General features: G+C 43.3%; 3 protein-coding genes and 1 pseudogene across 5 annotated transcripts; 3 read left to right on the top strand and 1 right to left on the bottom strand.

The window, feature by feature from the left end:
• Positions 1 to 3,373: 3,373 nt before the first annotated feature.
• On the top strand, positions 3,374 to 67,519 carry LOC115129676 (double-stranded RNA-specific editase 1-like). Its single transcript, XM_029660286.2, has 13 exons — positions 3,374 to 3,552; positions 14,941 to 15,027; positions 32,078 to 32,127; positions 44,398 to 44,424; positions 55,384 to 55,458; positions 57,454 to 58,427; positions 59,515 to 59,629; positions 59,932 to 60,100; positions 60,269 to 60,423; positions 60,505 to 60,673; positions 61,598 to 61,779; positions 63,072 to 63,250; positions 63,449 to 67,519. Exons 4-13 carry the CDS (start codon positions 44,415 to 44,417, stop codon positions 63,623 to 63,625), a joined length of 2,205 nt encoding a protein of 734 aa, XP_029516146.1. The 5' UTR covers positions 3,374 to 3,552; positions 14,941 to 15,027; positions 32,078 to 32,127; positions 44,398 to 44,414; the 3' UTR covers positions 63,626 to 67,519.
• Positions 67,520 to 72,653: 5,134 nt separating this feature from the next.
• LOC115129864 (centrosomal protein of 70 kDa-like) lies at positions 72,654 to 78,681 on the top strand (annotated as a pseudogene).
• LOC115129677 (septin-10-like) lies at positions 78,409 to 85,113 on the bottom strand. Of its 3 annotated transcripts, none has more exons than XM_029660290.2 (10): positions 85,096 to 85,113; positions 83,969 to 84,083; positions 83,528 to 83,723; positions 83,055 to 83,241; positions 82,192 to 82,353; positions 81,095 to 81,191; positions 80,801 to 80,969; positions 80,526 to 80,658; positions 80,065 to 80,249; positions 78,409 to 79,461 (listed from the first exon to the last, which is right to left on the bottom strand). In XM_029660290.2, exons 1-10 carry the CDS (start codon positions 85,096 to 85,098, stop codon positions 79,446 to 79,448), a joined length of 1,263 nt encoding a protein of 420 aa, XP_029516150.2. In that variant the 5' UTR covers positions 85,099 to 85,113; the 3' UTR covers positions 78,409 to 79,445. The 3 variants fall into 3 exon arrangements, with proteins under 3 accessions (XP_029516150.2, XP_029516147.2, XP_029516148.2); XM_029660287.2 differs by lacking the exon at positions 85,096 to 85,113 and adding an exon at positions 84,898 to 85,017; XM_029660288.2 differs by lacking the exon at positions 85,096 to 85,113 and adding an exon at positions 84,786 to 84,909.
• A 73-nt stretch (positions 85,114 to 85,186) lies between these two features.
• LOC115129967 (ankyrin repeat domain-containing protein SOWAHC-like) lies at positions 85,187 to 92,208 on the top strand. Its single transcript, XM_029660758.2, has one exon. The coding sequence runs from the start codon at positions 86,614 to 86,616 to the stop codon at positions 88,357 to 88,359; it is 1,746 nt and encodes a 581-aa protein (XP_029516618.1). The 5' UTR covers positions 85,187 to 86,613; the 3' UTR covers positions 88,360 to 92,208.
• Positions 92,209 to 105,633: the final 13,425 nt, after the last annotated feature.

The raw sequence follows: 105,633 nt of genomic DNA on the forward strand, positions 1-105,633 counted from the left end.
CGTTCTCCCTCCAGGCAGGTGAGGTGAGTCAGTGAATCTTAGACACACACACACTTATTCTGTAGTCTTTATTTATCTGCCCTTTATTTAGTGATTTAATGTAAATATTGAAACATGCAAATCGGCCTACTGCTTTTCGTAACAGGACTCACCGAGTACATTCACTGTTCAGTGCAGCGAAGACCTGTCTATAATGAATGACATAGCAGAGCTAGAAAAGTATCACATTTAAGGTATATTGTGATTGTGGCCTGATCATGTCACGTTTGTCGTATAGAGGAGACCAAGGTGCAGCATGGTAAGCGTACATCTTCTTTAATGAAAGAGAGAACACTGAACAAACTATACAAAACAACAAAACGAACCGTGAAGCTAATATGAAAAGTGCAGAACAAGCAACTAAACATAGAATAAGAACCCACAAACTACCCAAGGAATATGGCTACCTTAATATGGTCCCCAATCAGAGACAACTCTGATTGAGAACCAATCTAGGCAACCATAGACATAAACACCTAGACTACTAAAACCCCTAGACATACAAAAAACCCTAGACAATACAATAACTAAACAAACCACCCTCGTCACACCCTGACCTAACCAAAATAATAAAGAAAACAAAGATAACTAGGGTCAGGGTGTGACAGATGAACTCTATGCGAAGGAGATGTTTTGCTTGATGTAAATGGTGGTCACACCAGATACTGACTGGTTTTCTGATCCATGCCCCAACCTTTTTTTTTTTTAAAGATACACTACCGTTAAAAAGTTTGGGGTCACTTAGAAATGTCCTATTTTTCCATGAAAACATACATGAAATGAGTTGCAAAATTAATAGGAAATATAGTAAAGATGTTGACAAGGTTATAAATAAAGATTTTTAATTGAAATAATAGTGTCCTTCAAACTTAGCTTTCATCAAAGAATCCTCCATTTGCAGCCTTGCAGACCTTTGGCATTCTAGTTGTCAATTTGTTGAGGTAATCTGAAGAGATTTCACACCATGCGTCCTGAAGCACCACCCACAAGTTGGATTGGCTTGATGTGCACTCACGTACCATAAGGTCAAGCTGCTCCCACAACAGCTCAATAGGGTTGAGATCCGGTGACTGTGCTGGCCACTCCATTATAGACAGAATACCAGCTGACTGCTTCTTCCCTAAATATTTCTGCATAGTTTGGAGCTGTGCTTTGGGTCATTGTCCTGTTGTAGGAGGAAATTGGCTCCAATTAAGCGCCGTCCACATGGCGTTGCAAAATGGCCTTCTTCAAGATCCCTTTTACCCTGTTCAAATCTCCCACTTTACCACCACCAAAGCACCGTCCCAGACCATCACATTGCCTCCACCATGCTTGACAAATGGCATCAAGCCCTTTTCCAACATCTTTTCATTTTTTCTGCATCTCAAGAATGTTCTTCTTTGTAATCCGAACACCTCAAACTTAGATTTGTCTGTCCATAACACTTTTTTCCAATCTTCCTCTGTCCAGTGTCTGTGTTCTTTTGCCCATCTTAATCTTTTCTTTTAATTGGCCAGTCTGAGATATGGCTTTTTCTTTACAACTCTGCCTAGAAGACCAGCATCCCGGAGTCGCCTCTTCACAGTTGATGTTGAGACTGGTGTTTTGCTGGTACTTTTTAATGAAGCTGCCAGTTGAGGACTTGTGAGGCATCTGTTTCTCAGACTAGACACTCTACTTGTCCTCTTGCTCAGTTGTGCACCAGGGCCTCCCACTCCTCTTTCTAATCTGGTAGAAATAGCTGGTTAGAGCCAGTTTGCGCTGTCTGTGAAGGGAGTGGTACACAACGTTGTACGAGATCTTCAGTTTCTTGCCAATTTCTCACATTGTATAGCCTTAATTTTACAGAACAAGAATAGAATGACGAGTTTCAGATGAAAGTTCTTTGTTTCTGGCCATTTTGAGCCTGTAATCGAACCCACAAATGCTGATGCTCCAGATACTCAACTAGTCTAAAGAAGGCCGGTTTTATTGCTTCTTTAATCAGGACAACAGTTTTCAGCTGTGCTAACATAGTTGCAAAGGGTTTTCTAATGATCAATTAGCCTTTTAAAATGATAGACTCGGATTAGCTAACACAACGTGCCATTGGAACACAGGAGTGATGGTTGCTGATAATAGGCCTCTGTACGACCTATGTAGATATTCCATAAAATAAATCTGCTGTTTCCAGCTACAATAGTAATTTAAAGCATTAACAATGTCTACACTGTTTTTCTGATCAATTTTATGTTATTTTAATGGACAAAAAAGGGGTTTTCTTTCAAAAACAAGGACATTTCTAAGTGATCCTAAACTTTCTAATGATAGTGTATCTGTGTCCAACAGATGCATATCTGTATTCCCAGTCAAGTGAAATCCATAGATAAGATACATTTTTTATGACTGATTTCCTTTATATGAACTGTAACTCTGTAAAGTCTTTCAAATTGTTACCTCCGTATTTTTGTTCAGTATACAGTCATTTATGCCTGATCTCTTCAAAGATAGTCAATTATTATAAAGACGTGTAGTGTTTCACTTAAATTAAACTGAAATAAATTGAATGTCAAAAACTCTGTTTTATTCAGTGCCACTGTTTAGGAGACTATTGCTTCACAGTACTAAATGTTCCATTCATGAGTGGATGACAGACACAATATTTGGGAGATTATGAGGAGGGAAGGGAATTTTGCCATTTTGCGCATGTGCCTACATGACTGAGAGGATGCCTCACTTAAGAATGATGTTGAACCGTAATTAAGATGAACACAGCCATGGCAATGGAATAAATATTTGTGCCTTGGAAGTTCTTGACATTGAAGGACTTCATACAAAAATTCAGGACGTTGACTATTAACTATTTAACAGTCTGTTACCACTTTTTTTTCCAGACAGGGAATAATGGTCCCAATTAATGAAGCATTCATAAACCCTTTATAACCTTTTATGAGGCTCTTGGCAAATTGGCTCTGATAAACCATTTCATGCCTCAGAATATACATAGGTAATTGTCTATGCTCTTATGAATGCTTTATATATGATGACTTTGCTGATAAATTATTTGTAGTGCATAAAGCCTTTATCAATGATCTATACAGACATTTAATATCAGAATCATTTAAATAGTTACACGTTTGAAAACAGTCAGTGATGAGGATGATTGTGTCCAATCGCCGTGCAATTCACTTGTCAAAGTTCACCAATCTTGTCCAATTTATTCGTATCCACCTATTTTCTCTTATCCAATCCGGACACGCGTCGTCTGACTTGTGTCCAATAAGGAAGCAACAGCATCGCTCCAACATTTCCTTATCCAATGAAGTCGGTGCTTCTCTTAATTTTTATTTCTGGCTGCGTAGATTTTTTTTTTGCCTGCCAAGTTTCGTTGCGGTCCATCACCATTGTTGTGCTCAGTGGTATTCAGCGTAAGCGCGTCTGGACACACATCACCCGTCAAGTGTCTAGTGAGCAGGTTTTGACAGAGGACGAGGGACTGTAGATTGAGCAAGCTGTGTGAGGAACAATTCCTTTCTGGTTGCCCCAGAAACTGTAAGTACCGGCGTCTTATATGATGTATTGCATACGAGATCAGTCATGTTTTATTACATTATCCTACGTAGGCTATAGTTTACCGTCTACATGTCTGTTCAAATAGCCATTCTGGTGAATTGCAGTAGCCTAGGCTACACGCTTTGTTTATATTAATGTCCTTTAATAAATTGCATACCCCCAAAAAAAACCCGTGTGTATTTTGGATTTCACATCGCATGCAGTGTTAATTAAGATAGTTATTCCCATCACGACAGATAGCAACCCCTAGCATCACCATGGTGATCATTAGGCCTATATTCCTAATAAAATAACTGATATTAGGCCTATTAGAAACTTTCAGTCAAATCTCTGTGATCATGGGATGGTTTAATTTTATTTGAAAGGAACCTTGCGACACCTCTTCACCACATAACAGTTCTCTGATACCAGAAGAGGTCACAATTATTAGGCTAAATGGCAATTGCGTTTGTAGTTCGACTTTCCATAAGGGCAGGTGTGGACAAGGGCATACAAGTTGACATGTTCTTAAATAGGCCACAGTGCTGTATACATCCACGACTAGGACATTATGGCAATGTTACTGGGAGAAAAAATATTTTGTCACACATACACCAAATAGGTGCAGTGAAATGTGTTGTTTTACAGGTCAGTCATAGTAGTATGGCACCCCTGGAGCACATTATGTTGATGTGCCTTGCTCAAGGGCACACCGGCAGATGTTTCACCTTGTAGCAATGGGAATTCAAACCAGCGACCTTTCTGTTACTGGCCCAACACTCTCTAACTGCTAGGCTACAAGCCGCCCTGTAGCCTGAAAGCGATTGCTGTCCTTTAGAAAGAATCACTAAACATATGTCAAATGTGTTATTACTAATGTAGGCTATAGCATGTATAACTCTGCTGAATGCCTCTTCTCTTTGGTCCAGGAGTTTTTGTTGTTGATTCAAACACTTTTCTTGTCTGTTATTTAAACGTTTTTTGTTTTTTTCCCATTCCCTATTAAGTTCAATGTTTAGTATATTGAAATGAATCTATTACACTTTCTCCAATTTGCTTTCATCAAAAAACCTGATTGGCTCGTCTTGGGTCGGGTTTAAAGTAGGAAATGAAGACATTACATACGGTAAATAGTTTCATAACGCCACACTCCAAACAAAGCACCAGTGGACAAAAATGTGTGTGTTCTCAATCAGTCAACCTATTGGCCTTTTGATGGTTAGTGGTTAATGCCTAGGGCTCCAAACATCCTCAATTGACTTATTTGGTGTTTCAATGTGTTACCAAGGTCAGTGCTCTATGCAAACTTTGTGCGTTTTATAAACCTGGTTTGAGTCTCTGATTGTTGTTGTGTAGACTTGTTAGATAGCTTTTATTCTTGCTTTTGTTAAATTGCGTCTTTGATTCTTTATCGTTTCAGTAATGAGATGTATCTTTGTTTGTTTTACGTCCATAGACCTTTTATGAGGTTTTCACTTTGAGCGTAAATATGATCTTTTGATGAATAGAACTGAGATCACAGATCACTGGAAACAATGCCATCAAAGATGTTTGTGATAAAATATATTTTAAAAAAAATGTTAATTGATCAAATTTTTTAATTTATTCATCTTGGTTTATTGTAGATTGAAGTTGTATTTCATTTTATATATTTTCTTTTGATGGGGAGTAATGCTGAGACCAAGGTCTCTTTTACAGATGAGCCCTCTATACACATCAATATACACATCAATATACACATCCATATTAACATCAATGCACGAAAAGCAAAACACAAATCATAGAAAACAAACAAATTCTTAATTAAAAAGGCCCACAATCAGCCTTTTGAATTACACTAGAGGCACAAATTCATAACAATTTTGAGAGACTTGGAGATTTGAACGTTTGAATATATATATATATATATATATATTAGAGAATATAGACTACCTATTGTAGTTTGAAAACATGTTTTGAAAAGTGCTCAAGCTCTCCACCGATAGGCACAGACATGGCCAGCTAAAAGTCCCCTCCACCTACATTCGAGAGGCCTTTTCTATGATCCTATAAGCCCCTTCAAAGCAGACTAGTGGCAACAAATGAGTGATTTTAGAGGAGAAGGATTCTTTGGACAAGTAGGGATTAGGGGAGGGGAGAGTGTAGTCAGAACTAGAGGTTATGGATTTGAGGGGAACTTGTTGTGAAGCCTCTCCATCAGTTAATGTGTCTCTCTGACCTTTAACCTCCATAGTAAGCCATTTCTAGTCCTCATCATTATTATGAGACTATCCCCAATATGGGGACCTGCTACTGTGCTGTATAAAACCGTTTTATGGAACAGAAATGGAGGAGAAATGATTATTCACGTTGCTGGACAATTGTGCGATTGTTAGGGAGACAACGATACATTTGTCATGTATGGTGTTATTTGTTGACGCCCCGATAATGCAGAACACATGTAGGTATTTACAGCTTATAGACCCCGGCTTTTATACAGTAAATTCATTAAGTCTCCATTAGTGCTGGGAATACCCAGGGACCCCACGATACGATATTATCACGATATTCACAGTATGTGCCGATAAGATATGTATCGCAACTCTCACTATTCTCACAATTCTACGTGTTGTAATTTGATTGCGATTTGATGCTCCAAACATATTGCTCACCATAAGTCTGCTGCAGTGGGACAAGAGAGAGAGCCATGAGAAAATGTGTTTTGATCAGTCATGGAAATAAAAGTCCTGAAAACAAATGGGCTCTCTATTATGAAAGAAGAAGGGGAACAAGCTACGCTGGAGTTTTGGTGCAGGTGCAGCAAACTAGCGCAAAAAATGACATTAAGGTATTGTCAAAACGATAAGATACATCATCAAAAAGAATACCCCCCCCCCCACACACACACACACACATCACTAGTCCCCATTAACTGATTATAATCCACTGCAGCATTTGTAATTCTCTGGGCGTAATGTAGATTTCCTCTTTATGTCCTCGCATGATCTCCTCTCATGTCAAATGGATAAAGGCTGTGTTGTGTGCCGGCGAAAAAACACAACTACTGGTCAAATGGCTGAAGCATTGCGTGAGGACATGGAGTGATAACAGGGTGTGTTTTTCATGCGGTCCTTGGGACCATTTTGCTGAAGTCATTGATGTATTTGTAGCTGTCGAGAGTGAGGCGACTTGGGGCTTTTTTATTTAGGCAAGTCAGCTCATTGTAACCTTTCAACAGTCTTGCTGATTTGAGGGTGAGGCCAGGCATGGCAGACACACGTTAATGGACGGACACGCACTGGCACACGCGCACACACACACACACACACACACACACACACACACACACACACACAGCAGCGAGCAGTAAAATGTGATGAAGAAGAAAAGCCGTGTTGTTTTCCACCCTGTCACTCGTTGTGACATTTAAATGGCAGGAAATGATTTGTGAGAACAGAACAGTGAATCCTTTGTAATTCCTGATAAGAGCTGGGGTTTTGTGCGAAGGAAAATACTTGGATCCATTTTTTTGGGGGGGGGGGGGGGGGGGATCTAGGCCAAGGGCTACGACTATGAATTTCAACGTGGTCATGTTTCTCAGCATCAGGCCACAGTGTTGTAGGCTTCTTCCAATCATTTCTCATTGTGTTTTGGAGGGATTTAAGGCAACATTAACTCTTTCATTGTTGTACACTGTTAATAATTTAATATGTCATACTACTAGAATCAGGGTGACTTGTTTTCTCTCCATTTGATTGTAATTGGGGATTTGTGTTTGTGGGTGGGTGTGAGTTAGTGTTGGTGACAACAACAGATCTGTTGTAAAGGAATCAATTTAAGCCTCATGAAGATTAGTGTCGCTTGTTAGCATATTAGCCTGTCTGCCTTGTTTTACAGTCGTAATATTGTACAAATAGAGTTGCTTATCTGCAGAGCTGTACTGTGCGGTTCTACAGCATGGCTCACTGCCTCTTTCTATAACGAATCAAATGTCCCTCCCTCCATTATACCGTCTTGCCAATTCAATTTAAGGGCTTTATTGGCATGGGAAGCAAATGTCTTCATTGCCAAAGCAAGTGAAATAGATAATAAAACATTAACTGTAAACATTACACTTACAAATGTTCCAAAAGAATAAAGACGTTTCAAATGTCATATTATGTATACATACAGTTTGTAATGCAAATAGTTAAAGTACAAAAGGCTCTTCACTTGAGAGCCAGGTCTGCCTTCGGCAGCCTTTCTCAATAGCAAGGCTATGCTCGCTGAGTCTGGACATAGTCAAAGATTTCCTTAATTTTGGGTCAGTCACAGTGGTCAGGTATTCTGCCACAGTGTACTCTCTGTTTAGGGCCAAATAGCATTCTAGTTTGCTCTGGTTTTTTGTAAATTCTTTCCAATTTGTCAAGTAATTTTATTTTTGTTTTCTCATGATTGGGTTGGGTCTAAATGTGTTGCTGTCCTGGGGCTTTGTGGGGTCTATCTGTGTTTGTGAACAGAGCCCCAGGACCAGCTTGCTCAGGGGGCTCTTCTCCAGGTTAATTTCTCCATCTATCCCCCTCCCCCCTCTCTCTCTCCTTCTCTGTCTGTCTCTCACTACTCCCCCTCTCATCCTCTCTCTCTAGCTATCTATCCCCCCTCTCTCTCTCCTCCTCTGTCTGTCTCGCTCTACTCCCCCTCTCCTCCTCTCTCTCTAGCTATCTATCCCCCTCTCTCTCTCCTCCTCTGTCTGTCTCGCTCTACTCCCCCCTCCTCCTCTCTCTCTAGCTATCTATCCCCCTCTCTCTCTCCTCCTCTGTCTGTCTCTCACTACTCCCCCTCTCCTCCTCTCTCTCTAGCTATCTATCCCCCTCTCTCTCTCCTCCTCTGTCTGTCTCGCTCTACTCCAGCTCTCCTCCTCTCTCTCTAGCTATCTATCCCCCTCTCTCTCTCCTCCTCTGTCTGTCTCGCTCTACTCCCCTCTCCTCCTCTCTCTCTAGCTATCTATCCCCCCTCTCTCTCTCCTCCTCTGTCTGTCTCGCTCTACTCCTCCTCTCCTCCTCTCTCTCTAGCTATCTATCCCCCTCTCTCTCCTCCTCTGTCTGTCTCTCACTACTCCCCCTCTCCTCCTCTCTCTCTAGCTATCTATCCCCCTCTCTCTCTCCTCCTCTGTCTGTCTCGCTCTACTCCCCCTCTCCTCTCTCTCTCTAGCTATCTATCCCCCTCTCTCTCTCTCCTCCTCTGTCTGTCTCGCTCTACTCCCCCTCTCCTCCTCTCTCTCTAGCTATCTATCCCCCCTCTCTCTCTCCTCCTCTGTCTGTCTCGCTCTACTCCCCTCTCCTCCTCTCTCTCTAGCTATCTATCCCCCCTCTCTCTCCTCCTCTGTCTGTCTCTCACTACTCCCCTCTCCTCCTCTCTCTCTAGCTATCTATCCCCCCCTCTCCCTCTCCTCCTCTGTCTGTCTCGCTCTACTCCCCCTCTCCTCTCTCTCTCTAGCTATCTATCTCCCTCTCTCTCTCTCCTCCTCTGTCTGTCTCGCTCTACTCCCCCTCTCCTCCTCTCTCTCTAGCTATCTATCCCCCTCTCTCTCTCCTCCTCTGTCTGTCTCGCTCTACTCCCCCTCTCCTCCTCTCTCTCTAGCTATCTACCCCCTCTCCCCTCCCCCTCTCTCTCTCTCTCTCTCTCTCTCTCTCTCTCTCTCTCTCTCTCTCTCTCTCTCTCTCTCTCTCTCTCTCTCTCTAGCTAGCTATGTAGGGGCAGCAGGTAGCCTAGTGGTTAGAGTGTTGGGCCAGTAACACAAAATGTTGCTGGATCAAATCCCTGAGCTGATAAGGTAAAGAATATGTTGTTCTGCTCCTGAACAAGGTAGTTAACCCACTGGTCCCCAGTAGGCCGTCATTGTAAATAAGAATTTGTTCTATCCTAAATCTATCCTCTCTCTTTCTCTATCTCTCTATCTCTATCCTCCAAGCTCTCTCTCTTTATCTGTCCTCCTCTCCTTTTTCTCCGATAAACACCATCACTTGCCACTGCAAAGAGAGAATGCCATCACTTCACTTATTAAAAGTGATAGTGGCCACTTTGTTCTATTGCTATCTGTGGAATATCTATGATCGTATATGGCTGCCATGTTAACAGGTTATGAGAGGAAGGTACACCAACATTGATGGCTAAACGAATGGCAAATAAGATTTATTTGACAGATGCCCATTGTGTGACATTTTAGTAGAGTTTTTCTAAAATGACCAACTGGCTAGTCTAACAATGTATCATCAGTGCTGTGGACGGTGGACAGAGCTTGAGACGGGGTGATCATATAACCCTCTCAGGACAGGAGCAGTGTAGACCTCCCAACCTCTTGCCCTTCACCAGAAAGTTTCTCCCCACTGCAGCAAAGAAAAGAGCGGTGCTTTTGTCCCTTCCCAGCCCTTGGACTCTCAGCCTTGTCGTCAACATAACACAGCCTCTCACTATTATCCCTCCCTGAGCTTCTGTCCAGTGTCCTCTCTCACCTTTCTAGTTTAACTCAAGTCCCTCTTCACATACATGTAGGCCTAGCTAGGGGTTCTAGCTACGGGTACTAGCTACGGGTACTAGCTACGGGTACTAGCTACAGGTACTAGCTATGGGTACTAGCTACGGGTACTGGCTACGGGTACTAGCTACGGGTACTGGCTATGGGTACTGGCTATGGGTACTAGCTACGGGTACTAGCTACGGGTACTAGCTATGGGTACTAGCTATGGGTACTGGCTACTGGTACTAGCTACGGGTACTGGCTACGGGTACTGGCTACGGGTACTAGCTACGGGTACTGGCTATGGGTACTAGCTACAGGTACTAGCTATGGGTACTAGCTACAGGTACTAGCTATGGGTACTAGCTACGGGTACTGGCTACAGGTACTAGCTATGGGTACTAGCTACGGGTACTGGCTATGGGTACTAGCTATGGGTACTGGCTATGGGTACTAGCTACAGGTACTAGCTATGGGTACTAGCTACAGGTACTAGCTATGGGTACTAGCTATGGGTACTAGCTACGGGTACTAGCTATGGGTACTAGCTACAGGTACTAGCTATGGGTACTAGCTACGGGTACTAGCTATGGGTACTAGCTACAGGTACTAGCTATGGGTACTAGCTACGGGTGCTCAATGGGCAAAATGTTTCGAATTAAATGTTATTGGTCACGCACATATTTAGCAGATATTATTGCTGGTGTAGTGAAATGCTTCTTTTTTTTTCATACCGTCTAGATTACTGAAAGGCTAAATTAAACCAATATGCAAATATTCCTGTTTGTATTATTCAGTTTATATTCCAAACAAACTGCTTCACTATTCCGGTACCCTTGACTTCATTAACTTGCTAATAGGGAGCGAGGGCTCTTCTCTATTTGAGGCAATCACACAGAGGAACGACGCAGGCACAGAGCTACGGACTGACTGACTGACTGACTGACTGACTGACAGCTGAGTTGATCCAGTAATTCTCTGCCAGGCTACACAGCTCGTGGGTCATTTTAAAAAGACGTTGAATTTCAAGTAACCTTGAAAATATTCTACCAGAAATGACTGAAAAACACTTCGATCCACAAGGGCGATTTGATCGTTATGTGAGTGATCGTTATGTGAGTGATGATTATGTGAGTGATGATTATGTGAGTGATGATTATGTGAGTGATCGTTATGTGAGTGATGATTATGTGAGTGCCTGGTGAAAAAAAAGTTTAATAATAGAAGTCACTGTGTAGTACGTTGTTGTCCACTGTTCTCCTCTTGGTTGAAGACTGGAGTTACTGCCGACAGTCACCAGCTCGCTTGGGTTTCGGAGGCCTTTCTCCGAAGACCGGCTGTGGTCCCACTCTTCCCTCCCGCTCTCTCTCTCTCTCTCCATTCTGCCTTCATCTCTCTCCAACACTCGAATCAACCCGGGGAACAAAGGACCCTGGTTCATTACTAGACTCCTAAATGTTATCCTTGCCTGCTGGAGATGCTTGGCCCAGAGCCAAGAAACCACAGGATGCCTTTAATGCTGTTTCAATAGACAGAATCCCCCTGTACCTCTCATTTGACCACTGCGGTTATTACCAAACCAGCACCTGCTACAGACAACAAATAGCATGATGTCAGTACGTCGTCACAGTCGTTTAGTGGGCGAACATAAGGCTCGACGTTATTCCTTTCACGCCGTTGTCGTTTTTGTCTTGGGGGGGGGGGGGGGGGACTAATATGTTCCGTTTCGACATCATGCATGCATAATCTGACCACCTTCACGTAATGAGACAAGCAAATGAGTGTCCTGCGTCACCTCTTCCCTCCTCCCCACCTGTAACACGGAGCCGGTGCTGCTCACTTCCTGTCTGTCCCCCTGTGTTATTGTTCTAACACAGGGGTCGTGCCCGCGTCGGTAATATGGTGCTGTGGTCCGTTAATGATTCATAACCGGTCTCTTTAATAGAGATAGTGAACAGGCCGGAAGAGTGTGTGTGTGTGCGCGTGTGTGTGGCCAGGAGGCCAGGAGACACGGTGCTCTTAAAACAGATCCTCCACACACCGCTCAGATCAACACGGTGTGATTCCCTAGCATCTCAGCAGGTGTTTTCCTCACACTGTCTGTGTATGTGCGTGCATGCCATTGGGTTTGTTTGTGATGGGAGTGGGAATAAGAATAAACAATGGAAGACATGCATGTGCAAATTCCTGCTATCTGTATACTGTATATCATATGTGGTGTAAAGCCGTTAATAAATTATCCTCAGTATGGTCTCCCTATAATTCAGTCTCAGCATTCTGGTCTGGCCCCTCTCCCTCTCCCTCTCTCTGTCTCTCTCTCTCTTTCTTTTTCTATTTCTCGCTCTCTTTCTCTCTCTCTTTTTCTATTTCTCACTCTCTTTCTCTCTCCCTTCCTCTCTCTCCTGTCTCCATCCCTATCCTCTCTCTCTCTCTCTCTCTCTCTCTCTCTCTCTCTCTCTCTTTCTCTCTCCCTTCCTCTCTCTCTCCTGTCTCTCTCTCTCTCTCTACCTCTCCTTAGCGCTGACTGAGAAGATTAAGTATTATAGGCTAGCCCAGCCGGATCCTCTGTGACACGGGGAGAGCGATGGCCTCCTGTTCTGTACAGATCCCTCACAGCTGCCCCTGCACTTGTAGCCATTCAGCCTCAATGAATTATATATTATGTTGGGCTCGTATTAATAAGGCCTTTGAGTCTGTGGCAGGCAGCTTGTCTGGCCCCCCTGTTTCAAACAGACAGTGTATGGTATCAGAGGACATGTTGGTTGATGTTTCCCCATTACAGGGAGATGAATGGCTGATAAGACACCTCTGTCTACACTCTTTGAAAAAAGGGTTCCAAAAGGGTTCTTCGGCTGTCCCCGTAGGATAACCATTTTTGTTTCCAGGGAGAACCCTTTTTGGTTCCAGGTAGAACCCTTTTGGGTTCCACGTAGAACCCTCCGTTCAAAGGGTCCAACATGGAACCTAAAAGGGTTCTACCTGGAACCAAAAGAGTTCTTCAAAATGGTTCTCCTATGAGGTCAGCCGAAGAACCCTTTTAGGTTCCAGATAGCACCTTTTGTTCTAAGTGTGAACCTCTGAGACTGGTTCCGCTTGAGGTTTCTTCCTTCTAGGGAGTTCTTCCTTGCCTGCCGGTGTGCTAGTGCAGGGCTACATCCATCATGCTCAAATAGAGAGCGGTGCAGAGATGTAGGTCACTGTGACCAGGACTGTACCGTGGGACTGGTGCAGTGTCGTCACCGCTGCAGGTCAGGTGCAGTGCAGTGCAGAGCAGAGCCAGGTCAGGTTGAGTGCTCAGCTGGCGGTGCCGTTTCCTGGGAGGGAATCAGCCAGGATACCCCATACCTCCACCATATATCCACAGAGGGTGAATGACTGACACAGTAGCACTATCCGAAAAGTTAGGCAACACCCTCTCATTTGGCAACCGACGCAGTAGATATAATAAACAACAATCAACGGTTGGACAGCGAAGCTGCCGTCATCAGGGTTTCATCACGGTCACATTACCAGCCAGATATGTCTCTGATTGGGCTTGCTGCTCAACAAGGTAGAACGTCGGTCTTTTGTTTGCCGCTAGTCTGACCCGTCAGTGCTGTACCGGTGCCGGGCATCACGTCGGCAAAGAGAGTAGTAAGACCCATTGGACTTGGTGATTGTGTGTCTGTCTTTGTGGTTGCTGTTATGTCCATCAAATCCTAATCTGGTCCTGGAAGCCAGTTCCACTGCTTTTTTCCCATTCTTCCCCTCTAATCGGGGACTCATTTAGACCTGGGACACCAGGTTCAGTGCAATTTCATTATCAGGTAGAACAGAAAACCGCTTTTATTTGTCTCAAAAGGGTCCGCGTTGTCTTTTGAGGCAGGCGAGAATAAGCTACGAGGGAAGCATCATGTCTGATTCTCTGTAAAAACGCTCGTGGTTTCTTGCATCAAACAGCACAACAATATTTTCAGTCACTTCCTTGTCTGAAGGACAAGTGGATAAACAGGTTCATGTCAAGCCCTCCATGTTTTTTTCTTTTCTTCAAACGTCTCATGGAATGTAAGGCCTACATTGAACACCACACATTGGCTGCTACTGTAGGCTGAATGATAGAACAGCTATTTCCAAGTTATGGGAAGAATTGTCTCCATTGTTTTTGATGGTAGGCCACTCTGGTAGGCCTATATTAGGATCAGATAGCCACAGTAGCCAACTTGGCCACTGTCAAAACTGTGACTTAAAAGCGGGTATAGCCTCAGTGTTCACGGTAAGCACACACTGGAATTTGCACAGAATTTTCACAACGTTCAAGTTTGAGCTCAGTAGACCTGAAATATGCTCGGTGCTGAAGAAATTTAGAGGGAACATTGACATGAGAGTGTCAATCCTGTCTAAAGTGGTTATTTTAGTCCCACTCTGCAGACCTGCACTCTCCCTAGTCCCTCCCTTGAGGGGGATGTGAAGTGGCCAGCAGAGTTATCAGAGTATTAGCCTGGCACTATTCTCTCATTACCATGCCCTACTTTACCAATCTGTATTAAAACCCTCTTTGACAAACTGAGCTGAGTGAGCCTGGCCACCATGCTTAAGGGCATTACAGGCGACGGAGGTTCTACCCAGCAACCCCATTGTTCTCTGAGTTCTCATACAGATGTAGGATCTTAATTTGATCCCTCTTTTGTTGCTGAGAATTTTCCTGCAGCAGGAAATGCAAACTTGCCCTAACAATTTTTTTTATAAACCCCTACAATAAATGTCAATTTGCTATAATTCACATAATAATTCACATTTCCTGTTGCTGCAGGATTCGTTTCCCTTCTGTAGCAAACTGGCTCAAATTAAGATCCTACATTTGTATAGGTCCGAGGCTCTAGTTTAGCTGGCTACTAACGCCGTTAACTTAACATTGCTGTGTTGCTCTTTTACAGGGATGAACTGAACTGGCAGAACAGTGAGTAAACTGATTGATGACCCTTGACCCTGATCTACTTCCTGCTTGTCTTCTCCAATATACTGTGAGTAGCTAAGATATCATCTGTGGCTTTATGAAAGCTTTTCAGAACATAAAAATCTAATTCATAACCGACAGTTATTATCTCTGGTTCAGACTGTGAGAGTAAGATACTGCAGCAGTAAGATAGAACGGTGGTTGCTTGGAGCTGCTTAGTTCTAGTTAAATGTCTGTGGCAAATGCATACATTTCAGAATGGAGTTCTGTAATTCCATTGTAATTCAACACTCATTGAATAATTGTTGAGGATCTGTTGAATGAGATCGCTTTCCTGTGATGAAGTGAAGAAATCCCTGCTTTTTGGTTTATGAGAATGTGCCGTCACACAGGGGTTACTTTGGTGATGGATTATTTAGACAAATCCGTTGTTGTCTTTGCCCCCTTAGACATGGCACATTTGGAAGAGTCTAAATACCCTGTTTCTCAGTGTTTACACCTCTTAGTAAATCTTCGTGGGTGGCTCTGTACCCTCCTATAGCCGTTTATCTGGTACCACTGTGGTTCAGTACCAGGCTGAAGGCACCACGAGGGGCCCCACGCGTGACTAGGGTTCCTCTACTTAGACACAGGGTCCTTGAGGGCTACCAGTGGCCAGAGCAGCCTCGTATCCCGGTCCCCTTAGTCAGACCAGTGGGACTCAGATGAGAGGGGGAATAAGACACATGACGGGGTAGCGTGCAGCGCTGCTCTGCCCTGTTGGAGAATGCTAGACTCGCTGAGTCAAACCCCCCCGTGTCCCCCTGCCCTCGACCTCCCTGCCCCGATTTGGATGGCGCTGAGTCATTGCGCCGCACCCCTAGCCCTCTGGCGGGAGGAAGGGAAGGAGAAAGGGAGGGAGGGAAGGAGTTTTCGTGTGCGCTGTGTGGCGTTACTCAGTGGTGGCCTGGGTAGAGTCATTATTCTCCACCAACACGCTAACCTGACCGGTCACATTCTTCCGCTGGCTCTGTCCCCCAGCTGAAAACGTTGCAGTACAACAAAGGGACTTAAGCCTAATGACGCGGCTGTGAGTTATGAGTCCTCTGAATGTCATTTCGCGTAAAGCATCTAGTTAAAACTAATAACCGAATTCTATAGTGCAGTAATGTAACTGGAGTTGCTAAGACAGACTGTTTTACAAAAGTAGCAATTTGCTTACTGCACATTTCGGAGTCCCTGACAGTCATCCTCTAAGAGTGTTGATAGCCTTCTTTAACTGTATGAGGCTAGAAATCTGAGCAAGTCAGCAACCATCCATAGCAGGTTTTGCTTCACTGCACGTTTTTCTCCCTTCCTGGTGAGAATTGTGATGAGTGTGAAACACCTCGACAGCCTAAGTGCTGTGCTTAACTGCCTATGAAACGTATTTCATCTTCCGAGGTGTGGATTTTCATTTGAATTAGGTTACTGTCACAATAACTCAAGGCTATTGGGTGTAAGAACAGGAAGTGCCTCAGGCATCCTTGTGTCAAAGCCACTGATTGGCTGACCAATATGACTAATATAGGCCTACACAGTCATTAGTAATAAACTTCTCTGCTGTCTACAATCATTAGTTTATCCTTCTATTCAGGTTGGTTATTGAAAAAAAACTGCTAGCAGGAGCTCAACTGAGCGGTTGGCTTCAGATGCCATCACCCGCTAGTACTTAATGCTGATTGTTAAGGTCCTGACTCAATACAAGCTGTCCGGCGAGAATAGTACGGATGCTTCACAGTTTTATCTTCGTCACCATCACACATACAGTGGCAAGAAAAAGTATGTGACCCCTTTGGAATTACCTGGACTTCTGCATAAATTGGTCCTAAAATTTGATCTGATCTTCATCTAAGTCACAACAATAGACAAACACAGTCTGCTTGAACTGATAAGACACAATCAATTATACATTTTCACGTCTTTATTGAACACACCGTGTAAACATTCACAGTGCAGGGTGGGAAAAGTATGTGAACCCTTGGTTTTAACAACTTTGGCAGCAATAACCTCAACCAGCTCCCGGGTGGCGCAGTGGTTAAGGGCGCTGTACTGCAGCGCCAGCTGTGCCACCAGAGACTCTGGGTTCGCGCCCAGGCTCTGTCGTAACCGGCCGCGACCGGGAGGTCCGTGGGGCGACGCACAATTGGCCCAGCGTCGTTCGGGTTAGGGAGGGGTTTGGCCGGTAGGGATATCCTTGTCTCATCGCGCACCAGCGACTCCTGTGGCGGGCCGAGCGCAGTGCACGCTAACCAAGGTTGCCAGGTGTTTCTTCCGACACATTGGTGTAGCTGGCTTCCGGGTTGGATGCGCGCTGAGTTAAGTGTATCGGAGGACGCATGACTTTCAACCTTCGTCTCTCCCGAGCCCATACGGGAGTTGTAGCGATGAGACAAGATAGTAGCTACTAACAATTGAATACCACGAAATTGGGGAGAAAAAGGGTATAAAAAAATAATAACGTTAAAAAAAATAACCTCAACCAAATGTTTTCTGTAGTTGCGGATCAGACCTGGACAACGGTCAGGAGGAATTTTGGACCATTCCTCTTTACAAAACTGTTTCAGTTCAGCAATGTTCTTGGGATGTCTGGTGTGAACCGCTCTCTTGAGGTCATGTCACAGCATCTCAATCAGGTTGAGGTCAGGACTCTGACTGGGCCTGTCCAGAAGGCATATTTTCTTCTGTCTTTCTTTCTTTCTTTCTTTCTTCTTCCATTCTTTCTCCATTCTGTTGTTGATTCACTTCTGTGTTTTGGGTCGTTGTCCTGTTGCATCACCCAACTTACATTGTAGAATAATAGTGAAGACATCAAAACTATGAAATAACACATATGGAATCATGTAGTAACCAAAAAAGTGTTTATTTTTCTGAGAAATGAAGACTCTGCCATGCAAGAAATTGCCAAGAAACTGAAGATCTCGTACAACGCTGTGTACTACTCCCGTCACAGAACAGCTCAAACTGTCTCTAACCAGAATAGAAAGAGGAATGGGAGGCCCCGGTGCACAACTGAGCAAGAGGACAAGTACATTAGAGTGTCTAGTTTGAGAAACAGACGCCTCACAAGTCCCCAACTGGCATCTTCATTAAATAGTACCTGCAAAACACCAGTCTCAACGTCAGAAGACGTCGTCGTGAAGAGGCGACTCCGGGATGCTGGCCTTCTAGGCAGATTTGCAAAGAAAAACCCATATCTCAGACTGGCCAATAAAGAGAAAAGATTAGGACACTGAAGAACACAGACACAGGAAAGAGGAACTCTGTTTCAGAAGAAAGTTCTTTGTTTCTGGTCATTTTGAGCCTGTGATCGAACCCACAACTAGTCTAAAGAAGGCCAGTTTTATTGCTTCTTTAATCAGGACAACAGTTTTCAGCTGTGCTAACATAATTGCAAAGGGTTTTCTAATGATCAATTAGCCTTTTAAAATAATAAACTTGGATTAGCTAACATAACATTGGAACACAGGAGTGATGGTTGCTGATAATGCTGATAATGGGCCTCTGTTCGCCTATGTATATGTTCCATTAAAAAAATCTGCTGTTTCCAGCTCCAACAGTCCAACAGTCATTTACAACATGAACAATGTCTACACTGTATTTCTGATCAATTTGGTTATTCAAGGAAATCTCTAAGTGACCCCAAACGTTTGAACGGTAGTGTGCATATCTACATCAAATAGTTCCTCTCTTATTTCACTGGAGCCAGTACATCACTGGGGCTGAGCTCCCTGCCATCCAGGACATCTATATCAGGAAGGAAGGAAGGCCCAGAAAATGGTTAAAAACTCCAACCACCTAAGCCATAGACTATTCTCTCTGCTTCCGGTGCATCAAGTCTGACACCAACGGGCTCTTGAACAGCGTCTATCCCCAAGTAATAAGACTGATAAATAGCTAACAAAATAGCTCCACGTACCATCTGAGTAGACCATGTGTCTTTATTGACCGTTTATTTGTATTTTTGCACTGTTTCTATTAGAGGTCGACCGATTAATCGGAATGGCTGATTAATTAGGGCCGATTTCAAGTTTTCATAACAATCGGAAATCGTTATTTTTGGGTGCCGATTTTCCAATTTTTTAAAACATTTTAATTACATTTAGTTTTTATACTTTTATTTAACCAGGCAAGTCAGTTAAGAACACATTCTTATTTTCAATGACGGCCTAGGTGGGTTAACTGCCTCGTTCAGGGTCAGAACGATGATTAGCGTGCACTGCGCCCGGCCCACCACAGGAGTCGCTGGTGCGCGATGAGACAAGGATATCCCTACCGGCCAACCCCTCCCTAACCCGGACGACGCTAGGCCAATTGTGCGTCGCCCCACGGACCGCCCGGTCGCGGCCGGTTACGACAGAGCCTGGGCGCGAACCCAGAGTCTCTGGTGGCACAGCTGGCGCTGCAGTACAGCGCCCTTAACCACTGCGCCACCCGGGAGGCAACCTAAAACATCTTACCTGGGAATATTGAAGACTCATGTTAAAAGGAACCACCAGCTTTCATATGTTCTCTTGTTCTGAGCAAGGAACTGGAACGTTAGCTTTCTTACATAGCACTTATTGCACTTTTACTTTCTTCTCCAACACTTTGTTTTTGCATTATTTAAACCAAATTGAACATGTTTCATTATTTACTTGAGGTTACATTGATTTTATTGATGTATTATATTAAGTTAAAATAAGTGTTCATTCAGTATTGTTGTAATTGTCATTATTACAAATAAAACTTTTTTTTTTTTAAATGGCCGATTTAATCGGCATTGGCTTTTTTGGTCCTCCAATAATCGGTATCGGTATCAGTGTTGAAAAATCATAATCGGTCGACCTCTAGTCTCTATGCACACTCACAGGGCCCTACACGCTTACACATTCACTCACTCCATCACCTGCTCACTCACACGTAATATGCACATACATTTACACTGACTCTACACACAAGCACACCCACTAACATACAAGCTGTTGCTACTCTGTTTGTCTTATATCCTGTTACCTACTCACCTTACCCCTAACCGTATCTACTTCTATCGGTCCATTATCCCTACACATTGTAAATATGGTGTTGGAACCAACCCTGTATATATACTGAACAACAATATAAACATTTACATACATTTACATTTAAGTCATTTAGCAGACGCTCTTATCCAGAGCGACTTACAAATTGGTGCGTTCACCTTAAGACATCCAGTGGAACAGCCACTTTACAATAGTGCATCTAAATCTTTTAAGGGGGGGGTGAGAAGGATTACTTTATCCTATCCTAGGTATTCCTGAAAGAGGTGGGGTTTCAGGTGTCTCCGGAAGGTGGTGATTGACTCCGCTGTCCTGGCGTCGTGAGGGAGTTTGTTCCACCATTGGGGGGCCAGAGCAGCGAACAGTTTTGACTGGGCTGAGCGGGAACTGTACTTCCTCAGTGGTAGGGAGGCGAGCAGGCCAGAGGTGGATGAACGCAGTGCCCTTGTTTGGGTGTAGGGCCTGATCAGAGCCTGGAGGTACTGAGGTGCCGTTCCCCCTCACAGCTCCGTAGGCAAGCACCATGGTCTTGTAGCGGATGCAAGCTTCAACTGGAAGCCAGTGGAGAGAGCGGAGGAGCGGGGTGACGTGAGAGAACTTGGGAAGGTTGAACACCAGACGGGCTGCGGCGTTCTGGATGAGTTGTAGGGGTTTAATGGCACAGGCAGGGAGCCCAGCCAACAGCGAGTTGCAGTAATCCAGACGGGAGATGACAAGTGCCTGGATTAGGACCTGCGCTGCTTCCTGTGTGAGGCAGGGTCGTACTCTGCGGATGTTGTAGAGCATGAACCTACAAGAACGGGCCACCGCCTTGATGTTAGTTGAGAACGACAGGGTGTTGTCCAGGATCACGCCAAGGTTCTTAGCGCTCTGGGAGGAGGACACAATGGAGTTGTCAACCGTGATGGCGAGATCATGGAATGGGCAGTCCTTCCCCGGGAGGAAGAGCAGCTCCGTCTTGCCGAGGTTCAGCTTGAGGTGGTGATCCGTCATCCACACTGATATGTCTGCCAGACATGCAGAGATGCGATTCGCCACCTGGTCATCAGAAGGGGAAAGGAGAAGATTAATTGTGTGTCGTCTGCATAGCAATGATAGGAGAGACCATGTGAGGTTATGACAGAGCCAAGTGACTTGGTGTATAGCGAGAATAGGAGAGGGCCTAGAACAGAGCCCTGGGGGACGCCAGTGGTGAGAGCGCGTGGTGAGGAGACAGATTCTCGCCACGCCACCTGGTAGGAGCGACCTGTCAGGTAGGACGCAATCCAAGCGTGGGCCGCGCCGGAGATGCCCAACTCGGAGAGGGTGGAGAGGAGGATCTGATGGTTCACAGTATCGAAGGCAGCCGATAGGTCTAGAAGGATGAGAGCAGAGGAGAGAGAGTTAGCTTTAGCAGTGCGGAGGGCCTCCGTGATACAGAGAAGAGCAGTCTCAGTTGAATGACTAGTCTTGAAACCTGACTGATTTGGATCAAGAAGGTCATTCTGAGAGAGATAGCGGGAGAGCTGGCCAAGGACGGCACGTTCAAGAGTTTTGGAGAGAAAAGAAAGAAGGGATACTGGTCTGTAGTTGTTGACATCGGAGGGATCGAGTGTAGGTTTTTTCAGAAGAGGTGCAACCCTCGCTCTCTTGAAGACAGAAGGGACGTAGCCAGCGGTCAGGGATGAGTTGATGAGCGAGGTGAGGTAAGGGAGAAGGTCTCCGGAAATGGTCTGGAGAAGAGAGGAGGGAATAGGGTCAAGCGGGCAGGTTGTTGGGCGGCCGGCCGTCACAAGACGCAAGATTTCATCTGGAGAGAGAGGGGAGAAAGAGGTCAGAGCACAGGGTAGGGCAGTGTGAGCAGAACCAGCGGTGTCATTTGACTTAGCAAACGAGGATCGGATGTCGTCGACCTTCTTTTCAAAATGGTTGACGAAGTCATCTGCAGAGAGGGAGGAGGGGGAGGGGGAGGAGGATTCAGGAGGGAGGAGAAGGTGGCAAAGAGCTTCCTAGGGTTAGAGGCAGATGCTTGGAATTTAGAGTGGTAGAAAGTGGCTTTAGCAGCAGAGACAGAAGAGGAAAATGTAGAGAGGAGGGAGTGAAAGGATGCCAGGTCCGCAGGGAGGCGAGTTTTCCTCCATTTCCGCTCGGCTGCCCGGAGCCCTGTTCTGTGAGCTCGCAATGAGTCGTCGAGCCACGGAGCAGGAGGGGAGGACCGAGCCGGCCTGGAGGATAGGGGACATAGAGAATCAATGGATGCAGAAAGGGAGGAGAGGAGGGTTGAGGAGGCAGAATCAGGAGATAGGTTGGAGAAGGTTTGAGCAGAGGGAAGAGATGATAGGATGGAAGAGGAGAGAGTAGCGGGGGAGAGAGAGCGAAGATTGGGACGGCGCGATACCATCCGAGTAGGGGCAGTGTGGGAAGTGTTGGATGAGAGCAAGAGGGAAAAGGATACAAGGTAGTGGTCGGAGACTTGGAGGGGAGTTGCAGTGAGGTTAGTGGAAGAACAGCATCTAGTAAAGATGAGGTCGAGCGTATTGCCTGAAACGCAACTGCCAGATGGTGAAGCGTGATTCATCACTCCAGAGGACGCGTTTCCACTGCTCCAGAGTCCAATGGCGGCGAGCTTTACACCACTCCAGCCCGACGCTTGGCATTGCGCATGGTGATCTTAGGTTTTTGTGAGGCTGCTCGGCCACGGAAAGGCATTTCATTAAGCTCCTGACGAACAGTTCTTGTGCTTCTAGAGGCAGTTTGGAACTTGGGAATGTGAATGTTGCAACTGTCGCTCCTAGATATTTCCACTTCACTATAAAAACACTTACAGTTGACCGGGGCAGCTCTAGCAGGGCAGTAATTTGACGAACTGACTTGTTGGAAAAGTTGGCATTCTATGACGGTGCCACGTTGAAAGTCACTGAGCCATTCTACTGTCAATGTTTGTCTATGGAGATTGCATGGCTGTGTGCTCGATTTTATACACCTGCCAGCAACGGGTGTGGCTGAAATAGCCGAGTCCACTAATTTGAAAGGGTGTCCACATACTTTTGTATATTCAGTATGGTGTATTTCTCGTGTTTTTATTTATTTACATTTTCTTATAGTTATACTATTTGGATATTGAATACTGTACTGTTGGGCAGGGCTCGCAGGTTAGGCATTTTTACTGTACTTGTGCATGTGACAATAACACTTTTTTTTCAGCGTTTTATTTACTGCTCTCTGTCGGCTTTCATTTGTCCAGTGGCACGCTGGACTGGACATGGCTGGACTGCTTTGACAGAACAGATTGAATCCTCACAAACAAAACACCCTCTACCTCACTCTCCTGTCTCTCAGGGATTGACGGTGGTTCTGCTTCACTGCGCCACCTGAGGGGAGAGCCATTCTCTGTCTCGCTCCCCTCTCTCCCTGTCAGTGTGTCGGAGGCCTGTTTGTCTGCGTCCTCCATTGGCAAATGACTGCAGGCAATGTGGACTAGACAGGCCTGGGACTGGAGCTCTTCCGAGGGTGTGAGCCACTGCATCCCACTGCTGCCCTGTCGATCACGATCATCCGCCTCCAGCGTGTGTGTGCGCTTGCGTACGTGCATGTGTCCGTGCGAGCGCGCGCGTGCGTGAAATACAGTGCAGATGTGGGCCGTGGCAGCAGACAGGCAGACGACATAAATAGTAAATAGTGTCTGGAGCAGTACGTTAGCAGATGTTAGCCTCTTCTTCCAGCCTGAGCTGCTTCGTGTCGGGTGTGTATGTTGTCCAGACATCTCTCTGTCCGCCAGGGATTCTGCTGCTCCATTCACCACCCCTTTCTGATTTATAACACACCACACATGGTATCGGTTCAGCATGATTTTTTACACTCACTCTGCATGGTTTGTATATTTATTAAGTGCTATTTTCACAGCTGTAGGACATTTTGAACTTGGAGGTGTGGTGGTGTCACCCTGGGGTCTTTTCCTGATCTGCTTGGTAGCCAAATGTACTGCCTGCTTCTACAGGCATGTCCTTGAGAGAGTGTTTAGCAGCTTTTAAGTCTGTCCAGAAGAACAATGAATTCCGACCTGCTAGAAAAGCTAAATCAAAAAAGGGATAGGGTCTTTGGGGGCGGAAGGTAGCCTAGTGGTTAGAGCGATGGGCCAGTAACCGAAATGTTGCTGGATCGAATCCCCGAGCTGACAAGGTAAGAATCTGTCGTTCTGCCCCTGAACAGTTAACCCACTGTTCCCCCGGTAGGCCGTCATTGTAAATAAGAAATTGTTCTTAACTGACTTAGTTAAATAAAGGTTACATTTATGTTTTTTGGTCCAGGGCCATGTTTGCATGATTGCTTAACACTCCCAGCAATGGGAGCACATCCTTTTCTAGAATCTTATTCTATTGTAAGTTGCTTTTGGATAAAGAAAGTATCTGCCAGTGGCATACGTTTTTCAGAGTTAACGGCTCTGCTTGTCTCCTTAATTTGATCCCTCTTTTCAGGAAATGCACATTTGTAGTGTATTAAGAGTAAAAAAAAAAATAGAAGGCTTCTAAAGTTGGTAATTTCCCGCTTTGACATTTCAGATTTGATTTGCCCTTAACGAAAAATGTATCAACCCCTACAAAAAAATGTCAATTAACTATAATCCACATAATAATTCACGTTTCCTGTCGCTGCAGGATCATTCTCCCGCTGTAGCAAACTGGCTCAAATTAAGACCCTACATCTGTAGCAAGGCAGATTTCATGGCCTGGCTCTTCGTGGTCCCAAGACAGGGCGAAATCTCGCTTTGATTTCTCTGAGCTTTTCTCTTTACGGCCACTAAAGGTGAATGAGTCCCCAGAGTACGGTAGAGTTACATGGAGACCGGAACCGCTCGATGCGTTGTGTCTCTTAATGCATCAGAAACCATCTGTCTCAGTGGAAGCACTGTTGTTTGTATTGACAGAAGTGAGTCAAATGACTCCAAAGGGGCACTTTCCTTTTGGATTCTGGTTTTGAGAAGGAGCACAAGTCTGAAGGTATTTATAACGTGTAGGAGTGGTGACTTTTTAGATAACAATTAATAAGATTATCTGGACAGGGGAGACCTGACCTAGATCAGCTATACTCTTAGGCTGCGTTTACAAAGGCAGCCCAATTCAGATTTTTTTTTCTCCCCACTATCTGCTCTTTTCACCAATCACATGAGATCTTTTTCAGAGCTGATCTGATTGGTCAAAAGACCAATTAGTGAGAGAAAAAACATATCAGAATTGAGCTGCCTGTGTAAACGCAGCCTTAGACAGTGTCAATACAGACCAAGAACTCAGACCACCTCCCATAATACATGATGTTTGTCAGAAGATAGGTCAATAGGAGTCAGTACCTTGTCTCACAAAGTAGCCCTTTCCTACAGTCAAATGACCAAATCACCCTCTAGTGGCCTCATAGGTGGAATAGGTTATTCATATTTTTCATAATTTCATAAATAATAAAGAAAACAAAAGAAAAAGAAATGACGATGAAAATCTGATGTTTCTAATGTCAAACGGTTTTGTTATATTTCAGTCTTCTGTGATGTATATAAAGTGTAATATTGCAACGCAAACTCAAAATGTAATACAGTTCAACTCTATATCTGACATGGTACAGGCTTTTTACTCATACCCATGTCTGTGAGGTTTATACTTTTGTTTCAAAATATTTGTTCAAGAGTACCAAGAAACACTCTGTGTGACCCTGATTTAGCCCACTGCAGTAAAAGGTTAAAGGTGAAAAATCTCCACCACCTGTGAGGTGAAGAAGAATGTGTACTGTACTCCCTGCCCCTACAGGACTTGTTTTTTCCCCTGATGGTTAGTGAACTCAGGAAATAGACCTGGAATAACACAGAAAGGTGACATTAACATCATTTCAGAGGCCTGTCTGTGAGTTTTTTCTGGTGTTGTGTAAACAAGCTCTAGGAAGTTTAATAAACCATGCCTCAGTTCTTACGGTCATTATTCCGGCTATCACAGATTAGGAGTGATGGCTATTGGCTACACCTTTTTCCACATAATCATTTAAATATGAGCAACAAAGGATGTTAAAGTATTCTGATACAGTGGGGCAGGCATCCTCTCCTGGATCTCTCTATTATTTCTTCAAGGGCAAATGATTTATTTCTGTGTGGATTATTTTCTTTTTCCATCCCCCCACTGCAGGTGCTCATCCTTCATACAGGAGGCCCAGTAATATAATCCCCTGAATCTTAATCTCCTCTCTTGGAAATTATTTTTGGAAAACAGATTAAATGCAGAGAAACCAGGAGAAGCGCCATCTGGCCCCGTGGGCCCCACCCTGATAGGAACATGCTGATCTGTGCACCATAGAGATATAGTGTGCAGGGATGGCATCACCCTTACTGTGTTGCCTTGAATCGGTTATGTATGACCACTAAAGGGGTTACCATGGTTTTCACAGTAGTTTACAGGCAGCTCGGTGGCAAGTAGAATTCTGTATTTCATTTTACAGTACACCTACTGTAATATAAATACGGCATCAGAGCAAGTACTGTGTAATGACACAATACAATACCGTAAAATGTACTGTATTATACCGTAAAAAGTCAACGCTACCTTAATCAGAATGAATGGATGAGATTCATTGAGGGTTTGTATTTCACAATATTTGACTGTAATTACAAGCGGCTGGTGCAAGCAGGTTGGCTGCTAGGTAAAGTATTTACACATTACACCATATTAATGCATATTTGGTGGCACTTCTAGAGGCCTTAAGGCTTCCATCTTGGCAGCAACTACAGGGCAAAACAGAACAAAAGGACATGGGAAATTGCTCAACCATTTAAGGTTTAAGACTTGCTGCCACTCCATTCTGTCCCCTATACAAATTGGTGGGGCACTATAACCACATGAGTTAAATTGGTTACAGAATTCTCACTCACGGGTACAATAAATATAGCCTCTTACAAGGCACACCTCACAATATGTTAATAATGAGCCAGAAACAACAAACCATGCAAAAGGTTTTTGGGCTCTACAAAGATACGGTGCGAGACACTGTATTCTGTGGGGTTGATTACAGTGCCATTGGAGATACAGCAATTCTTTCCCCGCCTACAACCTTTTCCCACAATGCACCATAATTTACAGTATGCTGCAGCAAATCATTTTAGAGTATTTTACTGTTGACAATACTCAGAATGACTGTATAAATGACAGTTTTCCGTTACAGTGGATGAACAATCGATTAGGCATGTATCGTGTGTACAGTCGGATATGTATGTAGGCCTGTCCTATGATGATTACACCACACACAGTGGAAGTGTATTATCAATGGCAATATAATGGTGTTCTAGAAGCTTTAGAGTGTGGGGCCAGTAACCGAAAAGTCGCTGGTTTCAAATACCCGAGCCGAAAAATCTGTCGACGTGCCCTTGAACAAGGCACTGGGGGGCGCTGTACTACTATGGCTGACCCGGTGAAACAACACATTTCACTGCACCTATCCAGTGTGTGTGGCAATAAAACATAGAAATATTTTGGGTATGCAGAATATGTATTGCCATATATCTCCATCAGTACGCCATCGTCATTTCAAAGGGACGTTACCGGCGGTGTGAATAGATGAATAGGGATTTTACTCCGTAACATTCAGTCATGTACGTTCCACCGCTGAGAGCAGTAAAACTGGTTTGATGGTCACAAGGGAGTCATTCTCTGTAGAGACTGTCACCTCAGATATTTATTGGAGCCTGTGCATCAGCTCAGTATCGTAAACCCGATTGTTAAAGGTGCAATCTGTGATTGCTTGCATCAGTTATTTCACTATATTTTTTGAAGAATACACTTTTGAAGAATGTAACTTGTAAATTCCTCATAAGCTTAGTTCAGTTGTCTTACCCAATCAGAATCCAAAATAAAAGCTTGTTTTACTCCTTTGTTTGTAAACAATACAATAAAATAAAAAGTATTTAACTCAGCAAGTCAGTTAAGAGCAAATTCTTATTTACAATGACGGCCTACACCGGCCAAACCCAGACAACGCTGGTCCAATTGTGCGCCGCCCTATGGGACTCCCAATCACGGCCGGTTGTGATACAGCCTGGATTCGAACCAGGGTGTCTGTAGTGACGCCTCTAGCACTGAGATGCAGTGGCTTAGACCACTGCGCCACTGTATAGCCTTAAAACATAGTTTTAACCATCATATTAATCTCAGATGGGCAGTCCTTTCATCCATAGCTCTGTCTATGAATTTTAAAGGGGTAAAAATGAAAATAGCAATAAAAAATAGAAAATAGCAATCACGAGCCAAAAGTGGTCCCCGAAAATTGCGTACTACATCATATGTGTGCCACATCATCTCTCTCTCTCTCTCCTCATTGGAAAACGCTGGGCAGACCTCTTGCCAGCTGTTGCTTAAATGCGAGGGGCTGAACCTCATTGGATAAAACTCAAATTGCTAGAGGGCTTGCCAAGGTGGAGAGAAATGTAGGGAAAATGGCATGGCACAGCTTCAAGAAAACGGTCGCTAATTGAGGTACTACAGTACATATGCTCGTAGATTATGCATGTATGAACTACACATTGACACATCCAGCCCAAAGCGGGAGGTTGACAAAATGCTTTCTCAGTCGCTAAAGTACCAGAGAATGCCTTTAATGTTTCTCTCTGCTTGTAAATGAATCGTACATAGGCTACTGTATAAGTTTCACACAGCAATACTTAACAGTGAAAAAAACATCGCTCATCACAATGTAACGTCAACGTAACGTTAATGTGGCGTCAATGTAAGATTAATGTAACATGAATTCCATTAAGTGAAACTGTAATGAAATAGCCGTATATACACTAAAACCCACATGTTTAAAAGAGCCACCCCAGACTGCTCATCATCAGGACTGTCCGAAAGCAAAGCACTCTTGACAGTGAGTCAACATCACCGGTTCCTTACTCCACGCTCCCGTCTCACTACTGTACTACAGGAATTGGTTTTGATTTCCATACATGAATTGTGAGGATGGGCTTGCCCTGCTCATTCAAGAGGCATACAACTGGAAGAGTTTGGACAAGTGTACTGGCCCGGGAGGGAGGCGTACAGGCCAAGGGGTCGGAACAGACGAGTGAGGAAGTGAACTCCCCTCAGGAAGAAGGTGGGGGAAAATCCATGGGCTCATCGTCACACAATACAATATGCATGTGCGTTGTTAGCTGCAACCTTCTACCTGCCAAAATGGTATTCCTCCTCTCATTCACTCTCATTCTGCGGTCTGGTTGTGGACAAAGATAGATCTATCAGCCCTTTACGAGGGCCACCTTCAGAAAGAGACCCTCTCAAACAGACTTTGGGAATGTTTGGTTTCTCTGCATGGTTCAGTGAGGAGATATCCAGTCTTTTTTTAAATCGAGCTAGTGCAGGTGCTATTTGCATGTGGCTCCCACAAAATGGGCTCTAATGATTATTTTTTGTGTCATATTTCCTTGGCAATTAGAAGCACCATGGACTCTGTAAACTGTACCAATACTCTGTCGAACACACTGAGTTTTCAAACCTTTGTCACTTGTGACCACAGTCTCTCTATGCACAGGGAAATTACCCTAAACATCAGGCACCATAAAGCATCAAATGGAATCACTGGTGTACCAAATTACCATCAGCACATGTGGGTCTGCCTGAGTAACCTACCCCTGGAGCCCTCTGGGCTGTGTTCCAAATGGCACCCAATTCCCTATGTAGTGCACCACTTTTGACCAGAGCTACTGGCGTACCGGACACCCCCTGCAGCCCCTGCAAGGTGTGGGGGGGCCCGTGTGCCTGTCATCGATGTCTATTTTATTTTTTTATCCTCAAAAAAGTCATTCGTAAACCTTTTTAATTTCCATATGCGCTAGGAAACTTAAGCATTTGTTTCTTGGGCTTCAAGAATGTGCCTGATCAAAGTGCCTCAGGCCTTGAAATAGAAATAATTGATTGAAAGTAAAGGGATATCGGTGAACAAATGCCGTGGTAAAGGCTACGACGGTGCCAGTGGAATGAGTGGCGCTTACTCACGGGTTCAAAAGCACATGTCAGGCCGAGAGTTTCACACATTGTTCACATACTTTAACGTGTATTGTTTGCGTACTTTAACGTGTATTGTTCGCGTACTTTAACGTGTATTGTTCGCATACTTTAACGTGTATTGTTTGCGTACTTTCGCATACTTTAACGTGTATTGTTCGCGTACTTTAACGTGTATTGTTCGCATACTTTCGCGTACTTTAACGTGTATTGTTCGCGTACTTTAACGTGTATTGTTCGCGTACTTTAGCGTGTATTGTTCGCGTACTTTAACGTGTATTGTTTGCGTATTTTGGCATACTTTAACGTGTTGTTCGCGTACTTTAACGTGTATTGTTCGCGTACTTTAGCGTGTATTGTTAACGTGTATTGTTCGCGTACTTTAACGTGTATTGTTCACGTACTTTAACGTGTATTGTTCGCGTACTTTAACGTGTATTGTTCGCGTACTTTAGCGTGTATTGTTCACGTACTTTAACGTGTATTGTTCGCGTATTCTTTAACGTGTATTGTTCGCATACTTTAACGTGTATTGTTCGCGTACTTTAACCTTACGGGGGAGGGGGTCAAGAAACCTGTGTTACGCTAAAACTAGTGCACTGGGTAGGGAGTGAGATAGGTGACGTTTGAGACGCAGGCCCCCAGAGCCTCGGAGCAGGTCGGATGTTGAATAGGCTGATTACTCCCCTCTCCCCTGTCCCTAGTCCCTAGCATTTTGATGTGCAGGGGGAGAGAAATGATGCAGCTGACACCAGCAACTGATTAACCTGTCAAGATATTGATGAAACCTGCATGCAGATAGGATAGTGAAGGGGGGGAAAGAGCAGGCCGTTTGCTATAGAGTGCCTGTTCTTCATCACCACTTATCTGCAGATTACCTTCTGTGCAATGCATCCCAGAATGCTTCCATGGCTTTATAATGAATAACTGTTTTGAGGAATGACCTGGAGTGGTCTATGATGAAAATCGAGCCAAACAAGAGATTCGGAGCTGTTTAAGTAAAGCAATTAATACATGTTGGGGTTGAAAGGGCCAAGAGAACACGAGAGTGCGTCCTGCTTAAACATCTGAACCATGGCACAAACCATGATGCCGTAAATTAAGCTGCAGCTTTGGAATGGGGCATGCAGTAGACCTGTAAAGGAATGGAGGACCTCGTTAGCATTCTTCTGGAGCCGTGAATGCCTACAGCTGTCTGTCGAGGAAGTGGTGATGTGTCAAAGGAAGTGTTTCTCTGTGATGTCCAGCGGGCAGCATCTGTGCCCTTGAGTTAATTGCAGATGTTGTGAATAAGATGCGCGCGCTTGATTCGCAGGGCGTAACAAGAGCACACACTGCGTTCGACTTCTTCGCAGAACACGAGTGACGGTACCCCGTTACCAATGCGATGTTCAATTGTTCTCGTTTTCGGATGAATGTGGCCCGGCCCTGGCTCCCTGCACCTGCAACTGTTACTTTGACTTTGAGTTCTGTGGGCTGCCAGAGTAGGCTGTAACTGTGTTGATATTAGATAAGGGGAGAGTGTCATTCTGTCCAGTACTTAGTTCATTTCTGGCCTGTAGTTTCAGGTTGGGGTTAGAGGCAGCTCTGCTGTCAAGTCAGACCGGCCCCGTGGCACACTGACAAACCGAGCAGTGAGCGGGTTCCCATACACTCACCCTCCTAGTGCGTCCACTTCTGATCATCATCACACCCCTTCACGTGCACTCTGTTTGTTACCGTGTGTTCTCAACAGGATCGGCTAGCCACTGAAATGACCCTACTGTCGTGTGATCAGAGGTTGGGATCTAGCCCTAACTCTGCATTAACGGTGTGATTCAGCATCATACTGCAGCTGACCAAGGAGCACGATTAATGAATGTGCCCTGTGTGGCTTCCAGACACCACACCACTGCATTTCAATGTGATATACCAAAATGTCATAGAAAGCTCAAATGTGAGTAGTTCAAGAGTTCCATCTAGTGGGTGTTTGATGCTACTACATGATTGTCCACTTTTACCACAGCCAGAGGACTGCAAAGGCTTGGCAGTATGAACTGTACAGGTGGTTTTACTTACTGTTTTTATATATTTTTTTTTTCAGATCACTGGATCCACCAATTACACCCAGAGCCCTCAGCAGATATAAATCAGGTGGGTGACCCATTTTCTAATTTGATTGACTTTTCATTTTCAGGCCCAGGGCCGGCCCGCTCGTTAAGCAGGATTAGGCGACTGCCTGTGGCAGCTGTTGGAAGGATGCATCGTTGCTGCGCTCCGTCAACATTTCATCCAGAAAAACAATGGAACGTAAATCATGTATCAAGTGAAGCATATGGTAGAAAGAGTATGTGGCCTTTTCTGTAGCCTACAGGCTGGAGATAAAATGGATGACAATGTAATGAGACAGAAACGTTAACATCATGTAGGTTTCTCAGATCAAATTGCCGAACCTAAAATGGCACCCAAATCAAATAAAAAAATTACGCTGACATGTTAACAAACAGAATATCCTAAAAACAGGACAGGTCAAAGTGGAATGGACAATCAGGCTACTCACAACTGATGTCCAGGAGTTTGATCCCGTGGGCTAAATAGCCGTGATCAGGGGTTTCAAGTTTTTTTACAAACTGATCATAGCGAAAAAGAAAACACTGCTACATTTCCCGCTGTGTAAACACATTGCAAATATGTTCATGTAGCTGATGTTCAGAGCAAATAGCCAAATTGATTAAAGCCAAGACAACGGCCTGTTTTACAAACGGTGGGCCTACCACATAGATGGGCATTCCTAATATTCCACTGTGGCCAATATGGTAGACTACACGCTGTCTTTTACATGTTTTTTGTTGTGTTTTATAGAAGGTAGGCCTACCACATAGATGGGCATTCCTAAAATTCCATTTCAGGCGACACTAGTCTGTACCTCAGTAAACACGGACTGACACTGACGCCTTTTGGATGTCTTTTTTTGGTGCAGTCCAGATCAAATCTGAACCAATCATAAGACGTCTATTTGTCCGGTCTGGACCAGCCTTGATTTGGCTCAAGCATAGAAGTCTATAAATGACGTCTTTTCAACTTCATTCAGGACTGAAAAGGAACCTGGTTTCAATGCCCGGGAAAATATGTCTTTTCACCTTTCATTTAGAACCTAAATTGAACCTAACTTCAACGTTTGGAAAAATCCATCTTTTTTTAAAATGTCTTTTCAACGTAATTTTACTTACTTGGACTATTCTAGTAGTGGCTGCAGTTTTTTGTCATGCTAGGGTGGCAGAACGCCCAGGACCGTCCCTGCCTCAGGCCACACACCTGTTGTCATTTTCTCTATGGATTAACAAAATAGCAGGCGTTAAAAATATCTATAAATACAAAATGGATACTAAAAAAAGTATTTGTGTCCCGACTTTGGCATTGTATAGCCAACTTATATAGAGAAATGTTTTGTTTACAAGCAAATGTCATGTTAAGTGATACATACGTGCGCATGCTTGCATCAAAAAGCCCTGTAGCAGAATAGCTTATACGCTGATGTCCGGACATTGACAAAACTAAAGCAGTGAGTGAATGATTGCTTTGTAAACGCACAAGACTGATTAGCTATGCTCAACAAGTATGTTCTTCTTCTGGCTTTATCCATCTCTATTTGTGATATCTTTCCTTGGCTTGCTGGGTAATCAATCATCAGTTGTCATCTGCAATGTTGTGGAGGATAACCATCTTATTGAGTATTTGTTAACCCTTTAGACTTGTGTGGAATTGGCCTATATGGATAGGGATGAATTGAAATGTTTCTTACAGAAGAACTATGAAATGCATAAGCAAGCACACAGTAGAAAGGGAACCGTTTGGAGATTACGGGACAAAGTTGAGGACACACATGAGACTCATTCCAAACATGACACTGTTGATTTGATGTGCGTTTTACATTTAATGTACCTTTCACTGCATTTGTTGATAACAACATCTGAAAATACCCTGGATACATTCAGTAACATGATAAGAATATTCCTGGGAAATGTGGGGTAGGTGCAACATAAAACAAACCAAAACAATGACAAGGGTTTGAGTGAGATGACAACGGGTTTGAGTGAGACGTGGCCACACACCTCACCAAAGTGTGCACAGTTCCTATGTCATTTCAATGCACTTTTATGACTCAATGAATAGTCTTCCGGTGGTTTTTTTGAGGACTCCTAGCTGTGCCGTTGAGGAACTAGAGCAAGCACACATGTAGTTGTTTTGTTTGGAAGACAACCCCCCCCCCACCGCCCAATCACACAATTACTTTTGTTGTTCACGCAATCGAAAAACGGCCCATTACAGATCGCAATCTGGCATCATTGGAAAGCTTGTTCTATTGCCAACATGACTAGTTAAGTTATAAAATATAATCTTACAGTGATAGGCTTTTCACGAGGCAATTCAGAGAAACAAATTGTCATTTTGGTGCGCATAGAAAGGAGCCATGAGTGCATTCAGGTGCGTGTTCTTCACAATAGACAAACCCAGGCTCATTCTGTTCAGAACAACCCAGGGTATGACGCCCTGTCATCTTGTAACTGTACATCAAACATACGGATCATGAACGCTGACACTGTATTTGACAGGAGTTGCATGATTTGGAAATGTGAAGTGCACCTTGCTTGTATGACGTCAAAGCGGTATTTATTCTTAATCGTCAACGTCTCATCTTTAAATGACGAAGAGTGCTCTTAATATGCAGCATTTCCATCACTCAGACAACAAAACATTAGCAAAAGTTGCCCAATTAGCAGAAGAGATGGGGGGGGCAAATTCTTCATGGGTTGCACAAGTTCAGAATGTCTGTCAGTCAAAACCCATACAATGCTGTGAATCGCAGAGCCTGAGATCTGACGTCATTGATAGTATGTTACTGTACAGCCACTGTGTTCCAATTCAGACGCTTTATTAATGCCCAAATCTGCCATTTTCAACCCGCGTCCAGGTACAAGTATATTAACTGACAACTTCAGATGCAGTTTATGTATGTGTTCATATTCCCTTCAATGTAAACAAGCCCCTTTCTGATTCTAAACGACGTGCACCTTTTCATGACGCGGCCCGGGAAATGGGTATATTATGATGGGCTTGGTTCATTTGTGGTGATTACACCGCTCCAAGACATGCCACAAGGGGGCAGTGTAGGCCTGAGAACCTGTTTCTCATCTGGCGTTGGTACAGCATACTATCAGTAGATGAACGTCATCGCGTCTAACTGTGCATGTGCAGGCCATCAAATAAAAGGCACTCCTTCGATATGAAGTTGTTTTTGTCGAAAATGAAAATGTGTTAGTTTGTCACTTTCACGAGGTTGGAGTAATAATAGCATGTTCAACTATGTAAGACATTGGCTATAATCGAGGTTGTGCCTTTAGATTTCGAGAAAAGTAACAACTCAGGGAGAATTCCTCACTTCTCTCATTGACTTCTCAAACCCAAATCTCCAGCCTGGTCTGTTTCGCAAGCGTTCCCGGAAGTCTCGCGATGTTGTGCCTCTTGGGTTTAGAAACTCTGTGATACCATGTCAGATTTTGGTTCCAAAATATTTGGATCGCGTTCACTGGAGGGAGACAGAGGTCCACTATTATGTCATACTGTCTTTTTTGTGTTGTCACGAAACCCACAATGCACTACTTGTATTTTCTTACTGTATGTGTAATTAATATACAATTACAGCTCATCTCCCTCTCTTTATGAGGGCGAGGAGTTTCATAATAACCCCAGGCCAGATTTAGCTGATGCCTGAATGATAGTAGACATGGACACTAAGTGGTGTGGCGCTTCTACAGAGACCCAGCCAGGGAGCCACTGGTGCATGTCAGGACAATAATTACCCCCAGGATTAGAGAGGTCTGGATGGGGGACAGGTGTCAGGCGATACCTGAATGTGACACTGGGGTAACTGTGACACCATGACAGCAATGGGACAATATAGATCCTTTGAATGTGACATACGTGACTGTGACATGTGTCTCCTCAGATCACGGGGGTCAGTAAAGGAGAGGGCGAGTATTGGCCACCATTGGAGTGACGTTGGTTCGTTTTACAGCATTCATATAAAAGTACCGGCTGGCAAAGCTCATGACATCTCAGGGTGTGAACGACAGACAGGAGAGAGAGAGAGAGAGAGAGAGAGAGAGAGGAGAGCAAGAAAGAGAGGCATATTTTGCTATATTCATTTGACAGCTGTTTACCATGCTGGATCAACATGCCAGACATCACCCTCCTCCTCCTCCTCCTCCTCCACTGTCATAGCCTGACTGCACCTCCTCCACTTATACCTCGCCCTTCCTCCTCCTCCCAAAGTTGAGTGTGAGGGGAAGGAGGGAGGGTCTGCGCCTGGCGCCTGTACAGTACTTAGCGGAGTGAGAGAGGGAGGGGAAGTGCAGTGCCTCCTAGACTCTCCAGGCTAAAGAGAGCCTAGGGGCAACAGGGCAGCCTAAGGGGCAAAACGACTGCTTAGAGGCAACAGAAGAGCCCTGTTTGGCATGGCTCTGTTTCTGGATAGCTCCCAGTCCATGGGGACCGTGGGGGCCTATTACTGCTTGATCCGGAGGAGGTTCAAGAGGAGGCGCAAGAAACGCTCCGAGCGCAAAGGTACTCCTCTCCAGGAGGGATAGGCATTGTGTGTGTGTGGAGGGGAGTGCTCGTGTGGACTTGTGTGTGTATCTGTAGGTCTGTGGATTTTTTTTGTTATGTCACTGTACGTAACATTGATGTACTATTGGTTGATTGACGAATGCAAGGATTGCTCTTGTGTGCTTGTGTATTTGGTATTTACGGAGTTGTGAGCGTTATTACTGCACATGTTGTGTCTGAGAATGGCAGTTTTCAGATATTGGAAATATGCCATTGAGTTTGTGATAACAATATATGGTGGAGAATTCAGGCATAGAAATGAACAATGTTGTGGTTGAGTGCCTCAAATGCACGTTAAAAGTTTTTGAGGCAAACCTGTATTTCTAGTAGAATAGTATTACTTTATTTTCCACAGAAACAGAAACATCTATTTGTGTTGTGGTATTTGTGTCAGAAGGATCAAGAACTGTGTTTATGTCACATATAATCTTGCTTACTTGGACTATTCTAGTAGCGGCTGCAGTTTTCTGTCATGCTAGGGTGGCAGACCGGCCCGGCCTCAGGCCACACATCTGTCATTTTCTCTATGGATCTAGTTTTTCCCCTTTAAACAGCACTATAGTTGTCGTACATTCAACTCTGAACCGTACTGTCAGTGCCACTCAGACTTCACACACTATATACAGTACGGGTTATGTATTCTGTCATTTTCTATGACAGGATACAGGCTCAGCCCCTTGCTTTGGGTGATGGTAATAGGCAGATATATTAACTTTCTGCAACGATGGGGGAACCGGTAGTCTATTGCAAGACGAGCAGATAGGAGCTTCAATTCAGAGAGGTGTCCATGCGGAAAGTATAAACCCTCCTTCCACACCTGGGGTTTAATCTCTGGAGCGTGGATACAGCATGGTGATAGGCTGTTTGGGTCTCTTTGTATACTGTAACGTGTCCCCGTCATACAGTCTTTGAGATCCAAAGCTCTACGAGAGAAAGGAGAATCTGAAAGGAGATGAGGAATGTGATGGTTAAGTAAAAACACATTTAAAAAAATGATCTGATGTGTTTGATTAATAAAAATACAAATCTTATAATATTCCTGATGTGGAGGAACTCTTGTGCACTCGTTTCTTCAGTTGTTCACCCCGTATAGAGTCTGGAAGGTATCGAGAGAAATAGCAGTAGTGTTTCTCCGCCATGCCTCGTTGGTCAAAGCCTATGGGGAAATTAAAGTGTTTTGGGTTTTTTTTTGGGGGGGGGGTAAATGCTAAAAATAAGGTTTATGGTAAACAAAGGCTGAGGATATCTTCTATGTTTTGTTCTATGAGATAATCTTCACCAGCTAATGTCACTTTTTGTGAATTTTTAAGCATTTATGTCATTTTTAAAAAAGCACATTAAAGGCTTCATAATTCATAAAGTAATGTTAACTGACAGATATTGTCTCATAGAACAAAACGTATTAGATCTCATAAGGCTGTGTCAATCTCAGGCCTTATTTTTGGCGTTTATGCCAAAACCCCATTCTTTCTCCATTCATTTTCCCCTTAGGAGTGGCTGAACAAACCAGAGGTAATTCCTTTCCGTTTTTTAGGAAAGGGAAAGGGGGATACCTCATCAGTCGGACAACTGAATGCCTTCAACTCAAATGTGTCTTCCGCATTTGACCCAACCCCTCAGAATCAGAGAGGTGCGGGGGGGCTCCCATAATCGACATCCACGTCTTCGGCGCCCGTGGAACAGTGGGTTAACTGCCTTGCTCAGGGCGACAAGCTGGCGAGCGCTATAGACAATGTCTAACTTTATAAGGAACTAGAGGAATCGAGTTTTCCTCAGTTTTCCAATGATTTCTTGGAAGTGCTTGGTCTGATCTGTTGATGTATTACGAGGAAGGACGCCAGTAGGGATTATTGCTTTGTTGCTATAATAGTCTGTCAAGAGGTAAACAATGAGCTGCCACCTTGGCATATTAATCATATGAATGAATTAAAGGGAAGTTCAGCAGAAGCTTTTAATTATTAGACACGTTTAATATTCTGGCATAAAGCCGCGTCCCGTGACTGAATGAGTAAATCAAATCTATTGTAGTGGAACATTTAGTAAGTATATTTGGGACTGGAGATATTGTAGTCTCTGTGCGAGCATTATCTGTAATGTGCTGTGCTGCCTGCTGAAGTCATTTTTGTAATATCCTCGCTTCGTTGGCTTTTGACACGATTGCCAATGGCTGCTAATATTTCGGGGGCTAAATAACTCTGACGCTTACTCAGCACAACCCTCACATAATATTTGAATTGCAGATTCCCTGTCTTCTTGAAACACTCACAAGGCAACGCAGCAATTACTTTGGTCTCATTCGGTCCCATGTATAAAATACATAAATGTAGCTCTAACCCATTATAAAAAGGTAAATAGTTTAAAAAAGACAATAAATATGACGAAGATTTTTCCACTGTTTGCACACTGGGAAGCTATGCGTACCGTCATTTCCGCTGAACCTTGATGCTAACTGGTGTGCGGCGAGGTGAGGTGAAGTGTGAGTGGAATCTACTGGGGAGGAAAGTGAATTCCAGACGAGGTAAGCGGACGGACGGAGCACACGGCTGCTCTGTGAGACGTTACCTGGCTGCCCTGGGATGCTAAAGGATGTGTCCGTCTCGGCTGCCTGAGCCGTACGCCATGAGCCTCTTGTCAGTCTGTCTGTCAGACATAGCAGTATCCTCTGCACTCTGATAGATGGGGGTTGATAGTGATACTTGATAAAGTGGCTGTGCTGTATCCAGATGATCCTGGTATCCAGTGAACCCTAAGATAGCTTGCGTTCCATTCTAGGTGGTTCTAGGTATATGATTTAATGAACCTAGGTTGTGTTGTAGCTTTGGTACCAGCGCCACTATAATCAGTGGGTAAAATCCAATTTTGCACACACAAAATAAAATGGCCCACCCAGCGAAGGAAAGGCACCCTGTGTGAAGAATTCGATGAGAAACAGTGCATACAGTGACATGCACTAAATGACCTAAATTGATCAACCCCATATTGGTCTCTAACAGTCAGGCCAACCCAAGCTGTACTGTGCAAGTAGGCTACTAGTAGGTCTGCTATTGAAATAGATAAATGAGGCTGTCAACTGAGTCCGAATATACGCAGGTGTCACACTGTTTCAATAGAAAAACAACATAAGCGGATGTTCAAAGTCCACAACAATGCTTGAACCACATCAGGAGACACCCTTTGAGGTCAGATTTTTTTTTTGTGCCGTTACCCTTTAATTGAAGTGTGCAGGCACCTCGCACTGTTTGGTTAGCGGAAACACTGTTGCACATGAGATCGAGTTTGCAAAACAATTGGCCACTGGATTAATGCAAATAATTGGGATATCATTCTGCAAGGTAGGCGTAGGCTACTTTGTAGTTCACATTTAATTGAGAAGGTTTTCGGGAAAGCATTTTCATCTACCAGAAGACGGTTAGGCCTGTCATTAGCGTCGCTATTTTGCCTGTTCCGTAATTGTTTGAAACCTGGACGTTTTACGTCAGATTATCTTACAAAGACATCTTACGTCAAAGTAGCCTACAGCGTAAATCCCACCATAGAAACGCGGAAGCAATTATTTTATAAAGACGGCCTCATTTGCGTTCTCCTGTTCTGTTGGTTTTCTTTAAACCTTCTTTCGTTGTCTAGAAGGCATTATCCTCATCATATTAGCAGCCCGTGATAGTTGTTGCATCTTTAGATCTCCCCTCTTTCTACGTTTTGAATGGATATTTCCGTCTATGGAACCACTTTTAGAACATGTGTTTTCTGAAAATGTTGAAGAAATAGTAGTTTATCAACATTTCAAGCTAAACATTCTGATCTATCAGCCTTATTAATGGATACGGCATATACCTCCACCACGCTACCACGATACGCATCCTGGGGTTTAAGAAGTGAGCATACGCAATGCCCACTGAAAAATAAATGGGTATACATTCAGCGCATGTCACTGCGGATATAACCTCCACTACACCACTAACTATAATGTTACATGCAGCTGACCCTCTCAAACAGGGGCCACCTCTCCCTCCCCCATCCCCCACCTCGCCCCTCTCCTGGGTAGTCGGCCTGTCTGTCAACATTACCTCCAGACCTGGTTAATCCAGGAGCCGTGAGGTGTGAAATTCAACATCTTACCCTTCCCTTCTCTCCATTCCCTCCCTTCTCTCCCAGAGATAGAGGAGCACCTGGCCCAGGCCTTGATGGCAGCGGCAGCGGGGGAAGACAGCGATAGTCATCTGTTGTGAGCTACGGGGTTAGTGGTGCGGAGAGAACGGCTGGGGATGGGAAGAGAGCTAAGGCAGAGCTAAGGCAGAGCTAGGAACCTGGAATCGCTCATCTGTCGTATACCTACCTGCTGAGCACCTGAAAAAAAAATGGTGTGCCTCCTCAATGTACGGTGTGGGAGAGAGTACAAAATCACCTGCCTGAGTCTAGGAAGGTAACTGGCTACATGTGACACAGTTGGACCGTCACATGCAGGGCAATTTACACAGTAGCAATTTTCAGCACTGGAGGCCACAGGGCAGCCCGTGATGGCGTTAAATGGATTTGATCCAACTGGCAGTCAGCCAGCTGGTTAGGAAGGACGAGGGGCTGCTTCGGTGGGTTGCATCAAGGTTTCAGGACTCGGGGCAGCTAGAAGAATTTAACAGGAATATTGGCTTCCAGTCTGACCTGGTATTCCCAGAAAGATCCAATAATGTCAACTTGTGATTATGATTGTGTGTTCTGCCTTTGTCGTCATCAGGCCTGCAGACCAGAGGCTGAGAGATATAAGCCTAAGGTTAACCCTTGTTAACCCTTGTTTACCCTTGAGCATGACAGTGACAGACCCCTCTGCTCTGCCTAGCCCTTAGAGTGCAGGTGAGAGGTGATGGCGTAGTGTGTGTTTGTGCCTGCGTGCGCGAGTTAAGAGAGAGAGGTGACTGAATACTGCGTATGAATGCCAGGCTGTCATCAGCATAGATCTGGAGACTTCTCTCCCATTGGAGAAGACCCACAGGGGAGGCTGATCCTAGCCTGTTAAGTGACACTGATTAGCGTGTAGAATATATACAGCTTCCCTGTTGTCCCCTGTGCCATCATAAAGATGGCATTAGTTCCTATGGGGAAAATGGTAAAGGGACCGAAGTCACTTAATGTCCTTGAAGACCAGGATAGATTTGATTAGCTGTGCAGCAATGGGAGCACTGATCTATATTAGCTAAGGCTACCATTTACAATAAAATTGACAGGACTCACCCTTACTAAGAAGGTTGGGGGGGAAAAACTCAAATGTATTCCAGGTGACTACCTCATGAAGCTGGTTGAGAGAATACCAAGAGTGTACAAAGCTGTCATCAAGGCATAGGGTGGCTACTTTGAAGAATCTAAAATATAACATATATTTTGATTTGTTTATCACTTCTTTGCTTACTACATGACACCATGTGTGTTATTTCATAGTTTTGATGTCTTCACTATTATTCTACAATGTAGAAAATAGTAAAAAATAGAGGAAAGCCCTTGAATGAGTAGGTGTGTCCAAAATGTTGACTGGTACTGTATATCAGACAGATTGATATATACTGTAATGCTTTTTGATTTATTGCAGTTCAGTTTCAGCCCATTTCAAAGTTTAGATAGGTATACTTTCTTCATTTGAGATTTTCATGTGACTACGCCCTAAATGTCACATTTCCATTGACTACTGCAAAATGATTTTTTCCCCCCTTGGAACTTTCAGTTTAATAGCCACAACATTTGTAACTGACAAACTGAAAAAGGTCAACCAAAAAGGTTGATTTACCCGATTGCATTATAAGGTCAACAATTGTGGAATTTTAATAACATGTCATTGTTACATCTTCAATTAGCTCCCTCAGTTTGTACACTATTGCTGATGAAGAAAATAAGAGGAAAAGCTATGAACTAGCCTACTGCTCAGTTCCCTCTTGATCTGGTAGTTGATTGTGATTAATTTCATAGCCAATGAGGTACTATGTACAGTAGGAACTCTAGGAACAGGTAGTATGTACAGTATGAACTCTAGGAACAGGTACTATGTACAGTAGGAACTCTAGGAACAGGTACTATGTACAGTAGGAACTCTAGGAACAGGTACTATGTACAGTAGGAACTCTAGGAACAGGTACTATGTACAGTAGGAACTCTAGGAACAGGTACTATGTACAGTAGGAACTCTAGGAACAGGTACTATGTACAGTAGGAACTCTAGGAACAGGTACTATGTACAGTAGGAACTCTAGGAACAGGTACTATGTACAGTAGGAACTCTAGGAACAGGTAGTATGTACAGTAGGAACTCTAGGAACAGGTACTATGTACAGTAGGAACTCTAGGAACAGGTACTATGTACAGTAGGAACTCTAGGAACAGGTAGTATGTACAGTAGGAACTCTAGGAACAGGTACTATGTACAGTAGGAACTCTAGGAACAGGTACTATGTACAGTAGGAACTCTAGGAACAGGTAGTATGTACAGTAGGAACTCTAGGAACAGGTAGTATGTACAGTAGGAACTCTAGGAACAGGTAGTATGTGCAGTAGGAACTCTAGGAACAGGTAGTATGTACAGTAGGAACTCTAGGAACAGGTACTATGTACAGTAGGAACTCTGATGATTTGGTTGGAGGTTTGGTCTTCTAGTTTGATACATCTTATGTTTGGATTGTCTCTCTCAACCTGTTGTAGGAAGGCAAATAAAAAGTAGTGAGGTACAAACAGCTCCCGAGTGGCGCAGCCATCTAAGGCACTGCATCTCAGTGCTAGAGGTGTCACTACAGACCCTGGTTCGATTCCAGGCTGTATCACAACTGGCCGTGATTGGGAGTCCAATAGGTCGGCGCAGATTTTGGCCCGGCGTCGTCCGGGTTAGGGTTTGGCCAGTGTAGGCCATCATTGTAAATAAGAATTTGTTCTTAACTGACTTGCCTAGTTAAATAAAGGTTACATTTTTTTTTTTTTAAACAGTCTGTTCCTTTCCGCTCTCACATGCCTCCGTCTCCCTTCCACCATCTCATCTCATCACCTCACCATGGCACATCGATAAGTCACGCCTGTGGCTTGACGGTGCCTGGTCGAGGGTCCTATCCAGCGTGTCTAAAATGATATTTCACGGATAGAAAATGGAGGGTGTGAGAGAGAAATGTATGCTGCCGCTGCTGCCGGCACAAAAAGCTTCCTTGAACATTGCCGGCAGCAGCAACACCTTATTTCCCCCCAGTCCGCCCAAACCCTGTGGATCGATCCATCTGCATTAGACCACCGAGGGGTGGCTCTGACAGTTGGTTTCAGAATTCCCCTCCAGCTGTGGTACTATTCCACTTCTAGAACCAGAACTTTCCCCAACTTTCCATTCATCAGTGTCTCCTCATGGGTTGTCTGGTTAGCTCTGACACCTCTGGCTGGTGTCTTCCTCACAGCGTCTCCCATCATCCTCATCATGAGTTTCGCATTGTTTTCCTCTCTGATTGGATTTGAGTCAGCGGATTATGGAGTGTGTTACCGGCTCTTGACAAGGGTTGATGATGGTTGACTGATGATTGACAGCAGGGTACCAGGTGGTTAAATCCATATTGTGGTGAACTTCATAACATTACATTTCATATTTCCACGTTTTCCCTCGCAAAAATTCAAGTTGTTCTTTTTCATCCCCAGAAAGCATGGAATGGGTTTATCCTATATTATCAGGGGACAATACCTCAGGTTTTTAGGAAATATCGTTTTTATATTCCAATAATAATAATAATATTCTTATTTTCTCTATTTTCATAGGTGTTGTCAGCAAAGCAATGACAGAAGGTATGTTGCTCACATTGTCTCGTTCTATGCCCCTTCAACACACTTGAATGTGGTCCTGCCATTTCACCGCATGTGTGTGTGTGTGCGCTCACGTGCAAGCCTGCTTGTGTGTACAGGATACTATGAGCACATAACAAGAGTTGTAAGATATGCTCCGGCCTGTGTACCTGTGTGCGGTGATGCGTGAATGTCTATGTATGTCGGAGACACGAGTGTATTCTTTGAAGGCGAACGACATCGGCGCAGCCATGGTAACTAGGTGTTGGTCTCTGGGGCCCAGGCTGTGTGAGATACTGTCTGTTTCTCCGTAGGACGTGAATGACAGGCTTCATGCAGATCTATGTATCAGACATACAGCTCCAGACTCTCCTGGATTTCCTATTAAACACATGTCTACACCACACAGACAGCATACGCTGCTATAGATACGGTACTGTAGAACCACATATTTGATGGTGGATCAGCAATGTAAATATGGCTGTAGCAATCCTTTATGGCTTTGACATGTTGGCCTTTAGGATGAAATAGTGTGCTCGCATTGATTTGCTAATATCGCGGGTTTATATTCATAGTCCCTAAGACTCCCAACATTGATAACTTGAGGGATAGGGAATGTGGATAGCAATATGCTCAGATGTGTTGATGCTACATATCCTTGTAAACATACAGTTGAAGTCGGAAGTTTACATACACTTAGGTTGGAGTCATTAAAACTAGTTTTTCAACCACTCCACCAATTTCTTGTTAACAAAGTATAGTTTTGGCAAGTCGGTTAGGACATCTACTATGTGCATGACACAAGTCATTTTTCCAATAATTGTTTACAGACAGATTATTTCACTTATAATTCACTGTATCACAAGTCCAGTGGGTCAGAAGTTTACATACACTAAGTTGACTGCGCCTTTAAACAGCTTGGAAAATCCAAGAAAATTATGTCATGGCTTTAGAAGCTTCTGATAGGCTAATTGACATAATTAGAGTCAATTGGAGATGTACCTGTGGATGTATTTCAAGGCCTACCTTCAAACTCAGTTCTTCTTTGCTTGACATCATTTGAAAATCAAAATAAATCCTCCAAGACCTCAGAAATTAATTGTGGACGGGGGAGGCTTGCAAGCTGAAGAACACCATCCCAACCTGTGAAGCACGGCGGTGTCAGCATCATGTTGTGAGGGTGCTTTGCTGTAGGAGGGACTGGTTCACTTCACAAAATAGATGGCATCATGAAGCAGGAAGATTATGTGGATATATTGAAGCAAGATCTCAAGACATCAGTCAGGAAGTTCAAGCTTTGTCGCAAATGGGTCTTCCAAATGGACAATGACCCCAAGCATACTTCCAAAGTTGTGGCAAAATGGCCACAACAACAAGGACAGCAAAGTCTAAAAACGTGTGGGCAGAACTGAAAAAGCGTGTTGCGACCAAGGAGGCCTACAAACCTGACTCAGTTACACCACCTCTGTCAGGAGGAATGGGACAAAATTCACCCAATTTATTGTGGGAAGCTTGTGGAAGACTATCCGAAAGGTTTGACCCAAGTTAAACAATTTAAAGGCAATTCTACCAAATACTAAACTTCTGACCCGCTGGGAATGTGATGAAAGAAATTAAAGCTAAAATAAATCATTCTCCCTACTATTATTTTGACATTTCACATTCTTAAAATAAGGTGGTGATCCTAACTGACCTAAGACAGGGATTTTTTACTAGGATTAAATTGTGAAATTGTGAAAAACTGAGTTTAAATGTATTTGGCTAAGGTGTATGTCAACTTCCGACTTCAACTGTATGCTAGCTAAAGTTCTTACAAGAAAACTTCAATCGTGTTTTTATGTGAAACCTTTTAACATGAATGGCTAACAGAGGCTATACAGGCTGTGGATACAATCCAGTGTTGATATCTGTGAGCTTTGACAGTGAACAGAATGCCACTCCAAATCCTTGAAGTCTGTCTCCCTACTTCCTTTTTCTTCCAATGTGTGTCCACAAACTCACTCACAGATAACTACATTTGTTGACATTTTCTCATTCCAGCCCTAGCTAAATTCTGTCGCCCATTATCTTTGTGAGCGAATGACAACCTAAGCCTTGGTCTCCGTCAATCCAGCACACACAAAGCACGCAGCCGGCATTTCCAGCGAGGCACCAGGGCTCGGCGGCCTGATAACATTGTCAGCGCTAATGTTCGGGAGGAAGGAGTTGAGTGGCGGCGGGGGTACAAGGCCACTTCTTGTCACGTGGAGAGACGAGATTACACTGTTCAGGCTGAGAGAGAGAGAGGCTGGTTTGGTTAACACAAAAGCCAGCTCTGGTCTTCGTACAACCAAAGCCGCTTAACAACAAGGCTTTCTTGGTTCTACTTGGTTCACTTATGTGATTTACTTACTATGGTGTGCACCGTTCACTGTTGTGTGTATAATTCTTCTGCGTCGTCCTACTAAGACTCTAAAACCAGGCTCTTAGAAAAAACCCTGGGAAAGCTGACTGCCATAAAGAATATAGGAGGCATATGGTTAACAAAACCACTCTGTATGTAGCACTGTGCAATACCATGTGTCAAAGAAAGGAAGGTAAAGACCCTCTTCTCAGCCCTGTCCACCAGCTCCTAGCACTAAGAGCAGCATTCATATCCTGCTGATTTCCCTTCCTGGAATGTGCATTGACCACCCTGCTGATTCTGGTTGTTGTTGTTCCCCTACATTGAATATTAGCTCAGCTGTGGCCCCTAGCAGTCTACAACTATGTATGTGGCCTAGGAGAAATATAGCAATGGGCACATTACCACACCATATGCTTATTGCTATGGTTCTGGCCAATTCAGTGGCCTGCTGTGCTAGGAGCTGTGCAGCACTAGCGCTGTCCATGGTGCTGACTGCTGACAAAGAGCTACTATATTCCTAATGAAACCTATTCTGGAGGCTATGGCAGCCATGGCCGCTGCCCTTTCTTTAATACCCATCTGGCTCCCTGCGCCTGGCCATTATGAATCTGACACATGTTGAGCCACGCAGTTGCCTCCAGCACCATGTTAGTGGAATAGGACGTGGTGCAGCTGGGTGGCTGTAAGCGGTCTGGATGGATGATACCATTATAGCAAGGTTGGATATCACTAGCTACAGACACCTTGTTTCAGTGAGAGCTCATTTTGGTGCTGACACATGCTTCATCACTCAGCTAAAATGATCTGTTCATGCAGGGTCAAGGCAATATGAAACATAGACCTGGTGCTTCATTCAGCATTTGTCCACTTGAAAGTGAGAGCAAACCAAACAAAGATTACATTTATACAAAGTAATGAGTAAGATTGTAACTTAACCCAGACCTCCATTTAATCTTCAGTGATGCAAATATGACACTTCCTCTCCCTTGACCTGGGACCCCTGTCATGGAAAGGCCACTCTCCAGGAAGTGACCGTTCAGTCACCGCCCCCTACAGCCAGGAAAGCAAGGTCCCTAATCCCTAGCTAAGAGTGTCACAGTAAAACCTTCCCGTCAACGCTTGTTTCAGCCCAGAAAGCAGCGATGATAATTATCTGGTCATTCATTCATTCATACGTTTCCTGCCTGGTGGATGACATGTAGAGTGGCAGTTTGGTGATTAACCTAATGTGAATAACCGCAGTGTCGCGTCCCTTATCGTCCTGGAAGGCGAGCGCTGCTGTCTCACGGTGAGCGCTACAGCTTAAGATGGACGAGGGGGGGGGGGTTGCTAGGGAAGTGATGGCTCTGACAGGCAGGCAGGAAGGGGTAGGCAAAAGGGGTATAGGAAGAAATGTGAGCGATGTCATTTAATAGCTTAGACTCACTTCCCTTCATTGACTACAGCTCAGCGTTCAACACCATAGTGCCCTCAGAGCTCATCACTAAGATCCTGGCACAAAACACCTCCCTCTGCAACTGAATCCGGGACTTCCTGACGGGCCGCCCCCGGGTAGTGAGGGTAGGTAGCAACAGATCTGCCACGCTGATCCTCAACACTGGATCCCCTCAGGGGTGTGTGCTCAGTCCCCTCCTGTACTCACTGTTCACCCACGACTGCGTGGCCAGACACGACTCCAACACCATCATTAAGTTTGCAGACGACACAACAGTGGTAGACCTAATCACAGACAACGACGAGACAGCCTATAGGGAAGAGGACAGAGACTTGGCCGGGTGGTGCCAGAATAACAACATATCCCTCAACGTATGATGATTGTGGACTACAGGAAAAGGAGGACCGAGCACGCCCCCATTCTCATCGACTCGGCTGTAGTGGAGCAGGTTGAGAGCTTCAAGTTCCTTGGTGTCCACATCACCAACAAACTAGAATGGTCCAAACACACCAAGACAGTGGTGAAGAGGGCATGACCAAACCTATTCCCCCTCAGGAAACGAAAAAGATTTGGCATGGGTCCTCAGATCCTCAAAAGGTTCTACAGCTGCAACATCGAAAGCATCCTGACTGGTTGCATCACTGCCTGGTACGGAAACTGCTCGGCCTCCGACCGCAAGGCACTACAGAGGGTAGTGCGTATGGCCCAGTACATCGCTGGGGCTAAGTTTCCTGCCATCCAGGACCTCTACACCAGGCGGTGTCAAAGGAAGGCCCTAAAAATGGTCAAAGACCCCAGCCACCCCAGTCATAGACTGTTCTCTCTACTACCGCATGGCAAGCGGTACCGGAGCGCCAAGTCTAGGACCAAAAGGCTTCTAAACAGTTTTTACCCCCAAGCTATAAGACTCCTGAACAAGTAATCAAATGGCTACCTGGACTATTTGCATTGTGTGTGTGTCCCCCGTCCCCCCTCCCAACCCCTCTTTTACACTGCTGCTACTCTCTGTTTATCATATATGCATAGTCACTTTAGTTATACATTCATGTACATACTACCTCAATTAGCCCGACTAACCGGTGCTCCCGCACATTGGCTACCTGGACTATCTGCGTTGTGTCCCACCACCCACCACGCGCCAACCCCTCTTTTACGCTCCTGCTATTCTCTGTTTATCATATATGCATAGTCACTTTAACCATACCTACATGTACATACTACCTCAATCAGCCTGACTAACCGGTGCCTGTATATAGCCTCGCTACTGTTATAGCCTCGCTACTGTATATAGCCTCGCTACTGTTATAGCCTCGCTACTGTTATAGCCTCGCTACTGTATATAGCCTCGCTACTGTATATAGCCTCGCTACTGTTATAGCCTCGCTACTGTATATAGCCTCGCTACTGTATATAGCCTCGCTACTGTATATAGCCTCGCTACTGTTATAGCCTCGCTACTGTTATAGCCTCGCTACTGTTAAAGCCTCGCTACTGTATATAGCCTCACTACTGTTATAGCCTCGCTACTGTATATAGCCTCGCTACTGTATATAGCCTCGCTACTGTTATAGCCTCGCTACTGTATATAGCCTCGCTACTGTTATAGCCTCGCTATTGTTATTTTTCACTGTCTTTTTACTGTTGTTTTTTTATTTCTTTACTTTTATTTTTGTTCACCTAATACCTATTTTTAACTTACAAATTGCACTGTTGGTGAGGTCCTGTAAGTAAACATTTCACTGTAAGGTCTACACCTGTTGTATTTGGCGCACGTGACAAATAAACTTTGATTTAATTTGACTCCGGTTTGATTTGACTAAGGTGGCAGTTGCAGAAGCGCTGTCTAAGTGAATGGTTTCTATTATCTACTATTATCTACTCTGCTTTCAGGTTGATTACAACAACAAACGTGCCCGTTTGCTCCCAAATTGTATTGTCTTTTCTCATTGTCATTGAATGAGAAAAGTTGTAAAAAAGCAAAAACTTTTCAGTTGGACATTTTTGATGTGTTCTATATCTAGTTGTGTCTGCACCCGCTTCTTCTTGAAAGTGTCATTACCGAAGGGATATATGGAGTCTGTATTCCTCAATCACTCCGCCTGTAGTGGCTGGCCTGATTGGATAGATTCAGCAGGCTGCTTTTCTGTGGGAATGCTTATCAAATGCAACCGCTTCAAGGCAACCGGCACCAAATAAATGCTTCTGCGGCAATCACAGATCATCTCCATTCAACTCCCTCCCTTTTCTCTCATCTGCAGGAGGACTTAGCATTTGGTTCCTTTTGAGAGAGGGGACACCAATTATACTGTCCCGGTCTACGTGAAGTATTTATATCAAAATATTATTGTTTCTATTTGAAACCCTCAGTCATTTATTCCCCCGAAAATAAATAAAGTGTGTTGAGATTACTCCAGTAGTGTTTTGAAATGGTATGTTTGAGCAATAGGTGCTGCTGTGGTCCTAGTTGGATATATCCACTCTCTGAAACTCTGAAAATGTGCATTAGAAATCTCTGCTTCTTTCCGGGCCTATTTGCAATTGTCCTTCAAGGGCCTCTCCCCTCTCTTCTGAAGAAGAGCTGCGTGGACAACACTGAGTTTCTGTGACCCGCCAATGCAATTGCTTTTCCCCCCCTCAGTGTTCCTATGAAGTTATTGCATCTCATTCTGTTGGCTACTCTTCCCTCTACAGAAGTGCTGTTGTTATCGCCACACCACAGACCGTGGGGGGGGGGCAGAATTCAAATCTAACACCCTATTTAATCCCACAGGGAGGAATAGAGAGAACAGGCGACTACTTTTCCACGTTTCTTGGCTTTGGTCAAGATAGATTGTGGAGATGAGTATTGGGGAAACGACAGTATGCCCGATACAATACAGCTTGTGTATTGACTGATGTGTAAAACTGTAGATTCAGTCACTATTTCGTTCTATGATTTCCTCGGCAAACGAATATGTGCAACAGCTTCCGTATTAATGCTCTGTGACTGTAGGGTTGATTGGCTGGAGAAATGCCAGTAAAATTGAACAGGTGAGTTTAGATTAGCTTTAGGCTGTTTCTTTGTTTTACAATTATTATATTGATTTACTCTCTCTCCTTTCTCCCTCCGTTACTTTTCAACTCCGTCTGTTTGTGGGTTGATATAGTATCTGAGATGAACACCACGAACGGTAGTTTCCTCCCGATGGCAGGAGTATATCGCTCGGCCCCGTTGCTTCCTTTTATTTATTTGATTTGACCTTTATTTAACCAGGCAAGTCAGTTAAGAACAAATTCTTATTTTCAATGACGGCCTAGGAACAGTGGGTTAACTGCCTGTTCAGGGGCAGAACGACAGATTTGTACCTCGTCAGCTCGGGGGTTTGAACTCGCAACCTTCAGGTTACTAGTCCAACACTCTAACCACTAGGCTACCCTGCCGCCCCCCTACATTTGCTATCACTGTCATGCACATTTGTTCTGGTTACACTATTTTCAGACATCCGATACTCCATTCCGTCAGTGGGTTTCAGTCTTATACACTGTAGTATTGATACTGTATTTTTAACATACTTTTTTTTTCATGGCTGTCGGGAAATATAATTGAGGTATTATATTTCTGGAGGACTTCCTGTGTATTCTCAAATGAACAACATTGGCTACTGTACTGTGTAGTGTGTGAACTGCAGCATTTTCCAGAAGAGCTAGTTCAGGGTTTCCTCCACTTTTTTTGGTCCCACGACCCCCATTTTCATATCAAAAAGTGTTTGCGACCCCACCAAGTTATGTAATCAACAGCTAATATTTACTTTTTTTTTTTTTAATTGGGGGGGCTATGACAGTTCATTACAAATCAGCCTGATAGTACTTTTGACAATATTTCAATCTGAAGGAAGTGACTGAATTGCACCAGAACGGCATTGGGAAGTTCAGAAGATCATCAGGCCGTACTTTTGTATGATCTTCTGTGTAGGAAAGAATGCGTCGTTCTTTTCCCCGCTGTCTGATTTCGTGTCTGGTCCATTCCGAGTCCTGTGCGGCTTGTAGAGGGAAACAGAAGACAACTAAGTGTTCCTGAGAGCCTTACCTTTCAGGGACATGGTCATAATATTTTCTAGCTTTAAACGGTTTTAAAAGATAAAGACACATTTGTAGGAAGGAAACAGGAACTTCTCTGTTTATTACAACTGCGTCTAGAGGCTCTATGAACCAAGCGCAATGAGCCAGTCGAAACCAAGCGATAATGGGACAGATATTAAAGTCACTAAAGATTGCCCGGACCTATATGGTCAGTCGGCATGGACAGGATTAGTCCAGAGGCTGAATATGGACAGTACCAGTCAAACGTTTGGACACACCTACTCATTCATTTGTGGAGTTTCTTTCCTTCTTAATGTGTTTGAGCCAATCAGTTGTGTTGTGACAAGGTAGGGTGGTAATTCAGAAGATGGCCTTATTTGGTAAAAGACCAAGAACAGCTCAAATAAGCAAATAGAAATGATAGTCCATCATTACTTTAAGACATGAAGGTCAGGCAATCGGGAAGATTTCAAGAACTTTGAACGTTTCTTCAAGTGCAGACACAAAAAAACCATCATGCGCTATGATGAAACTGGCTCTCATGAGGACCGTTACAGGAAAGGAAGACCCAGAGTTACCTCTGCTGTAGAGGATGAGTTCATTAGAGTTACCAGCCTCAGAATTTGCCCAAATAAATGCTTCACAGAGATCAAGTAACAGACACATTTCAACATCAACTGTTCAGAGGAGACTGCGTGAATCAGGCCTTTATAGTTGAATTGCTGCAAAGAAACCACTACTAAAGGACACCAATAAGCAAAAGAGACTTGCTTGGCCCAAGAAACACGAGCAATGGACATTGACTGGTGAAAATCTGTCCTTTGGTCTGATGAGTCCAACTTTGAGATTTTAGGTTCCAACCGCCGTGTCTTTGTGAGACACAGAGTAGGATGATCTCTACATGTGTGGTTCCCACCGTGAAGCATGGAGGAGGAGGTGTGATTGTGTGGGGGTGCTTTGCTGGTGACACTGTTAGTGATTTTTTTTTAAATTCAAGGCATACTTAACCAGCATGGCTACCACAGCATTCTGCAGCGATACACCATCCCGTCTGGTTTGCGCTTAGTGGCACTATCATTTGTTTTTCAACAGAACAATGACCCAAAACACACCTGCAGGGCTGTAAGGGCTATTTAACCAAGGAGAGTTATGGAGTGCTGCATCAAATAACCTGGCCTCCACTATCCCCCGACCTCAACCCAATAGAGATGGTTTGGGAGGAGTTGGACCGCAGAGTGAAGGAAAAGCAGCCAACAAGTGCTCAGCATATGTGGGAACAACTTCAAGACTGCTGGCAAAGCGTTACTCATGAAGCCGGTTGAGAGAATGCCAAGAGTGTGCAACGCTGTCATCAAGGCACAGGGTGGCTACTTTGTTGAATAATCTAAAATCTAAAATATGTTTAACACTTTTTTGGTTACTACATGATTCCATATGTGTTATTTCATAGTTTTGATGTCTTCACTATTATTCTACAATGTAGAAAATAGTAAAAATAAAGAAAAACCCTTTTAACTGGTACTGTATGTATAATATATACTCTAAGATTAACCTTAAAGGACGAGTACATTTCCTCTAGTAACATCTTGTGTTTTTTAATTTAGCTGTGAGACATGATATATTTTCCAAAAGCAAGCAGTAAAATGTACAGTTGAATAAATTCTATCAACAGTGCATTCGAAAAGTATTCAGACCCCTTGACTTTTTTCACATTTTGTTATGTTGCAGCCTTATGGATTAAATACATGTTTTCCTCATCAATCTACACAAAATACCAAATAATGACAAAGTGAAAATAAAAACAGAAATACCTTATTTACATAAGTATAACGACACTTTGCTATGAGACATGGGGAAGGGTACCAAAACATTTCTGCGGCATTGGTGGTCCCCAAGAAGACAGTTGCTCCGTCATTTTTAAATGAAGGAAGTTTGGAACCACCAAGACTCTTCCTAGAGCTGGCCGCCCAGCCACACAGCAATCGGGGGAGAAGGGCCTTGGTCAGGGAGGTGACCAAGAACCCGATGGTCAGTCTAACAGAGCTCCAAAGTTCCTCTGTGGAGATGGGGGAACCTTCCAGAAGGACAACCATCTCTGCAGCACTCCACCAATCAGGCTTTTATGGTAGAGTGGCCAGACGGAAGCCACTTCTCAGTAAAGGCACATGACAGCCAGCTTGGAGCTTGCCAAAAGGCACCTAAAGGACTCAGACCATGAGAAACAAGATTTTCTCGTCTGATGAAACCAAGATTGAATTCTTTGGCCTGAATGCCAACCATCACATCTGGAAGAAACCTGGCACCATCCCTACAGTGAAGCATGGTGGTGGCAGCATCATGTTGTGGGGATGTTTTTCAGCGGCAGGGACTGGGAGACTAGTCAGGATCGAGGAAAAGATAAACGGAGCAAAGTGCAGAGAGATCCTTGATGAAAACCTGCTCCAGAGCGCTCAGGACCTTAGACTGTGGCAAAGGTTCACCTTCCAACAGGATAACAACCCTAAGTACACAGCCAAGACAACACAGGAGTGGCTTCAGGACAAGTCTCTGAATGTCCTTGAGTGGCCCAGCCAGTGCCCGGACTTGAACTCGATTGATCTCTGGTTAGATCTGAAAATAGCTGTGCAGTGACTCTCCCCATCCAACCTGACAGAGCTTGAGTACATCTGAAGTGAAGAATGGGAGAAACTCCCCAAATTGCAGGTGTGCCAAGCTTGTAACGTCATACCCAAGAAGACTCAAGGCTCTAATCGCTGCCAAAGCTGCTTCAACAAAGTACTGAGTAAAGGGTCTGAATACTTATGTTAATGTGATATTTCAGTTTTTATTTTTAATACATTTGCAAAAAAAATCTAAACCTGTTTTTGCTATGTCATTATGAGGTATTGTGTGTAGATTGATGAGAGGAAGAAAAAAAATCTATCAATTTTAGAATAAGTCCAGAACGTAACAAAATGTGGAACAAAAAGTCAATTGGTCAGAATACTTTCCGAATGCGCTGTATAGCAGGATATCTCTTGATTCCTTTCTGATGTGTGTGTGTGTGTGTGTGTGTGTGTGTGTGTGTGTGTGTGTGTTACAGGTCGAGCTGGTGTGAAGCAGCCCCGTAACCAGCCAAGGTTCTTCACCATGGAGGGAGATGAAGAAGAGAGCATGAGTGAGTTTCGCCCCCATTTCACTACACTGGTCCCTCTACTTGCTGTCATGTTGTTTTGCTTGTGAAGTGTTTACACATAATAATAGTAGAATATCCCTAGTTGTGCACAATTATTTACTTGGTTATATGTTTTCAAGTTGGATACTGTTACCAGTAACACCACAACATTGGAAGGAATCCAGGGAGGAGAATTGTAGGCCTATCGATGTATTAAATCTCCTCTTCCTGATTGGTTTGTGTGGGATTGACCTTGAGAACGTGTCATCAGACTGGGTTTCCTGGCTCAGGAGGGTAGGATCAGAGTTCAAATCTCCCATTCAGTGGGAGATGAGGGGAAATCTCCTGCGTTATTTCAGACCATTTTAAGAGACGGATTCTAAGCTTGACCCCCTGCTCCTCTTCTCAAAGCTTCTAAAACCCCACGGAGTACCTCCTTTAGGTTCCGAGAGCAGTTATAGTTCACCCTTAAACTGCCTGCAACAAGCCTGGGAGGGTTATTGAGGAAAGGTTGCTCTTTCTATAGTCAAAGTACAGGGTTTGGAAACAAAACATTTCCCCCAAGCCCAATGAGGCTTTCTCATGTTGTAAGGTACTGAGAGAGTGATGGGCTTTATGTATCTATGCCCACAGTATGGAGCAGATGTTGAATTCAGTACTTTGGCCCAGGAACATCATGCGGATCCCATTACACACTTGACAGTTATGATGTTAGGACATGTTATGCGCTAGGACAACCCTAATCCTCCCGCTTCTCTGTTACACCAAGCCCAACCCAGACGGGGGCTCACTTGGATTACTGTGTTGGTCAGGGACGTCCTCGCTGCAGGTAGGGTTGTTGACGGGCATACGTTGCCAAGGTTACTCAAGGGCTTTCTGGTGGATGTGTTTGTGTGTATGTGTGTCTGGGTCAGAACTGAGCATGGTTGGCGACGGACAGTGTTGTCGTGGCGTGATCAATCACAATGCTCTGTCGTTTAAAAATCTCTTTCCCAACGGGGTTGTAATCACTACTCCCCTCCTGTTGCGCAGGGCGTTAAGCCGCATTGTGTTTTTTACAGTTTATATTTTCTCTTGCATGCTTGTTATTTACTTTACCACAACCACCAGCCCAGTCATACAAAAACAATCTGGTATATATATATACTCTGTAAACTTTGTTTTAGAAAATGATGATATGCAACTTGATCCAGAGCTAAGTAAAATGAAAATAAAATTATTATTTGAATACATTTTTGACTGCAGTGGTGCATGAAAATCCCAGAAAACACTTGTTTGTTTGTCTCCATTTTGGGGAGGTGGCGATATCCTTATGTTGTCCCTCTTCTTTCCAAGCCCCTTGTCGCTACCTTCTTCTCTCCTCCTGCATTTTGTACAAGGATGTATTTAATCCCTGAGCGCCGAAAGGAGTAACCTATCGAGCTTTTGCTGGAGGATGTTATAAATGAAAATTTACACCCAGTTCCATCAGCTTTATAATCAGGACGTGGCGATATGTGTTCCCTCAACCACAGCTACACCTCATTTATTGATACCATGATTAATACAAGCCTTACAGTTAAATTGGTCATGCAGCCCTTCACAGGACATTTCTAGATGTTTTCAAGCCCATTCTTCAATAACACAGATGAATAGATTAACACTGAAATGTTTAGACATTTTGGTGGGGCTACTTTTGTATTTACACTGCCCATGTCTTTGGTAGTGCTTATTCTGAAAAATACAGAAAAAAATTATGAAGATTTTCCTCAGAAATCTGTCCTTTCCTCAAGTTTTTTTCAGGCCCCCCTTGGATTGTATTAAAGGTTAATGTTGATACTAATATTACTGTGTATTTAACATACACTGTTTTCTGTAATGACTGCTTTGAAAATCTAACGTACAAAGGAACACACATCACTTGTCCAGTTACAAAGAGAGATAAAGGAATCTATAAATTTTACATTTACAAGATCCTGCAACGAAGGCGTTGTAAGTTACTCTTTCTGGGCACCGCAGGTTCCAGCAGCACCGACGTTAAGGAAAACCGCAACCTGGACAACGTGGTCTCCTCCTCCAAGGAGGGGTTGGGGGGTGAGGGGGCAGCTCACCTCCCTAATGGGGGCAGTGCAGGTTGTGGAGGGGGCAGGAAGCGTCCCTTAGAAGAGGGTAATAACGGGCATCACAATAACAAGTACAGGCCCAAGAAGCGTAAGAAAATGCCCGGGCCCATTCTGCCCAAAAATGCCCTGATGCAGCTGAATGAGATCAAGCCTGGACTGCAGTACAAGCTGCTGTCTCAGACCGGTCCGGTCCACGCGCCCGTGTTCGTCATGACTGTCGAGGTCAATGGGCAGCTGTTCGAGGGCTCCGGCCCCACCAAGAAGAAGGCTAAGCTCAACTCGGCTGAGAAGGCTCTGCGGTCGTTCGTTCAGTTCCCCAACGCCTCCGAGGCGCACATGGCAATGGGTCGGACGCTAACGGTCAACACAGACTTTACCTCCGACCAGGCTGACTTCCCAGACATGTTGTTTAATGGGTTTGAGACCCCGGCCCCCCCGGAGGAGTCCTTCTATCTGGGTTCTAACGGTACCAATGGCTCCTTCAGCTCCCTGGGACTAGTAGAATACCCCCTGCTAGGGAACTCAGGTGCTACCGGCCTGAGTCAGTCCTCGTTAGGCCTACCACTCACCGCCTCCGTCCCGGCCTTCGTCTCCCCCGCTATTGCCAAGAACCCTGTCATGATCCTCAACGAACTACGACCCGGGCTAAAGTACGACTTTGTGTCAGAGAGTGGAGAGAGCCACGCCAAGAACTTTGCCATGTCCGTGGTGGTGGACACACAGACGTTCCAAGGTTCAGGGCGCAATAAGAAGCTGGCCAAGGCCCGGGCGGCGCAGGCTGCTCTCTCTGCCCTCTTTAACATGCAACTGGACCAGACACCGTCCAGACAGCCTATACCCAGAGAGGGCCTGCAACTGCACCTGCCACAGGTAAGGACTACTACTCCCAACATCACGTTCACTCGGAGACTGTTGGATGACATGCTTGTTTCATATGGTTATTTGAAAAGCTTTACTTTGACTCTATGGCACAGAATAGCACATAGTAAACTCATAACGCAGGACAAACTCCTTCTCCCCATCCAACATCTTGTGGAGCAGTAGAACAATTGTAGTAGTATGCAGAGACTCTTCTTAACTCTATCTGGGTGGTTTAACCCCATGAAATAAGATGGCAATGGTCACATATGTCAGTTTGGTTCATCCTGCATTGCAGGCAGTATTCAGTGTTCACTTCCTATGAACTATTCTCAGTTTAATTGACCTAATGGTTTAACCAGCTCATTATAAGCCTCTGACAGGGCTTAATTGAAAAGGGAGACGAGGCTTTGAGAGACAGTGGTGCATTACAGCCTTGAGCGTTCCACGTTGCATTGTGTACACTCAAATCTATTTACACGTCACTTAATCCCGTGCCCCTAATCCCTCCTGCCTGAGATAGCGACTGACGAGGCAAGGTCAATTAAACTGCAATCTTAATTAACATCAGCTCCCGAATGCTATTCAAACATACCTATTGATCAGAAAAGCTGCCTGCTCCGTTGGCCTGTTTAAGAACAGATCAGTCAATGAAGCGGACGGATGATTTGCATTGCAGCGTTTAAGCTCCCGGGTGTCTTGTCTGTCACTCATCCCTATCTAAACCCTTTTATCTACAGTAGGTATGTCTGATCCCTGAAGAAGTAGGCACCTCGAATCTATTATACTGCACTAGCCTGTCTCCTGTTCTGCTACCTGAGCTTCAGTTTGAGAAAGCAGTGTCTCTTTAGGAGTACCCTGGGTTGTCATTGCCTCTGTGATTTCTAATGTACACATTCGTGTGGAGGTTGTGGTTAGATTTTCAATTAATGATAGATGTTTCATCAGAGCTATATGATAAGCCAGAAGGTGATCGTCGTAACGTTTAAACTTTTCTATTCTGTCGAGGTTTAGTCTCTGGTTTTAAGGCCTGGGTTTTTCATCTGATGCTATGATGCAGAACCTCGGTATCTCATGCTCTGCTTGGTGGTTATTTCAGGTTCTAGCTGATGCTGTGTCCGGTCTGGTAGTTGACAAGTTCAGTGAGCTGACGGATAACTTCACATCCCCTCACGCACGACGGAAAGTCCTAGCAGGCATTGTCATGACAACAGGTACTGTTAGAATATTTTTATTTTTTTACTTCAACCTGATTGTTAATCTCTGACTCTCTGTCAAATCGAGAGAGCCCCGCTGGTGCTGCATGGATCACAACGGGGGGTTTCATTAGAGACTAATCACAAAAGATGTTTGTGTAATTTACATTGTGGATTAGGTATCAATTCACATTTCCTAGTTGATTTTATCACTGCATCATGAAACAAGAAGAACAAATGATACACTGTATTCAGTAGACGATGTCGTTGATATACCATTTTAAACCATTTTTGTCTCACAATCCACACATCTCACCCAGGCACCGATGTCAAGGAGGCACAAGTGATCTGTGTTTCCACCGGGACCAAGTGTATAAACGGCGAGTACATGAGCGACCGCGGCCTGGCTTTGAACGACTGCCATGCTGAGATCATTGCTCGTCGTTCCCTCCTTAGGTACCTGTACGCACAGCTGGAACACTTCCTCAGGTAAGTCACTGGAACCACGGAGACTGGGTTAGTAGAAACTGACTGGTCAACAAGACTCCAAAAATGTTTTTTTTACCGGAAGAAACAAATGCCAATGTAGAGAAACGGTTACCCTTTTCTTACCACGCGTCCGTCTGTCCCGTCTGTCTGTCTGTCCGTCTGCCATAGTAACAACAGAGAGGAGCAGCATAAGTCGATATTCACGAGGTGCGAGAACAAGCAGGGCTTCCGTCTGAAGGACAACGTGCAGTTCCACTTGTACATCAGCACGTCGCCCTGCGGAGACGCACGCATCTTCTCACCCCACGAGGCTGCCTTCGAGGGTGAGACTTCTCCCTAGGTGGCTCTTCTTCTTCTTCATTTTAAAAATGCTTCTTCTTATTCCCTTTCCATTTCATCCACAGATCAGGGAGACAGGCACCCTAACAGGAAGGCTCGTGGTCAGCTGAGGACCAAGATAGAGTCTGGGGAGGGGACCATCCCTGTGAAAGTCAGTAACACCATCCAGACCTGGGACGGAGTACTGCAGGGAGAGAGGCTGCTCACCATGTCCTGCAGTGACAAGATTGCCAGGTCTGTGTCTCTCTTTGACACCCCTCCTTTTTTTACTTTGTCTACAGTTCGACAACCAGTCAAACTGTAACCATACAGAAGGTGTCTAGTCATTTTCATGGAATGAAGATTTACATGTGATATTCATAAAAACACCAACAATGTAAATCTACCATTTATGCCATTATTGTGAACTTTGTTCCGACTTTTCACAAGTCAGAGACAGCCGCAAAGGCTTTTGCTTGAGCAAATCACATGGAGAGAAAAAGGCCCAGAGAACAAGCCTTGAAGGAACAATCTAACAACCTTTACTGAGATCTAAAGTGTGTAATCAACAATATTGTTCATGATTACACACCTGCAGTTTGACGAGCTGTTACAGTTCCTAGGGCACTCCCAGCAGGGATGCCATTTCCGTGGAGATTAATCAAAGGGCTAATCACGGCTCTAGCGTAATCACACCTGTAGCACTGCTCTGTTGACAGAATGATACACAAGTGATTGGGACTTGAGCGAGGGTAGCTAGCCTGAGGAATGCTCTAATCAGAATCATTTGAATAGCATCTGACTCCAGGCAATAAACACCCTTCATCACTAAAAGTGGAGCTTAATGTTCAAAAAATAGAAAATGTCCAACTGAGAGGCTATTACATATTATTTTCTTCAACCCAGGATGCATTATCAGGTGGTGAAAAACCTGGTACAAGTAGACGCTTTCAAATTCAACCTCTACGTTCAGATTGATCAAAATGTTCAGGGTAAAAATCCGAAATGTCAAGAGTTTTTAAACTTAGCCTTGGGTCTTAGTCATATCTTGCTCTCGGGAACGTCTGTGCTTTGTGGTGGTGAGACTCAAAAGGTCATGTGACTCAAAAGGTCATGTGACAAAAAAAAAAAGCAGTGCCTCCCTATGAACACCACTTCTCGCTGCCTCCCTTCTCTCAGGTGGAACGTAGTAGGGATCCAGGGCTCTCTGATGTGTTACTTCACAGAGCCCGTCTACTTCTCCAGCATTATCCTGGGCAGCCTGTACCACGCAGACCACCTCTCCAGAGCCATGTACCAGAGGATCGCTGACATTGAGGACCTGCCTCAGACGTTCAACCTCAACCGGCCACTTCTGAGCGGTAAGGGGTCTGGCTGTCGTCCTACTCATCCTACATCCTCCTCCTACGTAGTTTATGTCAGACAACAGCCCCTGAACTGTCCTGAACAACATACAGTGCCAGTCAAAAGTTTGGACACACCTACTCGTTCAAGGGTTTGTCTTCATTTGTTCTATTTTCTACATTGTAGAATAATAGTGAAGACATCAAACCTATGAAATAAGACACATGAAATCATATAGCCCTTACGCTGCCTGGAGGTGTGTTGGGTCATTGTCCTGTTGGAAAACAAATGATAGTCCCACTAAGCGCAAACCAGACGGGATGGTGTATCGCTGCAGAATGCTGTGGCAGCCATGCTGGTTAAGTGTGCCTTGCATTCTAAATAAATCACTAACAGTGTCACCAGCAAAGCACCATCACACCCCCTCCGTGGTACACGGTGGGAACTACTGTACACATGCAGAGATCATCTGTTCACCTACTCTGTGTCTCACAAAGAAGTGGTGGTCCATTGCTCGTGTTTCTTGGCCCAAGCAAGTCTCTTCTTCTTTTTGGTGTCCTTTAGTAGTGGTTTCTTTGTAGCAATTCGTCTATGAAGGCCTGATTCATGCAGTCTCCTCTGAACAGTTGATGTTGAGATGTGTCTGTTACTAAAAGTCTGTGAAGCATTTATTTGCGCTGCCATTTCTGAGGCTGGTAACTCTAATGAACGTATCCTCTGTAGCAGAGGTAACTCTGGGTCGTCCTTTCCTGTGGCGGTCCTCATGAGAGCCAGTTTCATCATAGCGCTTGAGGGTTTTTTGCGACTGCACTGAAATTTTCCACATTGACTGACCTTCATGTCTTAAAGTAATGGACTGTCGTTTCTCTTTGTTTATTTGAGCTGTTCTTGCCATAATATTGACTTTTACAAATATGGCTATCTTCTGTATACCACCCCTACCTTGTTACAACACAACTGATTGGTTCAAACACATTAAGAAGGAAAGAAATTCCACAAAATAACTTTTACCAAGGCACACATGTTAATTGAAATGCATTACTGGTGACTACCTCAAGAAGCTGGTTGAGAGAATGCCAAAAGTGTGCAAAGCTGTCATCAAGGCACATGATGGCTACTTTGAAGAATCTCAAATATAAAATTACCTCATGATTCCATGTGCTATTTCATAGTTTTGATGTCTTCACTATTATTCTACAATGTAAAAAAATTAAGAATAACCCTTGAATGAGTAGGTGTGTCCAAACTTTTGACAGGTACTGTATATCTCACAAAGGAATCATTTTATGTCACTTTCTCTTCTCTGCAGGAATAAGCAACGCAGAAGCACGGCAACCGGGTAAAGCGCCTAACTTCAGTGTGAACTGGGCTGTGGGAGACCAGGGGTTGGAGGTTATCAACGCCATGACAGGCAAGGACGACTTGGGACGGCCCTCGAGGCTCTGCAAGCACGCCCTCTACAGCCGCTGGGTGCGCCTATACTGCAAGGTAGGCTACTTAACCCGCACAACACCATATATACTCTCTTGTAGCTGTTGCGGTGCATGGCTGGGTAGTTGAGACTTATTATGTTCCAATCACTCAATTTAAATGGTTTAACATTCTGTTTGTTCACTTGATTGTTGAATCATTTCTTACTCTGTTTTATTCTTGTCCAATTAAAACCTCTCTCTTCCTGCCTTTTAGCTTTCACAGACTCTGAGAATCAAAGGTGCCAAACCCAGCTTGTACCATGACGCCAAACAGGCAGCGTTGGAGTACCATGCTGCCAAGCAGACTCTGACCAAGGAATTCCACAAGGCAGGACTGGGAGCCTGGGTCAAGAAGCCTATCGAACAGGACCAGTTCTCACTCCAGTCCTGAGTGGATTTTTTTCCATAGAAATAGAATGACTATGTCGTTCTAAAATGTGTATGGTTGTTGTCACGGGAGGAAGAGGGAGGCTCAGATGACGATACTACTCCTACCAGCTGTTTCGACTTTATTTGTTCTGTGTGTGGACGACACTCGCCCAAACCTTGTTCCCTCTCCTGATCACTCCACTTTTCACCGTTAAAGACATTGAATTTGGTTGAATTTAGTCTTGTTGTTTTTCTCAATGACTTACTGTAAAAAGCCTTTGTTTTCATTATTGTTCGTGTCAACAGAATGATTGTTATCGATCGATGTTTTGTTAGTTTAATGTCGTTCATTCCACTTACACCAGTAACCTAACATGTGACATACGACAGCTGTACAACTGGAAACCTGGGATTTTTTTAACGGATTTTGTTGATTACATTTTATAAATCAATACATGCAAAAAATCAACTGAAATCAGTTGGCTATCTACAGACAAACCTTGTCTACACTCACTGTATGTTTATGCCAAATATATAGAAAGCGTTCAAGCTCACCTCCCAGTAGTGGTCATAACAATGACTATTTTGCTGTCTTTTCCCTAAGTATTAGTGCTGTGGCCCGTTCCTCTTGTCTTGAAGGCTGATGTCCTCTCTTGCACTTTTCATGTGCAGTCTTTTCTTTGTTTCCGCTGTGAGATGTAAAGCATTGCACTGTCTGAGGACGATATGCTCGTTTGTTTTTGAATAGTGATAGATACGTGTGTTTTTTTTTTATTCCAAAAATCTGATTGAGAATGCTCTCTGATAATGACATGTTTTTATCTAAGTCTATCTGAAGTAGGCCTAATTAACTTCTGAAAAATGTTTGATTCCTTTTTCCCTTTACAGTGAATGACGTAAATTATACTAAAGTGCATATGGCCTTTGAAACGTACATTTCTATGGATATTCTTGCAGTGCGGTTATTTGCTATGCAATTGCAGAATGGCTCACACTCTTGTGGTTGCCAGACAGATGCAGTGGACTTTATGTACTGCTTTTTTATTTGAACACACAGACAACATTTTGCTATTATCATGTAGCATTTGTTGGGAGCTTGACAAAAAAAAAAACGACTGAAATTATTTTTGCTCATATTTAGCCATGAGTGTTGAGGTAACTTGAGCTAATTTTCTTTGTCTGTCATCATAAGCCTTACCTCACCAAAGACGATTCTTTATTTGCTTTTTGTTTCTTTAATCTGTAATGTTTGTTTGAACAAAGTTTCTGGTCTCTTCATTTTGATTCCTGTGTTTTATACTGCTCAATGTCATCTCTTTGGACTATTTATTTTTAAGGAATTGAAATGGATCCCTGTGTTTTAATGTAGCAATTTAAAAGTATGAAACTGTAGATCATTTTGACCTGTTCTGTGTCGTTTTTAACAATTAACATGTTACCAAAAAAAGAAAATATACCCAAAATGTATTTCTAACAGGCTCGGAAATGTTCATGTACAGTACTTTATCTAAGTATACTCATTGGAATCAGACAACTCTCGTGAAAAAGCCCATTTTGTCATTTTTTCCCCTTTTGTGTTGTCACACTTCTCATCCGCACTTGGCATGTGTTCTTATTTGTTTATTTTGAATAGAGGTGTAAGAATCAAGGCAATTGCAGTTTTTGAAAGGGGACCAAGCACAACTTGTGATGTAAAAAAAAAAAAAAACTTGAACTGCATCAGAAGTGAATGGCTGGTTAACCATTGTGAATAACTTTTGATCACTCCCTCCCAACCTTTGGGTGTTATGAGGGAGTCTGCTCTACCTATGTTTGCTTTCTCTGACCAAGTTGTGAGCGTTGACTGTGAACTTTGACCGGGTCTTTTGCCGTCCTGTAATGGTTCATGCACCGTTTGATTGATGTGCCCAGTCCACTGTAGTCTCTAGAATAAGGGCCCTAATGCATGAGCTCTCGCTATAAAGCATGAGGAAAAATCTAATAAAACAAACCAGATAAACAAAAATCATACATGTAGAAAATGAGAAAAGACCTATAAATGAGAAATATAATAAATGGTAATATAGGTAGATGTTGTATATAGTTGTCTTTCTTTATTTCATACACTATTTTCTGCCAAGTTCACTGCATTAAGTAATTTCTTATTTAATACAAAAAATAAATTAGATTGACAATACAATACTTTTAAAAAATGTGACAAATGTATGAAAAGTAAAAAGTGGCACTATGATGATTTTATAGAAAATAGTGTAATAGCGATGGTGTTAACACGACGCTAGGCAGCTGCTCTGTTTGCATTAAAGTACCTGTCCAGTGAAAATCAACATTTAAAAGCTTATATTCTGTTTGCTCATACCCAAATAATGTTGTTGACTCGTAGTTGTGGACAAATAATACATTTGAGAAAACCCACTCAGTTAAACCCCATCTCAAAAATGCTTGAAATTTGCTTGGAGAATGACATCATCCTCCTTGGCCGGGACAGGCCTGTCTGTGATTGGTCCAGCAGCTTTTTCCTTTTTACCCCCAAATTCTATGGGAGGGCGCTCAAGCGGCTAGTGTTAGCAAACTGGACAAACGCCTATACAACAACTATCTCGCCAGTCACTTCTATTTCAAATGCTGTGGTTTGTAAGAGTTGGCCTGCTGGCTGTTTAGAATCGGTAAGGTAGCATGCTATCGAGACTAACTTAGCTAGCTGTCTAGCCAACAAGAAAGCTAGCCAAAGTAGATCCTCCACACAACAACTCGCCGTTCCCTTCTATTTTAAGTACTGTGGTTTGTAGTTAAAAATTGGATGTCAAGAGGAAACCTAGGTAGCTGTGATTGACTGATATATGTAGCAGCAGTTAGTTAGCTAATTTACAGTAGCGCCTAGAAACCACAAACAAAAATACAGTAATTAGTGAAAGCAATGGACGGAAACGACTCACGCTTGTAAAAGAATCATTGTGCATTTATTGCTGTTATAGTAAAGTGAGGATGTGCGCAGCCCTGCACCATGTGGATTTGGTAGCTACCTTTTATATCCAAGTGTATGCTTTTTTGTTGTTGCCAAAACCTGTTTCCACTCAGGCCGAGCAGGGGCACATAGAAAAGGCTTTATAATCTATTTAATGTATATTTTAATGAAAGGTGGACTCAGCGATATGACATATATGCAGAAAGTAAACTGCATAGTGGGTCAATTTCGGCAACAACTGAGCGCGTTGAAGCGCGAGGCTCAATTTCTCCGCTGTTTTGGTCCTTGCGGCTACCACGCTTTAACACAGTGTGAAGCGAACCCGTGCAAAGGCGCAGATACTGTGTGAGAGCGAAGTGTTGCATCTCGCTCATCTCAAATCTCAATAGCTGTAGTGCTGTTTGTGGCAACGTCATTTCATTGAGTCTCCTTTCATTTGAGGTAAATATTTCATAGAAATCTGGAACGCTGGACAGAGACTTTAAATGTTATCTGGACAATCCCTAACACTATCTCCACATGAGGTGGTGCTGGGGTGCTACTTTGTGTCATATCAGCCTCTTGCACCTGTGCTTACATGAGAGCCAGATAATCTCCGCGTGGATTACCTGTCCTTTCTGCCTCAACAGGGAGCAAAACAAACAGAAAATAGAGTGAGAGAGACCTTCTCAAGAATCAGTTTCCTTGCCAATTCAGAAGAAAATTTGTGTTAGATGGAAATGTGGCACATATGTGTTTTTTTGTTGCCCATTACAGTTGTAAATTAATGAATGCATGAACATTGACAAATGAAAGAATGATGCTGGGAAGTGGCTCTGTGTCAAGGGGAAGTGGGATTAGTGGAGAGAGCTCTTCATGCTTTCCCCACTTTCATGTTGTATCTGCAAATTATGTTTCAGGAAGTTAAGTCTCTAAAAGGTGACAAATAAAACAGTTCTCCCTCCATGACCTTGACAGATGTGACAGCTGGGAGATTTGTTGTAGCCCTCTCCTGTCTATATCAGTTCATGGTATTGTAGAGACAATTCTCCAAAGTCCAAAACAATACATCAAGTTATATTATTGTAAAAGACAAGGCTCTTAAGTTAACAACTGTAAATATACAGTATTATTTGGTTGTAGAATACGGTCAAAATGGAAGCTACTTTCTTGGCTTTCCAATAATATTGTGTCTATTCAATTGCACGGCATTGATAATACAACATGGACATAAACTTACGTTCCTATAGCTTCAATTTATATTTGTTATACCTTGTGCAGACTTGTAACATCCTCCCCCCTTTATTTCCCACCTCCTGACTTGGATACAGTAGTGGTCCATCCTTTTGAACATCTTTTTAATTTATCACAGCTCATTTGCCCTGACAATGATGATCAACCTCCATTACCCACCTAATGGAGCGTTGGACCCAACGTACATCCAGCACTAGTACTTAACAGATGGTAAGGAAACAGACAGAACTCTACATCAGCAGTGTTTATCCTCCCTTCCTAGCCCCAGCCCCATGCCCTGCACAATAAAAACTAAACTCGAGTTCCTAACAACATTCAGTTCCTATAGCAGCATTCCTAAGAGCAGAAGGACATCCTCATCAGCAGTATACCACCCGCACTATAACCATGCTGCTGTGTTGGCCTAATGTTAGTTTTGGGAGCATCTCATTCTCAACTGCAAATAGCGGTGATACAATGCTGACTTCTACACAGTACTTTGGTCATTGGTCAGCAAAAGAGAAAGCTACAACAGAATGAACCAGTGTGCCATGCAAATAGCCTTAGAATAGATATCAGATGGCACATTACACGTTGCTTAGTTGTTTGTTTCATAGAATAAGTCTCCTGAGACTTGAAGAACCGCAGCCAATGCCAGGCTTTCTGCTGAGGCTGCAGAAAGAAACACATTTATACCATCAGGCCACGTGAAACAGATGCCACTAAACTGTTTCATTTAAAATACAAGGACAGCATTAAAAGCTCTTTCGATTAATTAACTGACACAAACTGAAGATAGGTGACTTGCAGTAGAAACAATCAAATACAATAAAAAACCTGCATCATTGAAAAAAAGATTATACAATCCCCAAGTACGTCAACAAATTTTTTACAAAGAAGGATGCCAAATTCTACGTTGCAGAGCTGACCTTGGCATGAGGTGATGTGAATGTCAGCTCTTGGCATTTGCAATCAGGAGGTAATTGTTTGGAGACATTACGTGGCATTTAACAACATTTCAGATAACAACATGAGGTTAATTAACTAGTTCTTTGCAAAATGTAAAATATCTTACACTTTTAGAAGTGTAAAAGTAAATATTTAATGAGACAACATTGTTTTTCTCGAAATTTGAAGACATTTATTTACATGGCCCAATGTCTTCTTATACGGTTGTTGGTAATGGTGGTTATCCAATATCCAGTATCCACTTCGCTCACAGGTATCATTCTATAGGGACCACCCATCTACCATGAATCATTGCTCTAAGGCTGCGTTTACACAGGCAGCCCAATTCGGATCTAATTCAGATTTGTTTTCACTAATTTGTCTTTTGATCCATCAGATCAGCTCGGTTCTATTCCAACAATATCAGAATTGGGCTGCCTGTGTAAACACAGCCTTATGTCAACAGGATTAGGCTACCTGTATGAACTCCAGTCTACCTTCCACAGGGAGGCAGGTGATGCCTAGAATGAATAAGGTCTACAGAAATTCTCTAGCTGGATTTGAAAGCCTCACAGCATTCACACATACTCTAGGGATAACATATGGGATTTCTTAGATTGTTCGGCTATATCCAATAGTCTCAAGTGGTTGTTTACTGTATCTAGCCACTGTTTTTTTCAACACCACATTGGCCAATAAGGGAGACATCAGGTAATGTACAATATTCATATTTTTTTTGCCTGGCCAAAAGTCTGAAAAGAAGCAGACAGAATAATTAAAAAACAGACCGTCTATTTATTCACGAGTACACTGTGTGGGTGATAGTGTGGCGGCTAAGATTTGCATTTTGACCTTCTTGAGACAATTACAGGTTTGCCCTTTCTCCAGTGTGGCTGTCCAGTGACTGGAGAAAGACATCAAATGCCACCAGCTTGCACCTGCTCATGTGTAAGAGGTTGACAGATATCATTTTACTCTCTTTCTTACTAACATTGTTATCTTAGGGCAGAGTGATTTCCAAATGTCCATACTGTGTTTAGGTATATGAAATGATGGGTAAAATTCATATCTAGAAGTCATTGGAGGCTGCTGGGGGGGGGGGGGGGGGGGGGCAAAATAATGGCTGGAAAGGAGCGAATGGAATGGAATCAAACCATGTGTTTGAACAAAAATATAAATGCAACATGTAAGGTGTTGGTCCCATGTTTCATGAGCTGAAATAAAATATCCCAGAAATGTTCCATACGCATACAAAGCTTATTTCTCTCAAATTGTGTGCACAAATTTGGTTTGTATCAGTAAGTGAGCACTTCTCCTTTGCCAAGATAATCCATTCAACTGACAGGTGTGGCATATCAAGAAGCGGATTAAATAGCATTACCATTACACAGGTGCACCTTGTGCTGGGGACAATAAAATGCCACTTTAAACATTTGCAAAGTATTTGACTTTTCCCACATTTTGTTAGGTTACGTATTCTAAAATGGATTCATTCGTTTCCCCCCTCATCAATCTACACACAGTAACCCATAATGACAAAATCTAAAACAGGTTTTTAGAAATTTTAGCAAATTTCAGCAAAGTATTCAGACCCTTTACTCAGTACTTTGTTGGAGAACCTTTGGCAGCGAATACAGCCTCAAGTCTTCTTGGGTATGACACACCTGTATTTGGGGAGTTTCTCCCATTCTTCTCTGAAGATCCTCTCAAACACTGTCTGGTTGGAGGTGGAGCGTCGGTGTACAGCTATTTTCAGGTCTCTCCAGAGATGTTAGATCGGGTTCAAGTCTGGGCTCTGGCTGGGCCACTCAAGGACATTCAGAGACTTGTCCCGAAGCCACTCCTGCATCGTCTTGGCTGTGTCCTAACGGTCATTGTCCTGTTGGAAGGTGAACTTGGGAGCAGGTTTTCATCAATGATCTCTCTGTACTATGCTCCGTTTTATCAGATAATCTTCTTTCTCATGGCCTGAGAGTCCTTTAGGTGCCTTTTGGCAAACTCCAAGTGGGCTGTCATGTGCCTTTTATTGAGGTGTGGCTTCCTCCCTGACCAAGGCCCTTCTCCCCTGATTGCTCAGTTTGGCCGGGCAGCCAGCTCTAGGAAGAGTCTTGGTGGTTCCAAACTTCTTCCATTTAAGAATGATGGAGGCCACTGTGTTCTTGGGGACCTTCAATGCTGCAGACATGTTTTGGTACCCTTCCCCAGATCTGTGCCTTGACACAATCCTATCTCGGAGCTCTACGGACAATTCTTTCAACATCATTGCTTGGTTTTTACTTTGACATGCACTGTCAACTATGGGACTACATATAGGCAGTTGTGTGCCTTTCCAAATTATGTCCAATCAATTGAATTTACCACAGGTTCACTCCAATCAAGTTGTAGAAAAACCTCAAGGATGATCAATGGAAACAGGATGCGCCTGAGCTCAATTTCGAGTCTCATAGCAAAGGGTCTGAATACTTTTGTAAATTTCAGTTTTACATTTTTTATAAATTTGCTAACATTTCTAAAAACCTGTTTTAGCTTTATCCTGATGGGGTATTGTGTGTAGTTTGATGAGGGAAGACATTTATCTAATCCATTTTAGAATAAGGCTGTAACGTAACAAAATGTGGAAAAAGGGAAGGGGTCTGAATACTTTCCTAATGCACTGTAATTGAATGTTAATTTCTCTACCATAAGCCTCCTCCATTGTAATTTTTGAGAATTTGGCAGTATGTCCAACCTACCTCACAACCGCAGACCACGTGTACGGCGTTGTGTGAGTGAGTGGTTTGCTGATGTCAATGTTGTGAATAGAGTGCCCCATGGTGATGGTGGGGTTATGGTATGGGCAGGCATAAACTACGGACAACAAACATAATTGCATTTTATCGATGGCAATTTGAAGGCAGAGATAACATGACAACATCATGTTATCTCAAGACATTCACCATCAGCCGGTGAATGTCTTGTCATTCAACAGCTGCCATCACCTCATGTTTCAGCATGATAATACACGGCCTCATTTGTGCACAATATGTGCACAATTCCTGAAAGCTGAAAATGTCCCAGTTCTTCCAGGGCCTGCATACTCACCAGACATGTCACCGATTGAGTTTGTTTGGGATGCTCTGGATATACGTGTACGACAGCATTGTCCAGTTCCTGCCAATCTCCACCAATTCGCACAGCCATTGAAGAGGAGTGGGACAACATTCCATAGACCACAATCAACAGCCTGATCAACTCTATGCGAAGGAGATGTGTCGTGCTGCATGAGGAAAACAGTGGTCACACCAGATACTGACTGGTTTTCTTATATGAACTGTAACTCAGTAAAATGTTTGAAATTGTTGTATTTATATTGTTCCAATAATACTGCTCCAGTCATTACCACAAACCTGTCCTGTCCAATTAAGGTGCCACTAACCTCCTGTACAGACGTTTATCATTTTGAGATAAGGTTATTTTGAGATTTATAGCAGATGGCTTTATTCAACTGAAGTTTGACATATCGTGGGTCAAGATGCTCATTGCATCTTGCTTTCAATAGTAAAAAGCTCAGTAATCATAATAGCTTTAATTCACAAACTATTCTTTGTCATATTCGACTGCAATAGAATGATATGGACCGTATTTTTAAGGTTGATGTGTTAGGTTACTGGAACTCAGAAACCAAACTCGCCCATGTCTGAGAAAAATCTGTCTTGACCAATCAAAATCGATCAGGAACTATCCCCTACATGTTGCTTTATTTTATTGGTTGAAACCGTCCACAATAAACTACTTTACTTCCGCGCGTTTGGTTTGAAATTTGGGAACTGACATTTTTGGAGAAACCAATCATCACAACAAGCACATACATGGTGCATATGTTATGGCCAAACGTTATTGTAGGAAATCTATCTTTTGTTTTGTGGAACATGCAAAACTTGCCTAACTAGTTAGCAACGTAGATTGCTAGCTAGCTAACAGTAGATAGTTATCTAGGTAGCCTATGTGTTCAACATCACTGCCATCTCAGCTAGCTAGTAAACGAATCTATTTTCACTCCTGCAGGTGGAGAAGTGATGACACAGGTATTACAACTATGTGTGTTTGTGTGTTGTCATGGTGGTCTCAAAGGGGGACCAAGTAATTCGATAACCCCATATAACGTTGACTGGGGGGAGGGTACAGTAGGAGGCTGACACACCGACAGCCTTCTGTCAAATAGAAGATGGAGCAAGAGGAACGCTTAGAATTTCTTTATCTCGTCAGGAACAGACAGGGTGGTGTGTATAGCCTAAAGTGTATAACATACTGAGGAAATGGATAGGGAGAACACAAATGCTGTGTTTTATTCAAGAGACAAGACATACGTGTTTCTGTGGACCTACAGCCAGTTTCAGGTAGATCTCATATTAAACATTGTATGAATTTTTTAAATAATTGGGAACAATCTGCATCATACTACATCCTTTGTGTGGTGTATTGTAATGGACTGTGTGATTTGGTGGTTTTGCTGTGTGTTTGGACCTATCAGCAGGAGCAGACAGAGTGGGATGCTGTGAACAGACTCCTCCAGCACCATGGGTTCAAGCCGGTTCACTTTGCTGATCCCGTCGCGAATAAGAACCTTGCAGGTAATGGTTTAGTACGTTTTTGTATCATCTTCTTGCTGTAACATTCTGAACTGGCATATCTTAGCTAAATGTCTTAACTCACTTCTTGGATCATGCTGAACACGTCTATAAGGAGGAGTGTTAATGCTTTAGATTGCTGAACATTCTACTGTCTGTCTTGTGTTTCTGTGTGTGCAAATAATGAATAATTATTGGCTCTAGGTGTGTATTGTCTCGTCTAAATTAGCACTCAAACTCCCCCCTCTGTGTGATGAGCCTTTTCCCAAAGGGAAACCATTCGGCGCATGCATTGCTCCTATTCTACTTACTGGCTCTTCTATTTCCAGTAGGCTGCCAGCCAGGGTCTTAATGTTTCTGGCTAGTTTTCTCAATGTTATTTAGTGAGGCAGTGGTCATGGTACCCAAACAATATAGGCCTATAAGTAAAAAGAACTGGAAAGAAAATGGACAATAAGATATTCTACTTTAATGTGTGTCGTCTTGCTCATAGACTTGGTTCTTCTGGAGAAGAAGTCGGCCTGTGACATCAGGACTATGCTGCGGGCGATGCTTACAGACTTGGAGAGGAGACAGACCTTGATTCAGGAGCTCATCGAGTCCAACAACCAACTTAAGTAAGTAGTTATGAAATTAATATTAATGAGTTATATTTATCATTTTAGACACTCACGTACAGGCAGTACATTGCTTTTCCAGTATGTAGGAAACCTCACTTCTTGAAGATTAATATTTTTTAACCTCTAGTTACTTGATCCTATTTCTAACCTCTCAAAACATTCCTCCATCACACCCATCACCTTATATGATTTATTAGAATAATCTCCATGTCAGAAAGAAATATGTTTTTGGCAGGTCTGTTGTTCATCCATCTACCTAATAATATAGACCCATGATCATGTACCTGCCAGCTGTTGTCACACAATAGTCTTAGTGGACATGAGTAGTATGCCTAATACAGTGAGACAGAGAGGGGTAAGAGGTAGACATGGGGCCGGCGTCCACCAGCTGCTCAGCCAGCAAGTGTTAACCATTGGGGCGTGACAGAGGGAGATCACCTGGCCTGAACATCAATCTATCACCATGTTAAGCCTGTCTGTCAGAGACCCTCTCTTTAGCCTGGAATTCAATCTGATATGGTATTTTTTCCCAAAACATCCGTTCGGATTCCAGGCTACCTATTTAATAATCCTATCCAGCATTTAGTAAGGGTTAATTGTGTGTCCCAAAGGAGTAGTAGCAATGCTTCGAAGTGTGACATTTCTGTCTTTGTGTTGCTTTACAATTATCTGTATTGTATCAAAATCCATTAGACCTGCCAGCTTTAAGTAAAGTGTTACCGGTGTTTGTTCCAGAGAGGAGGCTCAGCAGCACGTTAGCCGCGCTGCCCGTCAGTCCCAGAGGGTGACCGAGTTGGAGGGAGTTCTGGACAGGGTGAAGAGCAAGCTGCAGGACCTGGAAGACAGTTACATTGGCAAGGCCACGCAGCAGCACAGCAAAGTGCACCACCTTCAGCAGGACAAGAGAGATGCACAGGTAGGTGGTGCCCTGGAAATAGCCAGGGCTGGTTTACCGGCAGACACAGATTAAGTCTAGTCTTGGACTAAAAAGCACTTTCAATTGAGATTCTCTATTCACCATGCGTTTTAGTCCAGGTCAAGGCTTAATCTGTGTCTTGGGAACTGGCCACGAGTTGGACACTAATATTTTTTTCCCGACAGCACATGATATCCCCTGATTATACTGTAACTTTCTTGTTTGTCTTTTCTTGTTGTTGTTTTGTTTGTATGCTCTGCCGCTGGTAGAAATGGTGCCAGGGCCTGGAGCAGAAGCTGTCTTGAGGAGAGAGGTGTGGTTTCCCAGCTGCAGAGGAAGCTCTACTTCACTGTGACAGAGGAAGAGAGGCGTTTTGCTAGGCAGAACCAGGTGTTCTGGGAGATCCACAAGAGATCAGCTCGGCCCAACTCACTAGTGGACCAGCAGTAAGATAAACCGCTGCTGTCGTTAAGACCATAGATTAGGATTCATAATACAACATTTTACCCTTGGTTAACTAAATTATTACAGATTTATGGCTGGAAGTTATAGGATTTCAAAGACCTTTCTTTTCCATCAGGGTGTTGGATGTAATTGACATCTATGAGGCCCAAATGGAACAGCTCTGCGATGATGTCAAGTAAATATTGTATAGACAATCTTATTTTCAATGTTTTGCATCATTTTTATGACAACACCCTTTCTCACTGTAAGACTAATGAAAAGTAGACGGATGTCACTAACCAACCTTTACTTCTTCCCTCAGGTCCCTCAAAGCAGATTCTGGGGGATCACAAACATCTGACCAATCGCAGAACAGCATGAGAAGCACCACCGGGGTCTCCCCCAATCACAAAGCTCTCCTGAAGGTGACTTCCTGTACTTTTTTAACATGATGAACACTAGAACTCTTCATGGTTCTGGATGACTTGTCTTGAACAGTGTAACGACTGTTCCTCTTCCACCATGATCTTAGTTCTGAATCTTACTTCTCCCCAATAGTCCTATCAGGAACAGTTAAAGGACACCAAAGCTCAGAGGGAGGAGCTTAGGAATGAAATTCAGCAGTTGAAGCAAGACTTGGAATCTAGACCCACAGTGAAAGAGCTGAAGTCCTACAAAGAACAACTGAGACGCATGGACAGACTTATTCAGCAGAGTAACATGAAGTGGCGAAAAATGACTGTCATTCTTCTTGGATATGACAAGAACCACAGCTTAACCTCCTAGTTAACCCCTTCCTTACCTTAACCTAGAATGTTGCCTGTCATATTGGTAGTCATACCTCATTTACCTCCACCCCAGGTCTGCTCAGGAGTTTAAAGAAGAGGGGAGGGCTGCTCTGAGTAACCAGGAGGTGGCGAAGGCAAGGGCCTTGGCTGCCAGACACGAGAAGGTACTCCGTTTATCTCCCCTCGTCTAGAGCGGGAGCGAGTATCAACTCACTTTACATTTTTGATTCAGACTTTGCTGGACTATTTATCTTACCTGACTTTCAGGTTCTGAATGACATCAGAGCGGTTTTGACTACTTCCGGGGCTCCACTGAGGCTCCATAGACCGAGGCCATCAACCAGCCATCCCCTGTCCAACAGGGCCTCAGAGATGGTCGAGTTTGACGAACTCCTCTCCACTCTGGAGATGTGGGCTGACCAACTGGCTTCACTGAAGGTGAGAGCTGTCTGTCTTTAAAGCGCATCAAACATGTATGCAGCCAGGTCCCAATAGTCCAGTGTCAACTTGCACTGTCATTGAAAGCCAGAGTTTAAGAACTCTTCATATCTACAACATCTGTTGTCTGTGATATGTATGGCTAGAATAGGCTTCTTTAACCACGTCTGTTTATCATTGTCTAGAGACCCAAGTCTTTACTTGTCTGTCTCTCTCTGTGTGCTTAGGACTTGCACTGTGCCCTGAGTAAGTTGATACTGAGACTGTTACCATGGCAGCCAGCAGGCGCTACTAGTCTTATGGAAAGTGTTCGAGTGGAGGACCTTATGCTACTGGTGGACAGTCTGCTAGAGGAGACCAACTCTGGGGAGGATAAGGTTGGTAGTCCTGGCTTACAGCAGTGGATGGAGTAACCATGGAAACTACATCTCAACTTTAGATGAGGCAAAACATACCTGAGATCATTTCTCATGTACAATGTTTGTGATACAGCGATATTCTCCAATTATTTTTCTTTACAAAAAATGTATGAAAAGTTGTGTATAGGTGAAAGCCGAACTTTATGTGAAACCAACTCTAACCAGTTGCTGAGGAGCCGCACTAGGAACACACTCCAGTCCATGGTGTCCCACTTCCAGAAGCTGTTTGATATAACCTCCCTCAGCGGAGTGTATCCACGTATGAACGAGGTCTACTCCAGGCTTGGGGAGATGACCAACGCTATGAGGAACCTCAGGGACATCCTGGCCCTGGGTAGGACTGTGTCTACAACTCATTTGAGCTATTCTACAGCACCATTGGCACATACTGTACTGGTCAATTCATGTTCTCCAGAACATAACACTGAACAAAAATTAAAATGCAACGAAATCATTCAATTGAAATAAATTAATTAGGCCTTAATCTCTGGATTTCACATGACTGGGAATATAGATAAGGTATCTGTGACCACCAGATGCATAACTTGTCATTTTAAGGTGCACCTGTATAATGATCATGGTGTTTAATCAGCGTCTTGATATGCCACACTGGTCAGGTGGATGGATTATCTTGGCAAAGGAGAAATGCTCACTAACAGGGATGTAAACAAATGTGCGCACAAAATTTGAGAGAAATAAGAATTGTGTATGGAACATTTCTGGGATATTTTTATTTCAGCTCATGAAACCAACCCTTGACATATTGCGTTTATATTTTTGTTCAGTATACTTGGTTGAGGGATGTAATTCCTTTCCCACTTCTAACAATTTAATTTCAGATGACAGAGCACCCCTTAGTGAGGTGGTAAACCAGGTAGCCAGTCTGGTCAACTCCCCAGAGGCCACGTCCGGCCACGAGCTCCACGTCCTCCTGGGAACCAGTGATATTGACAGGTACAAAGCAGCAGAATTTATTTTGTTTTATTCTGAGTAATGTTGTTAATGTCATAAAATTTGCCTATTGCCTGGTGTTAAATATGTGTGTTGGTCAGTATTATTTTGAAGGTAAAGGAACATGAGGTGTTCTTCCCTGCATTCTACTTTTTGGTTCAGGAGCTCCTCCAGACTCTAGGTAGGGAAATGTTATTACCATCCAATAATGCATTTGTTTGAAATTGTTTACTGATCATGTGGTTATTAGTACATCTATTTTGGTTGATCTTACAGATGTTGACTGTCTGGATGACATCATGCCTGTTCTGAGGTCACTAAAGTCAAGAGCAGAGTAACACCGGTGCTTTGTAATTAACAATGCCTTTGTTTTGTGTATTTGATTTGGAGTGATTTTATGGCGTTCTACTTTTGATATGTAAATTAACATGAATTAATACGTCTTCCAACAACAAGATCTCAATTCATTAGTACAGTGAAATAACAACATGACATGTATGTATGAAAAAACATACGTTTTATTTTTTAGTGATATAAACCCTTCTTTCTCCACACCTAAGAACAAACCTCAGATTATATGAGTGTTAAGAAAAAAGCTGTGGACAAAAATATTGCAGGTAAGAGTTATTTTCAAAGCTATCCATTCTGAGAGGGGGAGAAAAAGTTTGGTAATTATCATTCCACAGGCACAACGGTTCTTTACAAAGTCAAAACCACTTGACCTAATGTTCCATTTAGATAGATCATTGAGCAACAAAAAGAACATGGTTTCACTCTTCAAAAATGAATTCCCATGTCAGCAGCTGCTTCATTCTTTAGCATTTGAATAAAATACTAGTAAGGCACATAAAAATGCATAAAATAAGTGTTTTTAAAAAGTCATATCAATAATACCTCAGTAATTGGAATGTAACATGCGGTGGGTATAACTTAGCTCTGGTCCAGGTCGTGCGTTCCTCCACTAATGTAACATGAGGTGAGGAACGTGTACTAATGTCCTGGATCAGAGCTAGGTATTTCTAAACATGGAATCCATCCAGAAACCCACGAGTCTACAATAATAATGCATGGAATAAATATCAAGCTATATAAAACACACACTACTGGTGAATAGCATATTTAAAAGACATGCAAATATATATTCTGCTATCTGCAGAATTAAGTGAAGGTTTACAAAACATTATCTGATATCACATTTAAAGTGAATACTCAAGACAACCCGGTAAGAAAACGAATTCCGAGATTGGACAATTAAATACATCTTGAATGTCAAACAAATTGTATTTCTGTTTGGTGTAAAGTACAGTATTTTCAAAGGATGACCTTGATCATTTGGCGCCCTCTAGCTGTAGAAGTGAAAAGTAATACAAAAGGGTTACCAGTCTTAAAGAGCCTTATCAAATACTCTGGCTGGAATTTAACTAACATTTGTGATTTGACTAATAAGGCACACAACGACGACTATCGGTGAATGTATTCCATTTTGTATTTATTTGTCTTCTGACTGATGTGAGGGGGTCTTTGTCCATTTATTTCTTCACATGAACCCAGAGCTAAAGGAGACCCAACGAGAAAGAGGAAATATAAAATCACTTAATTGGCGAAATGTGTCAACACATCTATACTCCTTAACTAAGCTTTCCTATCAACTGTCAAATCAATAGTTTCCTCTTATCTAAAAACACAAACTGAAATTTTCTTTATACCCTATGTCCCTCCCTATCGTCTCACTGACTTCACAGGTTTCTGAAGCAACAGTTGTGGTTTTGGTTAGTAGCCTCGTCACAAGTCAAGTTAACATCCTTAGCTTCCATTTCTGAACTCCTGTCAATCAGAAATGCAATCACACTGATTAACTAAAATGGCTGTATAACACCTGCAGTCCACACACAAAATATATCATTCTGGTGTACATTCATTTTTGTTAGTCTCTGCAAATGCAACATGAAATTGAGAGGGGAAATAAGTTATGATTGAATGTGATTGACAATGTGTAAGAGCTTTGAGCTGTCCCAAAACATTTCAGGAATAAACATCTTGAAGGGAATTAAACAGCTGTCCTGAAACATATTTTACAATATCATACTTCTTGCGGTCTTTGTTCTTTTTGCAACCATTTAGGCCTGTGTGATTAAGTATCAAAACTTGTATCTTACTTTTTACGGTCTTTGTCCTTCTTGAGGTTGGCGTTAGTGTTGAAGGACTGGCCTTGGAGCAGCTCGGCAGCTGCTTTCTTCTTGCTGAAGGTGTTGATCTCGTCCTCTAGAGACCTTCTCTTCTCATCCAGCTTGCTCTTCTCCTCCGAGTGCAGTCTCTTCAGCTGCTCAAACTTACCTTGCAACTGAGGGAAAACGTCAAACGTCAGTGTTTTTAATACCTCGAATTTCTAGTGCTTTTCTAAAACCCAAAGACACTTCTCACATGGATCTCTTCAAATCAAAAATACATTAATTTATTATGAAAGATCATTGAAGATGGTTTTTCTGTGATGACTTCCACTACATTTTTTTGTTACAAATCATGAGTCTGAAAGCCACGTCTAGGCCTATATGTCTCTTGCTGACCTGTATAGCATGCTGTCGCAGTAGGACACTGTGTGTGTGTGTGTGTTCAGTACCTCTCGCTCGGCTTCCTTCAGCTCAGTCTCCTTTTCCTTGACTCTCTGGACAAACATCTGCCTCATCTCCTCCTCTCTCCGCTGCAAGTCTCCCAGGAACTCGTGACGCTTGGCTTCATAGGTCTCCTGCAGGCTGCAGACACAATTTAATACAAATATACAGCCTCCTCTCGCTGTATAATGTTTTTTCACAGACCTTTTCAATCTATGCAGCTTATCTAGTTATCACAGGCCCAAAATGATAACTGTACGCGCACACACTGCTCTCTCCGTACCTGACTGGCTTGCTCTCTGGGTTTGTGTCCGTGAATCCCATCTCCTCCAGTTTACAGCGGCGGTAGAGCTCGTAGTGGCGCGTGTGGGTCTGCTCCCTCAGGTCCTCCATGTTCACACAGATCAGCATCTCCCTCAGCTTCACAAAGTCACAGTGGTTCTCATTCTCCACTGAAACAAGGACAGGCAGACATACCTTTACCCCCTGGCATTTGTGCTGCAGAGCCATAGACACTTCACTTCAAAGAAAGAACGCTGTAAGCCTGAAGCCTACATGGTCAAACAGGTTTACCTACCTTGCACCACACCCCAGGGATACTGCCGAGCTTTGACCATTTTATTTCCAATCTTCACCTCCTCTGAGCTCCCCACAACAGCAAAAGGCAGGATACCCTGACATTAGCAAATAGATCATAGGCATAGAAGACACTGAGGACATTTACATGCACACTCAATATTAAACAGATTTCGGCAGTAGGATAAGTATGGCATCAGTCATGTAAACACCTTACTCTGCATATCTTAATCGGAGTACGGTCAAAATTGAAGCATACGATAGGGTTGGGCGGTATATTCTAATTTACTATATACCGGTATTGATGGATGGACCGTTTACTTTCTTCTATAACGTTATTTCAATGTTTGGTTTGTTAAATGTGATATGCGACTCGTCACTCTCCCTCCCTCTCATCAATATGTTGATGATAACGATGCTGCTTTCCACTTTGCTTCTTAATATTAATCAAAATAAAACAATTGAATTTGTCACATCCACAAGCGTTCTATAATGACAACTATTAGTCTGTATATATTACTGTCTGCAAATGTTTTTATTGTTAGCCACTGGCTAGCTAATAAATGTACTGAGTCAGAGAAAACATAGCTAGCTAATACCTGATACCAGTGCTGTGGTAGGCCTAAATCAGCATGTAGTTTGTGCAACAGTATCTTCTAAATCAGAGGAATAGGTGAGGTATGAATAAGTTATCTGCGCATGTCTAGCACCAGCCAAGCGAGCCTCCCTCTTTAGCGTGAGTGAAGTGAGTTTGGGGGGATAAAATGAAAGTAGGAATATTTGAAGTAGTTCTCATACAAACTTTAGAAGTAAGAACTTTTTCGAAGAAAAAAAAACACGTCACTGTCGTGGAACATTTATTTTGATTGCATATTTTCTGTATTGCTCAAAGTTCTATCAGGTAGTCCATTAGGGAAATCGTTCTTCTTGCAAAGCATGTAAATGTTTTCATCAAACTATCCACAATAATCGTGTTACTGTGTGCATGTAGCCATACTCACAGAGGTGCACTGTCTAAGCACAGTCAAATTCACCACTGTGAGGAATGGAATTGGGCAGAGATCCTGAAAGATACCAAGGGAGTGTTCTACAACTCACATTCATGGCAGTGTTGATCTTGGAGACTGTCTCGTCGTCGGTAGGGAACTGGTAGATCTGGACACCGTTACTGACCAACTCACTCATGATCTTGATCTTAAACTTGTGGAGCTCGCTCTTGGAGATGGTGTCTGCTTTGGCAATGACAGGAATGATGTTGACCTACAAAAAGTACACAGTTTGTCTTATAAATAATACATTTTCTTTCTGAATTGACATTCCCTCAAGAATCAAACAGGACATCATATTCATACTACAAGTAGAAACAAATTCCCTTTTGTAAAAGAACAGTTCTGTAGAACACGACTTATGGGGCTCCCGAGTGGCGCAGCGGTTTAAGGCACTGCATCTCAGTCCTATAGCCATCCCTCTACAGACCCAGGTTCGAAAACAGGCTGTATCACAACCGGCCGTGATTGGGAGTCCCATAGGGAGGCGCTCAATTGGCCCAGCGTCGTTAGAGTTTGCCCGGGTAGACTGTCAAGAATTAGTTTAACTAGACAAGTCAGTTAACAACAAAGGTTAAAAAAAATACATACAACTAAAGCACAGTCAGGACAGACTTCTGTGATTGCCCAATGTCAACATTAAGCTCTGTCCGACTTGTTCAGTCCTGCCACACTAACACAGTAATTACTCATCATGCAAATCACAGTTTTTACCAACCGCCATGACAGTTCCTAAACTGCCCAAATACTCCATAAAACACTAAATAAAATTCAAAACGGAATTATACATTTAAACACAACAACAATTATGAAAAAGTTTATATTTATAGACTAATGCTGTATAACTGCCAGAAACAAAATCAAAAGAGAGAAAAAATGCAATAGTGACAGCTTCTTTTAGTTTTAGGCCCTCACCTTGCTGTCTAGTTTCTTCATGGTGACCAGGTCTAGGGACTTGAGAGAGTGTCCTGAAGGGGCGATGAAGTAGAGATAGGCATGGATACGGGAGTCGTGGTAGTTGTGAAGGGACCGCTTGATCTTCAACTCCTCCTGTAGATACGACTCGAACTGGGTGTCAATGTAGTCCACAACATGCTGGTAGCTGCCAATGGAAACATTCAGAGAGGACATATTCCATCAGAAGTTGTGTAGCATATGTGGTAAAACAAGTGATTTGTGGTGGATAGAAAGACGTAATAATGTGCTTTGTTTTGTCATTCAGCATCAGGGTCATATTCATTCGGGCATAGGCTACCGTAGTAAAACGTTTGAAACGGAACACTAAAACAAGGGTTTCTTAATTAAGTTATTGGACAAGTTCAGGTAGGCTGTTAGGTTTGGTGCCTAATGAATACGACCCAGGTATATCATGACTGCACTTCTCTCACCTCTCCTGCTTGTTCATCTGGTCCCCAAAGCCCACTGTGTTGACGATGGTCAGCTTGAGTCGCACGTTGCTCTCCTGCAGGTCATAGGTCTGCGCTCGCAGCTTCACCTTGGGCTCGAAGTGAGACGACTCAAAGTTCTCAAAGTTAGTGTTGAACAGTGTGTCCATTAGGGTGGATTTGCCAATACCAGTTTCGCCTGCATTGTGAGGGAAATATTGTTTGCTAATCTTAGTGATAACATTGCTTTGGAAAATTGAAAAAAAGAAGAAAAAAAAACATTTTAGAGAGTTCCAAAGACATTGAGGATTCTGGGCATAAGTCCAGAATATATTCTAGAAATGAATTTAGAGGAAATGGGCCAACATTTTTTTTTCTCCCATCTAAAAAAGGGATACTGGTCTGCTGGCTGAACTTTTAATGTAACATCACAACGATACTCACCAATACAGAGGATATTGAAGCAGAAACCTTGACATGTTGATTTGTTGACCAGCTGGTGAGGTAGGCTGTCAAAGCCAACATGGCCAGACAAGGACAGGGGCCGGGCATTTTTGTCCTGTTATAGGGAGACATAGCCTAACATTAGACCAACTCAGTATATGATTATATCTGACTGTCTACAGCTTGAACTGGTTAACTAGGTACATAAATCTTCTATTCCTATGTTTTCATTGTCTGTACACTACTTACCCATACAAGGCTAAATGTGTCTACATTTCTATGAATGACACCCTACCTGACCTGTACCTTTCTTTACTGACACAGATTGTGGATAGACCTGGAAAGGCTGGAGATAGATGGCAGATCAGTTTAAGCAGCATACATTTGACTAGATTTTGTAGCTAGCACACAAAGTTAACTTTCACTGGCTGCCACATCGGCAAACTAGCTAGACAGATCGTGGCTAATTGTGGTCTATATGTATTTCATATATTCATTCTTGCTCAAAGGGCGTAAACAAACTCCGGCAGTAAAACCCTACTTTTTAGGAACTCTGGTTGGAGCTACGCTGTTAGCCACATAGCTAGCTGGATAGTGAAAAAGTTACTGAATCAGTTCCAGGTCGTCTTATTGCAATCCTGCTGTGCAGTCGGTCAGATCTCACAACGCCAAGATAAACATTTTACCTTTCAGGATTACGCAGCGCGACAGCAGTAAAGACGACCTGGAACATAACCATGCTAACTAGCAAGCTAAAGGTGCCGTAAGTTTTACAACTGTAAATATACATTATTTAGCGATGAAATTAAACAATTACCCCCTGAGCAATATCCGAAGTAGTCATCTCGGAATACAGGAGCAAATAGCTACAAGTACTAGCAAGTTGTAAAGAAAATAGCCTCAACTAAAAACTTTGAAAAATCGACTACCTTACGTAGCCATGAAAGGAATGTAGGCTTGCAAACTTTTTCCATGGCTGGGGATAGACTACTGACAGTTTGTGTTTAACAATATAAACGATATATCTTACAAACATATGAGGTACTACATGTTCTGATTTTGTGATATGTATTTATCAAATTCTGAGTACATAGTAGTTATTTTGAACAGCAAGATTGTTTGTTTACCATATAGCGACCCCCATAGAATTAATGGTATAAACCAATTTTCCGGAAATTCGTTGGACATACATAGTGTGAAACTAAGTAGACATTTTGGTTTTTTGCGCGACTTTGACTGAAGGGCCGCCAATTTAGATTCCAAAATGGCGTTTCAAGGGTCACAGTTTCCCAACGTAGTGGTTGCTAAGAGGCGTGGACAGAGATACCTTTGAGGAGATGGAAAACGTCATTGGAATCGTATAACGTTCATTGTGTAAGGTGCCCATGTTTCGACTATGGGCCGCGCGGTGCATTCCTGGGATTCTGGGACAGTGAATGGGAGTCGACTGGGCGCTAGCTCAAAAACACAACATTAGCATGAATTTAGTGAACAATAAGTATTTTCCGATATGTGAGAATTAACTTGTTCTCTGAAATATCATAAAGCTTTGGAATCGTGACATTACGTACTTTTAAGGAACATAGGCAGGTTTCTCAAATCACCCTGATTTTGTGAAGGGATTATGAGAAGATTAGTTTGCAACCACGTGATGCCGCAATACAAGTGAACGCGGTCTGACAGTCTGCTGTTGGGGCGTTATGCCGCGTTCAAGACAACTGGGAACTCGGAAATATCCGACTGACTTAAACGCTTTCAAAGCAACTGGGAACTCGAGGGAAAAAACAAGCTCAGACTGGGAAAATTGATCTGAACAGCCATCGAACTCGGAATTCCAACTCTGTCTCGAGCTCTGACTTTCCGACCTTAAGATCACTGACTTCATGATTGGAGGTGGCAGGTAGCCTTGTGGTTAGAGCCTTTGGGCCAGTAACCGAAAGGTTGCTAGATCGAATCCCCGAGCAGACAATGTAAAAATATGTCATTCTGCCCCTGTACAGGGCAGTTAACCCACTGTTCCTAGGCCGTCATTGTAAATAAGAATTTGTTCTTAACTGACTTGCCTATTTAAATAAACAAACAATTTGATCGCGTATTTTTCTGAGTTCCCATGTGTGAAGGCTGCATTATACCACAGAACAATGAGACAGATATTAAACCGGATGTATAAAATTCTCTAACGAAAATATGCAAATATATGCTACCTCCTCGCTTGTTCTTCCCACCATGATTCATTTTCTCCCATTGAAACGACAGTCTATCTTGGGTTAGTGATACGTCCCTACATGCATTGCCCAACATGATTCCTATCTCCTCCTTTCTCTAACATCTCTGGGGTGGATCGCTGTGACCGTATAAATAAAACGGATAGACAGGTCTGCTTGCAAAAGAGGGTCCTTCCCGACTCAACTCTGGGTGGGGTCACGGTTCTATTAATTTATATATTCTGTATCAAAGAAGCACAACAAGGTCTGTGAGGATGATGTGATGGGACAACCGACTGGCAGGTGAAAACCGTAAATGTACGGGCTGATTCAACTACAGCTAATTTATAAACATATAAAAGGGAAGATAATTTTTAGGTATATTAGTGGTTTGCCGAAGGCTACTTGTATGTATTTGTTTTAACCAGCTAATCTAACGTAATGGCGACCGAGTGCACCCAAGAAGCGGTCGTACAATTTCTGACCGAGCGAGGGGGGAGAGTGAAAAAACAGGAATTCATTGACTATTTCAAAGCTGTTTTCCCGGAAGACCCTGACCAGAAAGCAATTGTTCGGGAGAAATTCAAGGGATACGTGGACAACGTCGCATTTGTAAAGTTGGAGAATGGAGTGAAATGTGTGTGTTTAAAAAACAAGTATCGAGTGGAAAAAGACAGCGCGTGCAATGGCAACGAAACAGGCACCTTTTTGGAACAAGATAGCAGCACCCCTGTCCTATCAAAATCATATAAGAACTTGATAGAGGATTGTACACCACAACTGCATCTGTCAGCATCTTCTGCTGGGGGTGTGCGCTCTTGTGAAACCACTGCAAACGAGGAGGCACAACAAGAAATTTCACCTGGCTCGGGTTACGGAACTGACAATGCCGCAGGAGTGAGACCGCCTGACATTTTAGGAATTATATTGGAAGGTAACATTATAGAAAGAGCTGCGTCAACAAGGTCTGTAGTTCAGAACAATAGTTTACCAGACATTATGGGAAATGCGTTAGGCCTTGGTGGCAATGGAGAGCAGAAATTGACCAAGGAGGACCTTCAGACATTGCAACCGCATGACATACCGCAAATTGCAGTGATTGAGACGTCACCTTTACCTACAGCCGCGGATGGCTCTATGTTCCACTTACCCGGACGTCAATTCCCAACTAATGCACAGGACAGCCTGCTGTCCAGTCACCCTTCATCAGAGGACGGGGCAGACGAAGGCCATAATTATGATTCGCTACTGAGCAAATCAGGGAGTGACAGCAACACACCTAAAAGTAGCCATAACAACTTTATTGAGCTCATGATGAACAGCTCCCCCCAGGTGCGACGCAGCATGGTGTTGAGGAACTCCGTCTACCTGTCTACAAAATACAGGGACTGTGTCCGGAGCGACAGTGACTCTGTCTCTGTGGTTTCTTCTACTACAGACGAAGACAGAGCTTCAGTCACTCTGGACCCGTTGGAACACGAATGGATGATGTGTGCATCCGACGGCCAATGGGAGAGTCTCCACCGCCTCCTTTCCTGTGAACCGAACCTTGCCATGAAGAAAGATTTTGTGACTGGGTTCACCTGCCTGCACTGGGCTGCCAAGCAAGGCAAACAAGAACTGCTGGCACTTATCGTGAACTTTTCCAAAAAACACACAGTACCCATCAACATCAATGCCCGGTCAAGTGCCGGCTACACACCACTACATCTAGCAGCAATGCACAACCATGTTGAAGTGGTGAAGTTACTGGTAGGAGCCTATGACGCAGACGTAGAGGCCAGAGATTACAATGGGAAAAGGGCGTGTCAGTATCTTACGAACAGTGTGGCCGTTGATATCCGTGACATCATCGGGGCGGGTGGTGGCGCCGACTCGGACTCAGAGAACACAGACGATGGGGGGCATTGGCGGTTGTCTAAAGTTCTCCAGTCTAATCTGATGCCCCTCAAACTGCACAATCACAGTGAGGAGGACACAGGTGATGGAGCAGGGCAGGCCAGACAGAAACCCTTGCGAAGGAAATCATCCCTTAGCAAGATGAGACCCAAACTTCAGAAGATCCGCTTCAGATCTTCGCAGATAGTTCACAGCACTTCGTTCCCAGCACACTGTGAGACAGAGGAGCTTAACGGGTCCAGGAAAAGCTCATTTAAATCCAGACCCATGTCAAATCTGTTTGGCTGAAGAATAGCCTCTAAGTACACCCGACAAAGAGCAAATCAAACTACTACAGTGCAGAATGACTGACACAATGTGGTATAGTCTGATGTTACAAGTGTTTTTTTTTTTGTGGCATAGGCCAAGTCTGTTGTTACACATACTTAAGGGTTTTTACCCCAGGCATTATATGAATATGCTGAACTAACAGAGTATGGTATTACATGATCTATTGAGTAACTGGCCAGATTGCTACCCCTGGTTAGGCTAAATATTTCTGTCTTAATCCTCTTATCATGCCGAAGTAGCCAAGGAGGTTTTACAGTTCGTCTGCTTTAACCCTTAACGTACATGTAAAGCTGCCTGCAACCAACTGGGCAAAGATGTCTAGTTTTGATTTACATTTCGTTTTTAACTAATGCGAATTCAATGTGAAATCGACAAAAAATGTCACCATGTCATTGGATTTGGGTTAGAATTTGGGTGATTTTAAAAATATATATTTTTAAATAGGAAATTATCTTCCATTGAAGATCAGAACCAAGGAGATCAGAACCAAACATACTTTTTTTCATATCCAATCAGTTTCCCACGTTGATTTGACGTCTTCATATGACATTTTTTGGAGTTGAAATGGCATTGAAACAAGGTTGACTCAACCTGTTTTTGCCAAGTGGGAAGTGTTTAAACTTCCAAGTTATTTGACCACATGGTAGAAACAATGTAATTGATTTCACAATGCTTGGGAGCAATTCTATCTTATTACTGTCAGACTGTTAGTGATGCTATGAATTTATTCTCCCTTTACATTTAAGTTGCTTTAAGCACTTTGATTTGAAACCGTTATTGATCCAGCTTTCCTGCGGTGGATGCCATTCAGTCCAGCTGAAATACTTGGGATGGGAATTTTACTTCCTCTTTGTTTTCAAGTGGAGGATTGGAGGCCAATGAAAGGCCTCTGGTCCTTTAAGTCTGTAATCGGGATCAGTAGAGGAGCCTTCTGTGTCACAAGGTACGCTTTTTGTTGAGCGTATGGTAGGCCTGCTGTGTGTAGTGCTATGATGAAAGATCAGGTTTCATAACTATTCACAGTCCACCTTGAATTACGCTATGCAGTTATACTCACTTTATGACCCTCTGATCATAGCTCCTTATTTTGAGTTGTCTAAGGCTGCAGTTGTCTGGTGTTAAGTTGTATGCTACCCTCTGATCTGTTATGCACTAGTGGTTTTCTATCAACAAGCTCCAGCTTGCTGACCCAGGAGAGCCTCTACACACAATAATAAGAATGTGAAAACATGTTTTTAGAAATGTTTGCAAATATATTGAACATTTAAATGCATAAATATCTCAATGACAAAAGTATTCACACCCCTGGGTCAATACTTTGTAGAAGCACCTTTGGATGGGTTTACAGCTGTGAGTCTTTCTGGAGAGCTTTCCATACCTGGATTGTGCAACATTTGCCCATGTATTCTTTTCTAAAATATTCAAGCTCTGTTCAAATTGGTTGTTGATCATTGCTAGACAGCCATTTTCAGGTCTTGCCATAGTTTTTCAAGTAGATTTAAGTCAACACTGTAACTCGGCCACTTTGGAACATTCACTGTCATCTTGGTAAGCAACTCCAGGTTAGATTTGGCCTTGTGTTCAAGTTTTTTTTTTTTTACCTTTATTTAATTAGGCAAGTCAGTTCAATGACGTCCTAGGAACAGTGGGCTAACTGCCTGTTCAGGGGCAGAACGACAGATTTGAACCTTGTCAGCTCGGGGATTTGAACTTGCAACCTTTCCGTTAAGGGCTATAAGGGAACCTATTGGTAGATGCGTAAAAATAAAACAGCAGACATTGAATATCCCTTTGAGCATGGTGAAGTTATTAATTACACTTTGGATGGGGTATCAATACACCCAGTCGCTACAAAGATACAGGCGTCCTTCCTTACTCAGTTGCCGGAGAGGAAGGAAACCGCTCAGGGATTACGCCATGAGGCCAATGGTGAATTTAAAATGGTTAAAGAGTTGGTAGGAGAAAACTGAGCACGGATCAACAACATTGTAGTTACTCCACAATACTAACCTAATTGATAGTCTGAAAAGGAAGCCTGTACAGAATAAAAATTATTCCAAAACATGCATCCTGTTTATAACAAGGTACTAAAGTAATACTGCAAAGAAAATGACTAAGCAATTAACATTTTGTCCTGAATACAAAGTGTTATTGGATTTGCCTGAAACATTACTGAGTACCACTCTCCATATTTTCAAGCATCTCAGTGCTAGAGGCGTCACTACAGACCCTGGTTCGTTTCCAGGCTGTATCACAACCGGCCGTGATTAGAAGTCCCATAGGGCGGCGCACAATTGGCCCAGCGTCGTCCGGGTTAGGGTTTGGCCTTCATTGTAAATAAGAATTTGTTCTTAACTGACTTACCTAGTTAAATAAAGGAAAAATAAAATGAATAGCCGTGGGAAGTAAAGGTGCTGCAGCACCCCCTGAATTAAAAAATAATAATAATAAATGGAAGAAAAATGTATTCTTCACAGAAGTGCACTGGGCCTTTAATAGTCCTATATTTGCAGACTGATATAGCCTTCTCCAGTGCAGGCAACAATATTTGTTTTTGTGCAATGTTGCACTGAATTGTAACACTTTTGTTTTTTGCTAATATAACTGGAGTGTATATTTTCACATATTTAGCAAATCGTTGTCTCACATGTACTAGTCTAATTGTTTGTCTAGATTTAAGGCATAGTACTTATGGCATTGACTGTTTTTGGGGAATATGTTTTCTGAGTCAATGGTTTTTATCACTGAATAGCCTACAATAATGCTACATAGTTTACATCTGATTTTGCTACTTGATTTTATTGTACAGTTTTGTAGTCTTGCCAAATTAGCTCTTACCTTTTTTATTCTGCAATGTCTTTATGTTTTTAAATCAACCACCTGCTGCTAATTATGATATTCAAAGGGCTGGAACCAAATTTCTCTTGTCTGTCTGTACATTACATTATATTTTATAGCCCTCTTCGATTATCTAACAAAAGAATGTTAACCTATAAAACGATTGTGAGGTGTCAGATTTTGTATCTATGTTCAATACTTTAGCTTTGCATACATTATTGAAGACAAAGATTGTGTAGTTTGCATTTTTATCATTTGGAAACCGGAAAATAGCTGTGCAGCAACACTCCACATCCAACCTGACAGAGCTTGAGAGGATTTGCAGAGAAGAATGGGATACAGGTGTGGCAAGCTTGTGGCGTCATACCCAAGAAGACTCGAGGTGGACAAAGGTGCTTCAACAAAGTACTGAGTAATAGCATAAATGTGCTATTTCAGTTTTTTTTATTTGTAATAGTTTTGCAAACATTTCTAAAAACCTGTTTTTGCTTTGTCATTATGGGGAATTGTGCGTAGATTGATGAGGGGAAAACGATTTAATCCATTTTAGAATAAGTCTGTAATGAACAAAATGTGGGAAAAGTCAAGGTGTCTGAATGCACTTTTTATTTATCTATATATACTACCGTTCTAAAGTTTGGGGTCATTTAGAAATGTCAGTTTTTGAAAGAATCACTTTTTTTGTCCATTAAAATAACATTGTTGATCAGAAATACAGTGTAGACATTGTTAATGTTGTAAATGACTATTGTAGCTGGAAATGGCATATTTTTTTTCAATGGAACATCTACATAGGTGCACAGAGGCCCATTATCAGCAACCATCACTGCTGTGTTCCAATGGCACGTTGTGTAAGCTAATCCAAGTTTATAATTTGAAAAGGCTAATTGATCATTAGAAAACCCTTTTTCAGTTATGTTAGCCTGTGCTGGAAACTGTTGTTCTGATTAAAGAAGCAATAAAACGGTCCTTCTTTAGACTAGTTGAGTATCTGGAGCAACAGCATTTGTGGGTTTGATTACAGGCTCAAAATGGCCAGAAACAAAGACTCTTTCTTCTCAAATTCGTCAGTCTATTCTTGTTCTGAGAAATGAAGGCTATTCCATGCGAGGAATTTCCAAGAAACGGAAGATCTCATACAACGCTGTGTACTACTCCCTTCACAGAACAGCGCAAACTGGCCCTAACCAGAATAGAAAGAGTAGGAGGGAGTAGGGTTCCATTTGGGATGTATCCCAGGCGATAGAGCCCAGACAGCAGAGAGAGAGTTGGAGGTCATCAGAGAACACAGGACTTTGTGGAATTGCACAGAGTGGGAGTTTGAAGTTGAAACGGCTGACGTGGAATGTGGATCAGAATGAGTCACCAGAGGCACTGCGCCCTTGCTACTCTCTTGCTATCTCTGTATTCCTCTCTCTCTTTCTGTCTCTTTCTCTCTCACTATCTATGTCTGTCTGTCAAAGTATGTTTACCTAGCTCAAGGCTGATTATCTCACAGGCCAACCAACAGGGTCAGTGTGACACAGCCTCTCTCCACATATCTGTTTATGATTCAGGTTTTAAGCCATGTCTAACATTTTCCACTAGATCCAGTCAGACCGATAAGGTCTGCCACTGAATGGCCGATAAGGTCTGCCAGGATCCAGTGGAAGGTCCTTCATATGTTGAACGTCATTTTACGTTTGCTCTCTGTTCAAGCCTCAGCCTGCACATCTCATTTGAATTACCAGTCCAATGCGTTGAATACGATGTTTGGGTGTTACCTTAATAGTCTACTCCACCTACATGACTCAAACCATGTGTTTTGGTTACCTCCAAATACAGACTTCCATCTGCTTTTCTATACCCCTGAAACACTCTTTACCATATAAAGTGATTCATAAGACCTCGCAGCCTTCGTTTTGCACAGTCCAAGGCTACTATGCTCAGAGGTTTTTATGACCTATTTTACAAGTGAAACTGTTATAGTTGACATTTACAGAGAGATATAAATCCGACCTTGAGTTGGTGCCTTCTGAGTAAGACACTGAACTGCCCTAGCAAGTCCACTAGATGGCACTGAATGGCTAAACCATTCTCTATCCCCCCTCACTCGGTTTCTTTCTTCCCACCCCCTCTTTCCTCTTTCTCTCTCCCCGCTCTCTCTCCCTCTGTCTGTCTCTCTCCCCTCTTTCTCGCTGGTTAATATCATAGATGAGAGTGTATCATAAATTCAGCGGGAGGTGTAATAAATCCTATGTGGCTTAGCCTTCACATTGTCACGTACAGTCGCTAGCTGTGTTAATGAGGACACTTAATCTGACACTGCTGGGGATTGAAATGGGATGTGGGCTACATGAATCAACCGCTCTGGCTAGATGGATCTGCATCCCAAATGGCACCCTATCCCCTATATACTGCACTACTTTTGAGGGCTCTGGTCAAAAGTAGTGCACTATAGGGGATAGGATGCCATCTGGGATGTTCACTACGACCCTGACTAGACAATGGAGACTAACTGAGCTATACCATATGCCCTTATTTGATTTAATCTGATTCAAGTCTCTCTGAAGTAAAAATACAATTTAATTTGTTGCCTTCTACCAATGTGTCCCATTCACAATGGCAGACTTACCATTTGGCAGACGAGGCAATTGCCTCAGGCCTCACATCATCAAGGGGCCCCTTGAGCTGGGCATAAAATATAATAATTTCTCTGCTTGAGGCTCCCCCATGATCCACTCAAGGCATAATAAACAAACAAAAAATTTAAATCCTGGGCAGAAAAATGAATGTGAAAGGCCATTTAGGTATACAGGTAATTCCAGGATAAAAATGATTGTACTTTTTTTCTGAACGTTCTTATATCTCTCAAATATAGGATAAACACTTCAAAACATACTTCCTTTTGATGACATGTTTAACTATCTGTTTTTCCATGTGTGAATCTGTTATTAAATGTGTTTCTATGGGCTAATAGCAGTAAGGCCAAATTCAATGTTTCGTCCAATACTTTTTTTGTATGATTTATTTTTATATCTACAGGGGTTCTACAATTCTAAATCAAATAGCAAAATGATCCTTGGTATGACCATCTTAAAACAATTCCAATTATTAGTAGTCTCACGTTGCCATACCTCCAAAATCACTTCGCTCTCACGCCTTTGAATGGTACAAAGATTATGATTGGATGTTACATTTAAAGAACCCTCCCCCACACACGCCCGTTGGTGCTATGATATGTTCGTCATTGTTGTCAGACTGGGAAGGACACAGTTTGCAGAGAGTTAGTCCAGATGCTAGTTTGCAACATTGCAGAAAATTGAAGAAAACCTGAAGGAAAAACGTAATTGTGTTTCGTCAGCCGTGTGCTCGAAACACACATTCCACATACTGTACATGTCACTCTTGCTGCTGGTGATTCTCTGATCCACCTCTACGCAGACAACTCAATTCTGTATACTTCTGGCCCTTCTTTGGACACTGTGTTAACAAACCTCCAGACGAGCTTCAATGCCATACAACACTCCTTCCGTGGCCTCCAACTGCTCTTAAATGCTAGTAAAACTAAATGCATGCTTTTCAACAGATCACTGCCCGCAGCCGCCAGCCTGACTAGCATCACTACTCTGGACGGTTCTGACTTAGAATATGTGGACAACTACAAATACCTAGGTGTCTGGTTAGACTGTAAACTCTCCTTCAAGACTGACATTAGGCATCTCCAATCCAACATTAAATCTAGAATTGGCTTCCTATTTCGCAACAAAGCCTCCTTCACCCATGCTGCTAAACATACTCTCATAAAACTGACTATTCTACTGATCCTTGACTTCGGCGATGTCATTTACAAAATAGCCTCTAACACTCTACTCAGCAAATGAGATAGTCTATCACAGTGCCTTCCGTTTTGTCACCAAAGCCCCATATACTACCCACCACTGCGACCTGTATGCTCTCGTTTGCTGGCCCTCGCTTCATATCGTTGCCAAACCCACTGGCTCCAGGTCATCTATAAGTCTTTGCTAGGTAAAGCCCCATCTTATCTCAGCTCACGGGTCACCATAGCAACACCCACCCGTAGCACAGGTCACCATAGCAACACCCACCCGTAGCAGGCGCTCCAGCAGGTATATTTCACTGGTCATCTCCAAAGCAAACTCCTCCTTTGCTTACCTTTCCTTCCAGTTCTCTGCTGCTATGACTGGAACAAATTGCAAAAAATCACTGAAGCTGGACACATATCTCCCTCACTAACTTTAAGCACCAGCTGTCAGAGCAGTCTACTGATCACTGCACCTGTACATAGCCCATCTGTAAATAGCCCACCCAACTACCTCATTCCCCAAATTGTTATTTATTTTTGCTCTATTGCACCCCAGTATCTCTACTTGCACATCATCATCTGCACGTCTATCACTCCAGTGTTAATGCTAAATTATGGCCTATTTATTGCCTTACCTCCCTAATCTTACTACATTTGCACACACTGTTTATAGATTTTTCTATTGTGTTTTGTTTTCTATTGTGTTATTGACTGTACGTTTGTTTATCCCATGTGTAACTCTGTGTTGTTTTTGCCGCACTGCTTTGCTTTATCTTGGCCAGGTTGCAGTTGTAAATTAGAACTTGTTCTCATCTGGCCTACCTGGTTAAATAAAAAGGTGAAAGAAAATTGTGACTGTAAAATGAATCGTCACGCACTGTTGCACCTACGATACTAATCTAGTGAGCACTATTAGAGCGCAGGACAAGCAAGGAATTTGATTGGTTTGACGTGTTGTGAGGCGTCACTGATTTACACCGGGTCTACACCCCTATCTGGTTATTTTTCTGCCATGAACGTTACACGGGTTACCCATATTAGGAAAGCCTGGTACTCGAAGAGGCTAGCTTAGTAGAAACCCAGCCTCAGGGTCTTTAGAATTTACGGCAGTGTTCCCCAACTACAGAATCCCCCCCCCCCTAAGTCTTAAATACATCATTTAAAAAATATATATATATTTACACAGTGCATTTCGAAAGTATTCAGGACTCTTGACTTTTCCACGTTGTTACGTTACAGCCTTAATCAAGTCTAAAATTGATTAAATTATTTGTTCCCGGCCTCCTGGGTGGCGCTGTACTGCAGTGCCTGCTGTGCCACCAGAGACTCTAGGTTCGCGCCCAGGCTCTGTCGTAACCGGCCGTGACCGGGAGGTCCGTGGGGCGACGCACAACTGGCCTAGCGTCATCCGGGTTATGGAGGGATTGGCCGGTAGGGATATCCTTTTCTCATCACGCACCAGCGACTCTTGTGGCGGGCCGGGCGCAGTGCGTGCTAACCAAGGTTGCTAGGCGCACGCTGTTTCCTCCGACACATTGGTGCGTCTGGCTTCCGGGTTGGATGCGCGCTGTGTTAAGAAGCAGTGCGGCTTGGTTGGGTTGTGTATCGGAGGATGCATGACTTTCAACCTTTGTCTCTCCCGAGCCCGTATGGGAGTTGTAGCGATGAGACAAGATAGTAGCTACTAAACAATTGGATACCACGAAATTGGGGAGAAAACGGGGTAAAATAAACAAATAAACATGTTTTTTTTATTTGTTCCCCTCATCAATCTACACACAATACCCCATAATTCCAAAGTGAAAACAGAAGAAAAAAAGTATTCAGACCCTTTGCTATGAGACTGAAAATTGAGCTCAGGTCCATCCTGTTTCCATTGATCATCCTTGGGATGTTTCTACAACATGATTGTGGTAAATTTACCTCTGGTAAATTCAATTGATTGGACATGATTTGGAAAGGCACACACCTGTCTAAGGTCCCACATTTGACAGTGCATATCAGAGCAAAAACCTAGCCATGAGTTCGAAGGAATTGTCCTTAGAGCTCCGAGACAGGATTCTGTCGAGGCACAGATCTGGGGAAGGGTACCAAAGAATTTATGCAGCATTGAAGGTCCCCAAGAACACAGTGGCCTCCATCATTCTTAAATGGAAGAAGTTTGGAACCACCAAGACTCTTCCTAGAGCTGACCGCCCGGCCAAACTGATCAATCGAGGGAGAAGGGCCTTGGTCAGGGAGGTGACCAAGAATCCGATGGTCACTTTGACAGAGCTCCAGAGTTCCTCTGTGGAGATGGGAGAACCTTCCAGAAGGATAACCATCTCTGTAGCACTCCACCAATCAGGCCTTTATGGTAAAGTGGCCTGATAGAAGTCACTCCTCAGTAAAAGGAACATGACAGCTCGCTTGGAGTTTGCCAAAAGGCACCTAAAGGACTCTCAGACCATGAGAAACTGCTGAAACCAAGATTGATATCTTTGGCCTGAATGCCAAGCTTCACACCTGGAGGAAACCAGGCACCGCTCATCACCTGGCCAATACCATTCCTACTGTGAAGCATGGTGGTGGCAGCATCATGCTGTAGGGATATATTTCAGCAGCAGGGACTGGGAGACTAGTCAGTTTATGGGACTCCACCCGGAGGGGCTGGTCCCGAGTGGACAGCCTTACCCTCTGCCCGAGCTGATAGCGGGGACCAGGGGTCTGGTGGCGATCCGCTTGTCACCGATACCTGGATATGGTCTTCAAAAGAGTGTCACAGGCTCTCTTCCAGGTACGGCGACAGCGGTGGATGAAGAGAGGCAGAGGGTATGCTCACTTCTTCTTGCTTAGGGAAGAGCGGGGGCCCAAGGAACACTCGAAGGGCGAGAGACCAGTGGCCAAGCAGGGAAGGGTGTTACAGGCGTATTCCACCCACACGAGTTAATGGCTCCAGTTGGTGGGGTTGGCAGAGACGAGGCAACGAAGGGCCATCTCCAGGTCCTGGTTGGCTCACCCCGACTGGCCGTTAGGGATTGGGGGGGAAACCAGAGGACAGGCTGGCTGACGATCCACTGAGGGTGCAGAATGCCTTCCAGAACCGGGACGAGAACTGGGGACCACGATTGGAGACCTTGTCGACCGGAAATCCATGGATCCAAATGAGGGGAAGGGGAATAAAATGGGTGGCTTTAGAAAACCTATCCACCACCGTCAGGATAGTAGTGTTGCCGTCTGATGGGGGAATCCCAGTAACAAAGTCCAGGGATATATGGGACCGGGGGGGTGAGGAACAGGGAGTGGTTGAAGATGGCTAGCCGGAGCTTTCTGCGGAGTCTTATTTTGTGCAAACACAGTGCAGGCATTGACGAATTAGGAGACATCCGGCACCATGGAAGGACACCAAAAGCGTAGTCGGACGAAAGCCTGGATGGCAGGTCAGTCTTGAGGAATGTGCCCATTCCAGCACAGGGACAAACATCCGGTTAGCCGGACCCCCTTCGGGTTTCAGCTCGGAATGCTGCGCCTTTCGGACCAGGCTCTCTATACCCCAGTCGACTGCAGCCGCTAGACAGGAGGTAGGGAGGATGGTCTTGGGGTCAGACGGAGTAGCAGCGGGGCAATACAACTGTAAGAGTGTGTCAGGCTTCACGTTCTTGGACCCCTGGCGGTAGGAGAGAGTGTAATTGAAACGGGTGAATAACAGGGCCAACAAGCCCGCCTAAAGTTGAGGCGCTTGGCAGTGTGGAGATATTCCAGATTCTAATGGTCTGTCTACACTAAGAATGGGTGTTCCGCGACGTCCAACCAGTGCCTCCACTCCTCCAAGCCATCTTGACGGTGAGGAGTTCTCGATTTCCCACATCATAGTTCCTCTCAGCAGGGGTAAGACGATGAGAGAGGAAAGCACAGGGGTGTAGCTTTTGGTCCTGGGCTGGATTAAGATGGGGGCTGTAGTAAATCGACAGTTGAAGTCCGAGAACGCCTGGTCAGCTGCTGGAAACCACGTGAAGGGAACCCTGGGAGAGGTGAGTGCTCAGAGGAAAGAAGCCAGGATGCTGTAACCCCGGATGAAGCGGCGGTAGAAATGAGCGACCCCCAGGAAACATTGCAGCTGCACTCTGAATGAGGGTTGAGTCCAATCCACCACCGTTCCCACCTTGTCTGGATCCATCTGTATATGTCCTGCAGCGATGACGTATCCTAGGAAGGAGATGGTGGAGCGATGGAATTGACACTTCTCCGCTTTAATGAAAAGCTGGTTCTCCAGGAGACGCCGAAGGACTTGTCGGACGTGTTCTTGAGCTGAAAGGGAAAAGACAAGGAGGTCGTAGAGGTAGACAAACAAGAACTGGTTGGAACACCGCCGGAGTATTGGTCAGTCCGAATGGCATAACTAAGTACTCAAAAGTCTGTTTTCCAATACAGGTAACGAGTGGAGGACAGAGGAGCCTCTTAAAAGAAGTTGTTACAGGTCTGTGAGAGCCAGAAATCTTACTTATTTTCCACCATAATTTGCAAATAAATTCATTAAAAATCCTACAATGTGATTTTCTGGATTTTTTTTCTCATTTTGTGTACCTATGATGAACATTTACAGGCCTCTCTCATCGTTTTAAGTGGGAGAACTTGCACAATTGGTGGCTGACTAAATACTTTTTTGCCCCACTGTATAGGTCTATGGTGGCCTGAATTGGTTCCCAATCAGAGGCAGCTGTTTGTCGTTGTCTCTGATTGGGGATCCTGTTTAGGTTGCCATTTTCCATGTTGGTTTTGTGGGTTATTGTCTATGGTTAGTTGCATGTCAGCACTCGTTATATATAGTGTCACGGTCGTTTTGTATAATTTGTTCAGTGTTCTCTTTCATTAAAGTGGAATGTATTCATATCACGCTGCGCCTTGGTCTCTTCGTTACGATGAACGTGACACTTCCAAAGTTGTGGCAAAATGGTTTATGGACAACAAAGTCAAGGTATTGGAGTGGCCCTCACAAAGCCCTGACCCCAATCCTATAGAAAATTTGTGGGCAGAACTGAAAAGTGTGTGCGAGCAAGGAGGCCTACAAACCTGACTCAGTTACACCAGCTCTGTCAGGAGGAATGGGCCAAAATTCATCAAACGTATTGTGGGAAGCTTGTGGAAGACTACCCGAAATGTTTGACCCAAGTTAAACAATTTAAAGGCAATGCTACCAAATACTAATTGAGTGTATGTAAATGTGATGAAAGAAATAATAGCTGAACAAATCATTCTCTCTACTATTATTCTGACATTTCACATTCTTAAAATAAAGTGGTGATCCTAACTGACCTAAAACAGGGAATTCTTACTAGGATTAAATGTCAGGAATTGTTAAAAATTGAGTTTAAATGTATTTGGCTCAGGTGTATGTAAACTTCCAACTTCAACTGTATAACCCATGTAGCTGATGCTTTCTGGCCAAAAAGAGTATGGCATGTCACACTCTTTTGGCCAGACAGCATCAAATAAATGGGTCACAATATAGAAAGACTCGGATGCTGTTTCGCTTGCTCAGATGCTTTCTCCGGTGAGATAGTTTCAGCCACTTGCGAATTGACAGAAAGTTGGCGGGTGCACAGTTCGGATGCTGGATTTATTTGGGATGAACGTGCGAAGGTAACTTTTGATATTATTTGTTTGACAATCAGATGAAAACATCATGACTGGCTGTGCTTATGGTACATCCAAAGGTAATACATGTTTTCAGTTGTTTTAGGGGGGGGGGGGGGGGCTCAGACTGGCCTCTGCCTGCGCTACCAATTTACTAAGTCCACCCCTGCTCATTCATCATAAACTCAGCTAAAAAAGAAACGTCCCTTTTTCAGGACTCTGTCTTTCAAAGATAATAAAGGGTTTAAACACTGTTTCCCTGCTTGTTCAATGAACCATAAACAATTAATGAACATGCACCTGTAGAATGGTCATTAAGACACTAACAGCTTACATATGGTAGGCAATTAAGGTCACAGGTATGAAAACTTTGGACACTAAAGAGGCCTTTCTACTGACTCTGAAAAACACCAAAAGAAAGATGCCTAGGGTCTCTGCTCATCTGTGTGAACGTGCCTTAGGCATGCTGCAAGGAAGCATGAGGACTGAAGATGTGGCCAGGGCAATAAATTGTAATGTCCATACTGTGAGATGCCTAAGACAGCGCTACAGGGAGACAGGACAGACAGCTGATCGTTCTCGCAGTGGCAGACCAAGTGAAACAACACCTGCACAGGATCAGTACATCTGAACATCACCCCTGCGGGACAGGTACAGGATGGCAACAACAACTCCCGAGTTACACCAGGAACGCACAATCCCTCCATCAGTGCTCAGACTGTCCGCAATAGGATGAGAGGCTCGACTGAGGGCGTGTAGGCCTGTTGTAAAGGCAGGTCGTCACCAGATATCACCGACAACAGTGTCTCCTATGGGCACAAACCCACCATTGCTGGACCAGACAGGACTGGCAAAAAGTGCTCTTCACTGACGAGTCGCGGTTTTGTCTCACCAGGGGTGATGGTCATTTTCACGTTTATCATCGAAGGAATGATCGTTACACCGAGGCCTGTACTCTGGAGCGGGATCGATTTGGAGGTAGAGGGTCCGTCATGGTATGGGGAGGTGTGTCACAGCATCATCGGACTGAGCTTGTTGTCATTGCAGGCAATCTCAACGCTGTGCGTTAAAGGGAAGACATCCTCCTCCTTCATGTGGTACCCTTCCTACAGGCTCATCCTAACATGACCCTCCAGCATGACAATGCCACCAGCCATACTGCTCGTTCTGTGCGTGATTTCCTGTAAGACAGGAATGTCAGTGTTCTGCCATGGCCAGCGAAGAGCCCGGATCTCAATCCCATTGAGCACGTCTGGGAGCTGTTGGATCTGAGGGTGAGGGCTAGGGCCATTCCCCCAAGAAATGTCCGGGAACTTGCAGGTGCCTTGGTAGAAAAGTGGGGTGACATCTCACAGCAAGAACATGCAAATCTGGGGCAGTCCATGAGGAGATGTACTGCAGTACTTAATGCAGCTGGTGGCCACACCAGATACTGACTGTTACTTTTGATTTTGACCCCCCTTTGTTCAGGGACACATTATTCCATTTATCTTAGTCACATGTCTGTGGAACTTGTTCAGTTGATGTCTCAGTTGTTGAATCTTGTTATGTTCATACAAACATTTACACATGTTAAGTTTGCTGAAAATAAACGCAGTTGACAGTGAGAGGACGTTTCTTTTTTTTGCTGAGTTTAGTATCAGTGGGGGCCATAAATGTCTAACCTAGGCTCTGTGTATGTCCATTCTGCTCAAAACACAATGAGACCAATTCTGTGTTCAGGACTGCCCATGTTCATGAATTATTCTGTATCTTCAGAGGCATCATTTGTTGGCACAGACTTCTGTACATCTACCATGACCTTCCCTTAACCTTAGTCGTGAACATAACGGACATATTGGATTATCTGTGAAATGTTCTCTTACACTGATTTTGGCAGAAACCAGAGCTATGAGAAGGACGGATGCTTCTTTCCTCTAGGCTTGAGAAGGTTCTGAGGCTGACTTACCACGTAAAGCCCGCAATGTGCCTGTACTGCATGTTCACGAAGAGACAGTGCTGTGGCTGTCACAGATGATGTGTACATCCTATTCCCTGGATAACGAGAAATCCTATTTTACCGTCTGGCCATGCCGTATTGAAATATCTGCCGAGGCACAATCCATTTCCTCTGAAAGGCATCACAAGGGAGAGTGGTGTGTGTGTGTGTGTGTGGTGGATGGGATTTCCAAGAACAGTCTTTCAGCCACAGAATAGACTAGACCCATTATTTACATGAGCAGATTAATTCCTTGTTGCATTACACATCTAATTAACTTTAAATAGACCCTCTAACCAGATGGATGATGGATCATCTTAGATTTATATATTACACAGACTAAGTATGCTAAATTGAATCATGGGCTGACATAGTTAAGTAAATCTCCAGTGGTTCAAGAGAACATTGCATAAATGGGAAAGGAAGCATGTGAATGGCTGTGTCTGGATTGTTTCAATTAATGTAGAGTGTGTGAAAGTAATTGCAATAGGAAACAATGCATTGTTGATGTAATTAGTGAGAAAGAATGCTGTTTGTGTGAGTGTGCTTGTACAAATATGACAGTTCTGTTTGAACACAAACACACACACATTTTATATATATATATATATATATATATACACATACATACATACACACACACACAGTTGAAGTCGGAAATTTACATACACCTAAGTTGGAGTCATTAAAACTCGTTTTTCAACCACCACACATTTCTTGTTAACAAACTATAGTTTTGGCAAGTCGGTTAAGACATCTACTTTGTGCATGACACAAGTAACTTTTCCAAATATTGTTTACAGGCAGATTATTTCATTTATAATTCACTGTATCACAATTCCAGTGGGTCAAGGCCTACCTTCAAACTCAGTTCCTCTTTGCTTGACATCATGGGAAAATCAAAAGAAATCAGCCAAGACCTCAGAAAACAAAGTGTAAACCTCCACCAGTCTGGTTCATCATTGGGAGCAATTTCCAAACGCCTGAAGGTACTACGTTCATCTGTACAAACAATAGTATGCAAGTATAAGCACCATGGGACCATGCAGCCCTCATACCGCTCAGGAATGAGACGCGTTCTGTCTCCTAGAGATGAACGTACTTTGGCGCGAAAAGTGCAAATCAATCCCAGAACAAAAGCAAAGGACCTTGTGAAGATGCTGGAGGAAACCGGTACAAAAGTATCTATATCCATGTAAAACGACAAAATAGATGGCATCATGGGGAGGGGAAATTATGTAGATATATTGAAGCAACATCTCAAGACATCAGTCAGGAAGTTAAAGCTTGGTTGCAAATGGGTCTTCCAAATGGACAATGACACCAAGCATACTTCCAAAGTTGTGGCAAATTGGGTTAAGGACAACAAAGTCAAGGTAATGAAGTGGCCATCACAAAGCCCTGATCTCAATCCTATAGAACATTTGTGGGCAGAACTGAAAAAGCGTGTGCGAGCAAGGAGGCCTACAAACCTGACTCAGTTACACCAGCTCTGTCAGGAGGAATTGGCCAAAATTCACCCAACTTATTGTGGGAAGCTTGTGGAAGACTACCTGAAACTTTTGACCCAAGTTAAACAATTTAAAGGCAATGCTACCAAATACTAATTGAGTGTATGTAAACTTCTGACCCACTGGGAATGTGATGAAAGAAATAAAAGCTCAAATAAATCACTCTCTACTATTATTCTGACATTTCACATTCTTAAAATAAAGTGGTGACCCTAACTGACCTAAATCAGGGAATTCTTACTAGGATTAAATGTCAGGAATTGTTAAACTGAGTTTAAAAGTATTTGGCTAAGGTGTATGTAAACTTCCGACTTCAACTGAATATAAGTATAAATGTTCATGCAAAGGTATAACTTATTGCACTCTAATTGATGCAGAGGCCTCTTCTAACATGCTCTTCTTTAAACACATTGGGGCCGATTCCAACCCGACTCAAGTGCAGGCAAATGGAACGTACTTCCCTTTGTTTATTCTGACCTTGAGTTTAAGCGTGAGAATAGCATGCATGCTATTCACCCGCTCTTCCTTTTGGGTGGAGATTGAATAAATAAAGGCGTGGCGGAGGTGTGTCTACAGACACGCTATATTCTGATTTTGACTTAATTCCCTAATAATTCCACCACCTTTACGCGTGAGGAAACCATGAATAAGGTCTAGCGAACCTACCAGTTTCAAGTGGGAAAAAGCATCTACTTAATTTCCCTCAATAGAAATAACATCATTCTCCGTGCACTGTAATTTACAACTTGATAAGAGCTATTGATAAGAGCTAGGTAAATTAGTCATCTGTTTGGAGAATGGAATTGGAAATATAAATGACACTGTTTTAGATCTATTTGACATGTGAAAACAGTCATATGGCAGCAAACTGAAGCATCTTCCGCCATTATATATTAGCCACTATCAGTATCAACCGTCAGTAGGCCTAATAACCAAACATATTCAACTGCCAATTTACTGTTAGTTCCCTTCAGCTGGTATAGCCTACATTAATTTGCTTCCTCTGTAAACGCGGTCACTGACGTGTGACTGTTGATAAGAATCGTTAGTAAAAGTTGATTGTTTTTTTATACTAACATGTAGTCTAATGAAAATGAAGCGGAGCGAAGACCAATCCGTGAGGGTTTGAACCCGATGCATGGCGGTGTCATCACACAGTTGCATTGTTAGTGCAGGCAATAGACGAGGGTATATTCTTGCTATTATAATTCTACACTAATTTTCAAACATTACCCTGGGTCGAACTGAAAGCAGCATTTTTTTTTCCCATTTTCAGAATGAATCAAAAAGGCTCTCGTGTGTAAAGGCTCTCCGAACTAGTTTTTTTATGATTCATAATTACTTTCCTGAACCTAAATAATATACAAGATAAGAGTATTTTTTTAATCTACCAATTGGTGCTGAAACAAAGACGAATATGCATATATTTAGATGGCTTTTTGCCATTGATCCCTAATACTCTGAACCCGTTCTCTCGATATGTTCTA

Source organism: Oncorhynchus nerka, linkage group LG5 (assembly GCF_034236695.1).
Source record: "Oncorhynchus nerka isolate Pitt River linkage group LG5, Oner_Uvic_2.0, whole genome shotgun sequence".
NCBI classification, from domain to species: domain Eukaryota; kingdom Metazoa; phylum Chordata; class Actinopteri; order Salmoniformes; family Salmonidae; genus Oncorhynchus; species Oncorhynchus nerka.

Coding starts and splice junctions, on each gene's coding strand:
- LOC115129967 (XM_029660758.2), top strand. CDS start 86,614: ATGGCGACCGAGTGCACCCAAGAAGCGGTCGTACAATTTCTGACCGAG.
- LOC115129676 (XM_029660286.2), top strand. Junction 55,459..57,453: donor AGATGAAGAAGAGAGCATGA/GTGAGTTTCGCC, acceptor TGGGCACCGCAG/GTTCCAGCAGCACCGACGTT. Junction 63,251..63,448: donor GGGTGCGCCTATACTGCAAG/GTAGGCTACTTA, acceptor CCTGCCTTTTAG/CTTTCACAGACTCTGAGAAT.
- LOC115129677 (XM_029660287.2), bottom strand. CDS start 84,942: ATGGAAAAAGTTTGCAAGCCTACATTCCTTTCATGGCTACGTAAG. Junction 80,659..80,800: donor CCAGAGAGCAAGCCAGTCAG/GTACGGAGAGAG, acceptor TTGTGTCTGCAG/CCTGCAGGAGACCTATGAAG. Junction 80,250..80,525: donor TGAAGGAAGCCGAGCGAGAG/GTACTGAACACA, acceptor GTTTTCCCTCAG/TTGCAAGGTAAGTTTGAGCA.